Raw genomic sequence first — 115,175 nt, forward strand, 5'->3', positions numbered from 1 at the left:
AGGTAACACCAGTGACAAAAAATGGTACATGTGGTCTTGAAATAATTGCACAAAAAAGCTAAAAAGAAAAATAATTAAGCTGTAATTTATATGTATTCATATAAAGTCAAAAGGTAATCTAATAATGTGGTCTAAGTTTAAATGCTAGAAAAAGAAATACATTTTAAGACATTTTGCCATAGTAAAAGTGGAAGTTTCTGTAGAATGACCCATTACCCAATTACACTTTCCTTTAGATTCTTTTCTTCAGCATGAAAGGATTTAGCAGAGTAGTGATTTAGCACATACTTTTATCCAAAGTGAAATACAAATGTACAAATAACAATGGGTATGGGTACTGATAAACATAAAAATAAAGCCACACTGAAACGTAGCAGAGAAAAAAAACAAAAACCCACCTACAAACTAATGTAGAATCTAGCCACATTGTTTGGTAGATCTGAGGTCTTTTTTTTTTTTTTGGTTGAGAGTGAGTTAAAATTACTACTAGAAGCTCAAAAACATGTTTGTACAATCCACCACTAAAAATAGTAACCTTTTTTATGGTTTAAATGATTATAATGGTGTACCCATAATGCTTAATATTATGCACAGTATTTTAACACATTATGTTTCTAGTGAATAATAGAGAATCAGCAAGACTGTGAACTGAAGGACAAATGCAGAGATGGCACTTTGTTAACTCGATACTAAAACTCTCCACCCATCTAAAAATAACCCTGGTGCAGTAACTGAAACTCTGTTGGACAGAGATAGGAAATTGTGAGCTATCGACTAATAGACCAGTGTCTGGTCAGACAATGATAGTGGTTTCCTGAGTGTTACTCACATGAGATGGCAGAATACAGAAAACGACACCCTGCTAATAATGGAAAAAATCCATAGTAGATAGTTTTTGGACATTTTAAGTAATTAATTGTCATATTTTCCTGTTAGGCCAGTCATATATTAAGTGTGATGGTTTATACAGATCATTTACAATGTTGTGGTAACATGTTATAGAAAAGATCCATGTTTCAATGTTAAAGAGTCTTAATTCAATGCAATGCATATTGATCACTAAATGAAAGAAAACCCTCGTTTTTGAAAACAGGCAAAACATAAGGGACAGTTGCTGTGCAGTGCTAACACTGAATTCTTTATCAGTTTCCTCCATTTGTAGCTTCAGTAATGGTTTTTTTCTCTGTAAGCTGTGCTTGGTGTTTAGAGAGCCTCGTGGCCGCCGGTGAGTTTGTGGAAAGAGCTCCTCGGTCAGTGTGTCACTTTGCTGTTCGGGAGCGATCTTGTGGCCATGAAGATGATCCTCAATGTACTTATGCACAACCTTACAGTCTGCATTCACGCAGGTGAATGCTATGTTTAATGTTTCCGTCGAATTCAATCGCCACCTAGAATTAGAGACAGGTGTTGATGATATAAGATGTGTCACAGGTCATAGCACATACATATTCATTCAAAACGTTTAAAAGCCGGAAGGTAAGATGTTTCTCACCAAGGCTGCATTTATTTGATCAAAAATACAGTAAAAACAAGAATTTGAGTGAAATATTGTTACAAATTATAATTACGGTCTTTATTTTTTTTAATATCTTTTGTGCTATAGCTGAATAGCTGAATTTTGAGGCATCATTACTGCCAGCCTTCATTGCACATTATCCATCAGAAATCATCTGATATGATGATTTGGTGCTCAAGAAACATTTCTTGATGATTTGGTGCTCAAGAAACATTTCTTTTGAGTATTTAAATGGAAACCATGATGCACTTGTTAGTTATTTTTAATGGCTAAGTCAAGGGACAAATTGCGTAGGGCAAGAATGCAATGAAAATGTCTCCTTCATTTAAATGAATGTATCACACAGTTATTATATTTTATATATTTTTTTATTTGAACCCTACCTGTCGTAATGTACCAATTAACATTTCCACTGTCTCATATTATTATAAACGCCAAGTCTTCACCACATCTCGATTCCAGGTCTATACGGATCAGACGGTTGTTAGTGATGCCCAGAACTTCGTCTTACGACTGCCTTAAACCTGAGAAAAACTCACACTGTACTGTGAAAGCTGGATCACCTTCGATGCCTATATTAAATAAATCTTTTGTGTTACCCACATCACCGTAGCATACCTGCTGTTTCTTAAGAAAACTAAAAAAAAAAAAAAAAAAAAAACCATCTCCTGCAAGTGCATGCAAGCTTGTTTAAAAGGTACATCATGAGTGATCATGTTTTTGTGCCTCTAAGGTTAGTCTATTCACCTGACCATGAAGTAGGAAATTTCCAGACAATCGGCACAGAGCGTGCCAGATCTGCAGGCACACTTCAAGATTGGGCCCCCAAGGGAACGTTTTTTTTTTTTCCCCAAAAGAGAGCTGGGCGACACTTCTGATAGGCCTCCCAGGATACGAGGGGTTAAACTGAAAAGAACAAGAAAGAGGTGGAAACATCTGAAATAGATGAAGTGAAACAAACATTGCAGTATATTGTACAATCTATGAATTAACTCAGAAAGTTGCATGGTAACTTACCTGTGTTGGGCTTGCTATTTCTTATGGTATTCTCGGTGTGAGACGAGGTGTGTGTGTGTTGATGCTTTCGTCAGTTTTGCAGCAGGAGCTGCAGAGTTGGTAAGCGATTTGCATTGCAAGGAACGTCTGGATGTTCTTAACTTCACATTTCGGATACGAGCTGTTCCAATAACATCAGAGCCTTTGGATGCCAGCTTAACGGCGGCCATCCACTGAGAATTACTGCTTCTCCTGTTCAGTACGGTTAGGGTGGGAACAAAACCATTAATAAATAAAAAACCATAAAGACAATTTATTTTGAATCTTAATCTAATTTTAAATCTACTTTTTAAATCTTAAAAAAGTTTTGGGGTTCAGATTTATGTATCTATTATTTTTTAAAGAGAAATTAATCCTTTTGTTCAACAAGGATGCATTCATTAAAATGATCAACAATGATAAAAATACTTTTACATTGTAACAGAAATATCATATATCAAATAATTCTGCTCTTTTGGACTGTCTGTTTACTTCAAGGACTATACTAAAAATTGTTTTAGAATGATTTCTGGCAAGATCATGTGACACTAAAGACTGGAACAAATATTTGCGTTATAAATGTCAGATTTTCCATAAAACAGGAAAAATTATATTTCAAAATATATAAACATATAGGTCCCCACGTTATATTACATTGGCCTTAATACTATGTTACTAACATTCACAACATAAGTACAATGTACTTTAGTGTTCATATTCTATTGCAAAGCACTTTTGCGCTATTGAGGGGGATTATGGGTAAGGTTGGGAAAGGTGTGGGATCGGGTAGGTTTAAAGTGGGGTTAAGGGTAAGGAATGGCTCAAGTGTAATTAGAAGGAAATTACAGAAATTAATTTAGTTTTACAGCGTAATACATCAGTATTTGTTAAATATCAAGTACAATGTAACACCATGTAGGTACACAATACGTTAACTGTCTCAAATGATTAATTAAATGATAAGTACAAAGTAGTAAGGCCACCTTAATATAAAGTGGGGAACAAATATAAAACATTTATTTTAAAATGTGTAATAATCATTTCGCAAAGTTTACAGTGTTTATGCTGGTTTTTGACAAAGAACTGCAGCCTTGGTGATTTTAAATTTGACAAATGAATTGTTATCGACAACTAAATACATTTTCACATCGCAAGTAGAAGTAGTTCTTCATGCCTTCGGGTGCAGGATGAGGAGTCTGATACAGAATCTGGCTGCTACATTCTGACATTCTGGCGCAACTCACAGCCCTAAAGAGACGCGATGTGTTTTCCAGATAACATGGCTAATTACAGACCCTGCTGAGTGTGTCTTCTGGTTTCCGCCTTGACTGAGGTGTGACAACCATATTCCACATGTTGTACAAGCACAGTGTAGGCAACCACGTGCAAAAATGACTCGTGACATGTAAAGCATATATAATGCCATGACCCTTTATTTATTAAAGGGCCAACGCTAAATCTAGTTTTCTTTTTTATAGACTTCACAAGGCCAGGGGACTTTTCTGCTGCATATTCGAACTGGATATGTTATTTTCAATTTAACATATTTTTGTTTTCTTTGTATTGCAGCATGTTCAGTTCACTCAATAACTTTCATCTGTTGCAATATTGTGTATGAGGTCAAATGAAAGTAAAAAAAAAAAAAAAAAATACCTTTCCCAGTTTCAACTGTTTGATTGGGCCTCCATGCGGTCCTCTTTGTACTTTTAAAGAGGAGAAATCGTGTCTCCTGAATTTGCACCAGTATTGCTTTACCCTTGAGAGTTAGTCTCTTAGGCCTGCAGGGTGGAAAATGATCAAATATTAAATGCACTGTATTTTTTTCCAAAGTTATTAATAAAACATTTTTTTTTGGAGTATGTTTTGCAAAAAAGTACTTTCATTTTTGCCTAAAAAATTATTATAATTCCAATGGTGTCCTTGTTTGTGCAAGGCAGGATCAAGTAGTGTGGCCAAAGAAGATGGAACTTACCTAATCTTCTCAATGGTCTTCAGCTCTGGGGCAGTTGCATTTTCTCCTGTGAAAGTAAAATCGATTTTTATGGATAATATATTTTTGATAGCAGATTTAGAACCTCTGAATTTGTCTCGTCTCTCTGCAGATTCAATCTCCATGTCTCAATTCTGCTATCTAGGAGACAGAGGATTTTATTGTGAGTGTCTCTCACCAGCAGTCTGTGCTGTTGCCATCTCCCACCATCGTGACCCTCCAGGGTTTCAGGGCAGACTCCAAGTCTCCATCCATTGACAGAAGAGACCTGCCTGCAACACGGACTGTTTTCCTATGTGGTACTGAATTAAGAGCGTGCTAAAAGAGACGATGTAGAATGCTACTGCCTTTTCTGTTTAGTTATTCCTTTTATGCTAACATCAGTTTAACTAATGGGTTTTATAAGTTGTGATGGTATTATTAGTTGTTGTGGTTTTTCTCTGTTTTATACGCTGCAGGGCTCCGAACATCATCATTTTCCCTTCTGTGCAGTCTATGTCCTCCCCAGGAGAATAGCCCAGCGAGCATTGTTTCATACAACCTGAGTTCCAAAACTCACATGCATCATACTACAACAATGAGAGAGAGCGATTTGAATGTCTTGACTCTTTGGAAAAATGTTTACACACAACGTCTTATTTAAACCAAACACACCGTCTACCTTGGGATCCATATCATGGAAAGTTTGTATTTTGGGAAACGTAAGCCCTAAAGTTTGTCATTCTCTTGTATTCCCCTGCTGGCATTAGTGATCGAGATGAATCCAGCCACCTCCAGGGAACAGAAGAGCATGTTATATTAATGGATGAAAATATTGAATTATTATTATTTGTGAAGTGCTTTGTTTGGGTTTTTCTCCTCTCTGCTGTACCTGGTGTGGAATAATGTGTTTTTTGTCCACTATACTTATGGCTGGGCCGGGTAGCGATTTTAGCGATGGCTTTCAGGAGCAGGTGAGATGGCAAGCTGACAGATCAAGCATTTTTATACACAGCCTCAGTCCTTCGGAAGTCAGCAAATGAGTCCGGCATGCCATTGTAACAGAGCTTGAACAGCAGAGCCTACATCCCGATCAACATTGTTTCCAACATTGATAATGATAAATTTGTAAGTAAACACTAGTGCACTGAAATTGTGTATTAAAAGCTTCCGTTAATATGTTATTTTGTGCACGCTGCGGTTTATAGGAACATCTGTACGATCATAACAGCTCTTCGGAGCAAATCTTTGTCTTTCTTTTTTCTTGTTTCTCTTCAACAGGACGGAGCAAGGGAGAGCTCCTCTGGGTGACGTAAATCTGAAAGCCAGATAGATTTGTTTTTTTGGGCAAATGGTAAGCTGAAACTTAAGTTAACAGATTGCTTATGGGGTCGGGGTGTGGGATCCAAGCATTGATCCTTCACTTACTGAGAACCCTGCAGATGCCGCATGACTGTTACGCACCACACGGACTGGAGAAAAACAGGCTCGCATTTTCAGCGGAGTCCCCATTTGGTAAGCCCAGTCGGCTAGAGTGCTTGTGCTGTGGGGTTCCCGAAGATGAGGCGAGCGTCTGCGTGAGCGACCCCACATTTTGTCCAGTTGTTCCAGCCGGGTCCCGCAGCAGCCAACTGCTGCTTCTGTGCTCCCACCACAGAGGTCCGATATCGGACCATTCCCTCTTTAGATCTAGAAATAAGACACAAGAAACATCCTCACATGATACATAAAGATTTAGGGAGCCATACTGTAATATCTCACACACACAGTTTGTTATTAACTATGGGATCATTTGTTGTCCTGTTGATAATATGGGGTAGCATTTGGGGTAGTGTTAATTGTTGAAAGAAGGTCGCTCATGCTTACACAAAGCTGGCATTTTATTAGATTCAAAAATATGGGGTGGGGGGAGGGGGTAAGGATATTGTGTTTCTAAAATCCCTTTGTCACACAATCATTTCTGACATATGCTCATCTGGCATTGGTGGTTAAATCTTTTCTTATTCTATTGTTAATTGGTTTTGAACTACAGTTCTTCTGTACTTTTTTTTTTTTTTTTTTATTTTGTTCATGATTCCTTTTAATGATATAAAGTTCCAAAGAACAGCATTTTATTTGAAATTGCAATCTATACTAAGAAATGTAAAAGTCACTTTACTGGCACTTTTCAACCAATTTAATGCTTCCTTGGCTCAATAACAAATCTTAATATTAATTTCTTAAAAACATACGATCATAAACTTTTTAATGGTGGTTCATGTAAATCTAATGTGGGGTGCTATGTTGCTGTTACAGTATGTGCACAAAAAAGCAATATAGGATAGCCGATATAATATAATAGAAGCATCTAGAGCATAACTCACGGTCTTGTTCAACTAATTTGAGAATTACTCCGCCATGTCAGATCAGGAGGTCACGCTGATTTGAAGGGGTGGGGCATCAGGACCAAGATCCTCCACTGTGACTGTAAGGTCCCCACGCTGCCATACTGCATACCAAAAATATTGGAAACAGTGAGGTTTTGATCAGACATAAGCTGTTCTGTACACTGGTAATTATTCTATTTAGAAGTATCAAAGTTTTGAGCATGGACCAAACTTTAAAAGCATGATGAGTAGCTGTATATCACAGCTTAGCATAATCATACTCATCGTAATGGTGATGACACGTCCCACCAGATCATGCTTCATCTACCTGTGAGTGTGATCATGCCGTTTTTGCTCCTAGTTAAGTTTACTGAGACTGATACTTCCCATTTATACACGAATCACATGGAACCACATTTCCTCTTTTGGTCAAGTGTCTCATACACCAGTGCATGTAATAGGGTGTGTTGGTTAATATATATTGGTCGTGTGTGTGTGTGTTAATTCTGAAAATATTTTAACAAGAAACTGAAAAACTGAAACAGGACCCAAACTCAATAAACATAAAAAATATTAGTTAACGACTTAGCTTCATGTCATGTTAAACTCACATAAAATAAATCCATGTAGAACACAACACTGCCAAATAGGCCAATGTGTAGTAAACCCCTCTAGATAATATACAGTTTATATAATAAATGCTTTAGATTTAAATTTAACCACCATTAATATTGAATTATAGTGTAATGATTATTCTAATGATTGTTATTGATCTTAAAGAGACGACAGAACTATCTCACTGTCTTTTGTTTTAATTACTCTTGTTTACTAGCTAAACTTTTTACTTAAAATAATTATAATTTTGTTACCTTGTCTGTTTGGCTCTGGATTTGCCGATGATAGTGTCTCATCTCCTCCTCCTGGTGCGGTCAAATTAAATGCTGGTAGGTCTCGTTTATGAGATACTTACACACTTCATATAGACAAGACCCCTCTGCTGTGTAAAATCAGTTTGTGGCTTTTCAGGGTATGTCAGAGCTGACAGAAAAGGGTGTTCCTTCTTTTCTTGGCTTCCGTGTAACGGAACTGTGTATGACTATGTGTTGTTTTCACACTACTAAATGCCTCTTACACAATACACCAAAGACCATGTCATATGGGGATGGAAGTACAAGCCTAGACCCACTGAGAGTATTATGTGTTGTTGTTTTTCACAGTGTAAGGTGGTGCTATAATCAAATTATTGGTTTTTGTTGAAACAATAATAAAGAGCTTTATGTAGTGTCCCCTTTATTTAGCCAGCTTGAGAAAAAAAAGAAACAAGAAAAAAGTACTGAAATTGGTATTAGCATAGCTCACAATTGTCAATTTTGTAATATATATATATATATATAATATATATATATATATATATCGATATACTATAGATCTATATATATATATATTTACAATTGTTATTTACATTTTGTCAATTTTCTGGCTTGTATTTTTATTTTAGAAATGAATAAATAAATGGATAAACATATACTGCCAGACAAAAGTTTGAAAGTAGTCTTTTATTTTCACCAAGCGTGCATTTATGAAAAATACAGTAAAAAAAGTAATATTGTGAAATATTATTACAGTTTAAAGGTATTGCTTTCTATGGTTAAGAAACTAAAAATAGTCAGTTACAGCGCCTAAACTTCATATCAAGTGTAATCCAAAATCAGGACGCTGACAAAAGTTCATGTAATTTGTTCTAGTCCAAAACCAAAATTAGTTTAAGAGTAACCGGACAGCTTGACTAAAAGATTGCGCTTACAGCATCGTGCCGCTAGATGTCAGTAAAGGATGAATGATGTTTATCCGGGACAGTCCAATCAACGAGAAGCGCTGGCGAGTGAATTCACGGACCCCTACATATTGGTATAGTCCCGTTTTGCTTTCATTGTCAGGGCAGTTGAGTTTCATTTCACTATTGTTATTTCAAATAAACTGTACAACTGCTTGTTACTACGAGATTTCCAAATCGCAACAAGGATCAAATCAAGGCACTACGGGAGACACTGGGGCTTTAAAACTTTAGATCTGCCAGCTGTCAAGACAGAGACCATGGCGTTTCAGATGTCAAAACTTGCTGCTCGTGTTTGGCTCTTCAAAAGCGTTGGGCTTCCTCCAGCCGCTGGGAACAGATGTCCGACTCATCTCGGTTTAATCAGCAGACTTGCACTTTCTCCTTTCCATGCGCTCAAAGCGCTGCCCTCCCCGTGGCTCTTACGTAAAGCAGACAGGTGTGAGAATGTTTCCACGGCCTCAAAGTCACTTCACCAGCGGAGTGGAGGGGCTGTTAAGGCTCGCCGCATCACCGGGGCTGTAAGTGGGCGCCGTGGGGGTCCCTCTGCTGTGGCGCTGGCCTCTCTGAGCACGAGCACGCTGCACGCCATGAGCGCGCGGCCCGACCTTAACCTGGATTCAGAGAGCAGCGACTGGAACAGAGGCGAAGAGTGAGTCCCTCCCCAGAGATCAGAGCCACTGTCCAGCACACACGCTCCACTGACAGAGAACCGGGGAAAAAAAAAATAATTTCATTAAGAGATATTTCCGCCGATATATTAAACTCCGTAATATTTACGTTAGGCTAACACAAACTGGCAGCTGTGGGTTGCAGAATTTTACTGTAAAAAATATAGTAGCAACATTTTAGGTTTTACAGACTTAATTTTAAATTTAAACCGTATTTCATATAATAATTTAATATTATATGAAATATACCACCTACTCACAATAGTGAAATCTGTTTAGTACCTGGTAAGTAATACACTGATAACCATCAAGAGCAGGTGATGATGAGAGAAAGTCATGATGAACCAAAGCTCATTACAAACAGCTTTTCCACAAACTGAGAAAGAAAACAATAATATATGAACACATATAACTACGTTTTTTTTGACATTTTCAAAAATCATGTTTTTTTATTATATCATGTTTTGATTGTGTTTATTAGCTGTACTTTTGTAGTGTTTTTTTTACTTATTTAAAATAACCCAGCTGCAGTTTGATTGAGATTAACTGGAATGCACAATGAAAAAAAAACATGATTTTTGAATATTGTGAAAAATGGAGTTATCTGTTTTTGCAAATTAACTCTTCATACTGTAAAGAGAAGGTACGCCGTGTCATTCACACCAATACTAAACACCGTCATAGTAACACACATGAAACTGAAATAAGGCAATACACATGAGTTTGACAACATTATTTGTAAGATGTACTGTACACAACTGATAAGAAAAAGTAAAAAGAAGAAACCGTTATTTCAATGAAAAAACATCAAACATGAAATGTAACAGAATTCAGGGAATGTCAATTTATATTTTCTTTTTCACTTCCAAAAACTGTTTTACCATAAAATTACATGAAATGTCCATTAAAGTTTTTCACTGTATATGGGGATGGAAATTACCATTAACCAATTAATACGTTTTATCTACAGCATTTTTACAGTCTTTTACCATTAAAATCATGACCATTTTTACAGTGGTTTGTGTGTCTATTGGAATTGTATTGAACTTTAAGACTAGTCTCAAGCCAACATCAACAATCCGAATCAATGTATTTATCAATATCAATAAACTGAGCCACGACATTTCTAAATGAAAATCAAATAGTGTTTAATTTTATTAATTTTTGTATGACTTGGTTTGCATATTTGTCTTGTTTGGTAGAAAAGCTTTGCTCCATGGGATAAGGAAAAGAGGAGGGAAACGTACAGGGTTGATTTCATTCCTCTGGAGAAGATTCCTGTCTGGAGTCCATCAGGTGAACACAAAACACACTAAAACACTCATCATGTACAATAATAACAATACAAAAAAGAGAATCTGAACCGATTTAACCTGTTTTTGGAGTCCAGAAATTCTTAGAATGATGAAGATATGAAAAGATTGTTGCATGTAGATCAACTTATATGGAGGTTGTTTTGTGTACTGTGTGCTTGTTTTTAGGCGACTCCTCTTGTAAGCCTCGGTACAAAGTCAATGAAGAGCTGAATAAGAAAATATCCCTCTTCAGTGGTGACATCACAAAACTGGAGATCGACGCAGTCGCCAACGCAGGTGAGAAACGAAGTACAGGAAAATTCATAGTCTACATTACCTGGTCTGCCAAACTATTTTATTGTTCCCAAGTACACTTGTGCCTGGCCGTATATCATAAACTTAAAACACAGATTCAGCAGTTTATGTTTAAGATCATTTTTGCACAAAGAGTCTTGGTCATTTTTTTTTGTAATGAATTGTTTTTCCATTATTGCAAGAGTCATTTTTTTTTTTTTTTTTTTGAAAATATGCAGTGCGGATTTGGCATAGTTTAGTGAATCTTTCATCTTCTTGGTTTGCAGCATTAAATGTCTATTTGAGTTCAGAAAGCACTTCAAACGGAGCAAAGAAAAAACCCCTTCTCAGCCACATTGCTCTTTTTCCAATACTAATAAAAGTTGCCCTTTAGAAAGCAGGAAATCATCAGCAGTCCTCATGGGTAGATGTCATGTCACTAGGTGGAGATAGAGCTTGCTGTCTGTGTGTGGGATCCAGTCAGTCCCATTGTAGACACACCTGAAGGTTTCGTAACATTCATCTGCGTGCATTTGCGAGTTTGTTTTTGGCAGTTGCAGAACAAAGTGACTTTCAGTGACTTTCAAGCTTTTTCACATTTGCATCCTTTAAATAGCTAAAGAGACAAGTCAAGCGCACGGATGACAGACTAAAAACTCTCTCAGTTGCATCTTAGTAAAGATGCACCTGCAAGCTTTAGTCAGAATAGCTATATTTAATTTTGCCAACAGGAAACAGAGGGATAGATTTACAGCATATTCAGTGGGTTGTACTGTTTTTATACATTCAGTGTCAGTTGTTCAATACTGAAGAACATCATTCCAGAAGATTGATTATAAACATTAGCTGTGAACTAAGACTACAACTATCCCTGAAAGTCTTGTTTCAGTCGTGTTAAAATAAAATATGTTGTCTACCTGAACTGAGGTCCATTTTAGGTCAGGAAATGAATCAATTTGATAATTAATATGCTGCTATTAATCTCAGCATTTCAAGATATTTAGCATATTAACATTAGCATAGTCATACAGCGTTAGTAGAGTGCTCAGGTTTATTATTTCTCCATCATCAGCTCTAAGCTGCCATAAAGCAAAGCAATGACTGGTTAATGTTTTTTAGCAATCGTATTACCACAAGACTTTCTGCTTACTGCTAGTCGGCCTAATGGAGCTCATTGAAACAGGTGTGCAGAGAATTTTGTTTTCAGACTTGTTTGGAACATGAGCTAAAAGAGAAGAAGTGGGCGAGGAGAAAAAGAAGCTGAAAAAGGCAAAGGACTAAGAGTGGGCATGGGAGAGAAAGAGAGGAGTTTGTCTGACAGGGCATTGATTCATCTCTCCCAGTTGACACATTGATCGGCTGGCCGTAGGTCTAGGTGTAAAAGCGTGAGGATTAACAGACTGTCCAGTGGTCATTAATTTAGAGGTTGGAATGAACTTCCCAGTACTGCTAAGTGTGCATCTCACTCACCGAAGTACCCAAGTGAACACTGTAAGAGGATTGTAGAGGTTATAGATTTTGCAGGTGTTAATTAATTTCATTCACATTTTGATGAAAGGTTATAAAGGCAAACATTTTTGTTTCTTGAATAACATGCATGTGTTTTTTTTTTTTTTTTAAGATTTATGTATTTGAGTTGTATGTAAAATTTTATTACACAGTTTTAGCATAAACTAATTAATTTAATATGATGAATATTTGTCAGTCTTACATAAATGAAAGATTGTGGAATCAAAAATCATGGCATAGCTTATTATTAACTCTTTTCATTTATTAGATTTGAATAATCATTTTTAAAATGATTGCATTTGATTCATACGCTTAGAATCAGCATCTATTCAATTTATTCAGTTAGAAAGTAAATATGATAGACTTCAAATGAGATGAATTGGATTTTTTTGATGATAAGTACTATTTAAACAGCCTGTTTTAGTAATATTACAGAAATCTTAGAAGTTTCATTTTTATGCATAAAGATGTATGAATGACAAATATGCATTACATTAAGTTTATTATTTTATGGTAAAAACCCTGTAATCCAAAACAGATGGAAATTGTATATGCAATTCAAATGTCAAATTTAGGCCTAAATATTTTTCATGCATTTGATCAGTCACCTTACAAATGTTACAGTCCAGCGATTATTTCTATTGCATTTATATTTACCTTTTCATTTGTGGAAGCTGCAGGGGTGAGCAGGATTTTTGGCAAAGGGGCCACATTGGATTTTAAATGGAGAGTGGGAGGGCATAATAAAATTACCTTGGAGATGCAATGTTCTTCACGATTGGATCTTGTGTTCTAAAAGCTGAGAGAAGTCTATGTACTCATTCGAATAAATGGCACACAATTTTCTGAAGTATGTCTGACTAATGGGGCCACTTCATTTTCTGAACTACCTTTAGTATTTGCTCTACAAAGGTAGACAGTTTTCACCAGGCATTATACAAGGTTTATTTTAACTTCCCCCCCTGGAGAGTTTATGATTCAAATGTACACAATGGTAAGCTAAGAGCCTTAGCCTCATAGAAAACATTAAAGGAAATGTTCATATTCCTAGGTTATTGTGTGTTTCAAATAAAAAAAAATCTTTTTTTTTTTTTTTGTAGTAGTTGCAGTACACAGAGGAATCACTATCAAGGGAAATGTGTCATGCTCATGTGTGCATATTATAGAAAAATTGTCATGAAACATCTAATATTAAGTTAGATACTACTAAGTGGTTGCCTGGATCTATCCAGTGTCATGTTAACTGGTCCTGGAGCCCCATAGTGACTACACATTTTGGACGTCTTGCATATCCAACACATACCCATTTCAGGTCTTCGAGTCTCTACTAAAAAGTCGATGTCTTGAATCAGGTATCTTTGATTCAGGAGACATACAAAATGTGTAGTGTTGGATATACACCGCAAACCATAGTTGGGTAACAGGTCTGAGTTTGATTAAAATTTATCACTGAGATGTGATTAGCACCAAGCAATGACTTTCCTTTGAACAGAATATAGCACTGGAGATTGATAATCTCCAACATGTTGGTGGCACCTTTCACAGTAGAGAGAGAGAGAACATGCTCATGGTTGCCTTATTGGATGACCTGTGTAAAACTGAGTATTTTGGTTTGGATGCTTCATTTAATTTTGCTGGAGGCACGTTAGATGCTACTGAGTGATAACAGAGCTATCGAATGACAAACAATATCAGGATAATTGACCTGTGGGCTGGATTAAACCATGTTGAGGGCCATAGTTTGCCACTGTGTGTGGTAGACTCTTATGAAGGTCAGAATTAAAACAACCGTTGAACTGAGCAAAAACGTAAAAACACATATTCTTTTGAAACTTTGAGAACTCAATCAGTCAATAGGGAGAGTGATGGAGAGGTGGGCTGGAGTGGGGAGGACTGTTTGTCTGCTGTTCTCAATAAAGATTGGATTTACAATAACACTGCCTCCACCCCCTGTCCTCTCTCTCCTCCCTCTCACAACATTTTACAGCTCTTGGCTCCAGGATCTGCCCTATAAAACACCGTAAACATAAAATCCACAAGCACTTAGGAACTGTCCTTCCGAGAGCAGGGGTGGAGGGAGGGATAAACATCCTTTTTTACGCCACTAGCCATCCATCGCTCTGTCAATCCACCCATCCATCTAGTTAGTGGGAGAGGATATACTGTCCTGTATTGGTTTATTAAGATGCATTACATTGTGAATAGTGTATTGTGATTGGGTTTGTGAGAAAAAAAAAATCCACATTCGGTTTTACAACTGAAAAGTACACAAAAAGGGGAAAAAAAGTTATTATTATTATTTGGGGAAGGTTATGATGTAGGATCATAACCTCGAAACTGAATAAACAGTGTTGTTTAATGAAGATTATTTGGAGTGTTGCCTCACAATGTTTGCTCATGGGAGAAATTGCATTCGTCCTCCATGTTTAGTCTGCTGGGAATTAAAAAACGAGTGTCAGTGTTTGGAGTTACAGATAAGCGATATTCCAGACAGATACAGAAACCATCCCAGATAAGAGTGACGCCATGTAGTATAGACTAAAATGGAACTCAGAGTTTTATTCAATTTCTTAAAAATATGAAACACGAAATTGGATGGATTTGATTGAATTTCTGTATTATAAAAAGCAGCAATAGAAAGTGGAGGGCACTGTGAATGGACTGAAGGTTACTAGTTATTTTTATTTTTTTTCTATAATTTCTACTTTTGACTGACAGAGGAATAATCTAGAAGGCCCCAAGATGTGTTGCACAGAACTCTATCTTTACCCTCAGCCAGAAAAATAGCCCCACAGATAGAGGAGAGAGGCATGCCAGAGGATGAGAATGAAGAGAGTAATGCTGCATTTCTCCCTGCGCAGTTTTAGCCTTCACTGCCGGGTTAGATTGTATGCATAATTCACACTGATATGTCTTCCTTTCACAGAAAGCTTGTGATATTCACACAGCTTTAGCAGGGAGTGTGGATAGCGCCACACAGGCAAATGTAAAATGTGTAGACATCTCTAAATAGGTCTGAAAATGCAGCTTATTTGTCAAAGAGCATAAGCCATTAAATCTGTTATCTGTTGCAAATGAAGCTCAGCATCCTTAGCTGGTGGTTCAGACCCCTCTCACCAGCGTAGGCGAATTTAAAATGAGTTCACACTGAGAAATCTCACATCTCTCAGCATATGCCACATTGTTGCTAATTGGAAACCAAGCTTGTTGGAGGAAAATGGTTGTCACACACACAACCCTAATAAATTCATTCTGTCTGCGTCGCTTAGAAAAATTTCATTTCAGTGAAATGGCTTTTCTTTTTTTTTATATAGCGTTTTAGCCAATTTAGTTTGTTTTGTTGAATAATGCGGCGATTTGAAAGAAGAGAAAAGGTTTAAACATGTATTTGAACAATGAATATAAATTGAATGAAAATATGAGCTGTTCATATGTTTGAAACGTCCAGAAATTCCCAAATGTAGTTCCATGATTGCATTCTGTTTGATTCCCAAGGCTTTGGAATCAGCTTTCAGTTATTGAACCCTTAATGATATGAATGATTTAGGATTAAAAAAAAAGAGAGATCTGAGCATGTTTGCAGAATGGCAGCCTCATAGCAATTATTTCAGGCCTCGTTAAAAGCCTCCCACCTATACCATTCTCTGACAATCAATCGCCACTTTAGCTCCAATGAAGGAATGTGAAATTGTTGGTCTCCGCTCAGTCTAATTAGTCTAATTGACCCGATGTGGTAAATGCAGGGAAAAGAGGTATGCGGTTCATCAGGGACGACTTCTGAGAGTTGCTGCTGCTGTTTGGATAGGTGCAGTTGCTTGGTGTAATTGTAATTCTCAGTTTGGTTTCGCTAGATACAATGTGAGAGGTGCTGTGAAGCCCCTAGGTGTAGCTTCTCAGGATTTGATTTACCAGTAATTGGGACTTGTCAAACTCTCAAGTTGATTGTTGGGTATTGTGAAGTTGGCCTTTTTAACTGGTAATTTTAGTGGCAAAATCTGCTTTCAGGTATTCGTTGTCTTTCACGGATCGTTACGAATGCTGTTACTGTGCCTTTCTCCATATGTCAGTGTCCGCAACTGTCTTCGGCTGTCTTCATGCTTAATAAGACTCAATAATTTGAGGTTGCTGTGAATTGTAAAATCGCTATGAAAGAAGGTGCTGTTTTCCAATTATCTGGAATTACATTCATTTGAGAAATGGGTTTTGGGAACAGGTGTGAATAACTAATTGAACAGTATGTTGTCTGAGAAACCGCGCTGAGGACATCATGTGCTTTTCCGTACACATTAAGCGGTTGAAGAGATGTGTTTAAAGGCCATTCTTTCTTGGATACTGTATTCTGTGCTTCTCCCCTCTCATTATATTGATCTCTAGATTGCTTACACAGGCATTACCCACACTCTCCAGATTGGAGGCATGTTTGCTCTTAAATAGCCACTATCAAATTGGCTACTCTTTTCCTTATTCACTCTTCCAGCGGATGAATGTGTGCCATATATGCCTACCAATGCCACCATTTAGCTTCATAAAGGCCTTAAGAACTGACAAAGGGATTTTGTTTCATAAATGATGTGTGAATTTGTTATTATTTTGAAGCACAGGGAAAATGTTTCCATGGATTATAGGTGAGAAATATCTATCTATCTATAGATATCTATATCTATCTATCTATCTATCTATCTATCTATATATATATAGATATATATATATATATATATATATATATATATATACATACACACATACACATCAACAATGCATTTCATCACAACTTTTAATGATACATATATCAATGAAAAGATAACAAGCTTTATTTACTATTCATCATGATGTATATCCATATCTATAACGAGAGAAAGAGGTGATTTACATGGACTTTTTTGAATAGTTCACTTTTAAAATGCATCAGAAAAAGGCTGGAAAATTGCAGATCCGGTACGGATTTCCTTTTAGTGTTTCTACATTTCTACTTTCACGGCTAATGCTGCGTTTAAGTCACACAAAGTCAGACTGTGAGAAAAAAAGTGGATTGTCTTTAATCAATTAAAGACCTTTGTTCTCTCTCTTCCTTCTTAGCCCACACACAAGATGCAGAGGTTCACAGTGTTACATATTTTTATTAATCCCTGATTTCTGATTTTTTTCCTGCATCTCAGGGGTATAGATACACACCGTTTCAAACACAAAGATTGTAATGAGCCGTCATGTTAAAGTTGTCTGATCATTTGTCATTTTTTTCTAGTCATCTACTAGATTTCATGTCCGTGATATTTTCTGGTATGTTCTGTATCAACAAGCCCTGCCTTTCATTTTGCTTTTTTACATGCTAAATTGACTGCATAATCTATGTCAGCCTGTCAGTTTGGGTTGATTCATCAATTTAGAGTTGCCCCCTTTCATGATTGTCTTTAAATGCCTCTTTCTGTTTAGGTTAAATGACCTCAGATTTCTTAAAGTCATTCCTTTCGTCATAATTGAAATGCATTTTTCTGTTGTTGAGCAGGTAAAACTACTGAGCTTCATATATTTTGTTTGATTGTTCTTGAAACCTCCATGTAGTGAATGGAAAATGTGATTTTTTTTTTTTTTTTTCATAAGATGTCCACTTTTTCAGTGTCTTATTTTTTTTATATATATATAATAATTTTCTTTGTGAACATGAAACCTTTTTCTGTGCCTCTTCATCTCTTACCTTCTCTTTCCTTTTGTCTCCTTCTACCCCACTTTTCTCACTCTCATTAAAAGAAAAGAAACCCAGTAGCAATTTGAGGTCTTTCATTGTCAAAACCATTATCACCACTGTCAGCTCTCTGGGTTGGGAACAAAGTCATCGTGCTGCGTGCAAAAGAAATAGAGAGAATAAAGGAAAAGCCCATAAAAGGAGGGAGAGAGAACTGAGAATAAGAATTTGAATAACAGCCCCCCCCCAAAAGATTTCTTTTTTGTTGTTGTCGTCAGTATGCCACAGAATGGAAAGGAATCAGTTTTCCCCAGTGCACATATACACAGTAAAGTCCAGGTAGTAAAATTATATCTATATGAACCTGGTCCCAGATCTCATCATCATCATGCTAACCCTTAAAATGAGCTAGTTTTAGGACACTGATAATCATTGGTACTAAGATGCAAAAACAGCTTCAATTATCATCTGAATATTGGATAACATCAACACAAAAAGTGGTATCCCTGGCACTTTCTGACTAATTATAGGTATTTTGAGCATGTTCCAGAGGGTTTTTGCCCATAAAGAACAATGTTTTGAAAACAGACTAAAGGAGGCACAAAGGGTACTTTGGAATAGGGGTTGTGCCGAATAAAATCCTGCTTTTATCGACATATCACAAGGTGTTCTTTCTGAACATTTTTACGTAACCATGTTATTGATTTGCATCATTTATGTAGAGTGTCTGCAGTACAGTCCATATAGCATTTTTAACACCTGGTTTTGAATAGTAAGTCATATTCATTCTTGTAACATCACTAAATTACCCAATTCAATTTGCAAAATCCTGATTTTGGTTTTAAACATTTTCATGTTACACCAATGCTCCAATAGTGAGAAAACTATACTATTTTTCAGTATAAAATATTTTGATTTGAAAATAAATATTTTTATTTAAGTATCCAGTAATAAGATTCTGTGTACGATAGATAGGGGAAAAATAGTCCCCTTAGAATCGGCACACCCCTACTTTAGAACCTAGGGAAAAGAACCCTTACCCAACTGCTTTACCTGATAACAGGAACAGAATAGGAAGGGGGTATTAAAAAAGTCTATTACGTGTACGAGTAATCTATGTCTGGTATTCCCCCTTCTCTGTACCCTCGATTTGTTCCATACCCTGGATTTCCTGTGTGGTTCAGGGTGCTCCTATATAGAGTTGCATTATTAGAGGGAAAGATAGTATGAATGTATGTCATATCCTCAACTTTTGCCTTGGGCTGCAAAAGGCTGTTGGGCAGACATTGGTGTCATTTGAAAGCCATGAGCTCTGATTTCTAAGATTGACGTGTCTTTTATGGTTCCAGACTCAACATAGTCATCGTAGTGTTTGCTGGTACCTCGTGAGCCAACAACATCTCTACCATATATAGAATGGTCACCTGGTGCAAGGTACCCCGCACGGTGTCCGTACCAGCAGAAGATGCCAAAAAATTAAGAACAAAGACACCAATGCTGTTGCACCTCCAATAATTCCAGCAAGTGGTAGGGCTGACAGTTTGGTCAGTTTCCTTGATCACTGTCCTGGTCTGAATTAGGCTGCTCGAGGGGATCTGTCTCTGTTTTGGCACAAGCAGGGTGCTCATGCTCTGAGTTTGTGTTAATGTTTAAACCCCCACTCGCTGTAAAAGAGGTTCTTTTACCATCATTTCCAGAGAGAGGCACCAAGCAGATGATGTAACTTGATTGGGGCTGTAGTTGCGTAAGTAAATACTCACGGCGATCCCCTGGCACAAGAGTTTCTGTGATTGACCCCATTGCAGGACTGTTGCCTAGTCGCAACCAGGAAAGTCTGAAGGAGGGGGGACTGGCTGTGAAGCCTGCCAGGTAATGTGAACTGTCTCTGGTGTGAGAGGTTTTACACTGATTAGTAATGATTTACCTGTAAACCCCATTTCCACCTCCAAGACTGTCCTGGCTTATATCTGAATACTTGTGGCCTGGTCGTCTGGATCTGAGGGTAAAGAGAGAACCCCTGCGGAAGTGGAGTGGGGGTTGTTGTAGCTGGTGCTTGTGTCGGAAAATAACTTTTCTCCTTCTTTGCTCCATCGTTTCCAACCATTCCTCCTGCAGAATCTATGCTGACCTCACAGTCTTCCAACACTGACTTGTAAGGTCCCTTAGTGCCATGCCTCTTAGTTTCTCTGGTCCATGGCAAGTTAAACCTCTCACAGTCACTGATGAACCTCGCTCATGCAACCAGTCATGAAGCCAGCGGAGGTTACAGCCACAGTACCAAGGATTTCCTCGGACAAGTAATTGTGAAAGGCTGTCAAGATCCTTGAATAAACCTCTTGGGAGAGTTGTCAAGTTGTTACCTGATAGATCCAGTTTCTGTAGCCTTCGCATGCCATCCAGGGAGCCTCGTGGCATGTGGGCTATGGCATTATCCTGTAGATAGAGGCGAAGAAGATGCGTACTTGGAAGGTTTAATGGTGGTGCCTGGAGCGAGTTACGAACCAGAGAGAGCTCTGTGAGATTAGACAGCCGTGAGAATGTATCATCTGCGATACGCTGATTTGCCAGCAGATTCCCATCAAGGAAGAGACGTCTTAGAGAGGAGAGACCTCGAAATGCATGTGTTGGAATAGTTGAAATCCGATTGTCGTCTAGGCGGAGTTCCTCAAGTGATGCAGGCAGTCCTGATGGTATACTCGAGAGGTGGTTGCGTGACAAGAAAAGAAGACGCAGCCTTGGATTGTTGGCGAATGCTTTGTCTTCTATACTTACGGTTGAAACAGAATTATCATCCATGTGAAGCTTCTCCAGTAGGGGGAGCCGTGCAAGAGCAGAACGGGGTAAAGTTCGTATATTGTTGTCCTGCAGGTGAAGTTCTCGTAGCGACGGAGGCAGATGTGTTGGAAAATCGTCAAGTTCATTATCATAAAGGTAAACTACTCGCACAGTCAGTCGTCGCTCTAAAGATGTTGGTAGCCCAGCATTGTCTATGCGGTTTGTTTGCAGATAGAGCACAGCTGCCGTTAATGGTAATGGTGGGATGATACTCAAGCCACGGTCATTGCAGTAAATGAAGCCATCATCGCACCTGCAAGCTGAGGGGCATGGCACGTCTCCCTGAAGCTCCGCCTCTCCAAAGAGCTGCCTCTGCAGCAGCAGCTGTTGCTGCAGCGAACTCGAGGACTTCAACCAATAATGTCAGGCATAGGAGAAGTAGGAACAACCAATCACGGAGTTCAACTAGGCTCTCTGTGGCCATAATTCCAGGCAATGTACCCCACTCTCTCTGCAGGGGTAATTTAACCCAATGTCTCAAGTCAATATTCTTGGTCAGTGTAGTTGGGAAAACGCAGGTCTTTCTTGCCCTTCTTTACTTCCAATCACAAGCCATGTGGGAAATATAGAAAATATTTTTTTCAAAATACAGAGGATACGTTTGGTGTAGAGTTCAGTGCAATTATAAGTCCACATATCTGTTATTTAGTATGCTGTCTGACATCTGCTTAAATGTGAAGAACATTGCAAGGTAAGAGGTTAGTAAGCAAGAGCAGAGAAAATCAGTCAAGCTGAATGGCTTTCTAGATAACCTTAACAGAGCAACTGACAGATAGGGAGCATTAGACATAACATTAAAATAAAAAAGGACTGAAAGAGAACAGTAAATGGATTGCGGTTGAGCTATGTAAATGAATAGTTTGGAAAGAGTTGAATGTAATAATTACATTGCTATATTATACACTGAAAATTGTAGGTGTGAGGTGATCTTTCTGAACTTGTATTAAAATGTGATTGACATTTGAGTTCCTGAAAAAACAATTACAGGTTTATTCCTGGATTGACCCTAAGTCATATTACAATTCAAATGTAGCAGGAAACTGTGTTTGAATAAATCTAACTTAATTTAAATCTACTTAATTTTAGCTCAAGTTTTTGAAAGTTCACGGAAGGGTCAGATAGAGTTCTTGTTTTCGGCCTGATTTGCAATTGAGATTTAGATGAAAACCACAGACGTTTACAACAAATTGACATGCATAATGGATGCTGTTTCTTGGATGTTATTGTTTTCAAAATAGCATGAATTATTCAGAGAGACTACATAGAATACCCAACAGAGATTTCACTCTGTGTTTAACCAGTCATTGACTAGATGGCCGGGGATTGTGAAATTTTTCCTGTGTATGTATTCTCTGTAAGCCTTGTCTGTGACTTTTTATCAATGTTAAAGCGGTCATATGATGCGATTTCAAGTTTTTCCTTTCTCTTTGGAGTGTTATAAGCTCTTGGTGCATAAAGAAGATCTGTAAACTTGCAAAGACTAAAGTCTCAATCCCAAAGAGATATTCTTTATAAAAGTTAAGACTCGTCCACGCCCTCCTAAAACGCCTTGTTTAAACACGCCCCACATGTCTACGTCACTGTGTGAGAAGATTTACATAAATGCTGCCCAAATGTTCACGCAAAGAAAGAAAGTATAACCTTTTATTCTCGCTGTTGCTGCTGGCGCCATGTCGTGGAGACGCTGTTTCGTTGCGAAAGCAAAAAAATTCTTTGTTTGGCCTTCCAATAGAGAACACAGCTAGAAGTCAGTGGTTTAAGTTGTATTTACAACACACTGTTCCAGAACAGTTTTCAACCCAAATATTTCAGATGTGTGCAGTGCATTTTATAGAGGACTGTTTCCTGAGCCAGGGAGAGAAGACTACAATGCCGCCTGTTCTGACTCACAGTCTGTAAGTACGTTTACATATGTAAAGGATTTGCCATTGATGATTCAAACACGAGTTTTGAGCAGTGTAGAGCAGCGGTTCTCAATTACAGTCGTCGCGCCTCCCTGCTCTACACATTTTGTATGTTTCTCTTAAAGCTGCAGTCGGTAACTTTTGGGGCTCGCGTCTGGCGGAAGAACATTGTAGCCGGAGCTACTTCTCTCTGTTTACATATATGGCGAGTCACGCAGGTACTGTGCTACTCTGCAGCATTGCCGACCCCAACCAGACTAAAATAGTCTGAATATAAACACTTATTATAGGTGTACTGTAGTGATTCAGGATAAGAAAAAACACAGTTTGGAAAATGGATTCATGATGTACTCGCTCTTTATATATTTTTTTACATTTTCAACACAAAAAAACACTGTGGCACAACCCTGCACTGATTGGACCAGAAGAGCCGGGAGCGGTGGATTTTGTTTAAATTGGAGAGAAGTAGCTCTGGCTACAATGTTCTTCCGCCAGACGCGAGCCCCAAAAGTTACTGACTGCAGCTTTAAGGCTTCAGAAATTTGTTCTATTCGAACATGAGTGCCGTGCGAAGTGGACATCACAGGATATTCCAACATGATTCCAGTTCGAAGCAAACGTATATGTTCCACTTCAAAGTGCATTGAAGTGTGCGAGACAAGAATTTAAATTGACGTCAACATGAAACGGCTTGGGACTCGTTTCAATGATTCAGAGTCTACTCTTTCTTTTGAGAGACAATAACTTTGTAACTTTACTAACTCATACATAATCAGCCTGGAGCTGCTTTCGTTTACGACTGTTAGCACAAGCTACATTAAAAGTGAGTATTACGTTTTGAATATGGATATTTTTCTTACAAAAACGCATTGATTCGCTACAGGAGGCCTTTGTTCACCCCCTGGAGCCATGTGAGACACTTTTTTTATGGATTGGCGCTTTTTATTGAACTTCTTTTGGACTGATGCATGCAACACCCACTAAGAGGCATTAAATAGGGCTGGGTGATAGGAGCTAAAATTCATATCACGATATTTTACACTTTCCAGGTGATATCGATATTATATTGCGATATAAGAAAAAAAAATTATTACATGCAAAATATTTTAACCTTATATAACTTGAAAAAAGTAAGGGATTCGACATAGACCTGAAAAGTCTTTTTTTTTTTTTTATTGTGCCATTGTTTTTTGCCCATTGTGCAGTTCTCAGAGAATTGTTGATTATATGCTCACCAAAGCTACATTTATTTATTAAAAATACAGTAAAACACTAATATTGTGAAATATTGTCCATTTAAATCATATATTTGAATGTTTTAACACATAGGCTAGTGTATTACTGAAGTACTCAAGTCTTCAGTGTCACATGATCCTTCAGAAATCATTCTAATATGATTTGCTGCTCAATAACTATTTCTGATTATTATCAGTGTTGTAAACAATTATGCTGCTTGATATTTTTGAGCAAACATTTTTTTTTACGATTCTCTTATGAATATTTGAAATGGTTGAGTTATTTAACTCAGTATAGCTCAGATTCATCAATCGCGCCATCTAGTGGTCTGTTATTGATACAACCGCAAATTCTACAACTGATAACGAGAGCGCTCCAGCGGATACTGCGAGTCATGTTGCGGTAATTAAAATATGTCCAGAGGTGGAACGTAACGAATTACATTTTACTCACGTTACTGTAATTGAGTAGCTTTTTTGTGTACTTCTACTTTTTAAAGTAACTTTTAAAATCTGTAATTTTACTTTTACGTAAGTATATTTTGTTTGAAGTATTGTACTTCGCTACATTTTAAAACACATTAATTACGGAGTAAAAAAAAAAATCGCTCCCTTGAAACTACTGGCGCTAAAATCACAAGAAAGATGCAGACGGACAAAACAGGCGTTAGTGGTGCAGACACCGCTGAAAACGAAACCCCGCATTTCTGAAGTTGAACTCGAAGGAAATGAAGTGAACCCCTGGCCATATTTATGCTCTATGCAGCGTAAGCTGTGCTTACCTAGGGAGACCAAACTAGCAGTTTATAAAATCTCGGCAAGACATCAACCCTTCACAAGCATGTAGAGGTAAGCTAAATAACTGCATCGTTGCATTGGTGGTTAAAACGAAGCCTTTACATTTTAGGAAGAGGTTTTGCACAAATTAGCCAAAAAGACAGTAGTGCGGAGTGTGATATATATATCTTCTGCGATAATATCATAATTGTTGTTTTAAAGGATGTGCGCGCGCGCATTTTTAGTGCGTTCTTTCACTGTGTGATTCAGTCTTGTAAAGCGCATTTAAAATGATCACAAAATTGAAGATATAGGGGCAGAAGATTTACATATTTATATAATTTCATATAGTAAATCAAAAATCACACAAAGAATGCCGTCTTTTCCTCCAAAAAAATCATCATGATTATATATATATATATATATATATATATATAAAGTACCTTTTGATTTTTTTTTTTTTTAAATAATTAATTTTTTATAATTTCAAATGAGTATTCAACATTTTGTGTCTTGTATATCAAAACATTATTCATGCATGTGTAACCTGCAGGTTAAATGCATTCTTGTCCTGCATTAAACAGTGTGTAAATACATCTAAATGCCCACTTCCGATGAAGCTTCTGCATTTCCTCTGCATTGAAAAGATGAGTTTGTTGATACTGATTTGCCTGGTAACAGCCCAAATGTTAGATTTTTAGACTGGTACTTTTACTTGTACTTAAGTAAAATTTCATTAATGTAATGGTACTTTTTACTTGAGTAGAATATTTTTGTACTCTTTCCACCTCTTAATACTAGAATTTTTTATTTTGCGTTGAATTATTTACTTATAAGGCAAGTGGCCGCATAAGCGGGACAGTTATTCGGTATAGTCTTTATCACCCTGCAGAGGTTTCTTTTGCAAAATAATCTGCTGACTGTACACTATCCCTCAGTTTGGGAACCACTGGAGTAGGCGATTTGCGCTCTATTAATTTGTTCTATTACGATGCTCTGTGTTTGATTACTAATGTCTGTGTAGTACTGCGTTGCACACAGAGGACAAAAACGTTCAGCCTCAACTTTTTATCGTCATTTGTGTTAAAATTTGCAAAGCGTGCCAAATTGAACAAAACTATACAAATGCAAAATTTTAATTCATGAATATATAACGGTATCCACAGTATCACAAAATCCATATCGTGGAACAACATAATATCGGTAGTCACTTTCATACAGGTGTTGTGCCCACCCCTAGCATTAAACATCTTGAAAGATCAAAGACATTTCTTTAACTCCGACTGGATTCGTCTGAAAGAAGAAAGTCATATACACCTAGGATGACTTGAGAGTGAGTCATTTATGGGATAATTGTAATTTCGGTGAACTAACCCTGTAACTATGTCTACACTGGCTAAACTTTTCAAAATATCTAACATTTATTATATTTTATTGAAAATGCCGAAACGTGATTAGTCCTGGAAGCAACATTAAAACCATTGTTTAGCATTGTAATAAAACTGCCAAACAATCAGTAATGTTTTGCATTGTATGCCCTGCATTGTAGAAAAAAGTTTTAATTATGGCATTACATTATAGTCGTATAATTTCCAGCTTGTCGTGAATTTTCTTTTTGTAATGGAAAATATTTTTTTCTCATTAAAATGTACATAACCATGTACATAACCAAATGTACACAATTTGAGACATTAGCATACTCCCTGTGTGACTAATCCAAAACGTACTTGTTTTTTGTGAGTATCTGTGTGTGTAAAGCATTGGTGTACATCACTCTCTGCTGGGGCCTCATTCTTTTTGCTGCCTGCCATCCTATGGGATTGGAGGTTGTTTTTGTTGCAGGCCAGGCCAGATGGGAGTTGGTGTTGGCTGCCTCTTGGTTACAAACGTGTTGTTTACCCTTAGGCGGCAACTACATGCAAAACAAACCCTTAAAACTGTGCTAGCACCCATGCAGAATTGATTGTTGGGGCTAAGAGATGGAGAAATAGTGAGGAAATTAGAAAGAGAAAAGCTTGCTTTTCTTGGAAATGATTCCATTTTATTGGAAACACTTTCATCTTGTTTGCTTTGACTATAGACCACATTTATAACATTCCAAGGAAACGATTAGCAAAAATACTGCTTTTTTTAAAATCAGATATTGTTGTCACTTTGACTCTCTCCTTTTTAAGTCTGTCTCTTTTTAAATGAGGTGTGTTGCATGAAAATGGAAGCAATTTAAATGTCACATTTAATAGCTCTCCCAGTGTGTATACATTTGGGTATTTTTAGGGAAAAAAAAAATCAGCTGTCTCTCAGGCCTGACAGTTTTTTTTTTTTTTTTTTACAAAGAGGGGGGTGGGAGCCTGAGGACAGAGAGAAATGAAAATAGCAAAAAGGTCTGTTGAATACCTAATAAAACATGCCTTTATGCTAAAGTCTTTTTAATAGCAAAAGCTAGTAAAATATAGTAGCATTTTGCACGTGTTTGGGGCTGTCAGAGCACTGTGGACTTGATGCACAAAACAACTTGCAAGTTTGCCTTTAGATGGCAGAGTGACCCCGAGAAGCTCCGTCTCTAACTTGCTACACGGTTTGAAACATTTTGTGTGTAGGCAGGTTGACTTTACCTTCTTGCTGTTCTGCATCTCTTATCTGTTTCTCTATCCTTCACTCAGATGTTTCTATGCTCTGAAGAAGGTTTTCATCCCGGCCATCTCTGTAACCGCCTACTGTGCATCTGTAATCTCTTTTAATCTCTTCTTATACTCTTCTTTAATCGTACTGTTTTTTTTTTTTTCTTTTCCTGTATATCCTGCTGATCCTCCTGTGTCAATCCTGCATTTTCATTCTGCCTAAATCTGCTTTTTTGATCCTTCTGTTGAGTCTTTATTTCTTTGTTTTCTTTTTGGTGTCTACTTTCATTTCTGTTGACAATATGAAAGGATATTTTCCTGCTGCACAATCTTTTTTTTTATTTAGCCCCCCAACACTTTACACATTTTTTCATATTGTATTTATATTGTATTATGTACAAAAGAATTATAAACGACTGTTCTTACCATCTAGCGAGTGTCCCACATTGTCCTTTGGTTGGTAGGTCTGATCAGTCAAGAGTTTAAACAACGACAATTGTCCTCTTTATTCAAGATAGGAAATTGATAAAGGGCTCAATGTCTTTCTTCTTGATTCTCTATGTCCTTCAACTTAAGTGACCAAAAATTGCAGCCCTTTATTTGTATGATTCCTTTGAATTGTAGGCACTGAAATAAGGATGATATCAACTAGAAAAAACCCTGGAAATTTTTTCCACTGTCAATCACATTTTCATCACTTCCATACAGCAAGAGTATATCCGAGCGGATGATGTGTATTCAGGTTTGCAGTGTACCCTTCAAAAGTTGACATCATGTTGATTGTGTTTTCTTGAATGAGGATTGACGGAACACAAGGATGTCGTAACCCCTCATCTTTGGGACCGTGTTACCTGTGAAGAAAACATTTTTCAGTGAATTAGAGTGCTAGGACAGGACAGAAGACTTTTTTATATTCACAGTGTGTCATTTTCTCTTTAAACTTGGCTTGACCTAAAAAGAACTGTATTTCAAAGAATATCAACTCTGAAAATGAAGTCAGTTCAGTGTGCAGAATTAAGTGGAAAATCTCTTTTACAGACTGCTCTAAGCCATAGCCAGGACCAAAAAATGCAAAAATCAAGGCACACACATATTGTGCAAACTGGGTCACATTGTTGACAAGACTGAGGTATGGCAAGAAATGATGGGTGTCTGTTCTGACTCAGTTTTGTATTAGGTAAAGACAGCAAGATTTTTTCCTGCCAGATTTCTGAGAGCAATTAAGTTTTCTAGGTCTAACATTTGGCATAGTGTATTTTCATGTATTTAGATTTTCGCTTTGAGTGTTTGTAGTTTATATTTTCTAGAACTACTGCTTTGGACTGAGCCTGGGGAAAAAACTGAGCCTGAACCAGCAACTGTTAACTCTCTTTGTATCATAGTGTGCTGAATCTGTTTAAATTCCCAAGCCTGATGTGGTTGATTTGTGTTTTTGATGTTGAAAGTCTCCTCTGGGTCCCACTGGCTCCCAGTCTAATTGCTTTTTCACTGTCCAGTCATAGATTGGGAGTGATCAAAAACATTATTGTAGAAATTTAATGCACCTTGTGGACGTCAAGTAGCAGCCCAGGTGAAAATGGATCAGCAGAGGCCCATGGTACCACGTGTGTGAGGAGACAGGGAGTATTTCCAAGGCACACAGCTAATGTAAAGGGAATTGAGCAGAGGAGGAGTAATAAGGACAAAGAAGGCTAATTAAAATCAATGAACGTATTGGGGAATTTGCACCAATCAATGCTCTTAGATGGTGGAAAAAAACATAAGAGCTACTGAGGCAGATGCCTTAAAATGCCTAGCGGGTGTAAAACCCAGACAAATACACGACCGTTGCCCTTCTCTGTTCACCTTTCCTCTCTCTGCCTCTCTCTCTCATACGATATAATGGGGCAGTCGCATTAGGGAAGAGATTATGATGAGAGATGATAAGAGGTTATATCAGTGCTGCTGTCATGCTCGCACTGACCTCCATCCCCAAACGTGCTTGAGTAAATGCTGAAAATGGACAGTAATAATGTTCACCTGGAGTAGGGTGGTGCAGTTCCACTGCTCCAGGTTTGTTAATATTGCTGATGGTACAGATGTCCTCCGTTCTTAAAGTTATTAGAATGGTGACAGATCTGTTGCTTTTTATTTGTATGCCCTTGCATGTTTGAGGGTGAGTGTGTCACCGTGTCTGTGTCTGATGTGTGTTCGTGTGCATGCAAATGTGTATGAGCCCATGTCAAACATTTTTACCATCCCTGTGCACGTAACCTACCCATCTCTGCCTTTCAATTTCTCATTTGCTGAGCGAGGGAGAGAGAGATGGAAAAGAGAGAGAGGGGCAGATGGAGGAGTAAAGGAAAGAAGGAAGATTGATGAACCTATTGGAATCAAATTTGGTTGCAGAAATGACTGTCAGTCCCAGTATCCCACAACACACATATTCACAGCACTGACACAAAGACAGGCTCACTGGGCTTTGTCTTAGGATCATGAAGGAGCATGAAATCTTAATGGTCTATCTTGTTCCTCACACAGCTTTGTCATAAAATATTACTCAAGTACATCATGAAATAATTATTTCCCAGCAAATCCAGTTCATTATTAATTCACAACAAGCACTGATAAATAACTCTGTTGTATTGGCTGGCTAACAATATAAACAACTGGAGAGCTTCATGTTACTGTCTGGTCCCTTGGACATAAAAGCGGTAGACTTGGTTAATATGACATGATTGGTATAGGGCCCTCAGGAATTGTGGTATTTTACTGAACAGTGAGTGACTATATGTGTGCATGTGACTTACATTGGGGTTACAAAGATAGATGCCGTAATAGCAGAGCAATGGCCGGAGGGCATACTTGTGTGTCAGGATATATTTTTCAGTTCCCATATCAGCACACATGCCTCTGAAACTAGTGCTCTAGGCCTCCAGGCTATAGTGTTCTAGTGATATTCCACAGCACAGTTCTGTTTTAAAAAGGTTTCATCAATTGGACTCTGTGTTCTAGAATTATAAGTGCTCTAGAATATTCTACAGTTGTCACATTTCAAGAAACGACAGATCTGTCTTTTGCTAATGACGCTTCAAAGCTTCTTTTTAGGAAGCGGTCTAATTCATTGCACAGTCTACTCCTTGTAATTACCTACTATTCAGTGAAGAAAGGAAAAAATATATATAATTGCTACACAGAGATGTTTTGACAGTGGAGTACAAACACCTTGATGAGGTGCCTAGGTACCGTTCTCTTTTTTTTTTTTGCAGTCCGGTGATGTCTCAGATCTTTAACTGCCAGTGGCTCTGCGGTGCTGAATAGTAATATGTGTGTGGGTGCGTATGTGTGTATTTCACTCTCTAAGATCTGATGATAATTAGCTAAAGGTAATCAGGGGTAATTCAGCAACGGGTGTGAAAATGGCAGGAGACGCAGGGATGTGACCAGCCTCTCAACATACACCCACACACACTGCAGCCTTTTAGTATGAACAACCAGGAGCAAAGAGAGGGAGAAGAAGGGATGAGGGGTTAGTGTGACAGGGATGCGTGGATGAGCAGAGAGGGGAACGCACCTTGTTTTCCCCATATCCCCTTCTTATTACTGTGTGCTTTCTCTCTCTTGGCTCCAGTCCTCTTGGATGTTCACCAGTGCATTTACTGTAATCTGTGAACCATTAATGCATAAATGCCTATACTGATTTATGTCCTTATTATATTCAGTGTTTGTGCACTGAACAGAGCCAGTGGCTTGTGAATGTGATAAAGATGCACTAAAGTGGCACAGGGTGAGAGAGCGGAAGAGATAGGCCTAAAGCACTGAAATAACACCGAACATTTGAATGTATATGCAACACAAAATCATCAATGCTTACCATGCATATTTAAAAGCTGGTTGCTTTATAGTAAATATAGGGATGCAGAGAGACAAGGACAGATACAGTGGAACTTGAACTAAGGCATTCATGCTTGTATTTCTGTTATGGGATTTTTTTCTGTGTCATTAAAATATTCTATGACTTGTATGATTTGTATTTCAGTTCATGCTGGTGTGTTTTGAGTGACACGCCACTGTTGTTAATATTCCTTGCTTTTCTTTATGCCTGATGCCAAGATATCAGCATGACTGTACTGTAATTCATAAGGTGCAAAGAAGATACATGAATGGACTTGAATGCCTACAGAAAGTGGAGAATAAATTAGCTTTATTTACAGTTTCTTAATCATGAAAGATAGAGGCAAATGTGGCAGCATGATGGTTGTGCAGTTGGATTTTGTAGATCTGCACCTGCAACATGCGAATGAACCCCAGCCCTCTCTTATAAACTCTGACAGTGTTAGCTGCACATCTCATCTGTCTATAAAAATGTGTACTAAACAGTCATCTCATAAAAAATCATTTGAATGGATAAGATATAATGTTTCTTGACCCTGAAGTTTAACAGAGCATTTTAAGACCCTTTGCTTGATGAGAAATATGCTCTTGTATCAGGTTTGTTGTTCATTATTGTCTGAATACAGAAAATAAGATGTTATGAATCACCTCATAAATTAAATGCATTTAGAAATTTCCAGGGAGAAAATTCCTATGTTCCAATTTTCTCTTTTCCTTTCGAGATAACTGACTTTACTATATAAACAATGAACATTAAATTGTATGCAGTATTTTGTTACTGAAATGTTACTGTTTTTTGCCTTCTTTCTACATTTCACCACTCTTTTTTTTATCTCTGTCATGGTCCCTAATGAACAGGTAAATGCTAAATCACAGTTTTACTCCACAAGTCTTTTAGTCCTATTTTTCCTCTTTCAGATTCATCCTCCTTTTATGTTATTTTTTTAGAGGAAATGTTATTATTGCCACATTTCAAAGATTGCCATATATAATGTTTACTTTTCTTAAGGTGGGTATATCATAAATATTTTAAATATATGACATGCATTTGTCATTGTCACTACTTCCAGCCATTTTTCCTGTCTTCACCTGTCTTCTCATTTGTTTACATTTATTCATTTATTTTGTTCTCCAATCTCCCTTCACATTTGTGATCCCAATATTTTTATGCCAATATACAATCCACCCTTCCGGCTGGATGAGATGGGCTTTTATTAGAATTATACTTTGAACACTGACATACATGCGTAAATCACTTTCTGGGTGAAGTTTACACAGATGCTTTTCAACTAGCTTCTCTTTTCTCTTTCAAATAGCATTCCTCCCTTGCATGACCTTGTCACTCCTATTTCTCCTTTGCCCTTTTATTCTCTTTTTCTTATGCTCCCAGTTTCTTTGTAAATGATGCAGTCACTGGAAATAAGCAGACAATTTAAGTGCTGGATACTTCACTGCTCTATTTCCCTCTGTCTTCAAGCACACACACACACACACACACACACACACACACACAGAAACACACACAGACACACACACAATATCACATACAAACAACCAATCATACCTCTTGCTGTCCCTCAGCCAATGCTTATGAACATCAAACACAAACACTCAAAAGCAGAGCATGCACACGGGACGAGAAAAATAATTAGGTTTGTCTAAATTTGACTTAATGTGGGTAAATTTCTCTTATCAGCATTTCACATAACAAGAAAGAGCAAAATGTCATAATAAACAGCCCCCCACTGTGTGGTGAATAAAAAGTGGCACTTTTTATATAAAGACAATTCATGCATTTAGGTCAGTGAACAAAGTTGCCCACATGTTCGACAAACCCCACTCACCCAAGCGGAGAGTGAAACGAACCATGTTCAGAAGTGATCTCTACTAAGCTGAGCAGTGTTTGGCTTCCTATGGGAGGCCTGTGCATTTGTTTTGTTTTTTATAGCTCATTTAGAGACAAACTGCAAGGCACCATGCTGTGCGCAAACACATACATGCATTTATGCGCTCTTCCCACACTACACTGTATCACTTTAATTAACTGAGCACAAATATAAAAAGTTGTAGCTCTGGTTGAATGGGTCTCTCTGCATGTAAATTATAAATGAGCTGTAATGATTTAACAAGCATGTGTTTTGATAAGCTATGTAATTTCAATGAAGGCTGCAGGGTTTAAATGGACGTGCTTTCAATCAAAGCACAGTCTATAGGCATGCTTTATGTCAGTTGTGGCATAGAACGCAAGTGATTTTGTATGTCCGGACTCACTCTGTTAACCTGCCACATGCTAAAATTAGCAGCACTTCAAAACTAGTTGCATTATCAAAGCCTATTTCAGAGCTTGCAGCTGGTTTTCGCGTGGAATAATAAAATCCATCCATTCAGACTGTTCCGGGTCCCTTTCAGACCTTGTCCAATTATCTAGAGCCACATTCACATAATTCATATCGCCTCCATTTCATTGATTCTAGAGCTATACAAGCAACTCTTTGAGACCCATTTTACCTATAAACTCTGCCTGCCCTAGACACGATTCCTCTATCATACTTCCTTTCAGACAACGCTGTCTTTTCTTGACTTGTTCACGGCAGGCGAGGCACATCTACAGATCTGTGTCTAACAGAAGAGCATTTGATTGAGGCGAAATAAAAAAAATTACTTTGTGTCAATGACCAAAACGGCCACATTGATTAATAAACGACACTGACGTAGGTCCCTGTGTCTATGACAACCCTGGCCTGGCAGAGGATAAGACAAAACACTCATTGTTGTGTGAGTGCTGTTCCCTCTCCAGAGAGCAAGACGAGTCTGACTGCATTTTCCGCCCTTAAAAAGGACATTACTAAGAGCTCAGAGCTCTCTCGAGCTGTGCATCAATCTCGTTCCTGTAATATATAATGAATCAATAACTTACAAATTATGATTCAGTTGGAGTCTTTTATAAGATTAGAGTAAGTGGATTAAAAGAAGAGTATTGGTGTCATAACCTTTATCAGATTTTTCAGAAGTGGTTTGATTGTGATCATTGATGTTGTGTAAACACTGAATTTCTGGCATTATGAAAAGAATGCATGGGGGGGGAGGGTTTAAAACGCTTAATGTAGTGCAACATGTCTGCCATGTTATCTTATGTTGCCCATGGGTTTAAAGGGAATTATTTAAAATATGAATCACCAATTGTACCAGTTTATTTCATTTCTATTTTCTTTTCTGTTGTATTTATGTCATATTGTTTGTAATTGTTTTTATTTTATCACTAACTGTTTGCTTGCTTTCAATAATTGCTTGAATATTTTTTTTACTTTCATTAGTTAATGTACTAGAAGTTGATATTGGTTAGAGAATTATGACACTAGTACTGTATGTTAAGAATGATGAAAACCATTATTTTTAGCAAAATAATATATATTTTTTTTTTTTTTTTGTTAAAAAAATAAAAAAAAATACTCGTATATCATGATGATGATCATATTACCCACCCATAACTGCAGGTAAGTTACAGGGTTATTGAACAGCCATTCTCACCAAAACTGTACAGAGATCCTTTTCACCCAAGTCAAATCACCACTATGCATGTATTTATGCATTGCAAGCAGCAATAATTTTCAAAAACTGCAAAGCACAATTTGTAACTGTTGTTGAGAGCACTGAGTAAAAGCTCCAGATTACAAGTGTTTTTGGTAATGGCTAGGGAGTCATAGCACTTGGGGAAATCACTGTTCTCGCAGTGTGAGATTATTACAGCTGCCAGGCTAGAAAACATGAGCGAACACTGTATTATTGCAGTTTTAGAAGTACTTGCATATTGAATGGACACTCTGATAACGCCATACCAAAAGACTGCATGATCGTTCCTGCTCTGAATGTAGTGCCAGGGTGAGAGGAATATGACTAAGTGTTATTTGTGTGTGTTGTTTGCCATTTTATTCTACAAACAACAAAAAAGCCTTTGTAGTACCCAATATCTGATGGAATATAAGTTGCTAGCAAGAGTGGTGATAGTTAGAGATCCTGAATTGCTCAGTCTGTCGGTCAGCCTCAAAACAGTCACCAGTAACAGGCACATCTCACTTTTTCCTCTATTCTCTCCTTCCATGCAGTTTTTGTGTGCAAAATGCATTAGATGTTTAGGCTATAGTTAAAAAATCATTTATAGTGAAGTAGCTGTAATAAAAATGACCATGTAGAAAAACTCATAGCTTGTGTCTGTTTTATTTGTGTCTGTTTTCTGTTTATTTGTCTGTTTTTACATTTTCCACTATTGCTAACAATCATTTTGGTGTACTTTTGTTGACTTGTGCCTGTGTTATTTTTTGTCTATTTTATTTTTTCTTTTATAGATGGGTAGTCAGTTGTGAAGCTGCTTTATCCCTTTTGTAATTTTGTAGTGCTGTTTTTATCATGCAACCCACTGCAGAGTGACCCCACTGACACACACACGCCACTCTCACAGACCCAACTGTGAATTATAAAACAACTAGAGCTGCTGCCTAGAGATCTGCCAGTGCTTTTTACAGATATTTTAAGCTGTATCTGCAATAAAACAAATCGTTATACCTGAAAATATAGAGAATTTATTCATATCTAAGCTTTGTGTTTGGTTTCTTAAATGTAAATTGTTACTATCACATTTTCTCATGTTTGTTTTGGTCATTTTCAGATAGTTGCAACAGAAAGGGGAAAAAAATAGAACCAGATTTAATCTCTCATGAATTTTCTCTTACTGAGCTGTGTTGCTCTCCACCTCTTGCTCTTCTTCTTTCATTGCTCATCTGCATTTGACCACCATGTTAATCTGCGTTAAGAGTTGATGTGCTCTAAATCTGTGTAATCTTCTGTGTGAGTGGAGTTGTGTCTGAAGTACTGTGCTAATCCCAAAATCTCACTCTTGATGTAGTTTTTATGTGGTTTTTTTGTGACCACAAGATGGACTTTGGTGGATCACTTGAGCTGCTTGAATTTGACGAGATTTTCTATTGTTTAATTTTTTTTTTTTTTTTTGATGTATAGTTTATTTTATGCAATAAAAATATTAATGCATACCTCAAATGTGCTTATGTAAAAGAAAAGAATTGTAAGTGTAGTTGTGATGGTACTCTTGTAATTAAAAAGGTTTTTTGGGGTTGCTGGGCCCTGTGTTAGAAGGGGTGTGGTGTGCGTATGATGGAGGCCTTGCTGTACTTCTCTCATGCAGTGTAAAGCATGTTTGTTACATACTGGCCCCACTGTTTTGGCATGGCTTTGGCCTCATGCTGGCGACTCTACAAACCCCCCACTGTTTCCTGGCTGTCACCAACAGGGCAGGGAAAAAAAGATGAGAAATAAGGAAATATGATAAAATATAGAAGTGTTGCCACCATGTTAACACACACACACACACACACACACACAACACACACACACACACACACATGCGCTCTCCCTCACTGTGCACTTACTGCACCTTCAGAAATCAAGATGATTTCCCTGAAGATTTACTGTGGAGTGCCTTTGGCTTTCAAAAATACGATGCAAACCCAAAACTGCAATTCCCTATTTCTTTCTTTCATTGCACAGATGTCTGTATTTGAAAAACTAGATAGAGGTTAAAGGAAAACTTTACTGTGAACATTATTTGAACAACAGGAGATATCAATAGAAAAACATAAATAGAGTCATATCATAACTCAAGCATCAATGTTCTCAGTTACAATCGCTATAAAATGCGTTCTGATTTCTCTTATCTCAGTTGAAATCACATTGCAGTATAGCGCAATGTCTGTAATCAGTGTCATAAAAATGTCTTCTAATATCCAATGATATTATTAGATGTATTACATGTCTTTATACCGATTATGAGAGAAAGTACAGTGCAAAGACGGACGCGCTAAACTCCTGTGCAAACTCTGCACCAGGTTTGAAAGTACAAAAACAAATGCAAATCTTCACCAGACTGTATAGCTTCCAGTATTTAAATGGCCATCAAGAGCAAACAAGCGCATTTAGGCACTATGCACAGTCGCGCACGTTTAATAACAGGTCATTAAAATAAATGAGTGAGAGTCCCAATCCAGGATCTTAATTCAAAGCGCCTGTATTTATTTATATTGTGTGAGCGGCGTCGAGACTGATTAAATAGACGCTTAAGAGCAAACACATGAAAGACAAATTACAGGCTACGCATTCAGCCAGATTATATCAGTATTCTCTAAACAGCCCTTATAATGTGTATAAAAACATATTTCTTCCTCATTTCAGTTGAAGTCAGAGTCGAGCAGAACAGAAAATAAATGTTACGTTAACGTTACCTCAGACTGACCGTTGGTAACAAGTAGTTTATAAGAAGAAGTGTTTAGAGCAACATACCTCAGTCTGGGTAAACGGCATCTTTTATGAAGAAATGTTTATTTTCTTCTTGTCTAGACCGTGTTTTTTCAATGGTTTTGACCTGTCCCGTTCTCGGTGTTTTTAAAACCGTCTCAATCTTTCAGTCAGCCAGCTCGCTGTGACCGACGCGCGCGCTTAGACTCTCTCTCCGTCCTGTCACTCAGAGCGATGCGCTCTCCACCCCTCGCGCTCTCTCTCTTTCGCGCCACTCCACCCCTTCATCTCCTCAGCGGAGAAGTAACGCATTTCAACAATAGATCAGTTACGAACAAAAACAATCCATCCACCTGTTTTCAATAGGATATGGATATAGTATATAATATATATATCACGTTAAGGCACATATTAAATTATTTAAAATGGTCCATATATATATATATATATATATATATATATATAATATATATATATCTATATATATATTATATATATAAACGGCATCTGTAAAACTATACAACAGTACTATATACAGTACCGTGTTTGTGTTTTTTTTATATATATATATAGTCTATTATATATATATAGTATATATATATATATACTATATATATATATATAATATTTAGGCCTATATGTGTGTGTGTGTGTGTGTGTTCTATAGGCTAAATGTAAATTAAAATATGACTATATTCTATGAACATTCATTTTTGTTAAATAAATAATTATAATAAAAACCTTACCAGCGAGGTTTCAAACTTTAATTTTCCCCATATCTGACACAGATACACATAAAATAATACATTTTCACCAGGTATTACACTTCAAAACACGTTTTTCTTTAGCAGGTGTCTTGGTGTTTGATCACTCACATACATAAACCCATTTAACCTTGCATTTCTGAATAAAATTTTAGAAAGAATTTTATTCACGTACTCCCATTTGCCGCTTGCAGAGTATTGACAGTGTATAATTTATTGAGTGTGTACTTTTTCATTGAGACTTGATTCACCTTTTGGATAAATGTGATTCTGTGCAGCAGCATCAGTGTTGTTTTTTGTGGTTTTTGTCATATTAAATTTTAATGCATGGCATGCAGTTTGCTGTTAGGGCCTCGCTCTCTAGGGACTGCATGTGACTGTGAGGCAGTGTGCATGTCCTGAACTATCAGCGCACTGAACTGTGAGTAGGGAATGGATTGACTTTGACTTGCATGTAATTGTAGCCCTGCATAGAGTAAATAAAATCTTTATGAAGCTGTTCCTCCTGAGAGGAGGGTTTGTGTAGTGTACAGTAGGCTACATGTGTGTTTGTGTGTTTATGAATGCAATGGTTCGCACAAGCCAAGGTGTCTGCAGGGTTCTGGAGTGGGCAGACATTAAGGCATCTGTTCAGACATACAGCACGGGACGTCTCTCTCTCACTGGTTTCACCCCCTCTCCCTGGTGGCAGGCTATTTCAGAAACACAGACTTCCGTTCCACACACTTGACCATCACCTTTTCTGTACCAGGCTCTTGTTTGCATTTGTGATGACTAATAAATGGGTACAGAAATCCTTGTAAATACGTACAGTATTTTTTTCAAATAGGGCTGTTGATGTAATTTGGTGATATTAATTAGGGAAAAGAAAATCATAGCATTAAAAATTGTTTAGCACACATTGAAGCGGACAACCCCCCTTGACCCCCAGATAACCGGTTTGTCATTATTGCACATTGCAGACCGTTTTAAAGAGAACTATGAAGTGCAGGACCAAAGACGACGGACTACATGAGGGTAGCCTATTAGAATTCAGTTATATGCCCATAAAAATTTCAAGATGTGTGAGGGCAAAAAAAAATGCATGTGTACGGGGTTTTTTGACTTATATGTTACTTATCATATGATATAGTTTTAGCAATATCACACGAGCAAGTGTGCTGTTTTTTTTGTTTTTTCTTGTAAATGTATATTTTGCAAAAGGGATATTATACAATAGTTCAACAAACACAAAGTTAATATTGTGTTTAATTTTAGGCACAGTATTGTCAATATTGTCTGTTTTGCTAGTGCTCAATTTCACGAAAACCCTTGTTTATTATATATGGAATGTTGAATCAAGTATTTTTTTCTAAACATTCTTTTGCAATGTTTGTTCACTGCTTTTTAACTAACACAGTGACTTAAATGATCTTTTAGGGGGTAATTTCTCAGTGATTCATTTTGAATAAATTAATTGGCATATAATGTCATTGTAATTAGATGAAAAAATTTATAATCACTTGACCGCCGTATTAGCTTTTATAAGTACTTATAACACTTTTTTATTCTTTTGACTTAATTTTAAGCCATTAATGAAAAAAGACAAACAAATGTTGTTTAGTTGTGTATAAACACTTTTTTTTGGAAAAAAAAAGAGAAAAATTAGAGCATTAGAATTAGAACTTTTCTGTCAGCTCCTCTAATTAATGCATTTATTATAAAAAGCAAAAAAAAAAAAAAAATCTCAATTGCTCTCTGTCTTGTGTATTATGATGCAAACTCATGCTGTGCTGTTTTCTTGAAGAAAAAAAACAATTTCTCTTTTGTTCTTTTCATCTTTTCATTTAGTGTTTCCGTACCTGTGTTGCTGCACATTCTTGATCACTCTGTACCTCCCAGCTTTTATCTCTCGCTTTCTCTGTCTGCCTCTCCTCCACATCCTTCCCTCCTCTCACCCCAAACCTTCTGTTGAACTTTTTTTTGATTCTCAGCTATTCGTCCTTTTGTTTTTCTTTTTTGTAATCCCTCTCTGTGATCCTAATCGGCCCGTAAACTCTCATCATTGTGTATATGTGCCTCTTGCTGTGTGCTTTGCTGTGTGGAGTTGAATTGACACTAAGAATCAGCACCGTATTTTTGTTTACAATCCCAACCTCGGTACTGATGTTCATGGACATTGTTTTTATTGCAGATCCATTTCATCCTGCCTGAAAGGAATTGTTACAGTTCTGAATAAGAAGATTGCATTTTGTGAACACATTCCGCACACAGTCTCATCATGTCAATATGCCTCTCAGAGTTGTGTGTGTGTGTGTGTGTGTGTGTGTGTGAACATCATCATCTCTGTGGTACTACTGTCACCCTTCCCCTGAGTAAGACACTACACACAGGGTTTAAGCAGATGGCAAATCTCTCTCCCTGGGGTATCATCAACTTACAGCCCTCGCTCATTCTCTCTCCCACTGTTTTGCTCTCTGTCCTTCCTCGTGCATATCTGATCCCCTTTTTCTTCTCACCAGTAGTTTTTTTTTTCTCTGACAGACAGGAGAGAAAGGGACGTCAACTTGCAAATTACATCTTCCCTGCTCCGTCTCTCTTGTCTCTCTCTTCTCGTCTGTCTCCATCTCTCCTACTTGCCCTCCCCGTGTAATTAACTAGGTTTCAGTAACAAACCTTTGGGCTTTGGGGTTGCTATGGTTACCTCTCTCTACATACTGTTTTCTGTTTGCCAGTCTATCTCTGTTGCTAAATTGTGCATGTGTGTGTTTGTCCTTTTTTTCAGTGGCTGGGTGTGTGTTTGGTTGATGAAAAAAAAATGTTTTTTTTTTGTGTTATTATTTTATCTATCTTGTGGTTTATTATTTTTTGTCTTATGATCTTGTCTTATCATGCGGTTTAATGTCCGTGTGCAGAGGTGTAATGAATTTTAAATGGGAAAAAATAATCAGCTATCTTATTGCTCATTTGTGTTTTAACTTCACTGTCTGATCATAAAACAATGTTGTTTCAGTGCTGCTTTGATGTACAACCAGCCTCATACTTGAACTCAAATGCTCAGCCCTGTTTGATGTGAACAGATGCAATTTTTCATTTTTAGAGAAATTAATACTGATAGACAAAATATATATATATATATATATATATATATATATATATATATATCCTATCATTTAGGTCTTGAAAAAATGAAAAAAAAAAGCAGCTCTGTATCTATAGTTTAATTTGTAAAATTGGAATAAAGGGGTTTCATTTCACCCATATGACAGGGGTTCAAGACCCTGCTTCTACTGAATTGAGGGAAATGTCAATTAGCACTTTGGCACCAGGTTTACGGGTGCGTTTTGCTTAGTTTACTAAGAAAGCAGAAAAACTAAGGCATCTATACAGTCTGACAAAATGAGCTTAACATTTAAAGGGGGTCATATAATGAGAAATATTTATGTATGTTTGTATTTAATATAATTGATATTATATTATATATGAAAATTGTATATACACCACCTTTCTGTTTGGGGTCAGAAAGATTTTTTTTTTTACTAATTCATATATTTTGTTAGCAAGGACACATTTGTCAGAAGTCACAGTAAATATATTTAATTATTAGCCAGCACAAGTGTTTTCAGTATTGATGATAACATTACTACACAACAGGAATTCACAAACTTTTTTGAACAGTGGTGTATTAATATTGAGTTTAAGTCCTTTAACTAATTCTCATCCTTGACCTTCTCCCCTCAGATTGAATTTGTATTTTCAGTCACCAGTAAGGCATTAATTTGATTTTAAGTCACTGTTTTTCTTGCTGTAATGTCTCTGACATCTTCCCTGAAGAGTCCTCTGTTTTTCTTTTTTGTCATTTCAGCTAACAAGACACTTCTGGGTGGAGGAGGAGGTGAGTCAATTCTTCCCCCCCCACACTTTTTCAGAGGCTGAATGAGACAAATCTAGACACAGCTCAAGTGGGAAAAGACATTAGAGGAGAGAAGCATCGGAGAGGTGAGAGGAATTAGAAGGGTGAAAGAGAGCAAGTGAGAATCAGCAGGTGGAAACAAAGGTGAGAGAGCGAGAACGTATGTAAGACGGGAGCTGTTGTCAGCCTGAGGCTTTGCACTTTTCTGAATCTTGATAGCCCCCGTGAGTGAGAACAGAGGCGCTATTGAGGAGCAAAAGAGCGATTAGAGAGACCCCAGTGAGATGAAATGAGCGCTAAACTCTGATAGAGCACGGCCCCTTCCTCCCAACGCCCACAACACACACACACACACACACACACACACACGCACACACACACACACACACGCACATGCCCACAAACACTGACAAGAGAAAAACAATTCATCAGCAGATTCTGAATAAAACGGCTGAATTAAAGAGAGACTGTGCTTTTTCGAAACCGTTTGCTTGCTGTGATGTATTAAAAAGTACTTCGATCTGACAAGACGGTAGATCTTCTCAGAAATACAGTAAAGCCTTCAGATTTCACCCATCTATCTGTACATACATATATTCATCAAACAGTGAGCTTCTTTGGCATTGCAGCTGCATGAACAGTTAAGTCTTAACTAATATTTAAAGGACAAAAAAGTATCAAGCTGCCATGGTGTTTTGGATATATGCTACCATTGTAATTCTATCTATTTTTTAACATGTTTCATGATAGCATTGTAGTATTGTTGTAAGAACAAACAGGGCAATACAGACATTATTAGACATCCAAAATATAAACTACAGCCCATCAAATAAGAAGTTTGCTCCTGAGGATCCGCAACTATGTCTGCAATTATCTCAGATTGCACTTTTAGTCATTAGTTACGGGCCTGTAATGTTCCTGCTCTCAAGAGATTCTAAATAACGAGTGTGTTACATGTAACAACTGTTTCCTCAATAGATTGTGCACAGTGTGAAATCACCTCTAAACTGAAATAGCAACAGTAGCTATCTCATATCAAGCACACCTGGTTTCACCAGACTAGCTGCTAAACCATCTTGACAGTATTACGGAAATAGTTCACATAAAAATATAAAAATTCCCTCATCATAAACCTTCCAAACTTTATCCTTTCTTTCTTGTGTAGAACACAAAAGAAGATATTTTGAAAAACTTTTTTTTTTACAATGAAAATCGAACCTTGTTTGGACCCCTGTGCTCTTCAAAATATATTCCTTTGTGTTCCACAAAAAGAGAGAAAGTCATACATGCTGGAAAGACATGAGGATAAGTAAATGATGACAGATTTTTCATCTTTGAGTGAACTGTCCATTCAGCAAACTGCTTCTTTTGAATGCTTGTTCCTAATTGGCAAATTATGCCATTCTGTGCAACCTCTTTCTTCTCACATAAATAAAATATGGTTTATGTGATAAATAAATGAACATAAGCTGTTACTTTGAGTTTAAAATGATTGTATTTTATTTATTATTTTATTTTATTTTGTAGCGAGATGATTTACAGTCATTATCACAAAGTAAAAATTCTAGTAAGTTACGTAAATTATGAACCATTTAAAAGTAAACTGCAATATTTCACATAACAAACAGACTAGCTGTCATGTGTGACACTATAAATAAGCATTGCTTTAGAAATGCCAACACTGTTCAGTAGCTTTGTGCTTTAAATATTTTAAAATAACTTCAAACATGAAATGGGTTATGTTAAATGTAATTTACATTTCTGTTTAAAAGTTTTAGGTCAGGAAGATGTTTTTAAAAAATAATTTCATTCAGAAAATATACATTAATTTGATCACAGGGTGACAGTAAAGACATTTATCATATTAGAAGATTTTTATTTCAAATAAATGCTGTTCATTTTGAACTTCCTATTAATCAAAGAATGTATCACAATTTCCACAAAAATATATTAAGCAGCACAACTGTTTTCAACATTAATAATAAGAGATGCAAATCAGCATATGAGACAACTGAAAATTTAGCTTTGCCATCACAGGAATAAAATGCATTTTAAAACATATTGTATATATTTCTTAACACTGTTTTTATTGTATTTTGATCACATAAATGCAGCCTTTGTGAGCTCTTTTTCTTCTTTAAAAAAAAAAAAAATGACCCACCACAGACTTTTGAATGGAAATGGGAGTGTGCATACTCTGTCTGTGTGAGAGGTGTGTGTGCATTTTAAAAGTGCATTGCAAGATCTAACAAATGTAATTTACTATAGTAGAGTGCTATGCAAATGAACAGAAATGTCCAACTGTTGACTCAGTATTTGCGCTTATGCATGTGTGTGTTGATTGTAAGCGTGTGCCGCTCTTGCTCTCTGCCCGTGTTAAGTGCCTGCCCGTTAGCTAATCAATACCAGTGATAAATCTGCACTTGAGAATCCTACTCATCAGAACCACGTCCCTCACACACAAACACAAATTCAGAAGTGCGCACTGCTGTATATTGACCTGGGTTTTTTTATGCAGTTCCTCAAACACAAATGCCAAATGTGATTGATTTAGGCCTGACCTTCACCTCCCTCGTTTTAAACCTCACTGTCAGTTCGTGCCTCTGCATGTCTTCCATCTCCCTTTTGCTCTCTCTGTTTTACTCCGCACCCATCCTTCTGTCTCTCTGCCCTACCCTATCACCTCTTCTCCTCACTCCCTAACTCTCCAACACCTCTTTTCTCTCTATTTCTGTCGCCAATACGCAAACACATCGGGTTCCTCGCACTCGCACACCCTCCCTCTCTTTTTGTTGGCTCGGCTCCTGAGGTTTGTTAAGGCAAACCTGGGTGATAATTAGGCAGGGACAAACTATACATCAGGGAAGACACAGCCTCAGAGCATTGCATGCAGAGAGAGAGATGAGGGGTTAGTCTCTGCCTGTTGGTGTTTAAAGCAGGAAAAGCACTAAAGCTGAGAGGGCAAAAACAAGAGGATGTGTTTAAAACAACAGAGGACAGAATACAGAAAAAATGGATGAGTTAGGATGTTGTATAGTAATATATAGTTTGTTTCGGATACTGTTTTTCAAACTCTAGCACTCTCAGTCAGCATTTTTGATGCACTGCAAAAATCAATTTATTAAGTATTTTAGTCTTTTCTTATTCCAAAAATGATATCTAAACATTCTTAAAACTAAATTTACTTGGAACAATTTAACAAGATTCTTTTCAAAGAATATGTCTTAAATTACGTTTATTTTTTTTAAATAAAGCTAATCTAAGATATTAAATTATCTTTTATTTTTATTACCTCACTGGCAAATTGTTCAAAGCGTGAACCTCAATACATATTTTTAGATTTATATTTAAGACAAGAAGAACAAAACTATTTGCCACTGACATTAGAAAACAAAGCCTCATTCAAGATGTATTCTTTAATCAATTGAGAAGCAAAACAATTATACAATAATCTTATATAATATAATATGATAATGTGTATGGTAAATGTTGTATCGGACAATGTCTAAATTTTTTTTTCTTATTGCGTTGTCTTTTTTATGCATAAATGTCACAGTTTAGTGGGATTTATGCTGTAATTTGCCAATTGGGTTTGACATTTTTATTTAATATTCTCTAAAAACAAGTGTAATTGTCTTATTACCTTGTTGTAAGTCTTATTACAATTTTGCTTTGATATATATATATATATATATATATATATATATATATATATATATAATATATATATATATATATATATATATATATATATATATACAGTATATAATACTTTCTTTAAACTTTAAGGATGTTCTGATATTTTTACAAAAATACTGCATAATACAACTTTGCTGTGTACGAGACAGGAAATGAAAGGAAGAAACATATGGAAAATGAAAGTGAATAAGGAAGGAAGAAAGAGAGGCTGTGAGCGAGTGAGTGATGAAAATAATTCATGCTGGATTTTCTGCATTCATGGTCCAATGGATCATACTTGGAAATGGCACACATAACTATCAACTTATCTATCACAAACTATCAAAATTTTCTGTTTATTACAGTGGGAGACATCAGTCCTGATGCTCAGAGCTGAGAGAGCTCCAGATTGTGTTGTATTGAAAGGACACAGTGACATTAGAGTCTCTTTGGGGGTTTTGTTGCATTTGTGGTGTTATGCTGTATTTTGACATATGGCTCCTTTTTAAATCTTCTTCAAGTCTGTTTGTGAGATTTCTTTGCCCTGTTGTTAGCAACCTGGAAAGCCACACATGGATAAGTATTGATTGATTGTTTCGTTTTTTTTGGGTGAGAATGTGTGTGTTCTGTCCTTCACTTGGCACTGAGTGTCATGTTGGTATTCTGGTTGAAAACCCAGAGCGCCGGGCGAGTGTTTAGAGAGAGATAGTGCTTTGGTGTCGAGGGATTTGTGACACGGGCAAGCAGATGTGCCAGATCCAATCAAATGCTCTTACTTATGGCTGCCATGGTGACCAGCTCAGCCAATAAAAGGGTGTGTTTCAATAACACTTGTTAGTGCCACTCAGTCCAAGCCAAACTGATTTAATGGGAAATTGAGAATAACTGTTAAGGAATGCTTTTGTATGCAGAATTTTTGTGTGTGTGCATGTGGTTAGATGTTGCGTGGGGTTGCATATAAGGAGCATGTGTGAATGAGAACTGAAAAAAGCTGTTCATGCAATAAAGGAAAATATTATATGTTTTTTCTGTGTCACAAACCCCTTGTCAAGTAAGCAAGAAGCCAATTAGCACCTGCTAACAAGATGTCTGTAATATAAAAAGTGTGTGTGCATCCATGTTGCAATTACACAGGAAGGCAAACTATTCCCAACAGGCGTACCTCGTCACCACATTCGCATCTTTTTCCTTATTCCTTCCTCTCATCCTCCTTTCCTCCGCTCCAAAGCTCTGAGTACAACTTCCCTCCATCTGTCCCTCCACCTCTCTCTGTTTTTTCCTCCACTTCACTCTCTCTATGGTGTTTCTCCGTATATATTCCCTATATTTCTATCTTTTTATCACTCTATCTCTCACTCCTGCAGATTCTGAGCACATATCAGCAAAAGTGCCAGGGTGCTGAAAACCCTCGAGTAAAACTGTTATGGCCTTTGTTTGCTTGCTTCAGTGATTTGTGTGATAATTCATTTTTTTTGTTGTCATATTATTATTGGTGGTTGTTTTTTTTGTAAAAACATGAGCATTACAGTGTTTCTCAGGGGAGAGTGGGGTAAGATGCATCACTGGGTAAACCATCTCGCCTCCACCTTAATCTAATGAACTGCATAATTGTTGTCATCCAATATTATTATTAGGATGATTATTATTAGGAAGAGCTATACAGCTGCCTGCAAAGCATATTTATCCAGGTTTAAATATATAAAATATATAACATGCAAAATATATAAAAAAAATATATAAAATATATAACATGCATGTTGTTAAATTGAAATGGAAATATATGTGACCCAAAACCAGTCTTATGTGTCAGTTTTTCGAAATTGAGATTTATACATCATCTGATAAAAAAAGATTTCCATTGATGTTGGTTTATTAGGATCAGACAATATTTGACTGAGATACAACTATTTGAAAATCTGGAATGTGACGGTGCAAAAAAATCTAAATACTAAGAAAATTGCCTTTGAAGTTGTCCAAATGAATTCTTAGCAATGCATATTACTAATCAAAAATTAAGTTTTTATATATTTATGGTAGGAAATTTACAGAATATTTTTATGGAACATGATCTTTACTTAATATCCTAATGATTTTTGGCATAAAAGAAAAATCAATAATTTTGACCCATACAATGTTTTTTTGGCTATTGCTAAAAATATACCCCAGCGACTTAAGACTGATTTTGTGATCCAGGGTCACATAAAATATATATATATATATATATATATATATATATATATATATATATATATATATATATATATATAGTAATTAGGAATTTAAATCTTTTTGCATTTTTACAGCATTAAAAAAAAAAAAAAATTTATATATATATATATATATATATATATATATATATATATATATATATATATATATATATTTACAGCATTTTTATACATGTTTTCTGGGTTCAAATTTCTACCCAAGATATGGTTAAGTACACACATAAATACATATTACATATAATAAAATATTTTCCAATTTTCAGTGGATGGTGCCATTCATCGTGGGGCTGGTCCTCTGCTGAGGAAGGAATGTGCCACTCTGAACGGCTGTGAAACGGGGGAGGCCAAAATCACTGGAGCCTACGGTCTGCCTGCAAAATGTGAGTCACTCATGAAACACACCAATCATTATACAAATGGCATATAAACATCAGTCTGAAATGTTTTAAACTCTGTAATGTTGGATGATGAATTCAGAATCATTTGGTAGAATTAAACCTGAGCATCTTTTCCGGTACGCTGGATGGATAAGGCGAAGAGCAAACCTTGCCTGTGTTTACGCTTGATCGCTTCAAAGTCAGCACCATACTTCTGTAGAAACTAAATTACTCTTGATAAATGTCATAAAGGACATTTTTTGCACAGTTTTTCATTTCCCGTCTTACGATTGTAAGCAGGTGTTATGCAACCTCTCTAGCGAAATGTCAAACGGTTGCGTACATGTTGCACGCTGCCATATGAATAAATGAATAAACCATCAACACAAACCTTTTTGCCTATCATTCTCCCTCCCTCCCCCCATCCATCTCCCTCCCTCTCTTTCACTCTTCCAGAGAGTGTTCAGTAATTATGTAGTCAGACAGTGTTTACAGAAGCAAGCGCACTTTAATTTATTCGCACACTTAGCAGTAATTTCCTTGTCTAATTTATGATCCCCCCCACCGTACCTAGCTGTTCGGAGACAGAGATGCACACGCTGCTGATTCTCCAGCCGCCAACCCCCCTCCCAACAACACACACACATATACATTCACACACACTGATACACATCGATGATTTGCCTCACACTCTAGGCTTTGCACTTTGTTAGGATTTACTTAGTCTTTCGTTGATTTTTCTCTCCAACTTTGTTTTTCTTTCTCATCTTCTCTCTTTGTACAGTACTAAACTGTGGGAAGTCGAACAGTAAATATCAGCAGTAATTGCAGGACTGAAATTAGTGTTTGTGTCTGACTGCGTCCACCGCACACGGCTTTTATAATGACTGATCTGATTATAAGTTATGTGTGAACAGGTGTTGGGGCTATTTGTGATTTGTGAGCTGTAAAATGTAACATTTCAAAGTTAAAATCCCCCTCTCTCTCGCACTAGATTTTTACATTTTCTGAAATTTGTCTATGCAAAATTGGCTGTCTCAAATGCTTGGGTGTTCAGCCAATCTCCAAGTGTCATGTCTGGGCTTTGAATATGACTCAGGTCACTCCTTCAGTGCAAATCTATGGTGTCTTATGTCATCAACAGGATTATAAACGCACTGGTCATTTGGAAAAGTAATAGCAAACCTCTGCTGAACATGCTGAAAGATTTGAAATGTCAATCATATCCATTGCAAGAACAAGTTAAAAGGCATAGTGCACCTCCAAAATTAAAATTGTCATCATTTACTCACCCTGATGTTGTTTCAGACCCATAAAAAAAAAAAGTAAATGTTAATTATAAAAAGTGACTGCATCTCTTCACAAGACTCCAACAATAATACTGTCAGATTCATATAGATTAAAAAATATTGTAATTTGTCAGTCACACTTTATTTTAAAGTCCAAATCTCGCTGTTAACAAACCATTAACTACGACTTTTGCCTCAATAAACTCCTAATTTTCTGCTTATTAATAGTAAGGTAATTGTTAAGTTTAGGTATTGGGTAGGATTAGGGATGTACCATATGGTCATGAAAATATGTGCTAAGAAATAGCCAATAGGCATGCTAATAAGCAACTACCTGAATAGTGTGAATTTGTCTCTATACTAAAGTGTTACCAGTTTGTCTCATGTGTTTGGGACAACAGTGCAAACATTTAATTTTTAGAGTTTTTTTTATCCATCAAAGCTGAATTATATAACTTTTTCTGCATTTAAATACTTTCTTCTATCTCAGCTTAATATCCAGAGACAACTGTAAGTAGGTTATGCTATTCAAGGTTATTTTTCTCAAAGATAGTAAATATTATGTCTCTGTGGCGCTATGAAATTTCCCCTATTGTTGTCCTACACGACCACACTCACTCAACCAATGGTGTGAGTTGGGGGCGGGGCTATCAGTTTGTTGAATCAAAGGTTGATCTGGGCTTATTTGGAAACCTTCTTTGAAAACAATGTTTGTTTTTGCAGTTCTGTTCAGTGCCACAGAAATTATATACTTCAGCTTGAACCCAAAGTATGAGTTATACAATTGGGAAAGCATTTCTAATTACAGGCAAAAGCCCCCAAATGAAATCTGAGATTTGAGTGTTTGTATAGAGTATTGTCATGTTTTGACTGTCTGAGCTGCAGTTTGCACATGTGCTCGTACATCTGTTGCTTGTTGGATGAGGATAGGGGAGTGTATGTTTGTGTCTTATAGTAAAACAGGAATATAGTAATAATAATACATACTCTGCCCGGTTGAGGGGGTGAACTAGAAACCCAGTGGATCTCATTGGTGTATGAAAGGCAGAATGTGCAGCTCCTGTCAGTCCCTAAGTCCACCTGTGTACCAATACAGCCTTGACTAGGGACGCAACCATACAAAACAACCATTGCTAGGAGGGAGAAAGAGAAGAGTGGAGCATATTTATCAACACACACACATACACACACTCTCCCTGAGCCTTCATTTCCCTCTGTGGCCAATTAACACTAATTAAAATCCACACAGGCCAATCGAACACCCACCCTTCTCTCCTGTTATTTAACTAATCCCTTTCTCTCTCTCTCTCTCCATCCGTCTTTTGCTCATAGACTGGATGAATAACAAGGTTCAATTGCTTAATTATATTTATTAAACAATCCAATGAAATACAGTGTACGTTTATAATGACCTCAGATTCCAGACTGTTATTTTGAATGAATTTTGGGCCACAGCTTTCTGAAAATCACAGCCTTTTCTTGTCAAAACCGATCGGTTGAAAGCCAAGGTGAAAGGAGAGCGATCTATTGTGTGGGCCGTCGTGCTCGATCGGCCGGTGACTGCTGGTACATTGTAACTCAGCTGTCAAGCAGATTTAAATTTGAGAAAAAGGAGAGAAACACAAAAATTGAGTCAAACACCTTCGGACCTTTCAGATGATAAGCAGTTCGTCTTAGCTGGCTGCCTTTTTTAAATCGACACACCTGCTCCCCTGCCGCAGAATGGGGATATAGTTGTGCACAGTGACTTTTTCTCCAGGGGGTTTGGTGAGAGAGTCCAGGGCCTCCCTTTGTGCACGAGACAGGAGGCTTGGGTTTGGTCTGGATGAGTGAACAGCGAAAGACTTGGTAGCAGAAAGACAGACAACCTTTCACTGAGAGGGAGGGAGAGGAGGGAAGAGAAAGGCGAAGAGGAAGGAGGGAAGGAGGGGGGAACAAACAGAGGAGCGATTTAGAGCTTGATAATAGCAAGTTTGGAGTAGATTCATCAATACGTTATGGGTGTTGTTGTCAGGTTTTGGTGTGTAGTATGGGAGCTGCGTGGGGAGAAAGAACAGTGTGATTTCTCAGGATCAGGAGGCTATGGAGAAATAAAATGGGTTAGAAGACAGGCTGTAGTACCACATGCACACTAATACTGTGACCCAGCTTACTGTATATTCCAGTAAAAAGCCACAAAGTATTGAAATGCGGTACATAAATAATCTTGAAATAAAATAAGTGGTGTATTTAAATATGTAAATAATAATGAATGTATCTACAATGAATAAAGGGCAATAAAACACTAATACAATAATCTAATACAAGACTTTTGTGTATATATTTATTTATTTATTTATTGAAATATTAGCATTTTATTGGCCCTTAATTAATTTTAGATACAGCTATGTATTATTATTATAACCAAATTTAAATACACCGTATATATATTGGGCACAATATATTTTGGTTAATTTGTGTATGTGGTTATTTTATGTATTGAGTATAGTGTGATATATTTTAATTGTGAATTCTTTTTTAATTGGAAATTCTTCATACAGTGGACTACCAGTAAAATACCAAAATTTTGATTTGACACTTTGACCCGACCATGTTTTGTTACATACCTTTCTATCAAAGTTATCTGACATTATCAAGATGAATTTGTTCTGACTCGGTTTAACTCTGAGTTCTTGTCATATTTTATTACCATTTTCTAAACTATAGCGAATAAACTGTGATAATGTGAGAAATGTTGAAGGTGTCTGAATAAATTTTGGTTTGACTGTATTTTAAATTTTATTTTCGTTTTTATAACTATTGGTTTGAGATTATGTTAAAAATGTTTGTTGCTAAATAGATTATATATACTAATAAACCCTGACATGCATAATTGTTGTAGGTACTCAATAAAATGTACTTTAGTATTTAAAAACTTCACATATAGTATGAAAAGGTAGCATCCTTTAATTTTACAGCTTTAAATTAACCCATTTGCATAAAAGTACTCAAAACACTGTTACAAGACTCTGCATCTATATTATGCTACATTGTAACCCTGAACCCTGTAGAAAATGTTCATGTCTTTCCCCATACAGTGTGCTTGTGTGTGTTTATTAGCCATTTCAGAAAGTATTGTTTACTTACAAGACTCTGCATCTATATTATGCTACTTTGTGTAGTTTTTTGTAGTTTGCTTTAACCTCCAGCTGCACCTGTGTCTGCGGTGATTATGTCATCCTGTCTCTCTTCCTTCTGCACCCGCTTTAGCAGATCACACTGTGCCACAAACATGACAATGCTTTGCGACACTGTACTTCCAGTCAAACATATGCCCACTGTTCTCTGTTGTTTTGTCTTTCCTGTCCATTGTTTCCTTTTGCACTTCATATGTGAGTGTCTGTAAGCCTTGGTGTGTTTATGTTTGTGTGTGTGTGTGTTTCTGTGTGAGTAATGTCTCTGCCCAACTTGATGTATGATGGTGCTTCTGTACTAAACAAACAGAGGTGGATCGATGCTGTAAACACTGCAGAGTGCAGCGGTAAATAAACGCAGCCGGACAGCACGCAGCGCAGCGAGGTGTCGGGGAGGGAAGCGGGGGGAGGATGGATGAGGGAAAGAGGGGTGGGAGTGTAACTGATGGTGGGCTGCTGGACATCCAGAGGACTAGCGGGGCAAAGGGGAGCGATTGAGGACATGCCACAGATGTGACATGCAAGGACACGAGACATTGAGAGGACAGATGGATGGATGTTTTAGACAGAAGGTAGACGGAAAAGAAGGACAAGGGAAACGGACACAATGCCTACGGTTGAGCTGAGTGTCAACGGGAGGAGGAGGAAACAGGAAATTGAGATGAGAGGGTGCAGGACTGAGACAAGTGGGGCTTTAGTAATTGAGAAACAGACAGATGGCAGAGATGGGAACAACAAACAGAAAGTGCAGTTAGTGTAAAGGCATAAGAGGAGAGCTAATCAAAAGTCTAGACACAATGCATAAATAAGTTTGTGTGACACATCAGGGGTTCTTCAGCTTTCTTTTACTGAAGGCCTTACATAATTTTTTTTTTCATTTGGTAGCTTTTATGTGTAAAACAATTGCAGTACAGACATTTGTTATAATGATTTAAATAATCACATTCTTTGACAGACTCAGAAAACTGATTTTTAAATAAAAACTTTTACATTTTAGATTTAAAAGCAAAACGTCTTGCATAGACTTGATAACTAGAATAGGACATTTAATGCTCTTGAGTTGTTTCCTATTACTCTTATTAACTTGTACAATGGAAACCATAGAATCTGCCAACAGTTCTTAGAATCTGCCATTACTAACGTTATTACAGTAAATAGTGTTAACATGCCAGTAAAAAGATTGTGAAATCAATTACACAGTTCAAAGCTGATTCCATATGATTTTACTCTTTTATAAATATTATCTATTTTAAATAATTGTGCCAGAAACTGGTGCTTACCATGACGAAGGATTGAACATCCCTTTAGGTGTTGACAGCATCTATCAGTACAGCGGTTACAGCGATGAGATATTTCGATGTTATGGAGTAATATATCATCATATATTATCATACATCATCAGACGAAACAAGCCAAAAGCCCCTTCCAATAGCTATCTGTTATTTCTGTAAGTAGGTCGCACTGTAATACAAAGGACAAGATCTGTCAAGGCCAATATTACTGATATTGATATACTGATACCATTATTAAATGGAACATTTTTGCAAATTTATAGTGCTTTAACATATAAGTAAAGGATTTTTTAGCATTAAATAGACCTAAATTCTAAATAAACCATTATTGTTTGTGTTTCTTTTTTGTTAAATACAGAATATGCTCAGATTGCAATCTTTTCATTTAGATAAAGTGTAAAAAAAAAAACCAAAAAAAAAAAAAACCTTTTTTTACAGGACATACAGACAGGAAGTTAGAGTTATATAACAATCACATATTTTTCTAATATTTTTGTATGACTTCTCTCTGTCTTTGGCTTTATCTCTCTGTTTCACAGATGTTATTCACACCGTGGGTCCGATAGTCCATGATTCAGTCGGGGACAGAGAGGAACAAGCACTGAGAAACTGTTATTATAACTGTCTGCACACAGCAACTAAGAACCACCTGCGGACTGTGGTGAGGGTCTCACACACTCATAACAGATTCAGACTTCATGTCTTGGCTGGGATATACAGTAGCTACTTTTGTATGCGATTTTAATGGCCCAACGCAATCTCGAACCTTACACAGTGGTTGCACATAAACTCAGGTACATACAGTTAACATGTTAAACTCTCACCCTGTATCACTCACATCTCACAGCTGCATCAGAGTATGAGAATCAAAATGCCAGCAATCCAGTCATAACACAGCACATAACTCGCACTCCACTGGTGCCCTAACAATTTTTATATGAATCTACTAAAACAGTTGAGAGCCATTTCAGCTTTATTTCTTTCAGAGATTGATTTATTGAAGACAGGTTACTGCATGTATAAAATATTTTAACACAGTGCACCAGCAAGGATAAAAATACACACAGGCACAGCTAAGATCTATCATTAAGCTTCTCAGGAAGGAGTGCTGCAGCATCATAATATCTTATGGGGACTTCCTCTTTATTTTTATGTAACTGGTGTTCACTGTGAAAAAAAAGGCCATTAATCAAGTGTTATTTTTAGAAATAGTTCATTTAAAAAATGCTTATAATTTACTCGCTCATTTCCAGTGATATTTTATCATTTATATACTTTTATAGTATTTATTAGTATTTTGAATTAGCTTTTATTTTATATTTTCAGTTTTTATTTCCATTTTTAAGTTTTAATTATTTTAAGTGCTTTTTTCATTTGATCATTTTTTGTATTGCTATATATTTTTAATACAATTTTATTCTAGTTATAGTTGAATTAATTTTAGTACTATTTCCTTTCTAATATTTGTATTTCATTCTTAATTTCAATGACTGAAGTTGTATTTATCAAAAAACAAAACTGGTCATTTCAAACCTCCATATTTTTTTCCATCAAACACAAAAGTTCTTGTTGTGGTAAATGTTCTGGCTGCGCTTCCATATAAGTGCAAGGAGGCAGGTTATAATTGAGCTCAAAATGAACTTAAAAGTATCGTTACAAGTCCTCTGATAGCTTTGGAACAGAATGAAGCGAACGCAACAGTCTTATTTTGTTATTTATACGCTCAACAACCCCCATCCTTATTCCCTTTCATTGTATGGAAAAGTGGCAGCCAGGACTTTCATCAATTTAGCTCGTGTTCCACGGAAGAAAGTAAGTCATTCAAGGTTTGAAAGAACATGAAGGAGAGTAAATGACAGAAATTTAATTCCCTTAATTGATTTCAAAGTGCTATCCATACGTGCTGGGGTTTGCAAGACACAAAGTGGTACCTTAGCAGGGAATGCTTTTAAAACACCAACAATTGTCTGTGACTCGGTCCATTTGTTTTAAAGTAAAGCTTTTGTTTTTAAGGCCCTTAATTCTGGGGCGCAAGTGGCTCGTTGTCATTAGTAATGGATTGTATCTTTAATGGGCTGTAATTAATCAGTTTTCATTCACCTTCCCTTGTAAGAGCTGTTGTTTTGTTGTGGTTTTGTACTAATAGGTGCAACAATAAGTGGTTTGTAAACCTTAATTTATTTTATTATAATACAACACATTTATTTAAAGAAGCATTTAGTGGTTCATACACAGGTGATAAAACAATTACTGTAAGTCCATATTTATTTTTATGTTTCTTTGATGTCTAGGCTTTTCCCTGCATCTCTACTGGAGTGTATGGTAGGTGCAAATTACATCTTTATTTCTCAATCAATGTTTACTTTTTATCTTTAATTGCTTTGTCTTACATCAATTATTTATTTTTATATGTCCTTTGTACTCGTAGTCTATAAATGACTGTGTAATTCATTATAGGTTGGTTGATTTAGAGTTTTCAATGAGCTCATTTATTATTAAAACCTATGATCATTCATTAACCGCATTTATGAGCTAACATCAATAGTACTTCATTCCCAGGGTTTATGACACTTTATGTAACCTAATCAATGGCATGTTTATGAACCTGAGCTATGATGTGACCTCCGTGCTCATGCATGTGTTCTTATTTGTGGTGGTTTATGTAGCAGGAACCTCATTTTAGGAATTCTGGGAGTGGATATCACTTGCAGTAGTATGAGGGATTTTCAGATTAAGGGTGGGATTAGACGGTCAGATTAGGAGAGATTAGGTGCGAGAGCATGTCACTGTGATTATAATCCCCCTTCTTAGCTATACGTGTCAAGATTAAACTTAGAAAATGAACCCGGCAAACAGCTTGAGTTTGAAAACAACTACCATCAGTAATTCATTTTCAAGTCCTCAAGCAGAAAATATGGTGCCATGCATCGGCAGAATTGTGCTGACAAGGTGTGAACATGTTGATGCTTTTTGGTTAATCATACAAATGAGATCATTACAATCAAAGTAATGTGTATATCTATAAAAATATCAAGGCTGTTTTCATTTACTTTGTTTACAGTTTAATGCATCAATTATTAATTTTTTGATTAATTATAAAAAATCGATTGTGGTTATTTTTTTAGTCAATCAGTGCATTATAATTTAAAGGGATAGTTCACACAAAAATGAAAATTCTGTCATTAATTACTCACCCTCGTGTTGTTCCAAACCTGTAAGAGCTTCATTCATTGTCGGAACACATATTAGGATATTTATGATGAAATCTACGAGCTTTCTGACCCTGCATAGACAACAACGCAATGGACAATTTCAAGGCCCAGAAAAGTAGTAAGGACATTGTTAAAATAGTCCATGTGATATCAGTGGTTCAACCATAATGTTATGAAGCTACAGGAATACTTTTTGTGCATAAAGAAACAAAAATAATGACTTTATTCAACAGTTTCTTTTCTTTCGTGTCAGTCTCCGCTGCGCGTTTACGAGAGTACCATGACGCTTACATGTGAAAAAGAACAAATTATTGAATAAAGTCATTATTTTTGTTTTCTTTGCATACAAAGTATTGTCGTAGTACTGTAAAATTAAGATTGAACCACTGATATCACATTTTACTATTTTAATGATGTCCTTACCACCTTTCTGGGTCTTGAACATGTCAGTTGCATTGCTGTCTATGGAGGGTCAGAAAGCTCTTGGATTTCATCAAAAATATCTTAATTTGTCTTCCGAAGATGAACGAAGGGTTTGGAACGAAATGAGTAATTAATAACAGAATTTTCATTTTTGGATGAACTATCCCTTTAAGTCTTTTTTAATAATCATAATTTAAACATATTAATTGATTAAAAGTCCTAGTATAAATCTGATGTGTATTGTGTTCATGGGTTGGATGATGTGTGGTGTGGTGCAGGATATCCACCTGATCAAGCAGTCGAAGTTGCCCTGAGAACAGTGAGAGAATACCTGGAGCAAAATCACGAGAAGGTGTGTGTCATTTCCCTACTGGTGTTCTTTTCTTGCCATTGTTGTTACTGTTCGATGAGGAACACGTCGTGACAAACAGATGGTGGCTGCATAGGGACTTTCCTGAGTCAGCAAGCACACACACACACACATAACCTCGCAGTTTTAATTGGTTCCTAACAGAGCTTGTATAGGCTTCGCAGAACAGCACAAATACAAAAAATCCACAAACGCATTGACACAATCTCTGGCCCCTGTGACTTAATGTGAGTCTAGAGTAAATTTTACAGGAAATGAGCCTTCAGGATGCCTTTGACAAAACTTCTGCATGTCCCATACTGCAGCCGCTCTCTCTCTCTCTCGCCCGCGCTCGATTTTCACTGGTCACATCTGTGTTTTTTTCCCCCTCTCTCGTCTCTCACTGATCTGTCTCTCCTGTCCTGAGCTTTCATCTCACTCTGCGCAGCGTGCTTATTTGCTCTTGCCGTCTTTTACGCTACAGACATACAAAATGACAGAGGCACCCTAATTATGGCACACTAATTAACCAGCGCTTTGCTGCTTGCTAACCCTTCCACTTTCCATATGCACCCAGAGAATAGTACAGAATGGAAGAGAGAAAGCACTTTTATAGTTTTGGAATAGTTTTATTGTCTTTATAACATTATTATATTTTTAATTCATTTTATTTATTCTACTTCTACTATTTATAAAATTGTATAATGTACACCATCAGCAAAAAATAATCAACAGTACTTAAAAAAAAAAAGTTACAAAATATGTCTAAATATTTCTAAGGCCATGTTTTTAAAAGCGAATGTAAAGGAGATTGAAAAAACGAACAGCAAAATGTCACATAAAAGTAGGCGGTGCCTCCACGTCACTGTAATTGGCCGATTACTCTGTCAATTCGATAACGCCCACCTATCATGATCGCAGCCGGTCTGCGAATCGACCTGAATGCGTCAGGCTGGTGAAAATGGACTGACTAATTAATTACAGAGTGAACAACTCACCCACTTCCACAAAGCCACTCATGTCTGGATCAAAATGCACTTGAAATGATGATGATGATACCTGAGTGAGTTAGTTTTTAGTAAACACTTAGCTTTTTTAAATTAAATTTACACCAACTTGCAGCCTTCATGGCCCCTGCAGTGTTTATTGAGGATTTGATTTTGAATAATATTATATTATTTTCTTATTGATAGTGTATGGAAAAATAGTTTGCCATATGCTTTTAACCGAGAGACCATGTAAACATCAAATGGAAAATTTCTGTAGTCCATTACGTATGTGCATGTTTGTAATGTTTCAAATGCTTTGGGAATGTAAAACATTATTTTGAATCTGAATCAGACAGACAAAGCGACAGGATGAGTGAGCCAGAGAGCGAGAGACATTTGGCAAAAGGCAATGAAAAAAGACAATGCTAGAGACCAAAGAGAGAAAAATGAGAGTGAGAGAGGTTTCATTGGCAGAGTAGGAGTGCTAGCTGAATGCAATGATGTGTTACAGGAACATGATTAGAAGCAGGAACAGCCCACCTGCCCTCACCACTGTTGTCATGGAGATGGAGGTTCCAGGATGCTGGCATGGATCTCGATGTATTCTTTTTATGTTGTTGCTTGCCATGAAGCATTTGGGACTGGTGCTGGTGTTCTGTCAAGGACAGTTAGGTCACTGGCACTGCGCCTCTCCGGCTAGAAAGACTCAGACATTAGAATATGCTAAGCGATTGCACCCAAGTGGTCCTTTTCAGAGAGGCTACAAGTCAAAAATCAGTGAAATGGACAAATGAACCTTTTTCTTCAGTTTTATGGATTATTTGAAGTTCAATTCATGCCATTTTTCTTCAGTTTTTTAAAAACTCTTATGTATTATTTGAATTTATGTTGGTGTAATTGATTTTTTTTATCAATTGTTATTTTCTTTCTTTTAACTTTATTCACAAGATTTAAAGCAAATTTCTGCCATGACTTAAGAGAGTGTAGTAAGGATCAGGGAGCATATTTGTTTCATTTGGATGAAGTTTGTGATATATTATTACAGGTATGTTCTCAGTCATGTCGGTTTCTGCTGTGCAGTAGCAAAATCATAACTTGAAAGTGAGATTCTCTGTGGTCATTTATTTTTTATTTCTTCTCTCTTTTTCGGTTTTAATCTGCTCTCAGCTGGACCGGGTCATCTTCTGTGTGTTTCTGAAGTCTGACAGAGAGCTCTATGAAACAATGTTGCCTGCATACTTCCCACGAGGTCTGTCATCACACACGCTTGTTGGGTTTTCATGTTTTATTGGGATTTATATAGTGAGTTTTATACTATACAGACTGTATACTCTATCCCCTAAAACCCTCACAGAAAACCTTCTGCATTTTTACATTTATAAAAAAGGTATAAGCTGTTTTCCATGTGGAGACCAAAAATATCAGGTTTTACTAGCCTTTTACCATCCAACATTGGGTTTACCTGGAGACACGCATATCTCACACACACCCTTTGAATGAGTTCTTCAAAACATTATTCTTTGCATTTTGCATATTTAACATTGATTTAATTTCTTTAAGACATAGCAGATATCTTATATGTCATTATGCTTTCTAAACAAACTATACCCAGTGGTTCTGCACTTTATCAATATGTACAAAACGGAGTATTTTTCACCTCAAAGTCTTCCATCTTATTCCTCCCGCAGTGAGAGGACAAGTAATTGGTAGTGCTGACTGACATCAATGTATTTGTTTTTTTCTGTGTTCTGGGACACAGAGTATAAACTAGTGCAATTTAAAGTTATTCTTATGTGATATCTGTACACTTGTAGATAGCGCTAATAATAAAACCAACACTGACTACATTAGCGTTTTTAATGGAAGCAGTGTTTACCTTGCTAAAATAAATTCATTAAAAAACAGCTCACTGATTAATTTAGTATTTCATATTACTTAATATTAAACACTCCCAAACATATTGACTGGTGCTTATATTTGCACTTTTTTTTTTTTATGTAACATGTTTCACGAACGATCCTTGCTCTAATAATCACAGTTATGACATGATGTTATTGAGATCTCACACAGTGGCTGAACTCTAAACATTAGTGTTCATGTAAATGTCTGTTACTGTATGTGCATGTGCTCATGCTAGACCTGTTTTTCACCTCCAGGTTCACCGCCAAAGAGCAAATTATGAGAGGATGGCATAGTTGCTGTGGAAACGCCACACAAACTGCTTTTCCGTCACATCACCGTCTCGCTTTTACCTGATGCAGCCCCTACAAACACCAACAACAACAGCTGCCTGACACCACCTGATTTATTCATATCACTAAACCAGTGCTACATGGAATTCGATGATTGCTATCAGCTTCCCGTTGGGAGTCATATTGCTATTGGATTTGTATTAATATAGTGGTAGTTAACCCAAAAATCTGCATAGAATCATACACAAAAATACTGCTTTATAACAAATATCTTCTTTTTTTTTTTTATTATATCTCAAGTTGATTGTCTTTCTAATCGCTGTTTTATTGCTTAGGCTACTCTTGTTGTTTCTCCTTCCAGAAACAATTTCCTGCAATTACATGATTTGTGCTGCATTAGCTTTGAAATTATAGAAGATATCCTACGTGAATATTGTTTATAGAGTTGAATAAAAATTGAATTAAGGCAATCAAAGGAAGCAAAAGAGTATGTCAATGGTTGTAACACTTAACCTATAATGAAAGTGCACTATTTGTACTTCTTCAATGTACTTTCTGTCTTCCAGTATGATAAAAGGCCCTCATTAAAGTCAACTCCCCTCTCTGAACTAATGGCTGGATCCGCTCTTAATGCAACTTTCATTAATTACACCGTAAGCCTTCTAGTTAATAGTATAATGTCAGCAAATGGATTTAGAGCAGATGAAATATTTTGAAATATTGATGCCGATTGATTGTCAAATTCCTCAAGATGAACTCCTAATTGTTTTGCGACCATTTATTTTTTCCCCACTCGTATCGTACGATTCGAGAATCTCTCATAGCGCTTTCCAAAAAAAGATGAGTCTTCTTTCATCTCAACATGCTGCTATATCTGTGAAAGAAAAGAGAGTGAGGGAGGCAGATGAAAAAGAGAGTGAGGGGGGAGAGATGAGTTTAATAAACTCATCTGAAGCAATTTTCATTTTTTAATAAGCGACAGGCAGCTCAGATACTGTCATCAGGCGAGCTTCTCCAAATAATGAGAGCGGAGGAGAAAAAAGGGAGCACGAGAGAGAGAGAGGGAGGAAGAGCTCAGCAGAGTAATTATCCTAAATCCAGACTTCATCACCGTCCCATCAGCACTTCTCTCTTCCTTTCCTCCCTCCTGCAATCCAGCTCTGTGTCCCTCTCTCTCTAGCCCTCTTAGTAGAGTGTTATTTAATTTGCTGTATTGGCACAGTGAAAGCAGCAGTGTGCGGCTGCTGCTGAAATAGTAACCCTTCAGTGACGATTACACTGGAGTGCATCCTATACGCCAGCAGCAGAAGCACGGCGAGATGAGAGCTCCTCTTCTATTTTTTGCTCCTCTCTCGCCTTATCTCTCTCTCCCATGCCCTCGTGAGCTCTTTTTCCATGATCCTATCATGTCTCTCTCTCTGGTTCCCTGTGTATCGTCAGACTCATAACCCCAGATTCTGCCAGTCAAACGGAGCTCGGTATCACTCGCGGTCCTGCCATTTCATCCTGGTGCTCGGTCGCAGTTTATAGTCACTTCAATCTGGTTTAATCTTGTCGGTGCAGCCAGAAGTGTCATTGGGCTTTTTGAGCCAATTTTGGATTTGAATGTGACTTCCAAAATATATATTTTTTTATCTTTGATTATTAAGTTCCAAGATATATAAAAAAAAACCATGTCTCTACATTTTAGTCTAACCAAGTTACAGTTGCTTAGCATTTTTTTAATCCACCCTCATGTCGCTCCAAATGCACAGGATTTTTTTCTTCCATTGTTGAACACAAAAGGTGATCATTAAAATGTCAATGCTAATGCTTTCCATACAATAAGAAGTTGCACTTTTGTTTAGTTTATTTAAAATAGTCCTGCATAAATGTATGTGTGAACAAGCAGCATGCTCTTTGCTCGATCAGTTTGTCCCCCACTGGCCTGCGCTGGCTTTGTAGCTCATCATTATCATTTACTTTTTTTAAACATGTTCTTAACATTAAATGTCCTTGTTTGGCTGCTATTTTGGGCTTTGAGAGACTGCAGAAGTTTTATACTTGGTTCAGCACCTTTGCTCTTGAAAGCTTCCTGCTTAGTCAAAGTATGTTCTTGTTAAATGAGCTGTTCGGTTATGACGCAAATTGTAGGTGAAACTGGGAAGGCTAATTCACCATGAGATCCCTCAGGATATTCTTAAGGGGTTTTTAAGAATCATGGTTTTTGATTTATGAGTACAGTAAGGTCTGTGGTTAGCATTACTTGAAGAGACTTTTACATTTTGTTCTATGATATAAATTATACACAGTCATATAACGATGAAGCTGCTATAAGCATAATTGCTAGATAAGGATTAGAAAATGACTCAAAAAGGCTGTTTTTCTACCAGTATTTAGGACTACAAACTGTGATGTACATACTGTTTTTGGACACAACCAAAATAAGAAAAAATTAAGACTCTGTGTCTGGTGATTTTTTTTTTTTTAATTAGTTTCTTAAATATGTAAGGTGGGGTGATTTATTTTATGCATTTTCATGAGCCTTTAAGGTATTGTTCAATCATATGTTTACTTCATGTGTAATCAGTCTCCTTTCTCTATTAGTGGCATTATGTCTTCTATACCAGTAGCACATCATCCTCCCCTCCAAATAGCAAAAAGTGAAGATGAAATGCTCTAGAGACTGCTCCTGTACATTTTGTGCATATTACAATTGGACCTACAATTTGACAGGTTCTTAAATGCCTGTTGCATTTGTTACCATATTAATAGTTTAGTGCTATTGTACAATGAAATGTGATTGTGTCACTACAGCCCCCACAAGCCCCAGGGCCCTCTGTTAGTCTATATATATGAAGAGAAATAACTACAAGGTTGTTTTTATAAAAAAAAAAGTGTTGTTTGCTCTTGATCATGTTTATCTCACCTATAGGAAACCAAAGTGAGTCAGGACTGTGAGAACAGATACCTCATCTCATTGAGAAAGCGGGTGAGCGGGTAAATGAGTGTGAGCGAGAGTCTTAAAAGAGTCGGATTGGGTCAGCAGGAGTTGGTCGCTGATGTTTATGGATGCTGGAGGAGGCGATGGCGTGGGGGGCTCCTTGTGAAATGAAAATGGATCTTTAGCAGAAACCCAGGACACTCTGCTGCCCCTCAAGATCAATTCACTGATTTACTGGGCTGAAAGCCTGTCAGAGCTAGAAACACCAGCGTTGAGGGGAGTAGAGGATAAACTCAGGTAGGGTGATAGAGGGTTGAAGGAGGCATCAGGACTTTCGGGTAGAGTCACATATGAGGAGAATGTTCATTAAAGAATGGATGAATGTTTTTGTCACAATAAGCTATAGCCTAGTTTGATGTATTAAATGTACTAGAATTTGCTCACAACTTCTCGGAGGAGCAGAGTGAAGATGGGGTTTAGGAGACAGCTCCTTTGTGCATATATGATTCCTTTAATTAAATACGCAGTTTACTTTTGTTCTTCTCCAGTAAACACTGCGGCTGCATAACACATTGTGAGAGAATTATTTTAGTGAAGCGTCCGGGAAGTTAAGCTTCATCTCCTGCAGAGTGTCTGCCTACAGCCTGTGTGTGTGCGTTTCTTTTTTGTTGGTGTCTACTAAAATATTAAAGATGTTTACTGTATTGTATGAGAGAGGTGATAGCATCTCTTTCTGTCAGACAAATGTGTAGCATATATTTAATTTAATATTCCTAATATAATATTTAACAATTGCAAAAGTCCCAGAGCACATGGAAGCAGTTAAAATAACATTATAGTTTGTTTACCACATTACTCTGCTGCAATATTGTGTGGAGCATTATTATCTCCACAATATTTAACAAAAGAAATGTTCTTAATAATTGCTTTTTACACAGAGCGCGTTGTTCCGTTTAAAAAACGCGAGAAGCCGCACAGCTGAATAGAAAAGCAGTACTTCCAGATGCGTTTTTAAATTTAAATTCCTGTCCACACCAAAAAATAACAATAAGCTATAAGGATAAAATTTTAAGTATACCAAAAGACGATAACTCTCCAGTCATTATAAGCACGCGTTGCAGTTCTTTGTCATTTCTGGAAAAAAAAATAATTGTAAAAGTGATTACTACGATATCGTTCCTATGTGACGGTATCGTTGCAGCTGTGGAGTGGACTTCCCCTATTCTCACAGAATCGGAACGATTTTTAAAAGCCGAACTCATATGTCATCCACCCGGAACTGCTTCCATTTACAACAGTGAGCTCAAGCTAGATTACAGTGATTATTGCGTTTTGAATATGGATATTTTTCTTACAAAAACACATCGATTCACCACAGGAGGCCTTTGTTCACCGCCTGGAGCCGTGTGAGACACTTTTTTTTTTATGGATGGGCGCTTTTTATTTAACTTCTTTTGGACTGATGCATACAACACCCGCTGAGTGTCATTAAATAGCTTGAAAGATCAAAGACCCATTTTTAATATAACACCGACTGGATTCATCTGAAAGAAGAAAGTCATATACAGGATGCCACGGGGGTAAGTAAAAACACAGCCTAATTTCATTTTTGGATGAAACTTTGGGTGACTTTGGGTGAACTTGGGCAACAATGAAACGCGTAATAGCATTCTGTGTGAACCAGATCTTAAATTTGTAGTGTCACTACTACAAACTGGTTTAACCAAAGAGCTAAGTGAGCATAAATAGCTACTGTTTGATTTACATCAATAAAAGGCATTGTGTCATTTGCTGTGTACAAGCCATAAATGCAGCATTTGCGATTAAAAAAATATTAGATGGTAGATGGAGGATGAGTGTTCAGCATGATAATGGAACAGTGGGTCATTTGTTGGCACTGCATTTGTGGGCAATGTATGATTGCCTATTCGCTCCATTATAAAATGATCCATTGTATCTCTATCCTGTTTGGTTCTATTTTTGTCATAGATCTTGCATTTGTACAGTGCTCTGCCCACAACTGAATGCACTACCACCAGTGATAGATCTTTTCATGCATTTTGCAATTATTTTGGCTCTCTTGCATCGTTTGCGTGGAATTCTCCTCTGGTTTTGAGGCCTAGCCTGCTTAGTCTAATTCAACTACCATCCCACTTTTCATGGTATGCACTTAATATAGCCTACATTGTTAAGGAAGTTTCTGCTTAGAAAACCTTGGGGGTTTTTTTTGTTTTTGTTTTTTAAACTGTGTGTGGTGCTTGCTTGACCATGTAATGCTCATTGCCATTATGTTTAATCTGGCCTAAAAGAATAGTTACTAATTTACTAAGTGCCCCCCAACCCCCCTTTTTTGTTCACTAAGCAAAAACGTATGTCAGATTGCTAGGATAAATAATAAAAGTACTAGAAGAAAAAATAAGGTTCAGAATGTAAATGTAAACCTTCAATTCTTTTATATATATATATATATATATATATATATATATATATATATATATATATATATAGAATAAAGTTTTTATAATAATTAAAATGTTTTAATAAAATTATACATTAACGATAATTATATCCTTCTGAAAATGGTGGCTGAATTTTTAAGGTTTAGTGTTTGTCCAAATGTAATTGAAATGGAAAGCGTGTGTGCATGTGTGAGTGGACAGTTTTCTGAGTGTGCTTCTCCTCTCCTACCTCGATTTTTTTATTTTATTTTTATTTTGAATGTTTTAATGTATTAAAAGGGCCGGGGTAATGAATTATGATCTTTAATGCAGAGAGCGATCGATTAACCTCCACAAAATAAATCAGCTTTTTACTGAGAGCGTCAAAGCCTTTAATACCCCGACTAGAGAAACAAGTGAGGGAGGGAGGGAGGGAGGGAGAGGAGGAGAGCGCGCCAGGGAGGGGAGCATGACAGGAGCCGCTGATGGAGGAGAAAGCAGGAACGAATGGGGTTTAGATGAGAGTGCTTCAGAAAGATACTATCCCCGGTGACCATATTTCAGATTGATCCCCACAAAGTCTTAGTACATCTTCACCACAAACTCCAGGGAGTCAGGAGGTCACATCTCATCTCGCAATGGCTGCATATACAATCTGTTGCGTATAATAATGTGGTGGTTTTGTTTTAAGGACTCCCGTTGGAGAAGCAATCAGGCCATGAGATCTCATAATTATTCTCCTTCACTTAATGAAAGGCTACCCTCAGGAGGTCCTCTAATTTTAGCAGAAATTCTGACAACTTCACAGTTGCTTTTTCTTTGTTTGTCTGAAAAATAGTGTTTTTTGGCATCTTCATGACAATAAATTGATTTAAAGTGAATGGTCTAAACATTCTTGAATTGAGCGTCGTCTTTAAGACATTCCCTAAAATGTGGTCTACTGGATGACAATCTCTAAACTGTGCATCGTGGTGCTCAGTATTATCATCAGCAATTCATCGACAAAAAGGTCTGCGGACTGACGCATTTTGATTAATGTTGCCATGACAAACTGCATAATTCATGAACTTGTATTAGTGTTCCATTTGTCGTTTCTGAGTTATGATTCACCCCAGCCAAGGATTGTCAAAAAAAAAAATCTTTGGCCGCCCACCACGTTGTTTTAAGACCCCCATCATCTTCTGCCTCCTTAAATGTCAAAGTCTCCAAAGTGTCAGCATTTTTTCCCCAACGAGACAGCGAACTGAATAATCTGCTCTCATAAATAATCTTGTTAGCATCAGTTTGTATAAGACACTCTCGTAATTATACAGATACAAAGACACCAGCACACCAACCACTGAGCATTAAAAGTGCCACATAGCGGTGAGGAATAGGAACATACAACCTCAACCACTACATATTTTAGTATGGTAATTATTTACTATAATATTTCAGGAGAGTCGCATGTCTATAAATATATGTATGGAGTGTATTAATGATGGATGCATCTTACATATGTGTTATAAATTCATTTATTTGTTTTCCCACAATAAACATATTGGACCATTACATATAATAAGTGTATTCTAAATGCTTTATGGATGTTTTGTATGTAAAATTGTATAAAAACCAAGGGATAAAAGTAGTTAAATGAGCATGAACAAATTGTGATTGCTTTTATGCTGTTGGTTGTTTTCTGTGTCCTGCTGCTTGTCAAAACTGGTTGTGAAAATCTAAAGGAGAGAGACAAATGTTAAGTTCTTTGTTAATGTTTCCAATTTTGGAAATTAACTGGTCTTCTCAGTAAAGGAACTGTACTAATTTTAAAGCACAAAATCAAGATTTTTGCAGATTTTTTTTTCCAATTATTATATTGATTAGTAATATATTCAGATATATTAATATGACAGGCTGAATGAAAAAGGATAGATAGGTTGTTTTGTTTTTTATATTGACATAGTATAGTTTTGAAAAAACAAGTGGAGAACAAGTGTAATTTCTGCTATTTTATTTATTTTTCACCTTTGTGTAGTTGATCAAGTATGATCATAGGAGGAGCATGTCAGTATTTTGTGCATTAACCTAATGTGTCTAGCTTCTACCAGTGACAGATTACAGTTACATGACACTTTATAAGATGTCACAAACAACAAATCCACCAGTTAAAAAGCGCTGCTGTACAGTAGACTGACCTTCAGTTCCAGAGGACACACGGCTGACATCAGAGTGTGCAGGTGAGATGTTATCTCCTCACTATCAACTAAAACACACATACAGATATTATACTCACACACAAAACAAATACCAATGCATGTTATTTTACAACCTTAAGCAAATTTCATTTTCTTCTACCCTATCTGGTTTATATCTTTACACTACTTACCTCTGCCCTCCTCACTAGGGGCTTCCTGGCTGGGTGTAGGGCTGCCGTCATGTTCCCAGAGGGCCGTGGAGCCTGTTTGGGAAGAGCGCAGACGGATGCGAGGTTGCACACGCTGGTCTCCTGGGCTGAAGGACTGGGAAATTCCTCCTCTGCCCCTGCCGAGAGCCCAGCCGTGCCGTGAGCCCAGCTTGCGGCGACCCGTCCGCAGATTAGCTTTTTTGGGTTGATCGTCTTCTGAGATTCTCCTTAGTGTACTTGGGGGATACTGGAGCACTGATGGGATCCTGCTCATGAACTGAGGGGTTGAAATGGTGAAGAGAGCGTACTTTGTAAAAACGGATAACATTTTTATTCTCTTCTCTGTTTGAGGTAAAGGTCTTTATGAACGAATCTCACAGACCTGACAATTAAGGGTTTTACACAGTGACATTATTTTCAAAATTATTAAGCACATTATCCCCCCTAAATTCTCCTTATTCTAACTCGAAAAATATTAAATAATATAAATATGTAATATATTAACAATTAGAAAAATAGATCCAATAAATAAAATATCTTGTTAATATTTGTATTGCTGCCTTTGCCTTTAATTTATGCTAATATATGCTGTTTAAAAAAAAAAACACTGAAAATAAAAAAGAGAATGAAACAATACATGCACGTTACAGCATTGAGAATTTGATGTGAAATGTACTTAGTTGTCAAGGAACAAAAAAATTAATAATGGGTGCTAAAATATTTTTTTTTATACTTTTTTTGTGACATTCACCCATAAATTGTATAATACTGATTTAAATGTATGGAATATTTATATATTTGTCAAAAAACAGAACTTTTTTTATGAGAACGACAAAATAATTAAAATGGAAGAAGAATATTGGATATATTCTAAAAATTAGAAATCCCATTATTTGCTCAAAGTCAAGGGCATGTTTATTGTATCTACCCATATTATATACACAGAAAATACAATTACATATAAGTACTCTTACACTGTTTACTGTTGGTATTCATATTACCATAAATCTCAATGCTGTATACACTCTGTGCAATATTCATTTGATCTGCAAATTCCATTCCATTGCTCCTTCACATAAAACACAGAATTACTATGTCTGTTTGTGATCCAAGGGAACGGGTATAATGTGGTAGGGTAACAGCATCATTCATTGTTATGGGCTTTTGGGGACCTTTTTTGTGCTTTACAGAGTCCAGGGAACCCTGCAGTCTTAACTTACTGGCACTCTCTTATGCTCTGTGGTACAATACATCTAATGTTATTACACCCCAGCCATACAGCTCTGCAGTCTCACCAGGCGCTGAAGAGATGGGAGCACCGTCTACAGCATCCGCGAGGTTCTCTATTCCAGCAGCAATAAAATGAGCGCGGCCTTCTTTGCTTCCACCTTTAGGTTTTATCAGCTTCTTCATGCGGTCCGCCCGCTATCCAGTTTGACTTCCTGAAGCCACAAGAGAGTTTATAGGTGATTGAAGGCAGCCAGCAAGATTCAGATAAGTCAAAAAAGTTAAAAGAAAAAAATGGCAGGATGTCGAGATGAAAAAGAGCATACAGTGAGTAAAGCAACGAGTCTGCTTAGAGACAGATGTTAAAGCCTGACTAACTTTGGTTGTTTGGGTGGACACATGCCAGACAGACCCGGCTCCAAAACACGATACTGATCCATTATCTTCTCCACCAGCTTCTGCTTCTCCCTGCGCAGCTCGTTGAGCTTGTCACTGAGGTGGAGAGAGATGGACAGATGGGAGACTGATGCAGGTGGTCCAGTTCTGAACGTTCTACATGGTGCATGTGGAAAAAGTGGATAAAAGTGAGCTGCAAATGTGTCTTTGTTCTTACAGGTACTCTCTCTGCTGGTTGTGGTGCTGGTCTCGGCTCTCCAGTCTGCTCTCCAGTAGGGCCTTGTTATCTTTGGCCAGATTCTGGTTCTGCTCTACTAGATGCCGGTTTTCCTCCTCCAGGTTTGCCTTCAACTGGGTTAGGAGCTATAGAAAACATATGAATACTAGGGCAATAAATTACACTATAAATTAAAATAATTATTGTTAAACTTTCTTTTAGTTAATGTGATTAATCTCAGACTTTAAATATAATGACATGCATAATAAGACCAACAAAATTTAAACCTGTAAATAATTCTTTAAAAAATGTAACAATAAATGATACACATAAAATTAGTAAGAATTCAATCTAAAAATGTGCATTTAAAGACATCAGATCAAGGCTATACATATACATACTTTACATACACACACATATTAGTGCTGTCAAATGATTAATTGCAATAAATAAAATTAATACGTTTTTGTTTTACATAATGTGTGTGTACTCTGTATATTTATTATGTATATTGCGCATGTATACATTTCAAAAAAAAAATATGTTATGTTCATATATTAAATATATTTATATATAATAAAAATTATATGAATGTATGACATGTAAATACATGTTAATATTTTCAAAATATATACTATATAAGTGTGAATTTATATATGCATAATAAATATACAAAGTACAGGCATGTAATTATGGGTGTGATTAATCGCAATTAATTGTTTGACAGCACTTATTATTATCAGTGCTGAAATAGTTGTGCTCCTTAAAATTTTTGTGGAAACTGTCATTTTCTTCAGCAATGGAAAGTTAAAAATAACAGTATTTATTTAAATTAAAACCTCTTGTAACAGACTGACGCATTTAATGAAATCTGATTGTTTAATTAAAATTGTCCTTGTTGTTTAAAAGTACTGATTTTAAAAAAAGAAGGAAAGAAAATATACTGTATATATTATATACACAGAAGTGTCATAATGTGCATTGTGTGCTCAGACCTGGTACTGGCTGCTGAGACGGACACTGTTGAGATCCAGCTGTTGGTTCTGCTCTTTAAGAGTGCTGAGTTCTCCCTCCAGTCTGGTCCGTTCAAGCTGAGCCGTACTCAACTCTGCCCGCAGAACTGAACTCTGAGCCAGCAGCTCGGACTGCACCTGAACCCACTCCTTCTGCAGGTTCTGATATCTACACATTGAACAGGTGAATCACATTAAACTACACATCTCATGAATGTCACATTTTACTCCCAAACCAATAAGGGATAAAAAAAAAAGACATTTTTTTTTTGTTTTTGTTTTTTTGGCATTTGTGATTATATTATTGTGACGAGTGGGGCGGGGCCGAGAGCCGTGGGAACGGAGCGAGGCCGGTGGAGTGATTGGGAAATGAGCGACACCTGCTCCACTCACCGGTCTCGAGTCCCACGGAGGAGATCGGGAGGATACAAAATAGGAGCGACGACAGTGAAGGACGAGAGAGGACCAGGCCTGGGTTTTATTTTGTGTTTGGTTTTTGTTTGTGCGCGGCAGTCGACCGTGAGGGGCTGCCGCGCTGTTTTTGTATTTATTTTGTCATTAAAGTTTTATTTGAGTGTTCGCCGGTTCCCGCCTCCTTCTTCCCGTAATTATGTTGTTTTATAGTATTACAATTATATATTTATATACAAGTCTAATTAATTAAAAGAACATCTAATTTAGGCTTCTTTTTTTTCATGCTAAGTATTTCTCTTGATTCTGAGGTTAAACCCAGACATGTTTTTGTCAAGCATCAGTACATGCATCTAGACAAGTGATCAAACCAATAATCTACACTAATACAGTTCTCTACCTACACTGAGCTGAACATACTGAATACAAGTAAACTTCCTCCTGCTGTGAATGTAGAAATTTTTTTTTTATCTTGCTCACCAAAAGCAACCAGCTTTACAAATATTTCATGGGCTGTCACGCCATGGCAACAACTGTTGGAAACTGGCTATGAAATGACTCATGTTGTGGGGAGACTTTGGTGGGGCTTACCATCACCACAGTGGGGGAAGAACAGTTTGAGGGTGGGTGGTATCATCACTTCCGCTCCCTTTCCTATGAATCTACTCAACTGTAACTTCAAGTCAATTATGACTTTCTCTCACCTTTCATTGTCAATTTTCAGTCTCTCCAGCTCCTTCTCGCTTTCCACCTGCTCTTGTGCCACTTTCTCCATTTTCTGTCTCTCCACACGTATCGATTCCGCTGCTTCCTCCAGCTGTGCTTTTCGCTCCAACAGCTCCTTATATCTAGACAAGTACAGTATTTAGAACATTTTACAAGATTAAAATCAAAGACATTTTGATAAATTATAAATCAAGATAATTTAGTTTATTTCAGCTACTGTAAATCCATGTTTCATCTGATGTTAAAGTCATATGGAAGAACAATTATGTTAACAACAATAAACAAACACTATAATAGTTATTTCTTTTTATATTAACATACTATTGATTAGAAAATAAATAAAGGTTTTTTGATGTGTAAAAGTAAAAATTTTGTGTAACAAAATATCTGTGGATAAGTGTGTCTGGTGTGTTATTATAGGATTTTATTTTACATTTAGTCATTTAGCAGACGCTTTTATCCAAAGCAACTTACAGTACAAATGAGGACAATAGAAGCAATCAAAATCAACAAAAGAGCAATAAAATGTAAGTATATATATATATATATATATATATATATATATATATATATATATATATATATATATATATATATGTGTGTGTGTGTGTGTGTGTGTGTGTGTGTGTGTGTGTGTGTGTACTGTATTTATGTACACACACACATACAATGAAAACAAGTAGATAGAATAGAAAAAAGAATAAAGCTAGTGTTAGAGTTTTTTTTTTTTTAAGAAAAACAAGCAGTTAGAAAATGAATAGAGAGTGCAAGTGATAGAGGGTCAAGGTTTTTTTAATAAAAAACAAAAAAGAAAACAAATAGATAAAATAGAATTAGAATTGTAGTAATAATAATATCTTTTTTGAAACTGCATTTATTTTAGTTTTTTTACTAAAGTAAATGACGTAACAACCTTGTGTATTCATATTTTGATTTATAACAGATCTACTTAAAACAAGATATGATTGAAACCTAAAAAATCATATGTTATCTAAAAGTATTGTTATTCGATTATTCTTAATTAATTTATTAAATAAATAAATAAATAAATAAATAACCTTGCCTTTTTCTGCTTAGATCACTTAAGGGAGTATGCTAAAATTATTATTTATAAATAATTACAAATTAAATAACCTCACATTTTTCCTCTTGGACCTTTTATGTGAATAACCAAAATTATTATTTATTAAACAAATTATTATGAATCAATTTACTTTCAAATAAATAAATGGTCTTTTACTATCAATTTAAGGAATTCAATAAATGTAACTTGTCTAAGGCAGTGTACCTGGCCTCAGTGTCTTTATATTGAGCTTCTAGACTGCGACTGTTGCTTTTCAGGTGACTGTGTTTGACCAACAACTCTTCTAACTCCGCCTCCTGTCTCTGTTGCAGAGCTGTCAATCTCTCATGATCCCGCCTCACAGCCTCCAGGCGCATCACTGACTCCTCCTTCTCCTTGAGCCACACCCTTGATTCCGCCTCCAGCGCTGCACAGCGCAGTTCGCTCTCATTGCGACGTGCCAACACCGCCACATGTTCGGAGCTCAGAGATGCCTGTTTCCACCTAAGTGAGAGGAAAGAGAGTACAATGAAGCAGATATAATGAGAGTGTGGTCATTGGGGTGGAAATATCCAGTTTATGAAAAGCCTGTATAATTTAAAGTGGTGTAGTTTTATGCTCCATCAACGGTATGATTGAAAACTGTAAAAATTAATATAGATTTAAACAAATGTCAGTTTCTAAAATACCCCGGGCTTTATTTCAGCATCAAGGGGTCCATTTAGAGACTGGGAACCCACACTCAATCAAGCACTCACCTGTAGTTTGGTGTTGAGGGCCTGTAATTTAGCACAGTTCTCTTGCAGTGAGATGGAGTGGCGCTGCAGGGCATCCAGCTGCTCTCTGAGCTGAGCACAGGCTGACTGAGACTGAGTCAGCTGAGACAGCAACACCTCCCGCTCTCGCTGCAGCAATGCATTCTGGGATACAACCAGAGGCATGGAGTTCATCATACAAGTTGATATCCATTCATTTAGAATGTAATCAGAATCCCTGGACGGCGTTAATGATGTTTAAATAAAAACATACGTGAAGTGGCCTTGCGGGGCCTGAAACGTAATGACATTTCAGTGTGTTTTGCATTTTATCTCACCTCCCTTTCTGTATTTATCAGTCTTTGATTCAACGCCTCCTGGCTGCCAGTGGCAGTCTCTGCCATTGTGTGTGGTTGTTTGGTCCTTGTGTTTTCAGAGTCTTCTGCTGCATAGATAGAGTCTGTAGGCCCCAGGCTCTGGTTGTGGTTAGCCTTATCTACAATACTGAAAGTGGCCTCCTGGGGGCTTCCTGACAGCAATGGAGACTGTCTGTTTGATTCACAACCCTCAATTTTCTGTGTGTGTGAGTCAAGAGGTGAAAAAGCAACCTCTGGAGATGATCGTTGCTGTTGTGTAGCTGCCATTTCAAGCTTGGTCTGGAGCTCTTCAAGTGTTCGATTCAGCTTTGCGATTTGATTGGATAACTCTCGGGAATGGGCACTCTCATTAGCCAGATCCTGGTTGTGAGTGGGATATTAAAGTTAGACTCTTTAGGAAAACCTGAGCAATAACAGCTTTCATTAATCTCACAAAGATGCATTTTCAGCACAGTTGTCCAAGGAGGGGAAATCTAATTGTGCTGAGAATTTTCAGATAAAAAAGCAGCTAGAAAACAATTATCTAGTTGAAAGGAAATATTCAACGGAGCCCATTTTGCAAGATCTCAGCTCAGTGGGACCTCCAGGCAAACATAATTGCAGAAATATGGTGTACTGAAGCACTATAGTAATTGCTTTTATCATTCAGATCTCACAAACAAACGCTTTGAATACTGCACAGACCTTTGTTAGAGAGTCAATCTGGACCTTGCTCTCAGTGTTGAGTGTACCGAGCTGCAGATTCTCCTTCTGTAGCTCCTCGAACTGGGCACATGTCTCTTTGAGCTGAGAAATCTCCTGACACATGCGTCTGTGGGCAGATGACAGATGTACCGAGTGATATACATAATATTCTTATGCCATGCTATTTATTTCATAAGATCAGAAATAAGGACTTTGACAAAGGGTTCTGTGTGAAATAAATGAAATAGTTCACAAAATGAAAATATATTCATTATTTACTCATCCTTCTGTTGTTCCAAAAATACCAAAAAGGCATTATAAAAGTTTCATAAAGGTGGTCCAGACAACTTTTGCACTATATTCCAAGTTTTGTGAGCAACAGACAGCTAAGAACCAATGCTTTTAGAGATATGAAAGCTGCAGTGGAAGATTATCAGTAGTGAAGAACTACTTGACCTTGGGCCAAAAGAAATATAAAGCACAAGCCTACATTCATGGTGTTTGGTCATTTTGGGAACAACAAGACATGACATTCATTGAAAAAAGTTACATTGGTAAGATTTTTCAAATAAATTTCTCATGCTAACCAATGCTGCATTTATTTGTTTAAAAATACAGTTAAAATGGTAATATTGTGAACTCTTTTCTATTTTAAAATGTCATTTATTCTTGTGATGGAAAAGCTATATTTTCAGCAGCAGTCTTCTGTCACATATTCCTTCAGAAATTATTCTAATATTCTGATTTGGTGCTCAAGAAATATTTATGTTTATTAACAATGTTCAAATTAGTTGTGCTGACTAATAATCTGATTTATTTTAAAATTTTAAAATTTATAAAATTTATAACTTTTTATAAAATTATAAAATTTTAAACTTTTGAGCAGTAATGTGTGTATATATATATATATATATATATATATATATATATATATATATAAAGATTCATCATATTCATTTTGAACTACATGAAAGTGAATAAATAATGAAACTATTGTTTTTTGATGACACACTTAAATAAGTGCAAAGGTCCCTTTGCATGTACTTATGTCTGTACCTGTTTTGTGCCTCTAGGCTGCAGGCTCGTTGGTTGCCATGCTCTAGGGCAGATGTTGTGCTTTCCAGCTGCTGTCTAAGTCTGGGCATTTCCCGTTCTCTTTGTCGTAGTTCACGCCGTTGACTGTCCAGCTCTGCCTGACACGCCTCCTTCTCCTGCTCCAGTCGCATTACTTCAAGCAGCGCTTCTTCCCGCCCTCGAGTCAGAGACTCCACCTCCACGCCAGATTCTCGCAGTTCAGCTTGTAGCTCTTCTTCATGCCGCCTGGCAGACTCTAAGGTCCGTCCAAGTCTTTCAAGGTCTGCCTTAAGGTTTTGATTGGTCAGCTCTAACTGATCACCCTATGAAAAAATAGTTTGATTAGTTCAATCAACAAATAGAAAAACACCCACTTTTCTTCAGATTTGAAGGAACAGTTGACCTAAAAATGACAATTCTTTCATAATTTACTTATGCTTGAATCTCTTTATGCTGTTAATGCCACTTGTAATATACAAGGAGATTTTTACATAGCTCTTTTCTATACAACAGAAGTAAATGCAGAATGGAGTGTCAAAGTCGAACAAAAGCCTTTCACTGTCACTTCAGATCAATTTAATGCCTCCTCGCTGAATAAAAGTATTAATTTCTGTCAAAGCAAAAATCTTACTGACGAAAAAGTGATCTCTATGACTGGTATGCATAATTGAAAGGCTTTTAAAGCTATATTATAGCTTTGTATATGGATTTAATTTGAAATTTAAATGATTTTGCACTGAACTCTCAAATCTACATATTTAAAGCTGGCATTTCATGTTCAGTCATGAGACATGCAAGAACCAATGGCATTACTGACATTAAACATGGCGTGAGGCATCTTGATTCTCCAAGTTTGAATATGCAAATGAGAATTAAGAGAGGAAGTTTGGAAAATTTTGGTCTGTTCCTCACACAAATCCATACAATATGGCGCATATGGACCAATATGAACTACTTTTATGGTGTTTTTTTAATCTTTTGGAGGCTTGCCAACCTTAACTGTTATTCAGTTTAACTGTATGTATTTTTCTTTGCTTTCCACAACAGAAAGCATGTGAGTTTGGGCAACATGAGGGTGAGTAAATGATAACAGAACTTTCATTTTTCTGTAAACTACCACTGTAAAGACCAATTATCATCTATCACTGTTATCATGCTCTCTGCCCATTGTGTTTTAGATATCCACTCATTGTTACAGCATAATTTTAATGTAGGCACCATTAATCTCAAAGTTTCCCCAGTCATGTAATCCATATCTTGTAGTACAGCAAGAGGCCAAACAAATAACCTCACCTTGCGCACTGCAGCCCTGAGCGAGTCTACGGTGCCCCTGAGATTCTCTCTCTCCCTCTCCAAGGCTGCCCTCTCTCCCTCTAATTGAGCAATCACTGCAGCCTGCATCTTCTGAAACTCCACCTGACTGCGTAGATGCATCAGCTCCTCCTCCTGCTGCATAGACTCACCCTGCAGCACCTGACAGATAAACATATTAAGTGGTTATTAACAGACGCTTTTATCCAAAGCAAAATCAAAGTGGAGTGCTGTGCTTAAAGGCACAATAGTGATGATTCATGGATCGTTCTTTGAGGAAATCAAGGGCAGCATCTCTTCAGTTGCAATCTCAGGTCATTATGCTATAAGATACAATGAGTAAAAGTGGAAAAAGTCATCATTGTGAGAAATAGTCCTTGTTTTACACAGGTCTAGTAACCACATTGAATGTCTTTCTTAATTGCCTGTGGCACGGAGTTGCGTTTTTACTTTGTGAGTCATTGCTGTTATCGACTGGACCGTTATCTGGCTTTGAGTGGATGTTGAAGTGTGTGGATTGTGCAATGATGTAGTAATTAGGTTTTTCTGTTTCATAACTTGATGGTTCATTACCTCTATCTGTTTCCTAGCCTCCATGAGGCTCTCTGCTGCCTTCTTCAGTCGCTGGTTCTCAGCCTCCAGGAAAACCAGCTTATGTTCGGCCTCCAAGACCTTCTTGCTCTGCTCTACCAGTTTCGAGCGCAAATCCTGGGCTGAAGTGTTCTGTCTGTCAGCCTCTTCCAGGGCCTGCTGAAGCTGGTTATGCAGGGCGAGGGTGTCCTGGGAGAATTTATCATCTTCTGTCTTCTGGGCTTCTGTGCTGTACGTCTGTGATGTCTCTTCTGTGATGTCTTTCTTCCTTTCAATCTCTTTCTCACCCTCAGCCTCTCCTCTCTCTTTGGTGTTCATTTCATCTATAACCTTCTTTTTTCTCTCGCTGAGGATTACGTTGCCCCCCTCTCCCCCCTCTCCATCTTCTCTCTGGGTTTTTATTACGCCGCCTTTTCCATCGTGTTTCTCTCTTCTCGTGTCATTTCCCTCGCATTCCCCTCTTGGGATTATTGGCTTTTTCCCTTCTTTTCCCTCCGAGGCTGTTCTCTCTTCCTCTAGGTCTTTCCGTTCTTGTTTTGTTCTCAGCTCTTCGAGATTTATCTTCAAGCTGCTATTTTCATTCTTCAGACACTCCATCTAACAGTTAAAAGAGAAATGACAGGGCCGGATTCAGAGAGTTGAGACGAGGACAAAATAACAGTAGACAAAACGCTTAGAATAACTGTCTTTAAATCCATCTAAAGTGCCTCACCTCCTTCAGGGTGCTTTGAAGCTTTTGTGAGAGTTGGTCCATGTGTCTCTGGAGCTCTTCAGTCATCTCAGGGGGGTTGGCTTGCTGAGCCTAGAAGAGAGACAGGAACATGGGAAACCTGAGAATTTACATGAATCAGTCTGAATATAATTTGTAGTCTGAGGATTAAAAAAAAATGTCGAAACATCCACTGACCTCTCGTTCAGCCTGCAAGAGCTCTAGTCGTCTCTTCAGTTCGGCGTTCTCGTTTTCAGCTCCCAGAAGCCTCAGCGAGGAGGCCTCGTTTACCTCCTCACTCAGAGGCTTCAGATCTAAACGACAGTAAGTGAGACACATGTGCACTTAACTCCATGTTATTCCTTGTTGTTCCTTTACAACGAGGCAAAAAGTCAATCTCCAAAACCTTCACCCTCCCACTTCCTCTCAGAATGAGCTGCCAACCTCCACCTGAACTGCTGAGACCATTGCAACTTTTAAGAAGCAGCTTCAGACACAACTTATTCTAAAGCATTTAATCACCACATACTCTCAAACCTATGCGCTTACCCACTCACACTCGTTTTCAAAAAAAAAAAAAGATATTTCTCCTGTTCTCCTTTTGGTTTCATTAAACATATCTTTATCCAAAGGTTTATGGGTTTGGAATGACATGAGGGTGAGTAAATGATCACAGTGTTTTATTTTTGGGTGAACTATCCCTTCAAGGATTAGTTCACTCAAAAATGCAATTCCTGTTGTCAGCACATGAGAAGCCAGGCAGGATGTTTCTGCTTCTCTTTTGCACATGATGAAAGTGTGGACGAACACTGTCAAGCTATAAAAAAAGATTTAAAAGAAAAATCAACATGAAAGTGTTATTTGTAAAAGCTTAGCACTGTCTATTCCCCTTCATTTTCATTGTATGGGAAAGAGCATCCAGAACAATGCTAATCTTTTCCTTTTGTACTTTCCAACATACAGGTTTGGAAAGACATGAGGGTTAGTGAACGCTGAGTGAATTTTAATTTCTGGGTAAATTATCCCTTGATTGAGTGTTAGTGATAAGGTGAAATGTAAATGTATGCATAAATGTCTATTCCGAATCATGACAGCTTGATTTGCATATACATGATTGATATACATATACATGAAGTCATGAAATCAATCATCTACCGACGGCAGTTAACTCATAATATTACATCATGCATAAAACCTACCAATCTCAGGCATGTTTATTTCCTGAACGTCCTCGTCTGACTCTAGCTCTGATTGGAGGAAATGCTGATGAGTCACATTCTGACTGACACCCACAGAATGAACCTGACGCTTGAGATCCACCTGCAGACTCATATTCATCTCCAACACCTCGTCTACCCTCTGTCTCTCAACATCTCGCTCCTACACAAATGCAATTATATACCCATAAAGCATTATGAATATACATCACACATTTCAGAAGGACGCAGTTCTTTCATATAACTTTCATACATTTTAAAGTAGATTTTAGAAGTTTAACATAATTCATCAAAATTGAGCTCCACAGTCATAAATAGAAGCGTAACAATAAAACACTAAGTTCATAAAGTCATTCATACACCCTCCATATCCACAAGCTTCTGCCTGAGAAGAAGATTTTCCTTCTCCAGTTCCCGCAGAGCAGTGCACCGCGCACGAGCGTCAGCCAGCTGCTCATCCAGCAGTGCCTTGTTCTCTTGCAGCGAGGCACAGTACTGCTGCTGCTCCTGTAGGGCCAGAGAAAATGAGTGTTACAGAAATCATTCACTAACTTTCATGCTGTTCCAAACCCAAACCTGACTTACTTTCATGCTGCTAACAAAGGAATCTTGATCATTTCATTACTATCCAACAATTATCTAATCTAATATTATTTCCAGATGAAAGCACTACACTTTGTTAAAACACATGCAAAAAAATACACTACCATTCAATCATTTTTTTTTACTTTCTAGATCAAAGAATATTGAAAAAAAATATATCAGTTTCCACAAATATTAAGTAGCACAATCGTTTTTTGACATTGATAATAATAAGAATATTAGAATGATTTCTGAAATATCATGTGAGTGAGGACTGGAGTAATGGCTGCTGATAATTCAGCTTTGCACTGACAAAAATAAAATGACATTTTAATATATATTACAATAGAAAACAGTTATTTAAATTGTAATATTCACAATGTTACTGTTTTTCCAGCATTTTGATCAAATAAATGCATTATAAATAGTAGTTTAAGTTGCTCTATTTAATGTATTTATAAATACCATCTTCAAATTTGCATGCTGCAGCTTCATACAGGGTTCCTTTTGTGTTCAACTGAAGAAAGTAAGTCTTATTTGTTTGGAACAAGATGAGAGTGAGTAAACTTTTTTATTCAGTGACCTATTCCTTTAAAAGTAACCCTACAATTTAATTTGCTTTAAGTTTTCTTTTTTGCAACTTGCGTTTCTCACAACTGATCATTTGCCAGAATATAAGCAGCACAAAATATTACTCCATTTCCAAATTATAGCACTCCACTTTGTCATTCCTAATTGCAAAGCATGATGATTCAGCCTGATGTATATCTCCTCCTCTACCTTCAGCTGTGTGCGGTACAGCTCCATGCTGCGGAGCCGATGTGTGCAGTTTTTCAGCTCCGCCTGCAGTTGCTCTGCTCTGGCTGCACGCTCACGCAGACAGTCCAGCTCATCCTTCAGACCCCGACTCACACGCGCTTCCACCTGCAATGCTCGGTTCTGAGCCAACCAAACACAAGACAGTATGTGAGTGAAATCTAGCCAGTGTCCATATACATTTATCAATGATTATACAGTGTCTGTTATCAGTATAGTGTGCTCACTTCCTTCTGTAGTTTCTTTATTTCTTCCGCCATAGTTTGCATTTCTTGCTTGTAATCCAGTAGTTGATCACCTCTATCCTCCTTAAAACATTTTAATGTGTAAATACTTTTTAAAGATGAAGTGTGTATTTTCTGTGGCACTAGTGTAACAAAACAAAATTCTCAAAAATAATGACTGTTAAGCCAATGTTATTTCAGGCTACTTGTGAAGTCCAAACTAAAAAAGGTAATGTACTGATATTTTAACATTACTGAATCCCATTACTTAATTATAATTATAACGATAATGGGGACTTGAATAAAATGAAGGTTTTGGGGCCAGTTTGCGTCTTTGCTGAATTAGAAAATATTACTGACCACAAACACTGAACGATGGTGGATACTGTCCTTAAATATGCTTTGCAAATACACTCACAGTTCCTGTTTGAGTCGGCGCAGTTTAGCTTTACTGTCTGCCAGCTGCACAGCCAGTCCTTCAGGAGGTCCATCTCCAAACCCACTTGACATGGTTAAATGGGCTGTAGATGATTCCTGTTCCTGACAAAGCTCTGCTATCCTCTGAAGAGCAAACATAGACATCCAAACTGAAGAGCACACTTTCTGAACACAACTGTGAATTAATCATATCTAGCCTCACCTACTTTAACCTGAAGTTGTCAGACTGCCAAAACAAATTCTTCCCTCACCTCCAAATGTGTGTCTCGTTGGCTGAGCAGGTTCTGGATCTGTTTGGCCATGGAGCAGAAGAGAGTCTGCAGCTCGGCTCCATTCAGCCCACACATGTCTCCAAACTCCAAAGGAAGCACTGCGCTTGGGTCCTGGGTCACCTAGATCACAGAGTTATTTGTACACTACACAAATGGGCTTTAGATTGAAATTATGTCTGGGATATGTTCTAAATGCACTTACCTCCTGTATGAAAAGTGCAAGCTCTGCTTGTGTATCAATGTCCAAGCACTGAATCTGCTGAATGAACGTTTCTTTCCTTTCACACTAGTGACAATGAGTCATAGAACAGAGAGAAATGAATCACACACTGTAAGCATCAATGTGTTTACATTAGTAACATTACACTCTAATCAATTTACAGTACTGAAACTGTCCATTAAAGATATTAAAAGTGTTTACAGTGTTTAGTTACCTGTACTGCACAGCCTAGCAATAACAGTAGCAGTCGTCTGAGCTCTGCAACAGCGCCCTCTTGACAAGGAAACCAAAATAACACCAACGCAGCTTAATTAATAAAAAAAAAAGTGCACTTTTTGATAATTTATGTTTATTTAATAATAACTAGAGAGAAAATTTGTCCTTTTTGAAATGACAGGACTGCACCTGTCAAGGGATCTCGACCCAAAACAGCAACATTTGGTAGCGGCATCAGCACCAGCTGCTGTAGATTCTCCTGAAAGCGCAACACACGTGAAAGAAATGACAAGCATTAAAACCTCACTGGTGCTCTGCTGTCATCCCAGACAATGCACAGGTAATAGGTTTAAGTATGACATGCATTAGAGCGAGAAGTAAGTTATTCATATGCAGTCATGGTCAAAAGAAAACAAGCTTGATTGTGGAAAATAGGCTTATTAATCTGCAGCAACTGACATCTCATTCAGTATGACTAATGATCTTGTTATTCCACTGCTAATTTTCTAATGCTTTTAAAAATTACTTACTTTTACAAAATGGACTGTGGCAGTACCATGGTACAGTGATGTAATGTGGTATTTAATGATTATCAAAAAATTCATCTACAGTGGTATTTACACGATTCCAAAAAATACAAATTTACATAAATCCAAAAAGTACAAATCCAACTGTGGTACTTTGTGTAAGTGTATGTAGGCAAAATTTTCAGATGCTGTAAAATGTTAATTTCTTTGTAAAAAAATAAATAAATAAAATAATAACAAAGTTAATTCATTCAGTCATATACATATGTGACCCTGGAGCACAAATCCAGTCATAAGTAGCATGGCAACAATACATTGTGTGGGTCAAAATTATCGATTTTTCTTTTATGCCAAAAATCATTAGGATAAAGTAAAGATCATGTTCCATGAAGATATTTTGTAAATTTCCTACTGTAAATATATCAAAAATTAATTCTTGATTAGTAATATGCATCGCTAGCAACTTCATTTGGACAACTTTAAAGGCAATTTTCTCAATATTTAGATTTTTTGCAGCCTCAGATTCCAGATTTTCAAATAGTTGTATCTCGGCCAAATATTGTCCTCCTATCCCAATTAACCATACATCAGTGGAAAGCTCATTTATTTCAGCTTTCGGTCCCACTTTATATTGTGTCCCGAATACCTGTGTACTTACATAGTAACTAGATGTGTACATAGTATGTAACTACAGTCTAAGTACACATTGGTACATGGTATCTACAGCTCTAATGTTTGTGTAACTACACATATGTAACAACCCACTGAATGGTATGTGTAAGTACAAATGTGTAACAGGATATTGGTAATAACACTTTGGTAATGAAAATACAAATGTGCAGCGGGACTAACAGCACTTTTTGGTAAAGAAAGTGTTGGTGTCCAGAATGTTACACTTTATATTAAGTGGACAATTCCTGAGGAGTTACAATAAGTACACTGGTATTGCAGTGGTGCACCAACTCCAACTCGAGATCCAACTCCTCCCACTTTACATATCCCTAAACCTATCCATCTCAACCCCCTGGATCCCATTTCCACCACTAAACCTACTCATCTCCATCCCGGGATCCCATCTCCACCCCTAAACCTACCCATCTCCACCCCGGGATCCCATTTACCCTACTCATCTCCACCCCCTGGATCAAATGGTTCAAATTACTCTTATACATATTGTTGTTACAAATTGTAGTTATATAATTCCTGTTACACAAGTACTTAGTGAAGTGAAAAAAGTTTTGTTGCAATGTCCTGCTACACATTTGTACTTACACAAACCATCCTGAAAGTTGTTACATGTGTGTAGTTACAGAAATATTACAGCTGTAGATACTTTGTACCAATGTGTAATTACACTGTGGTTACATACTATGTACACATCTAGTTACTATGCAAGTACACGGGTATTAGGGACACAATATAAAATGGGACCCAGCTTTCAGATGATGTATAAATCTCAAAGTTTTGTGGTTCATGGTCACATATGGGTATTTGACGTGCCCTGTGGTGTTTTTTTTATTGTTTTAATTTTTAATAATTCTAGACAATCTTTAACAGTTTATTTGTTATTTTAGTATTAATAGTACTGTTTCTGATATTTACTAATATTTGGAATTTTTCGATTTTTATTTTAATTCTAGTTTTAAGTTGTTGTTTTTTTTTAAATTAAATTTCTGTTTAGCCTTCATTTACTTTTATTCCAGTTTTAGTAATTTTTTTATTTAAACTTATTTCACTTCAGTCAGCTGGCAAGGCAACATTTCTGATTTTAAGTTTAGGCTTTTTATCTACACTCTCAGAAAAAAAGGTACAAAAGCTGGGGCGCTACCCTTTCAAAAGGTACAAATATGTACTATTTAGGTACTCATATTTACATTTTAGGTAAAGGTACCCTATAGGGATAAATAAAATACGAAGGTGTACCTTTTGAAAGGCTACTGCCCCAGTGACAGCTTGTGTATCATTTTTTCTAAGAGTGTAAAATGTACATTTTATTTCAGCTTTATTTAAATGAATGAAAATGATTTTGAATAGTTTTACTTAATACTGGTTGTTTAGTAAACAACACCGGTTATTTCACGTAAGATTTCTCTTATACTTTCACAGAAATGTATGGATCACTTGCCTATATTTAGTGTAATGATTAATCAGATATGTTTCCTCAAAGATTAACCAACTGCTGTGAAGTCAGCAAGCACACTTTGTTTTTATTTTAAAAGAACTAATGTACAAATTCCAGATAATGCAGGTCAATACAAAGTCAAGCAATACCATGATTTAGAGTTTTCTAATGACTACAAGCTCTTTGCTCTCATTTTAATTTTAAAATGTCCGGAACATGAAATACTTTGTCATTTCCACATGCTTTGTTTGAAAATAGCAGTGTAAAAAACATGTCCACAACTAGGTCATTTGAAACAAGAAGTGAAACCACAGCAACCTAAAAAAAACAAATATGGCTAACTTGTTCCACAGCTACAAGGGCTGTTCAGTGAGTTACTGAGTTGTTTACCTGATATTTACCATCAGGTGCTGGCAGCATTTTTATTTGAGTCAGGGAATCAAGCAATATTATGCATTTGTGGAAAGATATTTCTTATGTTTTCACAGTGATTTGACTGATGTTTTAATTCAATACCTGATAGTATGATCTCAAGTGTCGATTGAGGATGGAAAAGTTCTGCACCCTGAGAATCTTGTCGTCACCCACATTGTGGTAGATTTGTTCTACCTTTGGATTGGGATCGCTGATTAAAGAAACCAAACAAACAACAAAAATGTCGCCGTTAGCTGAGTCACTGTTCAACTATCATCAGTGAAGCGTCAGTCAGCTTTTAATCAAGCTACATTATGCAAAACAAAATAGATGACTTTAATTTTTTAGACTTTCTCTTTGTAAGTCTGTCTTACATGATCCTCATGACCTCATTGAGGTAGACTCCATTGGTAAGCTTCAGGTACCGCCTCACGGCATTATGGGAGTTGTAGTTTACCTCCATGTATCCCTGAGAGAGAGATCCATTGTCCTCCTCATCGACAATACCCTCAAATAGATGAACCTTACAGACAATAAAAAACAATGCCCTGCTCACATCAAGGTTGTTTATGAAGAAAAACTGAGATCTGAATATAACAGATCTTTTTTTCTCTCTTGTGAATGCTTTACTGTGTTCTATCTACATGAAGTTTGATTAAGTTATTTTGTGGTTGTCCAGATCAAATAGAAAGTTTAATTAAATTCTAAAGAAATCATTGAGATATTTTAAGATATCCCTCGCAGTTTAAAATAACTGTTTTAAAGCATGGTAGCTGTTTTAGCTGGTCCAAGTTAGCTTCAAAAACCAGACTAATAATGTTTGACCAACTGGTAGTTAGTTGCTGGTCAAAGATAAATTGGACCAAACCAGCTAACATGTTCCAAAACAAAGCCAAGCAAAGTTTTCAGCAGTAACATGAATTGATTAAAAAATCCTTTCTGAACATTATTTATAGTTGCAGAATACTTCTGTACTGGTTCGTAAAGTTTACAAAACTTTTTATCGAACAAAATGAAGATTATCAATGAACTTTAATTGTTTTTGCTTACCACCTACCCATGTAACAAGTGCACTTCCCATAAATTCTTCTAACATTTCCGTAACGTTTTCGTCCATCTTCATGTACTGCACCTGATCAGCTTTATTCCTCAAAATACAACGGATTATTTAAATAATATACTCTGAAGAGTACACTCATGGTTACCGTAATTCCCTTGACAATAGTATGTCAATATAAAACTGTTTAACTGTTAACATGTTTGCTTTCTGTGCCTTTCCCTTCCTTGATTAGTCACACTTCGAAACCACACCGGAATCTAGAGTCGCATTGCATTAGGTCTGTTCCTCTCTGCGCGTCCCCGTGTCACAGAATGACGCTCGTGTTTCCACATTGAGTAGAGCAAAACGGAAAGGGCTGTGTCTCAAAACCTCATAGGCTGCCTATCTAGACGGCATTTTGAGCATCAATTCATAGCCACTCTCCACAACGCGTCTCTGATGTCCAAAAAGTGCATTACGCACCTTATTACACCAAACTGCTATACTGTGTAGGTAGGCAGATCACTAGGATTTGAGACACAGCCTAGGTGTGTGGGCAGCACAGGAAAATGAAATCTATTCATGTCAATTTAAGTCATCGCCAGTGCACCTAAAATAAGTGATGTAGGTGCATGATGTTGATGTTAATGCATCTATGCATGATATGCAGGAAGGTGACTTGGGTGCGATATTTCTCGAACTAGAGAGTGACAGAAGAGGAAAAATGAGTTTTTGCCGCTCTCTAATGGTGAATCGGTGTAGTGCGCTGCCAGGTAACGGGATCTTTTATAAATGTCTTAAGTATCACTTTTAGATCAATGACATGTGTCCTGGCTAAAAACTATTAATAGCGTTTTTTTTTATGTATAATATAGGTCTATTTGTGTAGCCTGTATGTGTGTGTGTGTGTGTGTGTGTGTGTGTGTGTGTGTGTGTGTGTGTGTGTGCGTGCGTGTGTGTGTGCGTGCGTGCGTGCGTGTGTGTGTGTGTGTACAGGTTTATATATCCTAGTGGGGACTTAAACCTGAATTCACACAGACTTGTGTCACAGATGGTGGGGACCTAAATTGAGGTCCCCATGGGTATTAAATCTTATAAATCAAACAGAATACAGAATACTTTTTTTTTTGAGAAAGTAAAAATGCACAACGTTTCGTGTAAGGGTTAGGTTTAGGTGTGTGGTTGGGCGATTGAAAATACGGTTTGTACAGTGTAAAAACCATTATGCCTATGGAAAGTCCCTACAAGGATAGCTGATAGCTGACCCGACTGTGTGTGTGTGTGTGTGTGTGTGTGTGTGTGTGTGTGTGTGTGTGTGTGTGTGTGTGTGTGTGTAAATATTGACCAATCTATTGAAACAAGTTGAAATTATGATCACTAGTGCATAACTTACTGCTTTTAATAAATAACTAGAGGCATGACACAGTTGTATTTCTTGTGTTGGCCTTATGTTTTGTGTGGGAGTGCTTTGGCAGCAGTCATTGTCTTAACCATCATCAAAGGGATAAAGAGATTTCAGGTGTCAGAACAGGACACCCAACAATATGGCCTGCCGCATTCAGTCAGCATAATCCTATTCATTTCTCTCTTACTCTCACTTTGTCCTTCTCTCACTGCATAGGCAAGAAGAGGAAATAGATTTAACACTACACCATTTAACAAGGGAAGTTAAGATCAGGCTAATGTGAGGTAAGAAGTGTCCACATGAAAAACACATTTCAACACACAAGTAAAAAACAAAAATAAGCATTTGATGAATGTTCACAATGACCACATGACTTCATAGATCAGTTAAAAACTCAAATCTTTATTTTTCGCATGCATCTTTTGCAATTTCACCTCTTTATTTTAGTCTATTTAAGCAACGCATGAAGCAGCAAAACATCTACAGACCACATGTACTATTTCATTGCCTTCATTTCCTTGGAATTTCTGCTTTAACTCTTCTTTATACATCTTCACTTTATATATAATTGTCAAAGGGGTATTTTGGTGTCAGGTTTTGCATTAACAGTTTCCAGTGTTTTGAGAGGTTACTGGTTTTTACCTCAATTTTTTAACCTCATTTAACAATATAATGAAGAAACAATGTTACATTGCAATTATGATTATGTAATCCCTTTGGATGATGATATTCAAGGGCAGTTAGCACTCATGTGCACATTAACATTCATTATAAACAATCACACTTGTTCTTTTAGGCTGTGGCTGGCTTTTCTGCATCTGGCTGTGTGTCCGGGGTCACAGCGGATGCGTCGCCCACCTGAGCAAACTGGAGGATCTTCTTCATCTTTTCTTTTGTTTCCAGCAATGTCTCCTTCACTCCCTTCTCCAGGATGTATCCCTCTGTCTCGATCTCCACATTCTCCTGTCCAATCACACCCTCCATTGCAGTCTGCAGATAGCGCAGACTCACCAGAATGGTCATCTGAAGGCAGAAGAGATATAAAGGTCAGAGTTCAAGCTCCTTTAAGACATTTTCTTCAGGTAGCTCTTCTTAAAGAGTCTTCCTAAAGTAATGGTTCAGGCCAAAATGAAAATTCTGTCATTTATACACCCTCATTGTCACTGAAGAACACTGGAGTCCAAAACAACATCGGAATTTTTTTTTATTTGTTCCACAGAAGAAAGAAAGCCATAGAGGTTTATAATGACGTAAATGGTAACCACATTTTCATTTTTGGGTTTCATTTTCTTTTTTAACAGTATTTAGTTTCCTCCTTCAAAAAACATTTTTGTTCCCCTGTATTATAATTTATGGGGCCCGAACAACAACAAACTACACTTGAATTTATGAAGTAACAACTGATAGTATGCCATGTTAAATATCACACTTTGTAGATCGCAAAGCAAACCTACTTTTCCTGGTTCTCATGGCAGACGTTGGTTTGCTGTCTATTGGATTAGTGTATGAGAAGCAACTAATCATGCAGTTAGTGTTACAAAGCTGTGACTGTTATAAAAGCTGAGAGCGTTATGTGGTTTTGGGTTAAAGCTATTTTAATCCTTAAATAATGAATATTGACACATTTGAGTTCAAAACCATACTGCCAGCCGTTCCGGAAACATGTCGATATTCAGTGATGAGTGTGTGAACAGTTCGATGGGTTGAGCGCATTAGATTATACAATGTGTTATTCAAGGTTAACGCTTAAAATCATGTGGTTATTTGGGGGAGTCCTCACAAAACATTCATAATGATCCTCTGACATCAGTTTGTAGGTTAATTTGCCATGAGTAAATTAAGTTCTGTAGTTAGCATGATTCAACATAAATTACAAAATTGATTTTTAAGTTGTTGTATTTCTTCAGAACTACCATTCAAAGTTTGGGGTCAGTAAGATTTTTTTAAATGTCTTTTATGCTTAAGGATGCATTTATTTGATCAATAAAAGTACAGAAATATAGAACATACAGTAAAAACAGAAATATTGTAAAATTTTATTACAATTTACAAATTAAATTACAATTTAAAACACATATTTTCTATTTTAATATACTTTAAAATGTAATGTATTCCTATGATGGAAAAGCTGTCATTGCTCCAGTCTTTAGTGTCAAATTATCAAATCATTCTAATATTGCTGATTTGGTTTTCAATAAACAATATCTTATTATTGTCAATGTTGAAAGTAGTTGTGCTGCTTAATATTTTTGTGGGAACGTGATACTTTTTTTTCAGGATTGTTTGATGAATAGAAAATTCAAACAAACAGCATTTTTTTTTAAAAAATATAAATCTTTTGTAAAGTTATAAATGTCATTTTTTGATTAATTCAATGCATGCTGAATAAAACTATTCATTAGAAAGAAAACTCTTACTGACCCCAAACTTTTGAATGGTAGTGTTTTGCTGACAACAACTGGAGTCCTTATATAGCATCTTCCTAGAAATTTATATTTAATTAGGGTGTTCAGAAGTCACATGAATAATTTATGTTGAGGAACAAAACACAAAAGCCTAATGCAAATCTTATTTTACTCATAAATCACAAACTTCAATTATAAATGCCCATAGGAGTTCCTGAGAGAAGCCATGACTCGGAAAAGCAAATTATTTTTTTCTCTTTGGACTATGAGGGTCAGTGGCCTGTAATTACTACTCATTCAAGCCATGAATCAGCTCATACCTGGAGAAGGAAATCAAATAATACGCAAGGGCCGATGGTGTTCATTAAACCCATGTAGTAGTTGACAAGGGCCTGGCGGCAACCTCGGTTGTACAGGTTCAGCTCTTCACTCTGGTACTCGTAGTTGTAATGGGCAGAGTTGTCCAGGAGACTGTACTGGATACAGGGCCGGGGGGAGGCAGGGTTACAGCAGCTGAATGGGACCCCATCCAACAGATATCGGCCATCTACGTTACTCCTCCTCACACGACTGTCAGCAAAATGGAATAGACAGTTTTGTTACACTATTGATTCTGCAGCTCTCTTTATTGACTTTCTGATCAATGCGTCAGGTTCATTAGGTGATGAAATCCTGTTTTGGAACATAACGTGCTAAATTATGATTCACCTTAGAAGCTAAAAAAAAGCATTTTGAGATGTTTTGCAGGGTATTGCCTAACTAATGATACCTCTGATTCACCCTTCACCCTTCACATTCAGGAGAGAGTGCAGGAGCATGAGTTTATCTATGATTTTTGGACTCACTCTTTCACTTCTTTGGATGTGAAGTCCAGGTAGCGGTTGCTGATCCACTGCACCTCAAACCAGTCCCTGTAGTTAGTATTACCACAGCACTGGAACTCAATCTGTAAACGATCAATAGTCTCCTTCTGGAAACAACGGCCTGGTGTGTCTGTATCCTGTAGAGATATGGGACATCAGATAATTACTTTAAAGTTCATTTAGAGAAATATGTATGACTTGAAACCCTGCAATTCAGTTCAGTACCAAATCATTCTTTCTATTCTTTGGATTTTAGACTTTAGTACATTATGTTGTCCTGCCTTTGAAAATATTTATTTGAATTAAGTATTGTCTAGTATGCAAAAGGCCTCTGAAATGCCAGATTAATTCATTCATTCATTTCAATAAATATCTATTGGACTCTGCAATGCTAGATTTATTTAATTTATTTCAATAAATATCTAAAGTAGTCTGAAATTCCAAATGTATTCAAATAAATAAATATCTAACACTTAAATATCTAGCATAAGTATATAAGTCTACCAATAGTATTTCAAAACATCAGTTGTGATTTCCACAAGGAAACTTGAGAAAATTTCCTGTTTAAAATCTGTCCTCCATGTGTAAAATAAAATTACAAACAAGAAATTTCTGAATTTAAAATATAAATCACAGCTACATTTTTTGAAGTAATTAAAAAGATTTATGCACCAAAACAAGATATTATATAAGACCAGAGAGCACTGTGTAAATAACACACACACACACACACACACACACACACACACACACACACACACACACACAAATAAAACACACACACACACACACACACACATACATATATGTTTTTTGTTATTTTTTTTTTTTATGTTTTTTTTTTTTTTGTGGGTTTGCCTAAATTACTAAATCATATCAAATGACACCTGATTGCTGTTAAATAACTTTTAGACCCCACTTTATTCTTTTTGTCTTTCTCTCACCAACCTTGTAGAAGCGTATGCCGTTCTTCAGCCCGATCTTCAGAGACTCCTCCAGGCTGGGCTGCAGGGCGAAGCTCAGAATCATAGCCACCAGCAGCAGGGAGGTGATGAAGACAGAGAAGCAGAAGAACGGAGGAAGAAACGTCTTCCAGCGTGGGAAACGCGAGGGGTCCAGTGAGTCCTGGCAGACTTTACCAGCACAGATGTTGATGCCCACTGACGCTAACCCCACTGCCATCAGCAGATTTGGCACAATGTGGATGTCCATACTGTGCATCACCTTTTTAGAGTGAGAAGGGTTGAATATTTGTTATTTCTCCTTTTTTTTTTTTTTTTTTTTTGCTATTATGTGCTGACATTTAATCAGGCCCAGACCCATGTTTACTTTCTTTACTAAAGGCTGACGCTTCAACTGAAAACTTGAATTTGTAAATTAATCAGTATAAGAAAAAGGGTTCACCTACTATTTAAATTTCATTAATGCATCTGACAATACTTTTATCCAAAGCCACTTACATTGCATTAATGGTACATATTTACATTTTAACAGTTCTTGTTAAACTGCTACAGGAAACCATTAAGCAACTTCAATTCTTCCTACATCTGCATATAACCTACAGACATCATCAAAAGATTTAGGTTATCTAATGTTATGTTACATACTGTATATCTTGTAATTATCCTACACCTGTTTAACAGAAGCATTGTGTGATTTTTTTTTTCTTTTTTTAATCCTTAATTTCTTTCCAGAATGCTCTTTTCACTCATTATCAGGTTTCATTGTGAGGTTTATTTACTTTATTATAGATACAGGCTCAGGTATTGGTGCACACTACAAGACATTATCTGAGTGTCAATCCTCAGATTATGTGAGATTATTCCTCTCAACAAGACAAAGCTTAGGCCTGTTACACTGGTGTTGACAGTATAAAGGGTAAATGAAAGGAGTAATTGTTGTAGTATTGTAAATATAATAGTAATTTATTCATTGTGTCAAATAAATAATATATGCAAACCATTAAGTAAATATGATAAGTTAGTGAGTGTGGCCAAGTATGGTGTTCCGTACTCAGAAATGATGCTCTGCATTCAACCCATTCAAGTGCACACACACAGCAGTAAACCCAATGCTGCGGCACCTAGGGAGCACTTGGGACTTTGGTGCCTTGCTCAAGGGTCTCACCTCAGTTGTGGTATTGAAGATGGAAAGAGCGCTGGTTATTCACTTCCCCCACCTACAATCCCTGACGCACCTGAGACTCAAACCAACTACCTTCGGGTTACAAGTCCGACTCTTTATCCATTAGGCCACAACTGCCCCACTATTATTTGCAGTGCTTTGCTGATTATCCTCTCACACACTTTATAGATCCTAATGGACTATAATAGCAAACACACTGTGCACTGCAATTCATATTGTTTCCATTTTTGTTTTTAGCTAACAAGCATGTATCAAAGGATGCATTTGTACATCACATTCTTCAATTTCAGGTTCTATTACTGTTTTTTAAATAAGAAAAGTTTGATTACCTCTGATCTGCGATGTAGCTCAGTTTTGAGGAAGACTCCCATAGCAAAGGTGATGGCTCCAGAGAACATGGCCACCCATGAAAGCAGCCATAGACCCTGGGCCAGACGCACCCTCTTTTGGAAGGGGAACTTTATTTTTAACAACACCATGCTGCATAGGAAGAAGTATAGGATAGAGGAGAGAGAGAAGTTTAGATAGCAGAAGAGGAATTTAATAGAAGTCATGCATCATCAGTATCCAGCACGGCAAAATAAAAACAGTCATTCTCAGATAAATTCCCATCAGGTTCTGTTACTTCTTATAATAATCACTTTGAAATTATCTCCATAATACTTTCAAAAATGGATACATGGACGTGGGACAAAAAAAAATGTTTTGATGTTGAATTAAAATTACATTTTAAGTTGTCCCCAAGATCATCGGATTTTAGCAGAAGAAAAAATAATTCTTTACCTTCAAGAATGTTTGAGTGTCCTTTCTTTCAGACCCTGAGCCTTCAATATGCCTCCTACAGTTTGGCAGCCATTTTGATTAGGTCTTAAAAATATGAAATAGGGTATTATATCTTGAGTGTCATAATCTCCTGTCATGTCTGATCCTATTAGACCAATTCCACCAATGAGAATCCAGGCCAGTGTCCTCTAAGCAAACCTGCCCTTGGTCAACAAGTCCAGAAGAGTGCCAGAGGGAGGGGTCTGACGCAAAGTGTGCCATTTAATGGACTGAGAAACCGTGAAACTGAAAATAATGGAGAAGAAAACAGGCATGACAGAATGTGATGCATTCCTGTGAGCCTCAGTGTATACAGCAGGGTCAGAAATAAATGAAGACTCATAAATGAGGACACAGTTTAGAGAGAGATAAAAAAGCCCCAGATATTAAAAATGTAGTAGCAAATTTGCCGAATTCTAACATTTTATTTCAACATTTTAGGATATGATATGATATGATATAAAATATATAATTCATATTCCATTGCAAGCCAATCTGGGATGGGTAAGAGCCTTTGCAGACATCACAGTGTTGTGTCACTGCCAAGATGTCTATGTTTACTAGTTCAAATGTAAGTGTTAATGTGTGTCTAATAGGAAGTGTGTGTGCTTTTTTAATGTTGACTATGCAGAATATAAATGCTGTATATTATATAATCAGGAACGGGTCATGTGAAATATACCAAAACCATAATAATTGTGTTATGATGAGCATGTGATGCTGGTTTAATTTTAATTTGAAATCAGTTGAAGTAATTGATTGACAATTGGATGTCACACTTTGTTTTATATGGATATAAAGACAGCCTTAAAGTGACTAAGACAGATATAAATCACTCCCAAATTTAGAGCAAATTAGCACACAAGACTTTATTAATACATTTAAAATAAAAAATACACGGATATTCTATAATAAATGTACATAGTTATGTGGCTTATTTTTTTCTAGCAGAAACTATAATTAATATTCTATCAGATTTCACAAAAACAACAATTCAAACTATCCTAAATGTCACAGTATACAATAAATACACTCTATAAAATATACTCTCCAGTTTAATTTTAATTTTATAAAGGCAAACATTAAGCACTCAAAGATAAAAGACTGAGAGTGCTATACTTTCCCGAACAGCTCATTGACAGTAAATTTCATTAGTTATAAAATAATATGAATATCTAGCTATATTATTTTATTTCTAATCAATCTTTAAATATTTCACAATATCCAGGGCAAAAAGTGCAAACAGGTATAAAAACACTAATATTGAGGATAACTTTTGAGCAATTGTACACTTGTAAAGCTAGAAATTAAGTTTATTTCACAAATATCAGAGCCACAGTTATTTGCATCCTTGCTGCAATATTGGTAACGGGAGGTGTTAGAGATTTTTAATTTCCTATACAGTTTACCAAAAGACGTCAAATGAAATGCTACTGCTTCTCTTCTGTTAGCTCTGCTGTATCTTTTCCTTCACCATCATGCGCTGGAGGAGGAATCTGGTTCAAAAACTCATTCAGCATCCTTTGAGCTGTAAGATAGCTGACATCAGTGGGCTCTTTCCCCACAGTGACAGTTCCCTCTCCACCGGTCTGTCTGCTGAGCCTCATCTCAACTGGATTATATGGGTTTGGGGGAATTAAGTGGATCTCTGTGTTCATGGCTAATTGGTGCACTTGATGATTTGGTGCCTTTGTATGCCATCGTGTTCTGGATTGGCATATCATTACTAAAAGAAAAAGGAAGTTGTGAGTCACTTCCTTCAGTCACAAGTTGCCCTGGCCCTGCCCATGGATCGTGATCATGTTTCCATGGCAGAAAGGTTGTGGCAGGCTGTTGTCTGGCACCTGAGCATGTGTGTCCAGTCTGTGGCCATTCAAAAACATCCCTTTTTCCATCAAACGGTTGGTTGTTTCTGAGCTCCTTCACCCTCTCTGATTGGTATCCATCAGTTTGGCGTGGATATGTTTGAGGACATAACAAGTGCTCCAGTGCTTCATGAGAGTCTAAGTGATTTTTCAACAACTCTCTAATCAGTGAGGGAACCTAAAGAAAGAAGAATGTTAACCTTTAACCTTTTGGTTTTTTCATAAGGTGATTTGTATTTTTTTATGTTGAAATACTTGATTGTGCAGACACAACTATAAATAAACCTGTTGGCTATAATGTAAGCAAGATCTAGTGTAAAATAGTGTAAAATGATTATAGTGTAAAATCAAGCCTCATTGGTAAAACATCTACTACACTACAATAAAATATCATAGGTTAATAATATGTATAATATCATAGGCGTACTATATAAGCAGTTTTTTGGGGAATTGACTAGTTTGTGCAAAAAACAGAAGACATCTATTTGCAGTATCTGTCTGTGGGTTGCACTAACATTAATGTTTTCCAGAGAGCTGATGGTCTTCTGAGCAGTATCCAGCTGTTTAGTCAGATCTGCAATTCTCTGCATGAGGAACTTCCTCTCTGAGTCCAAGCTGTCTACCTTTCAGAATAAGGTTAAAAAAATACTGTTTAAATATAACACAGGTGTTGGTATAGCACTACTGAAATTTCAGCAGATGTGAATTTTTATAGAGCCCAGCGCACGGGAAAGCAGTGCTTTAATAAGTAGCCATAAGACCTGAAAAGAGTACCATCATATTTTACAGATGTGCACTTTACGTATTAGAAAAAAACAACTTTAATTGCACTGTACTGTATGTGTATCTTTTGTAACAACCCCTGTTTTCTTGTTGTTCATATTCTTTGTTTTTATATTTAATATAAACTTTTATGTCAGGCACAAATCTCACATCTATCCCCCAAAATGATGATTTGGTCCCACCTCAGAAGTCTTGACCTTTTAAAAAATCATAATAGTTCTATTAAACTGATTTACATTTCAGTGTAATAATAAACAATGTTTAGTTAGCTAATTGTAACAATTTGGGTTAAATTTTAACCTATTTAAAACTGTAAATATATATATATATATATATATATATTTTTATATATATATTTATATATATATATATATACCGTTTATTTTGTAGTCATTTTGTGAAAAAATGCCTTCTACAACTTGTGTTAAACCTACTGCAGTTTTGAGTTTCTGCTCCAAGATACTGCTTGCCTGCTGAGAAACAGAATAGCTTTCCTGTAGCCTGCAAATGATACATAACAGAATAAAAGATGAGTGCTATCATTTTATGAACTAAAACATTTTTTATTCACAGTATTACATATGGATTTTAGATGCTGACCTTCTGTATTTCTCTTTGAAGCTGACTAACTCTGTCTTGGTACTTTGCAATTCTGCCTCCATGTTCTCAATGCATGCCACAGTCTGCAACAGGGTCTCATGTAGCTCTTTGTTGTGCTCCTCCAGCATCCTGCAATATATTACAGATCAGTGTGTTAATCTGTCTTTGTCAGGAGATAAACTGCTGTGTTTCTGCAGAAGCTCAATGTCATAAATCATCCATAAAGGAAAATACTATGACTCTGCTCTAACTGTGTACTGGACAGATGAACAGAGACAGATGACAATAGAAGCAATCAATATGGCTCAGGTTGGATGGCAGAGTTTAGGACACGGAGCAGAGTAAAATAGGGGAAAGCTCTGGAATAAGAGCAAAATCAATAGTCTGAACTAACCAATCTGAAAAGGGGGGGAAACCACTTACTGAACTCTGTCCACGGAACCAGATGAATCCTAGGGGCATGAGAGAAGAGAGAGGGGGTGAAACATTGAATAGAGGACAAAACAGGACAGAAAATAGAAAATTGATTTTTGAAGTGATATGTTCCAGAGAAGACCATTGATTGATGACTTATCTGGTTCAATTGTGTTAATCAACGGATATGGACACAGTGAAGGGTATCGCTCATGCTTCCAGGATATAGAGGTTAATCCAAGGCTATCAATAATTCGATCTTTATTTTAATTATCCCTTCATTTTGATCTTTCTGGTCTGTGTTTGCTATAGAATAGGACCAGATGCTGACTGCACTCTTCGATTGTCAACCATTCGCTTCTGTTACCCAAGTCTTTGTGAAGGGGAAAAAATGCTCAAATAAATATGTTTGTTTAATTTATGGAATATATACACTATTGTTCAAATGTTATTTGGAAATTATTCTAATATGCTGATTTGGTGCTCAAAAAACCTTTGTTATTATTATGACAGCTAAAAATTGTATTGCTTAATATTTTTGTGGAAACCGTAATACATTTTTTTCTTTCTCAAAATTCTTTGATGAAGAAAATGTTCAAAAGAACAGCATTTATTTGAAGTAGAATATACAGTAAAAACTCCTTAACCATCACTTTTAATTTTTTTTGGTGAATAAAAGCATTCATTTCTTTGTAAAAAATCTTACTGACTGCAAAATTTTTAATGGTTGTTTAAATGTATCAATAATTACAAAACAACATTTGCTCATGCTGATTAGCTTTATATATATTTTTATATAGATTTTTTTATAATATTTTAATATTTTTTTAATTGTTTGAATTGTTTTTTTTTTTTTTTTTTTTTTATATTATTCATTTTGATTTTTTATTTTTAATTTTATTTTTTTTTTATTTTTATTTATAATTTATATATTTCTATTTATATACAAATCCATCGCACATCTCAACAGGTTTGCAGTAGGCCTAATTCCAAACCTCATATAAAATGATTGGAATACAAAACAGTACATTTCATATTTTATGTATTTATTTATTTTAATGTTTTCTAGAAACATTTTAAAGAGTTTCTGGCCATATTTTGCTCCAAACATTGCATTAAACATAAAAAAATGGCTTTTTTGGTCTTTAGATGAACTCACCCTGTGTGGTTTGGACTGCCTCCTGTGTCCCATGTGTTTGGGTCTGTCACTTTTCTCTGAACTAGCACTGGTGGATGATTTACTTGACTGGGACTCTAACTCCAGCCCTGCCGCTCGCCGAGGCGGCGGTGATCCCTTTGCCTGCTTAGTATGGAAGTTCCTGGATGGGCCATGACTACTTTGATGTCGCCCTTTGTGTTTCGAGAGGTTGGTGTGGATAGTTTCTGGGCTGGTGCTGGTACCATCAGTGAACATCTGGGAAGTTTGCCTGTGGTGCTGTTTTCTTGAAGCAGCCCCTTGTCTTTCAGCTTTTGAAGGGCGGCAGGGCAGCGATGGAGGGCTGGTCAGGTTTCGGTTGTGGTTTTTGCTCTTATGGGATCGAGAGAGTGAGCTTGAATCTGTTTTTCCTGAATCTGGTCTCTCAGCTCTGATGGGCTGCTGTTTTGGTGGCGGCACAAAGCTCTCCCGCTTGCTGCCACGGTTCTTGCGCTCTTCATTGGGAGATTTTGGTGGCGTTGGTGTATTTACGCCAAAAGAGCTAAGAGCACAGGGACTGATAACCTGCCTGGTGATCTCGTCCAGAAATGCAGAGAACTGTAGCTTCCCTTTCACAAAGTTATCACTTGCAGCTTCCATAGAGATCTGCTCGGATGTTCCTGTGACGTGCACCCTGGTGGAGAGCACCTCCATAGACTTCGCTTTCCTGAAGTTTCCATCTTTCTGTCCCTCATCTTTGTTTTTCAGAATACCTTTGCTGGGCAACTGAATAGATGAAACAGCCTTCTTGGGAACCACTCTGCCACCTAGAGTGTTATCATTATTGCCACCAAAGGCAAGGCTTTGTCCCAGGCTTGCTGTCTTGTAAAGAGGCCCATGATCTATGGAGTGAGATCCTGCTGAGCAACCATCTTTATGCTTGTTTTGTTGAAGGCCCTCCTCGCTTTTGCTATGGTCCCGGGAGAGTTTTGGCATCTGATGTCCATGCTGAGAACCAGGCAGCAGTTCGACTGCGTTTTCTAGACTGTGGCGGTGCCCCTGATCACTCAGATCAAAATCAAAGTCCTCAGATTCTCTGTCATGGCTTTTCCTTCGGACCTCAGGGATGTTGGAGCAGGACAGGGAATGCTGGGGTTTGTGCATGAGATACGTCTCATCATCCAGGCTGGGCTCAGAGGTCCAAGATCCAGATGAAGAAGTGGAAGAGGAGGAGGACAGGCTGGAGGAAGACCTTTTAGAGACTCTGTGATGGTCTCCAGACATTTTAGGGTTTGCAGAATGATAAAAGTGAAGCTGGTTGTTGTGGTGCTGGTGAGTATGTTTTTCAGTGTGTTTTCCATGACTGCTTGAAGAGCAGATTTAAAAGGGGGTTACATAAAGAATTGAAATGAATAATAATGAAAATAATGTCAATATGTGATCTGTTCTGGTTATATATTGACTTATTTACACAATAGCAGTAGGGAGATTCACAGTGTGTTGAATAACAATTCTCAGTAATTATCTCAGAAAAACATGCAATATGCAAAACAAAAAGCCATAAATTGGGTGGGAATGTACATATTATGCATATTTCTATACATACTGAGTTTTTTTTTCTGTTAGAGGCCACAATTGACAATTTTCCCACTATACTAATGTAGTACATATAGTTTCAATTAATCATAATTGCAGAAAGTAGAAATAAGGAGGAAAGAATAATGAAGATTGTTATCTTTTTGTAATTAAACAAATGCACTATAGATAGATCTTAGAGAAAGTTTAAGCACATACCTGTGTGAGCCACGGTGGTGATAGTGGTTGTAATGATGGTTGTGAGGATGCTGTTGAGGTATGGGATGGTAATGTTGGTAAATTTTCACCTCATCCTCTGAGGAGCCACACACAGGTGTGGAGTATCTTTCCATCTCTTATAGTTGCTACACTATCAGTATTTAGCTGTGTTGATGCCTCCCTTGTAATTCCTGAAAATGATTTGTTCAGCTCTGATTTGGGCATGTGATCCTTGCAGCGTTTTGGGGTCTGTTTAAAATTTGTTGTTAAAGTTCCAGGAATCTGAAGAATGAATGATCTTCTAAAGATAAATATTCAAAAGTGCATCCTTTCACTAGCAGATGTTTCTCCACCAGGCTAGAGCAACAGGAGTAAAACAAGTTTAATGCTGCCAGGGCTTTCTGTCACCCAATATCCATCTGATTCTGATGTAATGACTCCACGCTGAAGTCAGTGTAAACACACCCTCATGGGGAGAACACAGCTGGAACACAATTGATTGGCTTCGGTGAAAGGACATTGCATTATATGGTATCTGGGTTACATACAAAAAATGGTGTGAATGAAATTCACAAGTCTACTCAGTTATATCACAATGGATTTATTGGAAGACATTAATATTCGAAAGCATATAAATTGTTTCTTTTCATATGGCATTCTTGTCACATACTATCACCTATTTACAAACAATATATTTTGCTTTATAATGCCTAAGTGTAATTGGCATGGACATTTTGTTAAAAACTTTATTATTGTGCATTCTTTTTATGACTTCAGAAATCCAATCATCATCGAAAAGGTGATAAAACATTAAAAACCTCCAGCACATGCACCAACTACCCATAAAACATTAGGCCTATATGCATCAGTCAACTTCCATTTCTCATGCTCATGTTCAAAACACATGGAATCTGATAAATAAAGACTAAATAAAAAATTAAGACTAATATATTATTTCACTAGCTTGGTTTTCATTCAGTTGGGAAGGTTACTTTGGAAATGTATAGTAATAGGTTACAGATTGCAAGATAAACTGTTTAAAATGTAATAAGTAGTGTAACTATTTCAGTTACTTTATTAAAGTAATGTAACTGATTACATTTGATTACTTTTACATTACTTTTCTAAATTTAAAATTTATTCAACTGTTAATCATTTTCAAACATGTAAACCAGACAGCGTTAACCTTAGTGTGTACTGATCAACACTGATTACTGTCAGACTTTCAAAATCCTTCATCGCTGGAATTAAGATTATAATAATTTAATTTTAAAGCACAGCTACCAAATCAGGCCCTCTATTTACTCTGAGATCATTCTGAGCTTAAATACAAATTTAAAACCTTAACAAGAAATAGTTTAGTAGATATGGTAGCCTACTGTTTTTGAAATCAAATATTTGCATAGTTATGACTGGAAACACTGGCCTTTAACAATGCCTTAAAAACAGTTCATCTTTAGTAATACATACACATAAACCAAAATAGAAAATAAAACTGTTATCAAGTAAGCATGTTTCCTAAAGTCCTGAAACATTGGTGTCTCATATATTAGAGCAGTCAATGCAATTTATGAAAGAAGTCAATTCAATCTGGGTTACTGTGAAAAAAAATCAGATTTGTAATTGTTAACATTTTCATAAGTAACTGTTATGTAATTAGGTCTACACAGGTTTTCTAAATAACTGTAACTGATTACAATTACATTTATTTTGTAATTAAATTACGTAATTTAGTTATATGTAACTAGTTACTCCCCACCACTGAGGACTGATAGGATTTAGGCTATTCATGGGCAAATGGACTTTACTTTAAGAATGTTATGTGATTAATGTGTGACTGATGCCATCTAGTGGCAACTTTAAAATTAAAACCCAGTCCCAAAATATGCAGGTCTTTCCACACGTTTCCACATTCGTCACATTAAGAGCTTTATTTTATTTTAAATAAATAAATAACACATCGTGTTGTGACGCAAAATGGCAAGATGAAGTACAATAAAACGAGACCATGATATATTAGCAGTGGGTCGGAGAGTTACTGTATGATGATGACGAATCTGCGAAAGTGACGCACAAATGACGACAGCTGCCAAGAATAATAAATCAATGCATTGCATTCGTCTTTAAGAATGAAAAACAAGTTGTATCATCTACATCAATTTGGGAGATTAAATAATGTCTCTTAACTTTGATGATCACTAAAACTTAATCCCAAAATGATTGTTCATTTAGCGCAGTAATATAAAACCGTGTAACAGATTAATTGTTTACCAAATGAGCACTGAAAGCATTCGTCACTAAACAGGTTTCTACTGGCCCATGACGAATGTTAAGACATAAACAGGCAATCTACTGGTATTTCGTGTTTTTTAAGTGTGTTTGTGTTGCCCATCCCCCTTCCCTTCACCCTGTCCTCACACAAACACCAGAGACGTGTTCGAGCCCTCGTTTGCCCCGCACCCTCTTTCAGTGTGATACAGACACGATTACACTGTCTGAATTCAGTTTAAATGTGTCTTTATTCATTTTTATCGGAAGCGGTTTACAAGTGAGTAAAAAATAACGTTACGGCACACTTTTAGACACACAGCCTAAATACATGACTAGATCCAAACAAAAACATTGGTCAGAATCTCTTGATTTATTATGATGGGTCGTTTATTAAACCTTCTGAAGTATAATGTATGTCTTGACCTCCAAAAAAAAGCTTGAATATTTTCGCATAACTTTCCATCTGGATTAAACTAGAACATTCTAGCAAATAGTTGATCATCTTTTTAAGCCCAAGAATGTTATACGCATGCGCATTGGGGCACTGCAGTAAAAAGAAAAGAAGATCCGTGCACTAAAACCGGTTTGAGCCGGATTGAAAGAGGGCTTGTGTCACTCATGTTGTATTCCTCCGCACTGCGCTTCTGACGTAACTGTTGTTGTTTGAAAAGTTGGTTTGTGTTGAATTACCCTGAGTTTCTGGGCAGCTGTGGCCTTAATCTTATAGAAATGGAAAGCGTGTACTGTGGGGGAATTCCTTTTAGAAAATTTCCAATATTTCGTGCTTTAGAATTTGGTGAACTTTTGCTTTCTAGTTCGACTTTCTGTCTTACATGAGGTGTTTACACAACGTTTTAATACACAATCTATAATGAAACCATGATATTTTGTTTTGGATTACACATTTTCACCTATAACAATATTCATGAATGTTCATAGCAACATATATTGTCTGGTCTGTATGACTCTGAAACATTAAAAAAAACTCTTTTGAGAGGAACTATTTTTCATCACACGGCGGAAGGAACTGAAACCGACCGCCTCACAGCGGTCTATAAAACCCGAGGCCACAGCGAAACGCGTCACGACGGGCTGAGGCGCTGAGAAAGGCAGGGAGGTTTCGTGGAGCTGGTGATGTCATTTCGTATTATCTTATTTTACTTTTTGACGATAAGTTAGAGGCACTGTCCTTTGTCAACTTTTTTCGCCTTTATGCTTATACCTTGTTGCAGTTGACTACATTGAGGCTTTCTAGTAATAACGTTTGGCGTGAAGAAGATTTGATAAGTGCTTTTTTTTTGAAGAAACAATTGACTTTAACGTTAGGCTGTTTCTAATAGAAAAGACAAACTATGAAATAAGCAATTTATGAAACGGAGTATCTAACTGAACGTTATCGCTTATTTTACCAAGTTAGCTAACGTTAATGTTTTACTAGCTGGCTAAAGCAAAGCGCTGCTATGACCATGTTATCTTATTTTATTAAGCTAGTTTTAAGTATATTCCTCTATCAACGAGGTTTAGGAAGGGACTTGACTTAAAAAAACTCGTTTTTCTTCAAAATTTGCTTTCTCATTCTCAGCGTTAGCAACGTTAACAAAATGGCGGTCGCGACGACACGCAGATATATGATGACTAGACTGACGTCACAGAAGATTTTCTTAAAAACAAACAGACTTGCCTTTTGTCTGAAAACCGTAACGGCTTACCGCGAAGATAAACTAAAAAAAATATATATAGTTTCTACTTATTTTTTTGAAGCCTTTAAAAAAAGAGAGCCAGTTTTGTTGTCTTTTATTAGGAAGAAATTTTTAAACCTCAAGCGAGTTATTACCGCCAAGATAAACCGAAAATTAGTCGGTAATTGTGTTTTCTTTTTTTTTTGTTTTTTTTTTTAAATGGAGAAGCCCGTCTTGTTGCCTTTTTATTAGGAAGAAATTGAACATTAAGTGAGTTTATAGTTGGGAACATATAGATGACGATTATAGTCGCAGTCAACTTGTTTTAGAAATTTTTTTTTTTTTTTCTTCCATAAAACCAATATTTCGAGCATCTATTTATAAGCCTCGAAGCGTTTTAATCAGCTACGATGACGCACTTTTGAGTGCTTGACCAACCCACACAAGTGATCGCTTTTATGGACTGAGTCACATGTTGCGCAACAGCTGTGAAATAGGAGCATAGCTTGTTTTTCATGATCCAAAAATATCAGCAGAAGACTGAAGTACGGAGGAAAGTTGAAATGGACTGAGTTAATCTTATTCAGTAACGACCTAGCGCTTAGATGACAACGGATGGAAGAAAAGATCTACAGCAGAGGCCAGGACCAGGGAGAATCAAGACCAGATGGCGAGCCAGGCAGGACCAGAGAGGAACCAGGGGAGGATCAGAGGGCACAGAGCAGGGCGAGGAGCAGCAGTATCCAGAGGGGGAGCCAGAGCCACAGGGCAGAGTAGCGTCAGGACAACTTTCGCCACCAGAGGGAGCTCAGCTGGTCTAGATCAGAGCAAGCCAAAGATGAATGTCCCAACAGCTGCAGAGAAAGAAAGAGGGCTCACGAGCAGAGAGTATCAGGGGTCTTCACCATATCAGAGTCATGAAGGGGGCATTTGGTTTGTATGGGTAGAGGTATCCTGTGTAATTCTGAAGTCATGTCAGTAGTTTGCATTCCAGAACACTTTTGCTCGCGAAGTTCTGTTCTTTCCTTTTCAGGCGTGGTGAGTGACAATGTTTGAAATTCCGATGTGTCGTCTATCCTGTTGTTGGCCAAGAATGGCGTTAGTGTGCTGTGGAGATGACCGTCCTTAATCGACCACGCCTCCGCTGCGTTTTGGTTCTAGGCCCGTGGAAAAGTCGTCCCCATATCCGCTTAAATCCATTAGGTCTGTCCTGAGAAGCAATCCACATGCGAAGGGTTTTTCGGAGTTGAAGTTCCTCTGCGTCTGTCCCTACACGACACAACTACCTCTACTGCACCCCCACTGCGTCAGTCCGACATATGATGCCAGGGCAGCTGTGTATTGCCTGCCGGTAAAAATTTTGACGAGTTCATGCATGAATTTAAATTTTAAATTGAAGCAACTGCTTTTATTTATAAAAAAAAAAGCGAGAAACGCAATATTTTTTGTAAAAGTATTAACACAGATTTTGCAAATGCAGTTTCTGAATAGTGTTATGTTATTGCACAGTGTTTTGGGGGTTTGGGAGGGGCAAATGCGTTTCTCGAGTTCTCTTTCCCACAGGCCCTGGTCACATTAGAGGCGATAGAACCAAAAGGGATTCCAGGATGTTGTGTGGACCCTTTTAGAGTCAAATTGTTGACTGCTCTGTAACGATTCTTACAAAGCTACAAGGAAAGCCTCTACTTTGATGGGATTTAGGAAGGTACCTCATTGAATTTAAGTCGTGTTTGGAATTGTGAACCATATACTTGCAAACACATTTTCCAGTATTGAATGTTGGGGATTGTCATGGGCATCGGGGGTGGTGGGGGTGTTGTGTGTTGTTAAAATATTTTCCTAGACTTTGCAGCTTGTGAAAGCGGCTTTATTTAAGGGGTGGCAGTGGCTTGAATAGCGCTGTATGGGGGAAGGAACCACCAGTGTGTCTGCCAGTGGATGAGTGGCCCTGTTACAAGCCTTCCATGGCAGCTAGACCAGCGTTTACATCTTTGGTAACGCGGCATGGGATCAAACGCTTCACCACACATTATGGCAACACACATTATGGCATTCTTTTGTCTCATAATTGAATGGTATATCGATATTGGTTGTGTATTGATATTGTGCTATGGGGTTTGTGGATCTGGGGGGGGATTGCTTTAATTTTTACTCTTACAGATTGAAACAAACCCTCAAAGAACAAAGCTGGTGGTCCAACCAATATCTGCTCCCCTCCCCCACTTAAGGAGCAAAGCTTCTTCAATAGAGGCCAAGATGCTTTTTAGGTTTTCTAATGGCAAGTAATTGGGTATTCATGTAAATGACTTCACTTGCTTTTGTCTGTCATTGTATTGTACTTGGATACAACTTGATGGCTAAGTGTCTAAGCAGTAATTGTATTAGTTGCTTATTGTTTGGTTACGTTTTTGTATTTTAAAGAGTGGGGATGTGTGTAGGCTTTCTTTTCCTCCCCCTTTGCATTTTCAGTGTGCCGTGTCCCTGAATGCTTTCAACTGAAGATGTCCTCCTAACATTGTATGTAAAGATTTGCTTTCACATCAATCAACTTCAGCCTCTTTTGGTCACGTAAGGTCACTAAGCAAGCCCATTTGTTCCTAACCTTTTTCCATTAATAGTCTGTTATAATTGTAAGCTGTGTGGTTGAGCACTTATTACAAATTAGCTTTTGTAATTTGTATGCAAGTGTACATTCTGTAATTGTTCCCATTTTCAGTTAATAAATGCATAGCTTGTTGTGATTGAAATTTTGGTATGCATTTTGTTTCTTGGGGTATGTGTGGGGCTTTCTTGGGTATTTCTCTGCTTTTTCAGGTGTGAGTGTAAAGCTTGGCGCTTTTTGTAGAGCTTGGATGCCAGGGCTTGATGTCAACTGTTCAAGTTGGAGAGGCAGATCAGTCCAGTCCTACAACTGCTCAGGTCAAGGGAAGAAAGGCAAAATATAAATTTAACCTGAAGATATGCATTAAATTGTAGTCTCTTTGGCTATAAGCCTCCCCTTTTATCTGGATCTTGTCTTTTTTTTTATTTATTATATTTATATTGGGTTTTGTAAGGGTGGGCATAGGGGTCTGTCTCTTTGCCACTTTTGGTCTTGCAGAGTCTTACAAAGCCTCGTGAAGAATGCCACCTCTCTGAAGTTATGACCCAGTTCCACCGAATTCTCCGGCAGGCAGAACAATTCATTGTGCTACAGTAAACTTTAAACTGTACTATGCTTTTTAAATATTAATTACCCAGCCACTGCTCTGCGCAACTGTGCAGGGTAGAAAAAAGTTGCTTTACAAATGTATAGTAATGGTCTGTTCCACTGTTGCACAAATGTGCTCCAGACTCCAAATTAAGAGTGGCTGGGAAAAGCTGCGCAACTGTGCAGCTTTATTTGGAACTGTTTGTACAACCGAAAGCTATCTGGGAAAGATGTGTTTGGGGTGGAGAGGGCTTTGCACTTTTCTCTTTTCTGCAGAAATTTCATCAGCCAGCTGTGTGGTGAAAGTTACATGATGTCGTCCTGTGGAGTCTAGTTACAAGGTGTCTGAATCTTTAAACTTGAGTGTAGAATCTTCACGTAACATTATGTAACATCAGTCACTAATGCTTCAGAAGCTACGATCCATTTTTTTTTCTTAACTCCTTAATTGAGTCATACATTTAGTATTGCAGTTGGTGTGGTGGAAGTGTTTGTGTGTGTGTGTGTAGAAGCTCTGTTTCAGATTACCCGTCTGTCTCCCTGCCTTCTCAACTGCATCCGAATGCAATGCTGTCTGTGAGAGCAGTTGCCCTGGTGAATGTCTTCACTTGAATGGCGATCGAATCCCCCTACCATGCACTTGAGAGCTTAGTCCAAACCTCGGAAGTCCTTCGCTGAAGTTCTTCTGTTTCTGCGCGTCTTTTTTTTTTTTTTTTTTTTTTTTTTTTTTTCTCTTTCTCCAATTCTTCATTTTTCTTAGGTCAATTTCACTTAGGGAGCAAATTTGTCTTGTCGTCTGGGAGACCCCTAACCGCCTGATGAAACATCAATTCGCTCTGATCAACCTCATTCGTCACTTTGCTAATTGAGCATCGCTCTGCTTCTATCTGCTGAGTTAAGTACATGTAGTTAACTTTAATCTTGTGTATGGGTAAAACAAGCACTCACCTTTACATAAGTATGCATGCACATAACAATTGCACTAAAATTTCAATCAAATCCAATGTCAGTGTTTGGAATTTGGTAGCTTTGGGGGGGAGGGGTGGGGCAACACTTTCTCTCTTTTCAGGTATGCTGTTGTGATCCTTCTAAAATTGAGACTGAGCCGTAACATGGGAGTGGACGGATGTGCTTGCTTCGATGCAGTTGCGTTAATTTATATCTGAAATGGTTTGTAAATTGATAAATTTAATTGGGATGGGGAGGGAGGGGGGGATGTGGGCTTGTAAACTTTTGCTCTTTTCCATTGCAGCTGTAGACTTGCTAATTCTTTTACTCTGAAGAATTGGGTGTAAAGCGTCACTGGCTGGAGATAAGTTTTACGTGCACTTTTGCCTCTTAAAATTATGAAAATAGTTCGGAGGGGGTGGGGGGGTGGAAAAACCCTGCAAGCATTTGTCTAGTTCCAGGAACGGTGATTTACAAAGGCAGGATTTTGTTCTGGCCGTGTTGGTGGGATTTCGAGACCTGGACCACTGTTTGGTGGTAAATTACATTTCTATTACACTGGTTTTTGACACTTGGGGGTGGGGGGGCTCTAAACTCTTCTCTTTGTGTTTCAGCTTTTAAATAGGAACAAGTCATACCTGAATGTGAAGTGCAGCCTTGTTCAAGACCTCACTGGTCCTGATTTGATCTTCCAAAGTTAAAGCATATGAAAATTTGACCATTACTTCTGCAGTAGCAATGGCGTTTTGAAGAGTATTGGGGGGGATCTGCAGTCTTTGTAGTTTCAGGCTAAAGAAGAGCCATAGAAGACCAGAGTATTGTAGAGCAGCGGGTTTGAGGTTTTTCTTTTCCTGAGGGAACAGTCTTAGGATTGTTCCTTCAGGTTTTGCTTTTAACCTCATAAGAAAAAAAAAAGCAAAAGACTCCGGTGGAGGCACTCCTGATTTTCAGGACGGGGTTCAATTCCCTGCGGCGTCTTTGCTTTCTAACATCTGCTCAAATGATACTTTAAGTGTACCTTAAGTTTAGTCATTTACTTTCCATTTATTTTATTTTTGTTTTGATTTGTACTTGATTACATAAATTGACTTAAATTTGTTTTATACTTGTGAAAATTAAAATTTTGCTAACGGCCTAATCTTGTAACCTTTAACTTTGTGCATGTTCATATGATCCCAATTCATTGCTTGCTAAATTAATTTAAATTGAAAACAAGTTATCAAATGCAGCTTAACAATATTAGGTGTTTCTGAAATCCTGCATTAAATTGTTTACAGCAACTAGAATTGTCTACGTACCTCATTAGTTGTGGGATGTAACTGGAAGGGTGTTTTCTCTGCCAGCAGGGTATTGCTGGCTCATTGAGTAACTGCACACATTATTATGACCTGACAAGTTTTCAAATGGTCCACTGCGTTGGCATCACGTTGCTAAAGTCTCAAAACTAATCCTTCATCTGTGTAAGGTTTCACTTAGGATTAACAAATGCTTTGGGTGAGTTTGTTTTATGCCACATGTTCTTTAAATGTATAAATTAAAAAAATGTAACTATTGCAGAGGAAATTGAATTTTAATCGTCACACCATTGGTCGTATCATTCAGTGGCCTGTAATTTCCTTTTTAGCCAAAGTTGATACAATTGAGTTTTTATAGTAAATGGTAGTGTTTAAAAGTAACAAACTTTGTACAAAATGTGTCTGACACATGACGGCCTGCCCCAACATTACAGGGCAAGTGAAAACAACGTTAGTACTTGATTAAGGGGAAATTGGATATTTGAGCAATTTCATTGCAATTTAAAAAGGAAGATGTCAAAATCTGAGAACTCAATTGGCCAGGGTATTTGTATTATATCAGGGTACTGATATACCCAGGGTATCTTTTCCTCTGAAAACATTACACCCCTTTGTTTTTTGTAATTTTATTTTTGTATAGTTGACTTGTCTGAATACCAATGTGGTTTTGTGTTCACTTGTTTACCCAAAAGCTTTAGTGAAAATCAAAGTGGCGAAACTATGATGGGTATTTTAGTTTAAAGGATAGAATTCACAAAAAAAATTCAATTCAAGAGAGGAAACCATTACACACACACACAAAAATCACTGCTAAAGAAAAAGTGGTGAAATGGCACTCTTGGCTCAAATAACCTTGTAGTTATACTGAGATATAAGCCTTGTGGCAACTAGCCCAGGGGCTTGATTCATAAAACAAGTTTACTAGATAAGCCAGGTGTATTTCAGTTAGTCTGAATTTTCAGTTGATTTGGGTCAAAATAAGTCAGAATAACTGAAATAATCCTGGCTTATTTGGTAAACTTGTTTTATGAAACAGGCCCTGGGTGTCCCCCATGTGGAGAGCAAACTTTAATGAAATTCATAGCAATAATAACACTTAGCCTACAATATAAAGTAACATACAGTCATGGTCAGAATTGTTGGTACCCCTTGGTAAATATGATATAAAAAAGGCTGTGAAAATTAATCTGCATTGTTTACTCATTTGATCTTTCCTTAATTTTTTTTTTTAAATCTAAGCGCCAAAGTAAAAATAAAAGGGGGGAAAATCACATTGTGAAATAAATAATTTTCATTAATACACAACTATACCCTTACGTGTACAATATCTTTAAAGTATATGTCCAGTCATATTTACATATGACTTTTTGTTTTTATTTTTTTATCACCAGGGTGACTAGGAACATGAAATTATCCAACCATGACTTTTCTATTTCACAGGAGTATAAATATGAGGTAATACAAAGGCCAAATTATTAAGCTTCACAAATTAGAAAGTGGCTGTAAGAAAATAGCTAAAGCATTGAAAATCCCCATTTACACCACCAGGGCAATAATTAAGAATTTCCAATCAACAATTACAACATTACAAATCTGCCTGGAAGAGGACGCATGTCTATATTGTCTTAATACAAGGCGAGGAGGAGAGTTTGAGTGTCCAAGCTCCAAAGATCACAGCTGGAATTGCAGAAAATAGTTGAGTCTGGGTTGGTAAGCCTCAAAAAAAAAAAATAATAATAATTCAAACAGCACCTACATCATCACAATTTGTTTGGGAGGGTTTCAAGAAAAAAAAAAAAAAAAAAAACAGTAAAAAAAAGCTATCAATCAAATATAAATTAAAAAAAATATCCCAACATATAAACTGTTGGAAATTTATGGAGGTTTATATTGTAATATAATATTGTAGTTTTTTAGCAGCAAACACTCAAGATGGGTTTGGTGCACACAGGAGTAAAAACGTACCCCATGTGTACAATGAAATATACTTCTGTGTCTTTAATGTTGTGGGACTATGTTTCTGCCAGAGGTCCTTAATACCAACAGACAAAATAAATAAATAAAAACTTGCTGTTAATGCTAGAAATCTTATAATGAGCCAAGGTTGGGTCAATGATCCAAAAACAAACATAAAATAATTATATATACATTATAATAATAATTAATAAAAGTCTCCTGACCTGAACCCAGTGTTGGGAAGGTTACTTTGGAAATGTAATAGGTTACAGATTACAAATTACCCTATTTCAAATGTAATAGAAGTGTCACTTTTTCAATAACTTTATTAAAGTAATGTAACTGATTACTTTTTGATTACTTCTCTACATTTCTAATGAATGTTGATTTTCAAGTGTTAATCGTTTTCAAACATTTACACCATGCAGTGTTAACCTTACAGTAGTGCTCAACACTGTCAGACTTTCAAAATCCTTCATCACTTGAATTAAGATGATCAAATTTGAACACATCCACCACAAAATCAGACTTTAGTACTGCCTTTTACTTTGAGATCGATCTGAAGTTCAATGCAGATTTAGAATCATAAGAAATAGTTTACTGATACTGTTTTTGAAACCAAATCTTTGCATAACTACAGGTAACAATGGATTGAAAAAAAAAGTTAATTAAAAAATAATAATAAATAAAAGCATATACATCATCTCAAATACGGTTATCTAATAAGCATGTGTCCTATTCTGTGTACTAAACTCCTGAAACTCTTTTTGAAACATTGCTCTCTCTTTGTATATATGATAGTTTTCTCAAAATAAGTAAAATGCTCATGAAGTGACTCAGAGCAGTTCTAGAGATTGTTTATGTGTTCATGTACTCATATATTGAGGCGGCAGAGGCTGAAAACACAGCGAGCTTCAGTAGGCCTATGTGTAGTAAATGAAACCGCATGTCTGTGCTATTCATTTCCACGAGGGGTGGACTGGGAAATAATTCCAGACCAGGAAATCCCAAACTCATACAAACAAATCCTGAAACATGGACAACTCTATTTTTTGTATGGACCTGACATAAAAAAGGGTTTAAATCAGGGATCACCAAACTTGGTCCTGTGGGCCAGAGTCCTGCAGAGTTTAGCTCCAACCCTAATCAAACACACCTGAACCAGCTAATCAAGCTCTTACTAGGCATACTAGAAACATCCAGTCAGGTGTGTTGAGGCAAGTTGGAGCTAAACTCTGCAGGACACCGGCCCTCCAGGACCGAGTTTGGGTGACCCCTGGTTTTAAATCTTTAGGTTGGGTACATGCAAAATAAAAGTTCTCTCCTGAACTGTACCTTCACTTCAATTTTTCTTTTCAGTCTCTTTATTTTGCCCTGATATCTATTTCTCTCATGACTTTAATACTCAAGATTTAACAAAACTATACTTTCTAAATCGCCTACATATCAAATTAGTACATCACTACAAATATCTTTATAGAAAAATCCTAATACTGAACATGAGTCACGTTTTTCCCTTACAAAAATTAACCATGCTTTTATTAAAGTAAAAGTACAATAACCTTTTTTTTTTTTGGGCAAATGGATTACCATTTGTATTTATTTTTAAATAAATTAATTTGTGGTTACCATGGTTTAAACAATAGTA

At 36.9% G+C, this 115,175-nt stretch overlaps 4 protein-coding genes and 1 pseudogene across 6 annotated transcripts; 1 reads left to right on the plus strand and 4 right to left on the minus strand.

Moving 5' to 3' along the window:
• Positions 1 to 8,719: 8,719 nt before the first annotated feature.
• Positions 8,720 to 62,180, plus strand: LOC109112125 (ADP-ribose glycohydrolase MACROD1-like). The gene is made up of 9 exons (XM_042738826.1): positions 8,720 to 8,794; positions 10,594 to 10,687; positions 10,873 to 10,983; positions 48,540 to 48,656; positions 54,947 to 55,068; positions 56,699 to 56,729; positions 58,321 to 58,394; positions 60,548 to 60,629; positions 61,537 to 62,180. Exons 1-9 carry the CDS (start codon positions 8,720 to 8,722, stop codon positions 61,560 to 61,562), a joined length of 732 nt encoding a protein of 243 aa, XP_042594760.1. The 3' UTR covers positions 61,563 to 62,180.
• On the minus strand, positions 19,118 to 21,551 carry LOC122139670 (annotated as a pseudogene).
• A 6,381-nt stretch (positions 62,181 to 68,561) lies between the features above and the next one.
• On the minus strand, positions 68,562 to 88,281 carry LOC109059873 (girdin-like). Its single transcript, XM_042738827.1, is given in 31 exon segments — positions 68,562 to 68,648; positions 69,108 to 69,175; positions 69,299 to 69,557; positions 69,559 to 69,593; positions 70,612 to 70,738; positions 70,740 to 70,758; positions 70,922 to 71,035; positions 71,157 to 71,302; positions 72,152 to 72,338; positions 73,285 to 73,428; positions 74,595 to 74,863; positions 75,110 to 75,289; positions 75,463 to 75,861; positions 76,186 to 76,312; positions 77,242 to 77,582; positions 78,553 to 78,732; positions 79,144 to 79,758; positions 79,874 to 79,963; positions 80,069 to 80,184; positions 81,070 to 81,250; positions 81,448 to 81,594; positions 82,450 to 82,608; positions 82,713 to 82,794; positions 83,128 to 83,270; positions 83,399 to 83,539; positions 83,622 to 83,705; positions 83,854 to 83,912; positions 84,045 to 84,114; positions 87,021 to 87,129; positions 87,293 to 87,441; positions 87,976 to 88,281. Coding segments are annotated over 31 exon segments (4,893 nt in total). The 5' UTR covers positions 88,042 to 88,281.
• A 1,463-nt stretch (positions 88,282 to 89,744) lies between these two features.
• On the minus strand, positions 89,745 to 95,636 carry LOC109059861 (RDS/peripherin-like protein xRDS35). The gene is made up of 6 exons (XM_042738781.1): positions 95,559 to 95,636; positions 95,105 to 95,255; positions 93,579 to 93,854; positions 92,613 to 92,767; positions 92,088 to 92,337; positions 89,745 to 90,385 (listed from the first exon to the last, which is right to left on the minus strand). Exons 2-6 carry the CDS (start codon positions 95,252 to 95,254, stop codon positions 90,155 to 90,157), a joined length of 1,062 nt encoding a protein of 353 aa, XP_042594715.1. The 5' UTR covers position 95,255; positions 95,559 to 95,636; the 3' UTR covers positions 89,745 to 90,154.
• An 815-nt stretch (positions 95,637 to 96,451) lies between these two features.
• Positions 96,452 to 102,692, minus strand: LOC122139669. 3 transcript variants are annotated; one of them, XM_042738775.1, is made up of 7 exons: positions 102,189 to 102,691; positions 100,419 to 101,760; positions 99,269 to 99,297; positions 98,846 to 98,974; positions 98,680 to 98,746; positions 97,978 to 98,085; positions 96,452 to 97,640 (listed from the first exon to the last, which is right to left on the minus strand). In XM_042738775.1, the coding sequence occupies exons 1-7, from the start codon at positions 102,320 to 102,322 to the stop codon at positions 97,215 to 97,217; spliced, it is 2,235 nt and encodes a 744-aa protein (XP_042594709.1). In that variant the 5' UTR covers positions 102,323 to 102,691; the 3' UTR covers positions 96,452 to 97,214. The 3 variants fall into 3 exon arrangements, with proteins under 3 accessions (XP_042594709.1, XP_042594710.1, XP_042594711.1); XM_042738776.1 differs by having other exon boundaries at positions 100,419 to 101,757; positions 102,189 to 102,689; XM_042738777.1 differs by lacking the exon at positions 97,978 to 98,085 and having other exon boundaries at positions 102,189 to 102,692.
• Positions 102,693 to 115,175: the final 12,483 nt, after the last annotated feature.

This window comes from Cyprinus carpio, chromosome B14, assembly GCF_018340385.1.
Source record: "Cyprinus carpio isolate SPL01 chromosome B14, ASM1834038v1, whole genome shotgun sequence".
Classification (NCBI taxonomy): Eukaryota; Metazoa; Chordata; class Actinopteri; order Cypriniformes; family Cyprinidae; genus Cyprinus; species Cyprinus carpio.

Bases quoted from the DNA above. Each gene is read 5' to 3' on its own strand.
- LOC109112125 (XM_042738826.1), top strand. From the start codon at position 8,720: ATGAATGATGTTTATCCGGGACAGTCCAATCAACGAGAAGCGCTGGCG. The intron at 55,069-56,698 runs GTGAGGGTCTCA...TTTGATGTCTAG, and splicing joins AGAACCACCTGCGGACTGTG to GCTTTTCCCTGCATCTCTAC. The intron at 58,395-60,547 runs GTGTGTGTCATT...ATCTGCTCTCAG, and splicing joins TGGAGCAAAATCACGAGAAG to CTGGACCGGGTCATCTTCTG.
- LOC109059861 (XM_042738781.1), bottom strand. From the start codon at position 95,254: ATGGTGTTGTTAAAAATAAAGTTCCCCTTCCAAAAGAGGGTGCGTCTG. The intron at 92,768-93,578 runs GTTGGTGAGAGA...ATATCTCTACAG, and splicing joins ACGGCATACGCTTCTACAAG to GATACAGACACACCAGGCCG. The intron at 90,386-92,087 runs GTATGAGCTGAT...TTCTGCCTTCAG, and splicing joins TATTTGATTTCCTTCTCCAG to ATGACCATTCTGGTGAGTCT.
- LOC122139669 (XM_042738775.1), bottom strand. From the start codon at position 102,322: ATGGAAAGATACTCCACACCTGTGTGTGGCTCCTCAGAGGATGAGGTG. The intron at 101,761-102,188 runs GTATGTGCTTAA...CTGCTCTTCAAG, and splicing joins CACCACCGTGGCTCACACAG to CAGTCATGGAAAACACACTG. The intron at 98,975-99,268 runs GTAAGTGGTTTC...AATATATTGCAG, and splicing joins GGTTCCGTGGACAGAGTTCA to GATGCTGGAGGAGCACAACA.